This window comes from Eucyclogobius newberryi, unplaced genomic scaffold, assembly GCF_026437365.1.
Source record: "Eucyclogobius newberryi isolate DKJ021-1_F unplaced genomic scaffold, fEucNew1.0.hap1 SCAF_19, whole genome shotgun sequence".
In the NCBI taxonomy this organism is placed as follows: domain Eukaryota; kingdom Metazoa; phylum Chordata; class Actinopteri; order Gobiiformes; family Gobiidae; genus Eucyclogobius; species Eucyclogobius newberryi.
Genome location: NW_027315823.1, coordinates 31,092,024 through 31,232,746, shown reverse-complemented (window position 1 = coordinate 31,232,746; position 140,723 = coordinate 31,092,024). Strand labels below are relative to the sequence as shown.

The following is a 140,723-nucleotide window of genomic DNA, read 5'->3' as shown; positions in this document are numbered from 1 at the left end:
ATCTCCCTTTGTTTGAATACTTTTCTCAGCACACGGCATGTATTGGAGTCAACGTATGGTCCAGATAACAACATATCTGAGGCAGGGCGTTTTTGTACAGTGTAAAAGTCAGCCATAAAAGGTAATAGTTATCTTAGAAACATCTGGACACCACTCACACGCAGCCGTCGGATAACTCACAATGTAACACACAATTCCTTTTCCTGTGTCATAGCAAGCTCCGCGGACACTGGAGTCTTCAGCGTAAAGGAATACTGTGGGTTCCTGGCATCATTTGACTACAGTGGCCAGTGTTGCAATCCATTTTGCACGAGCGAGGGGCGGCAGAGGGCTGGTGCGAGAGTCCGTGTGTGTGTGGCATGTGATAGGGGCAGAATGCTAGGCTAGCACGCTCTGATGTGCATGCCAAATCCACTTGTCCTCTCACACAGGCGAGCGGTGATGGCCTGTGCCGAGCCAGAGGTCTGACGAGCACCAATACACGGATCCTTACAGAATTCAGACCAGGCATTGAATATTGCTTTTAATCAAACTTCTATAGCGTTGGTGGTCAGTCACTTTTTCACTTTTTGCTGTTGAATAAAGTAGCTTAAGGGATACAAGGGAATAGCACAAGTGCATTTGGAGGTTCTTGTGTGGTTCGCTTACTATACATTTGAAATTAAAGTAAGGGTTTTGACAAGCCAGAGCCCCCACTTGATATCTAAGGCAAAGGGTATTATTTTTAATCAAACTACCGTAGCTTTGGATGCATGAACTTCTACTTTCTCAGAATGAAGAAGAGTGTATTGATGTATTTTATTGACTGAGAATTCACTCTGCGACACCTTTGAAGGACCACTTTTTACATTTTTGGTTCAGAAACTTTAAAGGCTGAGACAGGTTGAGTACAACAGAAATCATTTTGAAAAAGTCAGAAAACTTGTTAAGGCACAAGCTTGATTTTAACTAACAGTAACAACATTTATAACGATATCTTACATCTGTTTAGAACATATAAAGATGATTTTGTAGATATATTTTTTCTATATTTCATACTTTTCTATATTTTAGTCCCACTGAAATTTGAAATCTCATCTGATCAGATTTGTTGACCTGGTTTATGGCCCATAGCTCTGTTCTACAGGGCCTATCCACATGAAATAGAAACTGGTTCAAAGTTCAACACCTTTTCTGTCAGTATAAATAAACAAAAGTGAAATATGTTTTTCAAAGACATGATTGATTTTCAGTTGAATAGTCTCAGGACATGAGATGAATATGAGACGCTTGTGGAACCAATCCCAAACAAATAATGAAAAGGTTCAACATTTGTGGATTTCTATTTTGGATATTTAAAAACAGTAATCTCCTTTAGAGTTGCACAGGCCCCTGCTCTCCATCTGAGATTAGGACTTGCTCTTTATAATACAAAATTAAGATTTGAGGTAATAAATCAATAACTCCCGATACAAATGTTAAGAGTATAATTTGAATATCACTGACCCATGTGGCTCTGTGAATAAACACTGCACCGTGAACTACAGAGAAAGTATCTTTGAAATGATCTTCAAAATGCTGTCTTATAGCTATTCATAATCAATATTATACAAATACTCCATAAGCAATAAACATGGAATCAGTGAAACAAACCGGATTTCACAAGACCATCGTAGCAAACGCATATTAGTTTGTGAAGTAATGTTTAGAAACGATAATAAACATTTAGCAAAGGGATGTCAGCTCTATAAGAATGACAAAAAAAGTATCCAAAAGTAAATATTCTGGAGAAAAAAAACATCCCTAAACAATTTGTTAATTATCTCACAAATACCAGATTTGTATTTAATAATTTGATTTATTTTACTTATATCTTGTGAAATTAAAACTGAACATTCATTAAGACATAATTCTTCATTACAATATTATTCATACCATTTATGAGATTACTGCTGGTTATCAATGTTACACCATCACTATAGTATATATATATATATATATATATATATATATATATATATATATATATATATATATACTAATCACTGATTTAAATTAGTGTAAGTTACAGAAAAATGGATAATAATGTTTCTCTTATTTGTCTTTAGAATGAAGGCAGAGCTACATTTGCTGTTGTTCAGTAACTGTGACACATTCACTATATACAACTAAAGCAGACATATTTTCAGGGTGCTTCGCTGCAGCTGTACTTAGACTAGGAACCACATGTCTCTTAATTTCAAAGAACACAAGGCATTTTTGCTCTAATCAAGCGACGACAAATCTGCGGGTGGAGGCATGAGGGGAAGAAAAGTCCTCTTTGTTAATGAACATAAAAGTAATGCCTTCATTTTGCATGCTATCACAATTAGTCTCAGCGCGAGGCATCTCAAAGCTCCTTCCAGAGAAGCCGGATCACTTGACCCCCATCTGTGACTGAATCCTGTCTCCCCATTAGGTGCCGGCTCAAACCATAACGTCTATCTCTGCGCGGGCTGGACACAGATGCTTAAAAAAGCCAGGGGCATCACAAAGCGCACACAGACTCACAGTCACACGGCACCTCCAATTCAAAAGGGCCTTTATTCTTTGGACGACTCAGCTCATGATGTGAAGCACAAGCAGTTGGTCTGGCTTTCAACCTCATAAAAGTAATATGTTTAAGTGTTAATTGAAATATTGGACGAATTTGCAGTAACATTTGTGGATACAAGGCTTATGTCTGAACAAAGTGATGTTCTATTTTGGAAGTTTAGTGGCGATGTAATGGAGTGTCTAAACTTTCTGTGATTGGAAACTATCCCACAGTAAGATATAGATTAGATATTGAAGTGCTGTGTTCTATTTTGTTCTTCACCCACCTGTATGAAAGTAAGTTGTGAGTAAATGATAAGAGGCGTGTTGTGTGTGTGCAGATAGTCACTAACTATCTAAGGAAAAGGACAAACTAAAACCTTATGCATCGGTCAAAACAGCAACACCTTCAGGTATCCATGGATGGCACAAGATCAGCAGGTTAAAATGTACATGTGACTGCCACCTTTGCATTTTATACATTAAGCATATGATTGGAACTTTATCAACAACCTACCAATAAACACAAAATAATATCCAGCTAATACGTCTCCAGGTATGGGCAGAATATCCATTGCAGTTCTGTTAAAATCACTAATTTGCCATGCATTCAATTGCTGTTTGAGCAATTCTCTATTCAAAAAGGCCAGCAAACCACTGTGGTGTTATGTGAGACATGAATTATCCTAGCCCTGGAACATGGCTGTTAGCTTAGAAAATTAGTGTTTGGTATATGATGAGAAATGGTGCTATGGTTTCGCAAATGGAGCTACTAAATTGATAGTGGATCCTTTTCAGCTTAAGCAAACACATCGGTCAGCTCTTCCCTTGATAATCTACCTTAGAAAATGTATTACATGATGGAGCAATGGTGGTCAAAAGTAAGTGGCAGAAAACGTTTTAAGCCGTTAAAGAGGCTGCTGTAATTGAGCGGTTAACACAGAGACCGGATTCAATTTCTAATGTTTTTTTTGTAGCGTTTGCATTTTTCATACCAAAGAAATTGCACTTGGATCTTTAATTTGGCGGCTAATCCAACTAGTCAAATAGAATTTTTCACCCAAATCTGATTTGCAGAGTGGGAAGTAATCTAAATGTTATACTCAGGTAAAACTACTTTGGCCTAAAACGATATATTGGTTACTTAGAAGTATGACAATCAAAAGTAACTGTACTACATACAGTACATCTAGTGTGGCTTAAAATGACTAGAAAACTCCAGAATATTTATCTGGAGTTTAGTATTTTTGAATAATTATGGTAAACGTAATGGCACAGAGGTTAGCGCACTCATCACTGAAACTGTGTTAGGTTAAAGGTGCACTATGAAACCTTTCTGTTGGAGGGTCCACCACCTGCTTGTCTCCATGGAGATGTTGTTAATGTGACTGCATGTTTCACAGCGTAGTTTTCAACAAATCTATATTGCATTTATTCAATTATAGGTGTTTTACAGCTAGAAAACACTTGATCTGGTGGTGGTTTAAAGCCCTTATATGGAACATTTCAGGGCAAAGCAATGACTTCGCTCCATAACAGTGAGTAAACCTACATAGTGCACCTTTAACATGAACAGAAAGTCAGCTAACTAGCCTTTAGATGTTTTTTGCATCTTAGAAATGGTTTCTTTGTATAAAATGTGCTGTATAAATAAAATGGATTACGCTTTGGATTAAATTGACAAACTACAATAAATTGGCCTTAAAAGGCCTTAAAACACTTGAAATGCACGCATTGCTGTTCTGCGCTTTCTTAATGTATTAACACCCATTTACAAACTCATTGTCTGTACAACCAAAACAAATGTTCTGTTATTCCTGTCGCAGTAAGACCTTTCGCCATGACTGCAAAATCGTCTTAACTAAGGTAGTAAGAGCTAAACCTATAATGCAAGTGAAAGCAATGTATGTTTAAGACATTAGCGGCATCTTCCACATAATTCAATTAAATTCCTTGTAGGTCTTACTCTATGTGGAGCAGGCTTGTTGATGCTAAAGTAGGGATTTTTTTCGCAGTAAAAATATATATCTCTGGTCATCTGAGCGTCTCTAACTCAACTGTCACAGAAGATTAGGAAAGGAACAACTTGTCTTGCTATCCCGAGAAGCATGGGGTCCTCACGAGAGCCTGGGCCACAAGCAGAATCAATGTTACCGTTCACATAATCACGCATTGCTGATTTACCATGTAAGATGCATTCGGTTTGCTGCCTAAGTGTGTAAGGTCTCTATTCCTTTTCAGATGTTTTTCACAGAAAGCTTGGTCATAACATCGCATTGATGCCTCTCTCCTTCTCCCCAAGTTGCATCTTGAGAAGAAAGTCCTTGGTAAACTCTATTGTGTCATGTACTTTGTCTGGTTACCCAAATACGAGAGGCAAAAAGACAAGAACAGTTCAAATCCCTTAACCTAACATGCAAGTAATCCAGTTATTCTGTTGAATTAAAGTTGCAAGTATGTGTTTGGATAGTGGGATTCAATAAGTCACTTACTCGTAGATTTGATTTATCTTAAATGTATTTATCTGCATACTTCTTACATATATTCTAATTTCTAAATAGCATCATATTTGTATTTACTTAAGGATATAATGAAATCAGATCTTACCTTAAATTTGTTGTTAAATTGATCAATTGTCATTTTATTATTATTATGACTATTACATTTGAAAAAATAAGTCTATCTAAGTGTTGGAGTAGTATGCAATCGACCCAGGACCTTACAGCTAAATTAAATATATGAAGGTAATAATTTCAACTTGAAAAACTTGTCAAATCTGGTTTAATGTTTATTTTAATAGTGTATTGGATTGTGTCACCAATTTCACACAAAACAATTCAAAAATGGACTGGACTAGACCCAGTTTGAGCAACCCTTCATTTATGCAGAAAGAGAATCATTCTGAACACTAGTATCTTACTCTACAAATAGGAAAGCTCAGCTCGAACATGAATGATGAAAAGTGAGCGCTGCCATTTTAGGGTAAGACGGTGGAACCTTTACGGAGAAAGGCCTTTCTCTGTGTCCCAACACAACCCTTGTGCCATATCTGAAATGTAAGTACCATATGAAACATATGAAAACATGGGGAATCCGAGTCTTGTGCAGATTGAGTCTGGAACAGTCTTTCTGAAGAAGTGAGACAGGTCTCTACTAAAAACAGTTCTGTTTGGCTGAAATAATTTCATCACTTAAAGTACATTTTATAATTATTATCTATGTATGTCTTTATTTTTGTTTGTACTGTTGTTGGAATTTAATCTGGTTCTGTAACGCACTTTGAAATGTTTTGTGTTCAAACTGTGCTCTATGTATAAACTTGCCTTGCATTTTGACCAGTTATCATGATGGATACCAAAGCTTTTGAACCAAACCTTTCACTGAGCTTCATGTTCTTCTTCATACCATCACTATACCACTATATAATTAGCATGTACATTATAAACACAGTGTTATAATACTTCTGCTGGTATTCATATTGGCCAAGTGCTGATATTGTTCTCAGAATGCTCTATGATGCTGTCTTTTCACAGTTTTAAAAACACTTGGTGGCTGCTGTATACGTACAAGGAGCGACAGCTTTTATGACTGAAACAATTTTTTCTTTGCACTCTTCTCTTTTGTTTATGATTTTATTAGTTAAGACAATCAGTTGGATTGATAATTTGTATTTCTGTTTCTGTAATTTCTTTGTGATTTGAATGCATTTTTCCTGCTGTGAAGCACTTTGAATTGCCTTGTGTATGAAATGTGCTCTACAAATAAACTTGCCTTGCCTTGCCTTTTCCAATTACAAGAGGTAAGATAGTTAAATCTCATTTTCACATTGTGGACGTGTCCTTGAGCAAGACACTCTAACTGACTCCAGTGTTTGTGATGCCGTTGTATGAATACACATTTGTCAGAGCGCCTTACACTTGTAGAAAAACTGAATATAATTGAAGAAATGTATATTTAGAACCATTACTTGGAGGGTAAACAAGAACATTATATTGTGCATGTCATGTCCCTTTTATCAGCGTGATGCTATTTTGGGCTTTGTTTACAAGAATTTTCTGCACAGAGTTGTGAAATCTTATGTTAAATCGGGAGTCTTATTTCAAATCTAACTTGGAAATCCCCCAAAGTGCTCCAGCCCGTTCATGAGTCATTTATGTTGTCAATGTCTGTGGTTCTCAAACTGTGGTCCCATTGTGGTCTGGGATTTGTTGTTTTTTGTGATGCCAAGAGACAAAATACTATCTTGGATTAAATAGCTGTTTTATTTTATTTTACAATCATTATTATTTGTTTTTTATTGAGATAAGAAACACTTACCTATTGTGTTTTGGTATAATATATATGAGTGTCTAATGCTCAGTAATGCTCGATATTTTGTTGAACATACAGTACTTCAGACCAAGCTTTTATGTATCAACTCAGAACCTGTGTTTTAGTGAATTCAATTAAGTGTAATACAATTATTTCAACAGAAGGAGGCAGGACAACCATCTCTTATGCTCATAGATTTGGATGTGGAAGTTTCAGGTTTTCCAGTAACAGTTCATCAGCCAGAGCTCATCTAAGGCCCTCGAGAACAGATCTAAGCCAACAATAATGAATTAAAAAAGATCAATAACAAAAAGTTTTTAAAAAAAGGAATATATATAACCTACTTATTGTAATATGCCTAATTTTATTTATACATTGTTATACTGGAGCATTTCTTTCTAAATTTTTTCTAAGGAAAGCACAAATGCTAAAAAGCCACCCGTATAACAGCAGTAACCCCTAATAGCCTTCCTGGAGGAATGCTTGACAGCGTAATCTGCCCATAATCAGTTAAATATTGTTTTGTATGAAGAGTCACACAGAAACAGTAAAATATTTTCAGAATCTCAAACAAGGCTCTGTCTTTTTTGTGCGTCTTCAGTGACCTCTCATTGCAGAAAACCATGTGTTTGTCACACACACGGAGACACACACACTCAGGAAAAACAAGCTTTACACAACAGGAGTGTGAAATCACCATGTTCCAACAGCGGAGGGGGAGTCGAGGCCTCGGCTGGGGCCCTGCTCCCTGCAATGACCCGGGATTCAAGAACTGTGGCTGCTGCTCGAATGCTGCCGCTCTGCAAACAGACACAGGGGCTGCAATGGAAGTGTGTCGCAAATAAAATCAACAAATGTGCATAAACGTTCCCTTTATCTTAATAAAGGATGCATGCGCCATAGCAACGACAAAAAAATCAACAACAAGTTACAATATTATTTACAGTATGTTTTTTTAAAATAGAAAAGTGAACTTTACAGAGATTATCTCAGGACAAACAAAAGTCTGTATAATAACATTTTACAACTTCATAATTTGACGCATGAATTTATAGTAACAATGGTGCAGGGCAGCAAACAGCTGACTGGCACTACTGTGTCTTGGCCCCAGCAGCAGTCTCATATGCGAGTCTGGGGACTTTATACGCAACGATAAGTCTCTGCGGACTGGACTCTTTGCAGTTACAGGCAGAGCGTGTACCTGATGCGATGTATACAGATGGTATAGCTAATGCTAGTTCTCAATTTCTATCCCTGGTTGGGCTTTTCACTAGACACAACAGTTCAAACCATAAAAGCACACTCTTTAAACTCAGAATTACAACATTGCAATTTCAAATTTGAGGAATTCCCTCATTCAACACTTTACAATACTTGCAAGTGCTGTAACTCCACCATATTAGTTTACACATCAGCCTGTGCATACCCCGGTCATCTGTGAGGTCACTGCAAATATAATGCCCAATGTACTTATTGCACTTATTTCATATTACTTTTAATTATAGGCATTTTAGATTTGGGTGTTTTGACAAGCATCTTCAATTCAATGCGCAGTGTGACTGACAATTTGTGCCAAGAGTCTCCAATCAACAATAACTCATGCACACATATACATGTATATTAGTAAGGGGGAAAGTGTCTTGCCTAAAGACACAACATCTGTATGCACTGAGCTCAGAGCTTGGATAAAACTGCACCACATCACATGAGCCACTGTCGCACTGTTGTCATATGTTTTTTATGGAACACATTCATCCAATTATCAACAGAGTGGCAGCTCTAGTTCCTCATTTTTACCAAACGTCTTGGATGGATGTGTGAAAGGTTCACAATGTAAATCTGACCCATAACCATTTTATTGTTCATTATTTTAGCCTGCATTGGAATAATAACATAGCAAGGATCATCCAAATATCTTATACAATAATACAGATGTGTGTGACATTTTCTTTAGTTCTCTGAAGTACGCAATTTTGTAGTACCTAAATGTATAATTATAAATAATGGAAAGTATAGCATGTGGGCCAAATGTGGTGAGTAAGGTCACCACTACAGCCCGGGGGGAATCCAGGCCACGGCTGCGGCTCTGCTCAGCGCTGCTCACCTCAGGTCCAAGACTGTTTAAGAATGTTTCTTCTGTTGTGTCCTGGTTTCAGAAAGGCTGGGTTCAAGTGAAAAATAATAACAACTTAAGAACATTATATTACCGGTAACCTGAAAGTGGTTCGTTTTTTATGTAACTTAAAAAATATCTGGTCCCCGAATTTAAAAATGCATTAGATCACTTTTAGCCAAAGTGATCTCAGAATGATCTCAAACCGACATATTTGATAGACTTTGGACTAAATGGGACTTGTATACATGTGCCATCATTTTACTTATGTTTGTGCTTATTTCTTATTATTAATACAAGGTCACATGACAAATTTGGGTTTATTAGTCATAGAGTATTATTTTAAATAGGTTTAACTTCCTTATATTTTCTTTTTCAATCTATTGGGTCGTTTCTGTTCCTATCAGGATGTATAAGTGCTAAAAGTCCCGGTAAAAGTCATAGCATAGTAAGTGTCAAACAGGCCTGTTTCCTTAAATATTCTAGTCCATCTTTAAATATCAATTCTATTTTAGGCTGTAAAGATTTACTTTACATAATGATATTTATATACAGTTTTGCTTTTACCAGATCGTTTTTGAGTTATTTGACTTCAAACATTTGATGAAGTTTGCCGCAGATCCACATGTGCAAGGCGCTGCAGAAGCGGAGCAACAGCGTCATCTAGTGGCACTGCTCTACACGTCACATCCGCTTATTAGATTGTTATCACTATTCAATGCTTAGGGAGCGAGCGAGAGTGTAAAAATGTACTTTGACTTGAAAATGATGGTTGATCGTTGTCATTTCAAGAAGTGTGATTGGACTAGCGTTAATTAAACAATGACGTTTTAACCTGAAGGTGGCAGTAATGAAACATGAAAGATCCATGGCAAAAACTCAAAGACGAAGAAGACACTTGTACGTCACATCCGGCATCAACATGGCGACGCACTGGTGAGAAGTCACATTAGGGCAATTTGGCAAATATATTCAATAAATCAGCGTCGATTCAGTGAGTCAGTCCAGCGAAATTAAAGAGGTAAAATGTCCCTTTTTTGTTTCATTTTAAAATCTTTGGACAGCTTCATATACTATTTTTTTGTGTTAATTCGCTAGCTGCATAACTCAACTGTGCCTTAAACATCAACATAACAGAGATGTCGGTGAAATAGCAAATAGCACATTGAAGTAGAACTGCATTATATTTCGCAATCGAATCAAAATCGCAACTTCAGTTTGTGAAAGTATTAAATCGCAAATTTTACAATTATTTAGGTAATACACAGAATGTCCAAAATATCCGGTATCTGTAATGAAAAAAGAAAATGCCAACACTTTTTAGACTTGCAAACATGTCCTGAAAGGTATAGAATTATATTTTATTTTAGTTTATCAGTTAAAATTCCAGTATTTTTTTTAATGCTCCTGGAAGTGAAGTCAAACAACTCCGCTTTTGTATACATGAATTGCATATCTAATAGCAATTTCAATACTTAAGGTTAGAGGGTTTTAGTTCACTGATTGTATGTTAATACAGAACCACAAAAGTATTAATTTTAGTCACATAATAAAGCCCTGTTCTAGCAAGTCGTTTTGACAAGGAAATTTTCCCATGAAAAAAATTGCTAGAGCGATTGTAGCAACACTCAAGATTGAGCTTTACTCTTGTAAAAATGCGATGCACTATGATTTATTAAAACATACTGGTGCAAATAAAACCTAGTACACAATTTTTGTATTGATATCCTTCAGATTTTTGCTCATTTTCCTTTTTTAAATTTAGAGCTAAACTAGCAGTAAAAGTTGACAGGTCATAGTTTGGTTGAGTCATTCATTATATATATTTGTTTTCCTCCACAGAACCGTTATCCAAGCATCATGGTCCATCTCTGTAAGTATCAACACAACATGCACAATATGTTAATAAGTTAATCCCTCTGAATGTTTCCTCATGCTCCACTGCACTTTGAAATGACAGGTCAAATGCAGGATATATTAAATGATAAATTCAAAATAAATTCAGTATAAATATGTTTTCACTCATTGGACCTGCTGCTTTTATAGTTTGATTCTTTACTTCACATTGTGCCATGTTCATTTGACTCTTTCCACATGTGACATGCCACTGCCCCATTTAGTCAAATGTTGTATACATTTTTGAGTGTTGGTGTCATAAAGTTGTCCCTCTTATTGTGTATTTTCATGACACTAAATTTATGGTTGAAATGTTGATTACTTTGAAAGTGTTTAGTGGCTCGCGGCTCTCTGTCCTGCAGGAAATGAATCTAAATCACAATTATCATATTGTAAAGAGTACAATTCGTTATTAGTGTATAATCAGCAATAATAAAATATGTATTTTTAATGAAAAATGTAACAAATGTAACAAATGTTACATGTACAATGTAAATGTACATGTAAATGTAATTTTGACCTCTACAAATATGTTCTGAAATGCATGGGACTCTTGTATCAGTTTAGATTTCAGTCTTCTCTCAAATGTTAATACTTGTAATAGCTGTTTACAAAGTTCACTTTCAACAGAATCTTTTAAACATATATCGCAAATCAAATTAAAAAAAAACTCCCCCCCCCCCCCCCAAATCGTGGTGGTGGTGGCCAAAGTTTATGAGCCACAGTTAAAACAAGCACATGTGGGTGTGGACTCTCGGGTTACTGTGAATCTGATAAAAGGCGAACAGTTTTGAGATCTGTCCTGTGACGTTTTTCTCCATGCGTTTACATATGTGTTGGACAAATACAGGTGATTGGTGGTGGGTTACATCTAATTAGAAGCTGCTTCACAAAAGAAGTGTTACAATGACAGAAACAATCAACATTTAGCGGTCAAAACTGTGAACTGGATGACACGGTTTATTTATCATAAATCATGGCAAAATCTCGTCTTGTTGTGCTCCCAATCTTGTGTCTCATCCCATCTCTAACATCCCTGTCATGGCAACCAATTACATTACAGTACTAAAATGTTAAAATATATATAAATCAGCTGCCAGTGCCTTTGTAGTATGATTACATCTCCCTGGCAGTTATTAGTCTTACCATCAATGGATAAAGATGTGTTCTGAACTCTCATATTCATCACAATTTTCCACTGTATTATTTCATTTTTCTTTGCAGCGTCCCTCCTCCTAAAGCAGTACCACGGAGGTTATGTGGTCCTGCGGCTGGCTCACGCTGGTCACAAGCAGGCAAACAGACCCTTCTACAGAATCGTGGCTGCATTCAACAAAAGGGCAAGGGACGGTAAATACATTGAACAGTTGGGGACTTACGACCCTCTGCCCAACATCTACAATGAGAAACTCGTCAGCTTCAACTACGACCGCATCAAGTACTGGCTCGGCTGTGGCGCTCATGCGACAAAACCTGTGGCCAAGTTGCTAGGTGTGTGCTCTTAATGACGTGCTTATTTCAGTTACACAACTTTATTACCATGCTTAAGATCATTTGAGTGTGTTTATCAAAAGGTGACAGTTCATAAATGTGCCTTTTTAGTTACACCTTACAATGATAAATCCTTGTTATTGTTCTGGCGCATTGACCCACACCCATTCTTTAAACATTGCCAAATAACAATTAAGTTAGTGATTTATAAAAGTCATTGATCTGAAGGAGATATGAGCTGCAGTGACGTGCCTGACCTTCAAATTGATTTATGTGTTTTTGTGTGCGTTGGATCCAGGTTTAGCCGGGTTCTTCCCTCTACACCCAATGACCGTGACGGAAGCAGAGCGCCGCAGAGCTCAAGCAGCACAGGCCGAGACCTCCGCGCCAAAAGAAGAGGAACAGTGATGAGAGACGCACTGGATTTTTAGATGACGTGCCGTGGAACTGTGTTACGGAAGGATGTGGAATACTTTGAAGACCCATGAGCTCATTAAAAACCTGAAGTAAACCGTTTATATCCTAAAAAGGACACTATGTTACCTTTCTAGTGCCGTGTCCGCGGTTGGACGATATTGACAAAAATAATATCTCAATAAATGATATTCAGACAATGTTATGGTCAAACAAATGTGTTTAAACATGTCTCTAAACATATTTGTTGTGGTTTAATTGAGGGTTTAAATGTGAAATGTCCGTTTATATTCAAATAAACACAAGTGCAAAAATGTTACCGTATACCATTTTTTTCAAAGTTTACAACACTTTTTTTCATTTTTATTTTTAATCAGGTTTTTGTAGCATTTTTAACTATAAACAATAAACTCAATATTCAAATTTGGCATATCTTCAAAACAACATTTACCATATTATCCACAATTGTGTCCATGGAGATGTCATTGCTTTGCCTGGAGTGTTAAAAACTTCTCTTTCGCCCTGGAGGTCCACCAGGTCAAGTTACTGATCAGATCTGTGGAGAGGGGATTGCGGTCACTGTAAGACTGCGTGTTTTTTCAAGTGATAAAGCATTTGTATGAATGAATGCTATTCTGTGTAACAATAGCAATAACATCCATGGAGACAAGCAGTTAGCAGAAATGTTCTGTTGTAGTGAACCTTTAACATAATCTTTTGCAGATCTTATGAAGTGGTTTTTATTCAACCCATAAATATCAGATCATCAGAGTCCTGGCTTCAATCCTGTATCATTATTGTCCAATCCTAATAACTATATACTCTACTGAACATTTGGCTCTCAAAATTTAAAATAAAGTAAAATGATTTGTCAGAAAAGGTTTTAATGTTTGATTTTCTTAATTTACATATTGTACTTACTTTGTTTTTCAGAAATGCTCTTTGTACCGTAGTGATTAACTTTAATCCAGTCATAATAAAAAAAAATATATTGTTATACTTTATCCAACCCCTCAGTTTCCCTCTCTTTTCTCAACAATCCCGTGCCAGTGTGTGCCACATTTGTTATCAGAACATTCTGAGAAGGAAGCGTTCACAAGGAAAAACTTGTTTTGCTTTTCAAAGGTCCCAGTAAATATTACATTTCCAACTACAGTTTAATGTCAAACTGATTAGTAAGTGCGTCAGGGCATGTGATAAAAGCCACTTTTCTCTACCAAGTCACACTTGACTACTCCCTTCGATTTGAAAGAAAAGTTAATCTTAAAATAGTTCCAAGATCAATATTGCTTCATATTTTGTCGTTGCTACAGAAAGGTCCGGCAAACCTAGAAATGGAAACACACGGCATGTTTCTATTCACGAACATTTCCTATATATATTAGTTATAAAAGTAGTAGCTCTATTACAAATATATATATATATATATATATATATATATATATATTGTAATAGAGCTACTACTTTATATAATTATTATTAAAACTTTAAAATATAATTATTTTCAATACTGCTGGTTGTAAATACTTGTTAAACTCCTGTTTCTCTAAATATTTCCATTAGTGTATCAACACTAATAATATACTTTTGGCAGAAATATACCAACTTTGAAGTGAACTTAAATAACAGTTGACATTTATAAAAAGAGAAATAATCAAACACTGCTATAAGTGGAATAAATATTTAAAACAAAAAAAACAAAATGTCAAGCATTGTTGCACATTTTCCTTCATGTTCACTTTTCTCCCTTTGTGTGCTTTAAACTAAAGTAAACTTAAACTGGTCAAACTAAAACTGTAGTAACTAGTGATGAGCGAGAAAAAGAAAAAAAAATGTGTCCGATACCAAGTAATGCTATAGCAAGTATCACAATATTGACCCAATACCAGTATGTTTTATTTTAACTCTATAACTATAAAACATTTGAGCATGGCTAGATTTTCTCTCCACAACCAAGTTCGACTAATGTATATCTATTGTATATATACATATAAAAATGTAAATGTATAATGTCACTAATTCAACAACTAATGCTTGCAAGATCACTGTGTTTACTGCATTTAACTTTATTTTTGAGTCTGCCAGTTTGTCAGTTACCTTTTGTTAGTGGTAACTAATCTCTCTGGTTCTTTGCTGTAAACCAATCTGTGAAAATGTTTCCTCTATTCCAATTTCTCTTAAAAACTTGAATAAACTTTGGCTCCAAGGCTTTATTAGACAGGACAGTTTAGTGTGAAATGGGGATAAGAGAAGGGAGGACGTGCAGCAAATTGTCGGAGCCTGGATTTGGCATATGTAAAACGTTTAACTGCTGGATTCTCTGTTTGGGTCTTTTTACGTCTGTGCTCACAACAATAACAGTCATTTATTTACTATGTCCTTCATATATTTTTGATAGGTTATTGTTTTTTATTTGTTGACTGTGATTTCACCATGCTTGTAGATGGGAGCCCGCAGGAGATTGTCTTTCTTATATCCTAAATATTCACAAATGCTGATTTTGGGCCCTTTTTGAGTCATATTTATAATACACCTAACGTCCATCTGAATCAAAGACCAATGACAAAACATGAGTCATCAGAAACACAAATAACGTTACAATGGTTTTAAAAGCATTATTATTTATGTCTTTATTACAAGCACATGTGCAAACTTGCTTTTGTGGGCTCTTACGTACAACTGATATAATCAAAGGTAAACACAGGTGTGAAGTTACTGAGAGTGTATTATCTATGATCTTTAACTTTTTGAAAGTGATACTTTCAATGTAACTCTTCATTATACACTATCTCTAAATAGCAGTCTAGTGAATTTAATTATGGCAGTTTGTTTTTATTTACTCTATTTACCCAACAATTCTAAATTAATTCAAATCAATTCACCACATGCATTCAAACACCTGCAAATCCCAGATGGATAGGTCAAATGCAAAACTGTGGAACATTCCATGGAGAAGTGCAGGTAGCGGAGCAGACCCATCAGAAAAAATCTTTAAATATCTCATCAATAATGCACTTGACACTTGGAAATACATTTGAACAAGACAAGCTAAATATAAAATACATTTGTATGTGAAATATGGCGATTTAACTATGAGCAATGCAGTCGTTTTTTATTGCTCTACGAATAATACCCGTATACACTTTATTGTCATTTCATCCTTAATAAATATGGCATAAGCTCCCCTCAGAAGGTGTGAAAAGAATTATACAACATCTGGTGAGTTGTGTGTAGTTGTGTATGTATTTGTTTTCCCCGGAATATGTATTCTTAACCGTGACAAGAGAGAACGATACTGTTGGATGACATGCCCTTGAAAAACAGGGCTATTTAGGCTATATATTCATTTTTTAATTACACATTTACATTCCAGAAAGTGCAATAAGAATAAGAAATTCTGCCTTCACTAATTTGAGTTCTCATTTTCAACATCACTGTGATATGGGCCTTTTCTTAGCTCTCGTGTGCTGGGCGTGAGGGAAGCATCAAAGGTTTGCCAAAGGAGGAGCGTGCTGTGCTGCAGTACCTGCCTCACTTCACTGGTTGATCATTAACGATGCTTAAAAAGGCTTGTGATACAAGGAAACATATGTTTACATGGTGAACAAGTGCTAGCTAAACAAAAAAGTACAACCCATCGAGTGATACAGGTCATTGCACAAAACCCTGCTTTAAAGTAGTTACGCTTTATGCACGTATGCATGTTGATGGATGAGAAGAGCAGCGCTCAAAATTTGAAGAATATATTTCAAAATGAAATACTGGATTTATGAATCGACAAAATGGAGCAAGATATTAGTTACATTTGTAACTACATGTATTTTCTTTTCAACACTGGCTTTTGCACAAGAACCAAGTAAGTCTCATAATTTGTATGTTTTTTTATTTTAATTGAATGCCATTCTGTAGCCTACTCAAATCTGAACCTGGTGTTGTTCTGTTCTTGATGGGTTTTATGTGAAAGCAGGTCTATTTGATCTTAAGTTTAGTTGTAGGCCCAATACTTCTAATTTGAGACATTTTTGAAGATGTGTGTACAGTACATGTTTTGGCACTGAACTCCTTTCTTTAGACATATTTTTTGAGACTGAGATCCACCATTAGATTACAGCCATGCCTCCTTGAAACGACGCAGTACAGGGATTTGAAATAGCTGGGAATACCTTTTTTGTCTGTTAAGTCTGGCGCCAGGACTTTCCTGATTCAAAATTTAGAACCTGAGTGGTTGATTAATGTAGTAAAAGTCAAGTTAAACACATAAAGCCAATCTAAATTTAGACCAGTGATTGTTAACCATAAGACCAGGGCCCATAGCTGTAAGCACGATAGCTGCATGATGGACCACCATAAGGACACCTCCTTGGTTTTAAGATTGTAACAAGTCTATTGTGCACACCAGTTTTTCCAATTAGAGTTTGAACAGCAATTATATTTGAAAATATACTCTGATATGTTAGTGACAAAGTCAGATGGAACATAAAAAGTTGACATAAATCTGTTTTCTCCAAATCTTGTTTCAAATATTTCAACTATCTCCCCATATGTGAGCCTCAACCTTCACAACAAACTCCCCTGTGTGACCTGCTTTGTTGAGAGGATCGAGGCAAACGATCAAATGAAAAAGATCATGGGAAATGGAAGTTTGGAATCTGTTCAATTTAGGTTTTTTGTTTTGTTTTGTTTAGGCCTGCTACCTTAATAGGGCAGTAATCAGTGGGAAATCATGGAAGAGACAAAAAACTGTCTGAACTGAGACTCAATCTTGCAATGTTGTTACTGAGGCCAGCACAAAGCCTGAAATATATGCTGCAGTCAACACAACAAGGTCATAGTCTCTCTTTTTTTTTAATTTTTTTTTTATTCATTTATTTAATTATGCTGTGTTAATTACTGTGGGTTCTCTCCGGGTTCTCCGGCTCCTCCCACAGTCCAAAGACATGCATTTGTTAGGCAAAATTGGTAACTCTAAATTGTCCCTAGGAGTGAATGACTGTCTGTAATGTCTATGTCTCTGTGTTGGCCCTGCGACGAGTTGGCCACTGTCCAGGGTGTACCCCGCCTAAGGCCCGAAGTCACTGGGATAGGCTCCAGTCACCCGCGACCCCGAAAGGGGACAAGCGGTAGAAAATGGATGGATGGATGGATGGATATTTCATTATATACTGGGAAAAAAGACTTCTAGATTTGCTACTCTGTCAATCTTCCGCTTCTAGATTGTGAATGCATGTACTAAAGACTGGTTGGCTAGCAATGCTTATGGTATAACACAAAGAGGACAGGATCATTTTTAGATTATTTATTTTTAATTTTGACTAGTAAATTTGCAGTTAGTGGTTGGGACACTACTCCAATATGAAAATGTATTCAAAGGGAACTAAACTGTCAATCCGCTGTTATGTTTTTCTTAAGATTATAGAAAGAAATACAATTATTAACTAGAAAATCTGCAATGGCTGAAGCCATTGCAGATTTCTTCTTCTGGAGTGTCTGCATCTCTCCCTCCCTCCCTCTCCCTCTCTCCCCCCCCCCCCCCCCCCCTCTCTCTCTCTCTCTCTCTCTCTCTCTCTCTCTCTCTCTCTCTCTCTCGCTCGACTGGCTCCGTCCCAAAATTCTAAAGAATAAAGGCTAAAGAATTCCGCTGACACTCCATCCATCCATCCATCTTCTGCCGCTTTATCCGGGGCCGGGTCGCGGGGGCAGCAGTCTGAGCAGGGACTCCCAGACTTCCTTCTCCCCAGACACTTCCTCTAACTCCTCCGGGGGGATCCCGAGGCGTTCCCAGGCCAGCCGAGAGACATAGTCTCTCCAGCGTGTCCTGGGTCTTCCCCGGGGCCTCTTCCCGGTGGGACATGCCTGAAACACCTCCCGAGGGAGGCGCCCAGGAGGCATCCGGAACAGATGCCCGAGCCACCTCAGCTGGCTCCTCTCGACGTGGAGGAGCAGCGGCTCTACTCCGAGCTCCCCCCGTGTGACCGAGCTCCTCACCTTATCTCTAAGGGAGCGCCCAGCCACACGGCGGAGGAAACTCATTTCGACCGCTTGTATCCGCGATCTTGTTCTTTCGGTCACTACCCAAAGCTCATGACCATAGGTGAGGGCAGGAACGTAGACCGACCGGTAAATAGAGAGCTTTGCCTTTCGATGCAGCGACTGCATCACTGCAGCCGCTGCACCGATCCGCCTGTCGATCTCACGCTCCATCCTTCCCTCACTCGTGAACAAGACCCCGAGATACTCGAACTCCTCCACTTGGGGCAAGGACACCCCACCCACCTGGAGAGGGCAAGCCACCTTTTTCCGGTCGAGAACCATGGCCTCGGATTTGGAGCTGATTCTCATCCCAGCCGCTTCACACTCGGCTGCAAACCGTCCCAGTGCATGTTGCAGGTCCGGGTTTGATGGAGCCATCAGGACAACATCGTCTGCAAACAGCAGAGATGAGATCCTGTGGTCCCCAAACCGGACACCCTCCGACCCCCGACTGCGCCTAGAAATTCTGTCCATAAAAATTATGAACAGAACCGGTGACAAAGGGCAGCCCTGGCGGAGTCCAACATGCACTGGGAACAGGTCTGACTTACTGCCGGCAATGCGAACACAGCTCCTGCTCCGGTCATACAGGGACCGGACAGGCCTGAGCAAAGGGCCCCGGACCCCGTACTCCCGAAGCACCCCCCAAAGGACACCCCGAGGGACACGGTCGAAAGCCTTCTCCAGATCCACAAAGCACATGTGGACTGGTTGGGCAAACTCCCATGAACCCTCGAGCACCCGATGGAGGGTATAGAGCTGGTCCAGTGTTCCACGACCGGGACGAAAACCACTCTGCTCCTCCTGAATCCGAGGTTCGACTATCGGTCGGATTCTCCTCTCCAGTACCTTGGAATAGACCTTACCTGGGAGGCTGAGGAGTGTGATCCCTCTGTAGTTGGAACACACCCTCCGGTCCCCCTTCTTGAACAGAGGGACCACCACCCCGGTCTGCCAGTCCAGAGGCACGGTCCCCGAACGCCACGCGAGGTTGCAGAGACGTGTCAACCAAGACAGTCTTACAACATCCAGATACTTTAGGTACTCAGGGCGGATCTCATCCACCCCCGGAGCCCTGCCACCGAGGAGTTTGCGAACAACCTCAGTGACTTCAGCTTGGGTGATGGATGAGCCAGCCTCCGAGTCCTCAGTCTCTGCTTCCTCTTCGGAAGACGTGACTGAGGGATTAAGGAGATCCTCAAAGTATTCCTTCCACCGTCCGACGACATCCCCAGTCGAGGTCAGCAGGCCTCCACCCGCACCGTAAACGGTGTTGGTGAGACACTGCTTCCCCCTCCTGAGGCGCCGGACGGTTTGCCAGAATTTCTTTGGTGCCGACCGATAGTCCTCCTCCATGGCCTCCCCGAACTCCTCCCAGGCCCGGGTTTTTGCCTCTGCGACAGCACGAGCCGCGGCTCGCTTGGCCTGCCGATACCCCTCGATGACCTCCGGAGACCTACAAGCCAGAGTGGCCTGATAGGCCTCCTTCTTCAGTCTGACGGCATCCCTTACTTCCGGTGTCCACCACCGGGTTCGGGGGTTGCCGCCACGACAGGCACCAGAGACCTTGCGACCACAGCTCCGAGCAGCCGCATCAACAATGGAGGCGGAGAACATGGTCCACTCGGACTCAATGTCCCCAGCCTCCCCCGGGACATGGGAGAAGCTCTCCCGGAGGTGCGAGTTGAATACCCTACTGACAGAGGGCTCCACTAGACGTTCCCAACAGACCCTCACAATGCGCTTGGGTCTGCCAAGTCTGTCCGGCTTCCTCCTCCGCCAGCGGATCCAACTCACCACCAGGTGGTGATCGGTTGACAACTCTGCCCCTCTCTTCACCCGAGTGTCCAAGACACGCGGCCGGAGGTCTGATGACACGACAACAAAGTCGATCATTGACCTCCGGCCTAGGGTGTCCTGGTGCCATGTGCACTGATGAACACCCTTGTGCTTGAACATGGTGTTCGTTATGGACAATCCGTGGCTAGCACAGAAGTCCAATAACTGAACACCGCTCGGGTTCAGATCGGGGAAGCCGTTCTTCCCGATCACCCCTCTCCAGGTGTCACTGTCACCCCAGTAGAACAACGGAGTCCCCGGTCGGTGCACTGTCCAGTACCCCTCCCAAGGACTCCAAGAAGGCCGGGTACTCTGCACTGCTGTTCGGCCCATAGGCCGCCACAACAGTGAGAGACCTGTCCCCCACCCGAAGGCGGAGGGACGCGACCCTCTCGTTCACCGGGGTAAACTCCAACACGTGGCGGCTGAGCTGAGGGGCTATCAGCAAGCCCACACCAGCCCGCCGCCTCTCCCCGCGGGCAACACCAGAGAAGTGGAGCGTCCAGCCCCTCTCGAGGAGATGGGTTCCAGAGCCCAAACTGTGCGTGGAGGTGAGGCCGACTATATCTAGTCGGTATCGCTCAACCTCCCGCACAAGCTCAGGCTCTTTCCCCCCCAGCGAGGTGACATTCCATGTCCTCAGAGTTAGTCTCTGTGTCTGGAGATCTGGTCGCCGAGGCCCCTGCCGTCGACTGCCGCCCAGATCTCTCTGCACCGGCCCCTTATGGATCCTCCTGCAGGTGGTGGGCCCACGGGAGGGCGGCCCCACGTCGCTCTTTCGGGCTGTGCCCGGCCGGGCCCCGTGGGGTAAGACCCGGCCACCAGGCGCTCGCCATGGAGCACCCATCCCAGGCCTGGCTCCAGGATGGGGCCCCGGTGACGCCGATCCGGGCGACGTAAACTGCCTTGTTCGTGTTGTCATCATAGGGGGCTTCTGAACCGATCTTTGTCTGACCCGTCACCTTGGACCTGTTTGCCTTGGGAGACCCTACCAGGGGCATGAAGCCCCCGACAACATAGCTCCCGGGATCATTCGGGCACTCAAACCCCTCCACCACGTTAAGGTGTCGGTTCAAGGAGAGGCCGCCCAAATTCATTTTAAATGGGGAAAAAGTACTAATACTTTTGAAGATTCTGCAAAAAGTACAAGTTTTTCAAATGTCAAAAGTAATAGCACACGTACTACTGTGAAACCGATCATAATGAGGCATAACATGTTGAAATCGGTTGAAGCGTTAAGGAGTTGAAACTGGCTAAATGGAGAATCATGGAAAATATAATAATAAAAATATATGATGGCTCTCGCCTTTCCGCATGACCGCCTTCTCTCGCGACCGCCTTCCCGCGCGCCCGCCTTCCCGCCTTCCCATGTTTTCTGCTGCGTTTTGCGGCATACCAAACGAAGCTCACTAATTCACCGTTGATTGCGTAGTTTGCAATGCAAATAGTAGTTTGTCCTGACAAATTGCAAGATTGTGCTGAACGCAGACCTGAGCAGGGAGAAAGAGAGAGAGCCTCGGTGACCCGTGACTTTTCTTTGATGTTCAGGGGTCAAAAATACCCGAGTTGTGGCAGAAAGAATAAAGTCTAAAGAATTGAGTCTAAAGAATAAAGCCTAAAGAATAAAGTCTAAAGAATAATAATTCTAATGCGGCACGAGAGGAAATGTCCCATCAAAATAAAAGAGGAAGAGGAAGTGAAGGCATTCATTGCGCCTCTGCTGGCCAATTGTGAAAATACACAATATCTGCAATGCACTTTTTTCATGCCGCCTTGAGGAGAATATAATCCATGAGTTTCAAACAAATCAGACAATGTTGAGTTTTCACGCAATGGGTAGGGGGCGCTATAGAGTAAATTTGTTACATGGGTATTTATTTCCAATCAGACCATAAAAACGCATTAGTGAGTGAAATATGAGCTCCGTAGATCAATTCCGATAGGCGTGACTTGTCACGCCTATTGAATATCAACATTCGTTTGAATATTTATTAAATTTCAATGTCTTTAGATGCAAAAAGTGTTGTTTTGAGCTCGATCGGACAAAAAACCTAGGACAAGTACAATTTCGGAAAAAAAAAGTCAAGCGTGGCGGTGCCACTTTGATTCGACATGGCTGACTTCCTGTTTATCGTAGAGCGATGCTGCCAGGTGTGTTTTACTCGTCAAAGGTCAGAGGTCAAAGGTAGCTCTATCACTGTCCCAAGTCTCATGTGTCTAGGCCAAAGATTAACCGTTTCATGTTTTTTCTTTTTTGAACTAGTCGCCACTGTTGCAACGGGCCTTCTCGCAACCTCCATTTTATTCGAGTTCGAGCCGATCGCGTCTACGTCCCCATGTGGGACCTATGACTCCAGGTGTGACATTCATCAATGTTAGGGGGTCAAAAATGCCTGAGTTGTGGCAAAATTTTACCATGCAAAACTATAATAAGAAACCTGGCAAGAACAATGTCTCGAGCCATTCCATTCTGGAAGGCTCGAGCATATTAAGAATTATTTGTTACATCTTACATTTAGCACAATAAGTTTTAGGCTAGTTTCAGTGGGACTGGACGTTATATATTCATAAGGAATATTAATCAAATTTCACAGATTGGGCTGCCTAACTCGCAGCCTCCCCTATTTCTAAAATAAATAGAAAGAAGGGAGGCTCTTGTCGCACAGGGCCCCGGATTGGTTTGATTTTTATATTTACTATAGGTCCGATGAGACCCAGTAAATCCTAGCTATGGTAGATACCAGGTGAAATGTATGAATATGATTTGTTATATTGTTAATTCAACACAATGGCCTTCTTATAACAGACAAAAAAACCTCAGAGGGAACATTATTTAGTCCAAAACAATTGCCCACACATCTCCAAAAAAAAAAAAATAGTCTTATTTAACAAACAATATCATATGTATAGATATTACCATATTATATTTCATTCTTAACAAACATCTCTTCCAGCAACCACAATTATAAGCACAACGACACCTCCAGCAAACAATCAAAGGCCGTCTTCGTCTTATGTTTCCAAATTTACAACACATGAAGTGACTTTATCATCAACCATACAACAATCCTCAAACACATTAATTACAAGTGCAAATGCACAACCATCTTCAAGCCTATATTCTACAAGCATGACCAGTGTTTCAACACAAACTTCTCCTTCAACAACAATTGTCAGCACAACCCCTCCTGCCACAACTAATGGACCATCATCGGCTTCTGTTAACTCAACAACTGGTCAAAATTCTTCAATAATCAAGTTGGTGACGTCAGGCCCAACAAGTTCTTCTACTGTGCCAACATCCAAATCGACAACACATGAAGTGACTTCATCAACAACCGTTCAGCCATCCACAAAAACAGTATTTTCAAGTGCAAATGTACATACATCTTCAACACCATATGCTACAAGCATGACCAGTCTTTCTGCAAAAACATCTCCGTCAACAACAACTATTGTTAGCACAAGCCCTCACGCCACATCTAATATACCATCTTCATCTTCAGTTACCTCAACAACAGGGCAAAAATCTTCAACAATCACATTGGTAACATCTGGCCCAACAACTCCATCTACAGTGTCAACATCCACGTTGACCACACATGAAGCGACTTTGTCATCAACCGTTCAGCCATCCTCAAACACATTATTTACAAGTGCAAATGTACAAACATCTTCAAGCATGACCAGTCTTTCTCCACAAACATCTCCGTCAACAACAACTATTGTGAGCACAAGCCCTCATGCCACATCTAATGTACCATCTTCATCTTCAGTTACCTCAACAACAGGGCAAAAATCTTCAACAATCACATCGGTGACATCTGGCCCAACAACTCCATCTACAGTGTCAACATCCACTTTTACAACAAATGAAGTGACTTCATCATCAACCGTTCAGCCATCCACAAACACTTTATTTACAAGCCCAAATGTACATACATATTCAAGCATGACTAGTGTTTCAGCACAAACTTCTCCTTCAACAACAACACTTTTGAGCACAAACCCTCATGCAACTTCTAATATGCCATCTTCATCTACAGTTACCTCAACAACTGGACAAAGATCTTCAACAATCACATCGGTAACATCTGGCCTGACAACTCCATCTACAGTGTCAACATCCACGTTGACCACACATGAAGCGACTTTGTCATCAACCGTTCAGCCATCCTCAAACACATTATTTACAAGTGCAAATGTACAAACATCTTCAAGCATGACCAGTCTTTCTCCACAAACATCTCCGGCAACAAAAACTATTGTGAGCACAAGCCCTCATGCCACATCTAATGTACCATCTTCATCTTCAGTTACCGCAACAACAGGGCAAAAATCTTCAACAATCACATCAGAGACATCTGGCCCAACAACTCCATCTACAGTGTCAACATCCACTTTTACAACAAATGAAGTGACTTCATCATCAACCGTTCAGCCATCCACAAACACTTTATTTACAAGTGCAAATGTACAAACATCTTCAAGCATGACCAGTGTTTCAGCACAAACTTCTCCTTCAACAACAATTGTTAGCACAAGCCCTAATGCAACTTCTAATGGACCATCATCGGCTTCTGTTACCTCAACAACCAGGCAAAAATCTTCAACAATCACATTGGTGACATCAGGCCCAACAAGTTCTTCTACTGTGCCAACATCCAAATTGACAACACATGAAGTGACTTCATCATCAACCGTTCAGCCATCCACAAACACATTATTTTCAAGTGCAAATGTACATTCATCTTCAACACCATATGCTACAAGCATGACCAGTCTTTCTCCACAGACATCTCCGTCAACAACAACTATTGTGAGCACAAGCCCTCATGCCACATCTAATATACCATCTTCATCTACAGTTACCTCAACAACTGGACAAAGATCTTCAACAATAACATCGGTAACATATGGCCCAACAACTCCATCTACAGTGTCAACATCCACGTTGACCACACATGAAGCGACTTTGTCATCAACCGTTCAGCCATCCTCAAACACATTATTTACAAGTGCAAATGTACAAACATCTTCAAGCATGACCAGTCTTTCTCCACAAACATCTCCGTCAACAACAACTATTGTGAGCACAAGCCCTCATGCCACATCTAATGTACCATCTTCATCTTCAGTTACCTCAACAACAGGGCAAAAATCTTCAACAATCACATCGGTGACATCTGGCCCAACAACTCCATCTACAGTGTCAACATCCACTTTTACAACAAATGAAGTGACTTCATCATCAACCGTTCAGCCATCCACAAACACTTTATTTACAAGTGCAAATGTACAAACATCTTCAAGCATGACCAGTGTTTCAGCACAAACTTCTCCTTCAACAACAATTGTTAGCACAAGCCCTAATGCAACTTCTAATAGACCATCATCGACTTCTGTTACCTCAACAACCGGTCAAAAATCTTCAACAATCACATTGGTGACATCAGGCCCAACAAGTTCTTCTCCTGTGCCAACATCCAAATTGACAACACATGAAGTGACTTCATCATCAACCGTTCAGCCATCCACAAACACAGTATTTTCAAGTGCAAATGTACATTCATCTTCAACACCATATGCTACAAGCATGACCAGTCTTTCTCCACAAACATTTCCGTCAACAACAACTATTGTGAGCACAAGCCCTCATGCCACATCTAATATACCATCTTCATCTTCAGTTACCGACACAACAGGGCAAAAATCTTCAACAATCACATCAGAGACATCTGGCCTAACAACTCCATCTACAGTGTCAACACCCACTTTTACAACAAATGAAGTGACTTCATCATCAACCGTTCAGCCATCCACAAACACTTTATTTACAAGCCCAAATGTACATACATCTTCAAGCCCATATTCTACAAGCATGACCAGTGTTTCATCACAAACTTCTCCTTCAACAGCAAAACTTTTGAGCACAAACCCTCATGCAACATCTAATATACCATCTTCATCTACAGTTACCTCAACAACTGGACAAAGATCTTCAACAATCACATCGGTAACATCTGGCCCAACAACTCCATCTACAGTGTCAACATCCACGTTGACCACACATGAAGCGACTTTGTCATCAACCGTTCAGCCATCCTCAAACACATTATTTACAAGTGCAAATGTACAAACATCTTCAAGCATGACCAGTCTTTCTCCACAAACATCTCCGTCAACAACAACTATTGTGAGCACAAGCCCTCATGCCACATCTAATGTACCATCTTCATCTTCAGTTACCTCAACAACAGGGCAAAAATCTTCAACAATCACATCGGTGACATCTGGCCCAACAACTCCATCTACAGTGTCAACATCCACTTTTACAACAAATGAAGTGACTTCATCATCAACCGTTCAGCCATCCACAAACACTTTATTTACAAGTGCAAATGTACAAACATCTTCAAGCATGACCAGTGTTTCAGCACAAACTTCTCCTTCAACAACAATTGTTAGCACAAGCCCTAATGCAACTTCTAATAGACCATCATCGACTTCTGTTACCTCAACAACCGGTCAAAAATCTTCAACAATCACATTGGTGACATCAGGCCCAACAAGTTCTTCTCCTGTGCCAACATCCAAATTGACAACACATGAAGTGACTTCATCATCAACCGTTCAGCCATCCACAAACACAGTATTTTCAAGTGCAAATGTACATTCATCTTCAACACCATATGCTACAAGCATGACCAGTCTTTCTCCACAAACATTTCCGTCAACAACAACTATTGTGAGCACAAGCCCTCATGCCACATCTAATATACCATCTTCATCTTCAGTTACCGCAACAACAGGGCAAAAATCTTCAACAATCACATCAGAGACATCTGGCCCAACAACTCCATCTACAGTGTCAACACCCACTTTTACAACAAATGAAGTGACTTCATCATCAACCGTTCAGCCATCCACAAACACTTTATTTACAAGCCCAAATGTACATACATCTTCAAGCCCATATTCTACAAGCATGACCAGTGTTTCATCACAAACTTCTCCTTCAACAGCAAAACTTTTGAGCACAAACCCTCATGCAACATCTAATATACCATCTTCATCTACAGTTACCTCAACAACTGGACAAAGATCTTCAACAATCACATCGGTAACATCTGGCCCAACAACTCCATCTACAGTGTCAACATCCACGTTGACCACACATGAAGCGACTTTGTCATCAACCGTTCAGCCATCCTCAAACACATTATTTACAAGTGCAAATGTACAAACATCTTCAAGCATGACCAGTCTTTCTCCACAAACATCTCCGTCAACAACAACTATTGTGAGCACAAGCCCTCATGCCACATCTAATGTACCATCTTCATCTTCAGTTACCTCAACAACAGGGCAAAAATCTTCAACAATCACATCGGTGACATCTGGCCCAACAACTCCATCTACAGTGTCAACATCCACTTTTACAACAAATGAAGTGACTTCATCATCAACCGTTCAGCCATCCACAAACACTTTATTTACAAGTGCAAATGTACAAACATCTTCAAGCATGACCAGTGTTTCAGCACAAACTTCTCCTTCAACAACAATTGTTAGCACAAGCCCTAATGCAACTTCTAATGGACACTCATCGGCTTCTGTTACCTCAACAACCGGGCAAAAATCTTCAACAATCACATTGGTGACATCAGGCCCAACAAGTTCTTCTACTGTGCCAACATCCAAATTGACAACACATGAAGTGACTTCATCATCAACCGTTCAGCCATCCACAAACACATTATTTTCAAGTGAAAATGTACATTCATCTTCAACACCATATGCTACAAGCATGACCAGTCTTTCTCCACAGACATCTCCGTCAACAACAACTATTGTGAGCACAAGCCCTCATGCCACATCTAATATACCATCTTCATCTTCAGTTACCGCAACAACAGGGCAAAAATCTTCAACAATCACATCAGAGACATCTGGCCCAACAACTCCATCTACAGTGTCAACACCCACTTTTACAACAAATGAAGTGACTTCATCATCAATCGTTCAGCCATCCACAAACACTTTATTTACAAGCCCAAATGTACATACATCTTCAAGCCCATATTCTACAAGCATGACCAGTGTTTCATCACAAACTTCTCCTTCAACAACAAAACTTTTGAGCACAAACCCTCATGCAACATCTAATATACCATCTTCATCTACAGTTACCTCAACAACTGGACAAAGATCTTCAACAATCACATCGGTAACATCTGGCCCAACAACTCCATCTACAGTGTCAACATCCACGTTGACCACACATGAAGCGACTTTGTCATCAACCGTTCAGCCATCCTCAAACACATTATTTACAAGTGCAAATGTACAAACATCTTCAACACCATATGCTACAAGCATGACCAGTCTTTCTCCACAAACATCTCCGTCAACAACAACTATTGTGAGCACAAGCCCTCATGCCACATCTAATATACCATCTTCATCTACAGTTACCTCAACAACTGGGCAAAAATCTTCAACAATCACACGGGAGACATCCGGCGCAACAACTCCATCTACAGTGTCAACATCCACTTTTACAACAAATGAAGTGACTTCATCATCAACCGTTCAGCCATCCACAAACACAGTATTTTCAAGTGCAAATGTACATTCATCTTCAACACCATATGCTACAAGCATGACCAGTCTTTCTCCTCAAACATTTCCGTCAACAACAACACTTTTGAGCACAAACCCTCATGCAACATCTAATATACCATCTTCATCTACAGTTACCTCAACAACTGGACAAAGATCTTCCACAATCACATCGGTAACATCTGGCCTGACAACTCCATCTACAGTGTCAACATCCACGTTGACCACACATGAAGCGACTTTGTCATCAACCGTTCAGCCATCCTCAAACACATTATTTACAAGTGCAAATGTACAAACATCTTCAAGCATGACCAGTCTTTCTCCACAAACATCTCCGTCAACAACAACTATTGTGAGCACAAGCCCTCATGCCACATCTAATGTACCATCTTCATCTTCAGTTACCTCAACAACAGGGCAAAAATCTTCAACAATCACATTGGTGACATCTGGCCCAACAACTCCATCTACAGTGTCAACATCCACTTTTACAACAAATGAAGTGACTTCCTCATCAACCGTTCAGCCATCCACAAACACTTTATTTACAAGTGCAAATGTACAAACATCTTCAAGCATGACCAGTGTTTCAGCACAAACTTCTCCTTCAACAACAATTGTTAGCACAAGCCCTAATGCAACTTCTAATGGACCATCATCGACTTCTGTTACCTCAACAACCGGGCAAAAATCTTCAACAATCACATTGGTGACATCAGGCCCAACAAGTTCTTCTCCTGTGCCAACATCCAAATTGACAACACATGAAGTGACTTCATCATCAACCGTTCAGCCATCCACAAACACATTATTTTCAAGTGCAAATGTACATTCATCTTCAACACCATATGCTACAAGCATGACCAGTCTTTCTCCACAAACATTTCCGTCAACAACAACTATTGTGAGCACAAGCCCTCATGCCACATCTAATATACCATCTTCATCTTCAGTTACCTTAACAACAGGGCAAAAATCTTCAACAATCACATCAGAGACATCTGGCCCAACAACTCCATCTACAGTGTCAACACCCACTTTTACAACAAATGAAGTGACTTCATCATCAACCGTTCAGCCATCCACAAACACTGTATTTACAAGCCCAAATGTACATACATCTTCAAGCCCATATTCTACAAGCATGACCAGTGTTTCATCACAAACTTCTCCTTCAACAACAACACTTTTGAGCACAAACCCTCATGCAACATCTAATATACCATCTTCATCTACAGTTACCTCAACAACTGGACAAAGATCTTCAACAATCACATCGGTAACATCTGGCCCAACAACTCCATCTACAGTGTCAACATCCACGTTGACCACACATGAAGCGACTTTGTCATCAACCGTTCAGCCATCCTCAAACACATTATTTACAAGTGCAAATGTACAAACATCTTCAAGCATGACCAGTCTTTCTCCACAAACATCTCCGTCAACAACAACTATTGTGAGCACAAGCCCTCATGCCACATCTAATGTGCCATCTTCATCTTCATTTACCTCAACAACAGGGCAAAAATCTTCAACAATCACATCGGTGACATCTGGCCCAACAACTCCATCTACAGTGTCAACATCCACTTTTACAACAAATGAAGTGACTTCATCATCAACCGTTCAGCCATCCACAAACACTTTATTTACAAGTGCAAATGTACAAACATCTTCAAGCATGACCAGTGTTTCAGCACAAACTTCTCCTTCAACAACAATTGTTAGCACAAGCCCTAATGCAACTTCTAATGGACCATCATCGGCTTCTGTTACCTCAACAACCGGGCAAAAATCTTCAACAATCACATTGGTGACATCAGGCCCAACAAGTTCTTCTCCTGTGCCAACATCCAAATTGACAACACATGAAGTGACTTCATCATCAACCGTTCAGCCATCCACAAACACAGTAGTTTCAAGTGCAAATGTACATTCATCTTCAACACCATATGCTACAAGCATGACCAGTCTTTCTCCACAAACATCTCCGTCAACAACAACAATTGTGAGCACAAGCCATCAGGCCACATCTAATATACCATCTTCATCTTCAGTTACCGCAACAACAGGGCAAAAATCTTCAACAATCAAATCAGAGACATCTGGCCCAACAACTCCATCTACAGTGTCAACACACACTTTTACAACAAATGAAGTGACTTCATCATCAACCGTTCAGCCATCCACAAACACTGTATTTACAAGCCCAAATGTACATACATCTTCAAGCCCATATTTTACAAGCATGACCAGTGTTTCATCACAAACTTCTCCTTCAACAACAACTATTGTGAGCACAAGCCCTCATGCCACATCTAATATACCATCTTCATCTACAGTTACCTCAACAACTGGACAAAGATCTTCCACAATCACATCGGTAACATATGGCCCAACAACTCCATCTACAGTGTCAACATCCACGTTGACCACACATGAAGCGACTTTGTCATCAACCGTTCAGCCATCCTCAAACACATTATTTACAAGTGCAAATGTACAAACATCTTCAAGCATGACCAGTCTTTCTCCACAAACATCTCCGTCAACAACAACTATTGTGAGCACAAGCCCTCATGCCACATCTAATGTACCATCTTCATCTTCAGTTACCTCAACAACAGGGCAAAAATCTTCAACAATCACATCGGTGACATCTGGCCCAACAACTCCATCTACAGTGTCAACATCCACTTTTACAACAAATGAAGTGACTTCCTCATCAACCGTTCAGCCATCCACAAACACTTTATTTACAAGTGCAAATGTACAAACATCTTCAAGCATGACCAGTGTTTCAGCACAAACTTCTCCTTCAACAACAATTGTTAGCACAAGCCCTAATGCAACTTCTAATGGACCATCATCGACTTCTGTTACCTCAACAACCGGGCAAAAATCTTCAACAATCACATTGGTGACATCAGGCCCAACAAGTTCTTCTCCTGTGCCAACATCCAAATTGACAACACATGAAGTGACTTCATCATCAACCGTTCAGCCATCCACAAACACAGTATTTTCAAGTGCAAATGTACATTCATCTTCAACACCATATGCTACAAGCATGACCAGTCTTTCTCCTCAAACATTTCCGTCAACAACAACTATTGTGAGCACAAGCCCTCATGCCACATCTAATATACCATCTTCATCTTCAGTTACCGCAACAACAGGGCAAAAATCTTCAACAATCACATCAGAGACATCTGGCCCAACAACTCCATCTACAGTGTCAACACCCACTTTTACAACAAATGAAGTGACTTCATCATCAACCGTTCAGCCATCCACAAACACTTTATTTACAAGCCCAAATGTACATACATCTTCAAGCCCATATTCTACAAGCATGACCAGTGTTTCATCACAAACTTCTCCTTCAACAACAAAACTTTTGAGCACAAACCCTCATGCAACATCTAATATACCATCTTCATCTACAATTACCTCAACAACTGGACAAAGATCTTCAACAATCACATCGGTAACATCTGGCCCAACAACTCCATCTACAGTGTCAACATCCACGTTGACCACACATGAAGCGACTTTTTCATCAACCGTTCAGCCATCCTCAAACACATTATTCACAAGTGCAAATGTACAAACATCTTCAAGCATGACCAGTCTTTCTCCACAAACATCTCCGTCAACAACAACTATTGTGAGCACAAGCCCTCATGCCACATCTAATGTACCATCTTCATCTTCATTTACCTCAACAAAAGGGCAAAAATCTTCAACAATCACATCGGTGACATCTGGCCCAACAACTCCATCTACAGTGTCAACATCCACTTTTACAACTAATGAAGTGACTTCCTCATCAACCGTTCAGCCATCCACAAACACTTTATTTACAAGCCCAAATGTACATACATCTTCAAGCCCATATTCTACAAGCATGACCAGTTTTTCATCAAAAACTTCTCCTTCAACAACAACACTTTTGAGCACAAACCCTCATGCAACATCTAATATACCATCTTCATCTACAGTTACCTCAACCACTGGACAAAGATCTTCAACAATCACATCGGTAACATCTGGCCCAACAACTCCATCTACAGTGTCAACATCCACGTTGACCACACATGAAGCGACTTTGTCATCAACCGTTCAGCCATCCTCAAACACATTATTTACAAGTGCAAATGTACAAACATCTTCAAGCATGACCAGTCTTTCTCCACAAACATCTCCGTCAACAACAACTATTGTGAGCACAAGCCCTCATGCCACATCTAATGTACCATCTTCATCTTCAGTTACCTCAACAACAGGGCAAAAATCTTCAACAATCACATCGGTGACATCTGGCCCAACAACTCCATCTACAGTGTCAACATCCAAATTGACAACACATGAAGTGACTTCATCATCAACCGTTCAGCCATCCACAAACACAGTAGTTTCAAGTGCAAATGTACATTCATCTTCAACACCATATGCTACAAGCATGACCAGTCTTTCTCCACAAACATCTCCGTCAACAACAACAATTGTGAGCACAAGCCCTCAGGCCACATCTAATATACCATCTTCATCTTCAGTTACCGCAACAACAGGGCAAAAATCTTCAACAATCAAATCAGAGACATCTGGCCCAACAACTCCATCTACAGTGTCAACACCCACTTTTACAACAAATGAAGTGACTTCATCATCAACCGTTCAGCCATCCACAAACACTGTATTTACAAGCCCAAATGTACATACATCTTCAAGCCCATATTTTACAAGCATGACCAGTGTTTCATCACAAACTTCTCCTTCAACAACAACTATTGTGAGCACAAGCCCTCATGCCACATCTAATATACCATCTTCATCTACAGTTACCTCAACAACTGGACAAAGATCTTCCACAATCACATCGGTAACATATGGCCCAACAACTCCATCTACAGTGTCAACATCCACGTTGACCACACATGAAGCGACTTTGTCATCAACCGTTCAGCCATCCTCAAACACATTATTTACAAGTGCAAATGTACAAACATCTTCAAGCATGACCAGTCTTTCTCCACAAACATCTCCGTCAACAACAACTATTGTGAGCACAAGCCCTCATGCCACATCTAATGTACCATCTTCATCTTCAGTTACCTCAACAACAGGGCAAAAATCTTCAACAATCACATCGGTGACATCTGGCCCAACAACTCCATCTACAGTGTCAACATCCACTTTTACAACAAATGAAGTGACTTCCTCATCAACCGTTCAGCCATCCACAAACACTTTATTTACAAGTGCAAATGTACAAACATCTTCAAGCATGACCAGTGTTTCAGCACAAACTTCTCCTTCAACAACAATTGTTAGCACAAGCCCTAATGCAACTTCTAATGGACCATCATCGACTTCTGTTACCTCAACAACCGGGCAAAAATCTTCAACAATCACATTGGTGACATCAGGCCCAACAAGTTCTTCTCCTGTGCCAACATCCAAATTGACAACACATGAAGTGACTTCATCATCAACCGTTCAGCCATCCACAAACACAGTATTTTCAAGTGCAAATGTACATTCATCTTCAACACCATATGCTACAAGCATGACCAGTCTTTCTCCTCAAACATTTCCGTCAACAACAACTATTGTGAGCACAAGCCCTCATGCCACATCTAATATACCATCTTCATCTTCAGTTACCGCAACAACAGGGCAAAAATCTTCAACAATCACATCAGAGACATCTGGCCCAACAACTCCATCTACAGTGTCAACACCCACTTTTACAACAAATGAAGTGACTTCATCATCAACCGTTCAGCCATCCACAAACACTTTATTTACAAGCCCAAATGTACATACATCTTCAAGCCCATATTCTACAAGCATGACCAGTGTTTCATCACAAACTTCTCCTTCAACAACAAAACTTTTGAGCACAAACCCTCATGCAACATCTAATATACCATCTTCATCTACAGTTACCTCAACAACTGGACAAAGATCTTCCACAATCACATCGGTAACATCTGGCCCAACAACTCCATCTACAGTGTCAACATCCACGTTGACCACACATGAAGCGACTTTTTCATCAACCGTTCAGCCATCCTCAAACACATTATTCACAAGTGCAAATGTACAAACATCTTCAAGCATGACCAGTCTTTCTCCACAAACATCTCCGTCAACAACAACTATTGTGAGCACAAGCCCTCATGCCACATCTAATGTACCATCTTCATCTTCATTTACCTCAACAAAAGGGCAAAAATCTTCAACAATCACATCGGTGACATCTGGCCCAACAACTCCATCTACAGTGTCAACATCCACTTTTACAACGAATGAAGTGACTTCCTCATCAACCGTTCAGCCATCCACAAACACTTTATTTACAAGCCCAAATGTACATACATCTTCAAGCCAATATTCTACAAGCATGACCAGTGTTTCATCAAAAACTTCTCCTTCAACAACAACACTTTTGAGCACAAACCCTCATGCAACATCTAATATACCATCTTCATCTACAGTTACCTCAACCACTGGACAAAGATCTTCAACAATCACATCGGTAACATCTGGCCCAACAACTCCATCTACAGTGTCAACATCCACGTTGACCACACATGAAGCGACTTTGTCATCAACCGTTCAGCCATCCTCAAACACATTATTTACAAGTGCAAATGTACAAACATCTTCAAGCATGACCAGTCTTTCTCCACATACATCTCCGTCAACAACAACTATTGTGAGCACAAGCCCTCATGCCACATCTAATGTACCATCTTCATCTTCAGTTACCTCAACAACAGGGCAAAAATCTTCAACAATCACATCGGTGACATCTGGCCCAACAACTCCATCTACAGTGTCAACATCCACTTTTACAACAAATGAAGTGACTTCCTCATCAACCGTTCAGCCATCCACAAACACTTTATTTACAAGTGCAAATGTACAAACATCTTCAAGCATGACCAGTGTTTCAGCACAAACTTCTCCTTCAACAACAATTGTTAGCACAAGCCCTAATGCAACTTCTAATGGACCATCATCGACTTCTGTTACCTCAACAACCGGGCAAAAATCTTCAACAATCACATTGGTGACATCAGGCCCAACAAGTTCTTCTCCTGTGCCAACATCCAAATTGACAACACATGAAGTGACTTCATCATCAACCGTTCAGCCATCCACAAACACAGTATTTTCAAGTGCAAATGTACATTCATCTTCAACACCATATGCTACAAGCATGACCAGTCTTTCTCCACAAACATTTCCGTCAACAACAACTATTGTGAGCACAAGCCCTCATGCCACATCTAATATACCATCTTCATCTTCAGTTACCGCAACAACAGGGCAAAAATCTTCAACAATCACATCAGAGACATCTGGCCCAACAACTCCATCTACAGTGTCAACACCCACTTTTACAACAAATGAAGTGACTTCATCATCAACCGTTCAGCCATCCACAAACACTTTATTTACAAGCCCAAATGTACATACATCTTCAAGCCCATATTCTACAAGCATGACCAGTGTTTCATCACAAACTTCTCCTTCAACAACAAAACTTTTGAGCACAAACCCTCATGCAACATCTAATATACCATCTTCATCTACAGTTACCTCAACAACTGGACAAAGATCTTCAACAATCACATCGGTAACATCTGGCCCAACAACTCCATCTACAGTGTCAACATCCACGTTGACCACACATGAAGCGACTTTTTCATCAACCGTTCAGCCATCCTCAAACACATTATTCACAAGTGCAAATGTACAAACATCTTCAAGCATGACCAGTCTTTCTCCACAAACATCTCCGTCAACAACAACTATTGTGAGCACAAGCCCTCATGCCACATCTAATGTACCATCTTCATCTTCATTTACCTCAACAAAAGGGCAAAAATCTTCAACAATCACATCGGTGACATCTGGCCCAACAACTCCATCTACAGTGTCAACATCCACTTTTACAACGAATGAAGTGACTTCCTCATCAACCGTTCAGCCATCCACAAACACTTTATTTACAAGCCCAAATGTACATACATCTTCAAGCCAATATTCTACAAGCATGACCAGTGTTTCATCAAAAACTTCTCCTTCAACAACAACACTTTTGAGCACAAACCCTCATGCAACATCTAATATACCATCTTCATCTACAGTTACCTCAACCACTGGACAAAGATCTTCAACAATCACATCGGTAACATCTGGCCCAACAACTCCATCTACAGTGTCAACATCCACGTTGACCACACATGAAGCGACTTTGTCATCAACCGTTCAGCCATCCTCAAACACATTATTTACAAGTGCAAATGTACAAACATCTTCAAGCATGACCAGTCTTTCTCCACAAACATCTCCGTCAACAACAACTATTGTGAGCACAAGCCCTCATGCCACATCTAATGTACCATCTTCATCTTCAGTTACCTCAACAACAGGGCAAAAATCTTCAACAATCACATCGGTGACATCTGGCCCAACAACTCCATCTACAGTGTCAACATCCACTTTTACAACAAATGAAGTGACTTCATCATCAACCGTTCAGCCATCCACAAACACTTTATTTACAAGTGCAAATGTACAAACATCTTCAAGCATGACCAGTGTTTCAGCACAAACTTCTCCTTCAACAACAATTGTTAGCACAAGCCCTAATGCAACTTTTAATGGACCATCATCGACTTCTGTTACCTCAACAACCGGGCAAAAATCTTCAACAATTACATTGGTGACATCAAGCCCAACAACTTCTTCTACTGTGCCAACATCCAAATTGACAACACATGAAGTGACTTCATCATCAACCGTTCAGCCATCCACAAACACAGTATTTTCAAGTGCAAATGTACATTCATCTTCAACACCATATGCTACAAGCATGACCAGTCTTTCTTCACAAACATCTCCGTCAACAATAACTATTGTGAGCACAAGCCCTCAGGCCACATCTAATATACCATCTTCATCTTCAGTTACCGCAACAACAGGGCAAAAATCTTCAACAATCAAATCAGAGACATCTGGCCCAACAACTCCATCTACAGTGTCAACACCCACTTTTACAACAAATGAAGTGACTTCATCATCAACCGTTCAGCCATCCACAAACACTTTATTTACAAGCCCAAATGTACATACATCTTCAAGCCAATATTCTACAAGCATGACCAGTGTTTCATCAAAAACTTCTCCTTCAACAACAACACTTTTGAGCACAAACCCTCATGCAACATCTAATATACCATCTTCATCTACAGTTACCTCAACCACTGGACAAAGATCTTCAACAATCACATCGGTAACATCTGGCCCAACAACTCCATCTACAGTGTCAACATCCACGTTGACCACACATGAAGCGACTTTGTCATCAACCGTTCAGCCATCCTCAAACACATTATTTACAAGTGCAAATGTACAAACATCTTCAAGCATGACCAGTCTTTCTCCACAAACATCTCCGTCAACAACAACTATTGTGAGCACAAGCCCTCATGCCACATCTAATATACCATCTTCATCTTCAGTTACCTCAACAACAGGGCAAAAATCTTCAACAATCACATCGGTGACATCTGGCCCAACAACTCCATCTACAGTGTCAACATCCACTTTTACAACAAATGAAGTGACTTCATCATCAACCGTTCAGCCATCCACAAACACGTTATTTACAAGTGCAAATGTACAAACATCTTCAAGCATGACCAGTCTTTCTCCACAAACATCTCCGTCAACAACAACTATTGTGAGCACAAGCCCTCATGCCACATCTAATGTACCATCTTCATCTTCATTTACCTCAACAAAAGGGCAAAAATCTTCAACAATCACATCGGTGACATCTGGCCCAACAACTCCATCTACAGTGTCAACATCCACTTTTACAACGAATGAAGTGACTTCCTCATCAACCGTTCAGCCATCCACAAACACTTTATTTACAAGCCCAAATGTACATACATCTTCAAGCCCATATTCTACAAGCATGACCAGTGTTTCATCAAAAACTTCTCCTTCAACAACAACACTTTTGAGCACAAACCCTCATGCAACATCTAATATACCATCTTCATCTACAGTTACCTCAACCACTGGACAAAGATCTTCAACAATCACATCGGTAACATCTGGCCCAACAACTCCATCTACAGTGTCAACATCCACGTTGACCACACATGAAGCGACTTTGTCATCAACCGTTCAGCCATCCTCAAACACATTATTTACAAGTGCAAATGTACAAACATCTTCAAGCATGACCAGTCTTTCTCCACAAACATCTCCGTCAACAACAACTATTGTGAGCACAAGCCCTCATGCCACATCTAATGTACCATCTTCATCTTCAGTTACCTCAACAACAGGGCAAAAATCTTCAACAATCACATCGGTGACATCTGGCCCAACAACTCCATCTACAGTGTCAACATCCAAATTGACAACACATGAAGTGACTTCATCATCAATCGTTCAGCCATCCACAAACACAGTAGTTTCAAGTGCAAATGTACATTCATCTTCAACACCATATGCTACAAGCATGACCAGTCTTTCTCCACAAACATCTCCGTCAACAACAACAATTGTGAGCACAAGCCCTCAGGCCACATCTAATATACCATCTTCATCTTCAGTTACCGCAACAACAGGGCAAAAATCTTCAACAATCAAATCAGAGACATCTGGCCCAACAACTCCATCTACAGTGTCAACACCCACTTTTACAACAAATGAAGTGACTTCATCATCAACCGTTCAGCCATCCACAAACACTGTATTTACAAGCCCAAATGTACATACATCTTCAAGCCCATATTTTACAAGCATGACCAGTGTTTCATCACAAACATCTCCGTCAACAACAACTATTGTGAGCACAAGCCCTCATGCCACATCTAATAAACCATCTTCATCTACAGTTACCTCAACAACTGGACAAAGATCTTCCACAATCACATCGGTAACATATGGCCCAACAACTCCATCTACAGTGTCAACATCCACGTTGACCACACATGAAGCGACTTTGTCATCAACCGTTCAGCCATCCTCAAACACATTATTTACAAGTGCAAATGTACAAACATCTTCAAGCATGACCAGTCTTTCTCCACAAACATCTCCGTCAACAACAACTATTGTGAGCACAAGCCCTCATGCCACATCTAATGTACCATCTTCATCTTCAGTTACCTCAACAACAGGGCAAAAATCTTCAACAATCACATCGGTGACATCTGGCCCAACAACTCCATCTACAGTGTCAACATCCACTTTTACAACAAATGAAGTGACTTCCTCATCAACCGTTCAGCCATCCACAAACACTTTATTTACAAGTGCAAATGTACAAACATCTTCAAGCATGACCAGTGTTTCAGCACAAACTTCTCCTTCAACAACAATTGTTAGCACAAGCCCTAATGCAACTTCTAATGGACCATCATCGACTTCTGTTACCTCAACAACCGGGCAAAAATCTTCAACAATCACATTGGTGACATCAGGCCCAACAAGTTCTTCTCCTGTGCCAACATCCAAATTGACAACACATGAAGTGACTTCATCATCAACCGTTCAGCCATCCACAAACACAGTATTTTCAAGTGCAAATGTACATTCATCTTCAACACCATATGCTACAAGCATGACCAGTCTTTCTCCTCAAACATTTCCGTCAACAACAACTATTGTGAGCACAAGCCCTCATGCCACATCTAATATACCATCTTCATCTTCAGTTACCGCAACAACAGGGCAAAAATCTTCAACAATCACATCAGAGACATCTGGCCCAACAACTCCATCTACAGTGTCAACACCCACTTTTACAACAAATGAAGTGACTTCATCATCAACCGTTCAGCCATCCACAAACACTTTATTTACAAGCCCAAATGTACATACATCTTCAAGCCCATATTCTACAAGCATGACCAGTGTTTCATCACAAACTTCTCCTTCAACAACAAAACTTTTGAGCACAAACCCTCATGCAACATCTAATATACCATCTTCATCTACAGTTACCTCAACAACTGGACAAAGATCTTCAACAATCACATCGGTAACATCTGGCCCAACAACTCCATCTACAGTGTCAACATCCACGTTGACCACACATGAAGCGACTTTTTCATCAACCGTTCAGCCATCCTCAAACACATTATTCACAAGTGCAAATGTACAAACATCTTCAAGCATGACCAGTCTTTCTCCACAAACATCTCCGTCAACAACAACTATTGTGAGCACAAGCCCTCATGCCACATCTAATGTACCATCTTCATCTTCATTTACCTCAACAAAAGGGCAAAAATCTTCAACAATCACATCGGTGACATCTGGCCCAACAACTCCATCTACAGTGTCAACATCCACTTTTACAACGAATGAAGTGACTTCCTCATCAACCGTTCAGCCATCCACAAACACTTTATTTACAAGCCCAAATGTACATACATCTTCAAGCCAATATTCTACAAGCATGACCAGTGTTTCATCAAAAACTTCTCCTTCAACAACAACACTTTTGAACACAAACCCTCATGCAACATCTAATATACCATCTTCATCTACAGTTACCTCAACCACTGGACAAAGATCTTCAACAATCACATCGGTAACATCTGGCCCAACAACTCCATCTACAGTGTCAACATCCACGTTGACCACACATGAAGCGACTTTGTCATCAACCGTTCAGCCATCCTCAAACACATTATTTACAAGTGCAAATGTACAAACATCTTCAAGCATGACCAGTCTTTCTCCACATACATCTCCGTCAACAACAACTATTGTGAGCACAAGCCCTCATGCCACATCTAATGTACCATCTTCATCTTCAGTTACCTCAACAACAGGGCAAAAATCTTCAACAATCACATCGGTGACATCTGGCCCAACAACTCCATCTACAGTGTCAACATCCACTTTTACAACAAATGAAGTGACTTCCTCATCAACCGTTCAGCCATCCACAAACACTTTATTTACAAGTGCAAATGTACAAACATCTTCAAGCATGACCAGTGTTTCAGCACAAACTTCTCCTTCAACAACAATTGTTAGCACAAGCCCTAATGCAACTTCTAATGGACCATCATCGACTTCTGTTACCTCAACAACCGGGCAAAAATCTTCAACAATCACATTGGTGACATCAGGCCCAACAAGTTCTTCTCCTGTGCCAACATCCAAATTGACAACACATGAAGTGACTTCATCATCAACCGTTCAGCCATCCACAAACACAGTATTTTCAAGTGCAAATGTACATTCATCTTCAACACCATATGCTACAAGCATGACCAGTCTTTCTCCACAAACATTTCCGTCAACAACAACTATTGTGAGCACAAGCCCTCATGCCACATCTAATATACCATCTTCATCTTCAGTTACCGCAACAACAGGGCAAAAATCTTCAACAATCACATCAGAGACATCTGGCCCAACAACTCCATCTACAGTGTCAACACCCACTTTTACAACAAATGAAGTGACTTCATCATCAACCGTTCAGCCATCCACAAACACTTTATTTACAAGCCCAAATGTACATACATCTTCAAGCCCATATTCTACAAGCATGACCAGTGTTTCATCACAAACTTCTCCTTCAACAACAACACTTTTGAGCACAAACCCTCATGCAACATCTAATATACCATCTTCATCTACAGTTACCTCAACCACTGGACAAAGATCTTCAACAATCACATCGGTAACATCTGGCCCAACAACTCCATCTACAGTGTCAACATCCACGTTGACCACACATGAAGCGACTTTGTCATCAACCGTTCAGCCATCCTCAAACACATTATTTACAAGTGCAAATGTACAAACATCTTCAAGCATGACCAGTCTTTCTCCACAAACATCTCCGTCAACAACAACTATTGTGAGCACAAGCCCTCATGCCACATCTAATGTACCATCTTCATCTTCAGTTACCTCAACAACAGGGCAAAAATCTTCAACAATCACATCGGTGACATCTGGCCCAACAACTCCATCTACAGTGTCAACATCCACTTTTACAACAAATGAAGTGACTTCATCATCAACCGTTCAGCCATCCACAAACACTTTATTTACAAGTGCAAATGTTCAAACATCTTCAAGCATGACCAGTGTTTCAGCACAAACTTCTCCTTCAACAACAATTGTTAGCACAAGCCCTAATGCAACTTTTAATGGACCATCATCGACTTCTGTTACCTCAACAACCGGGCAAAAATCTTCAACAATTACATTGGTGACATCAAGCCCAACAACTTCTTCTACTGTGCCAACATCCAAATTGACAACACATGAAGTGACTTCATCATCAACCGTTCAGCCATCCACAAACACAGTATTTTCAAGTGCAAATGTACATTCATCTTCAACACCATATGCTACAAGCATGACCAGTCTTTCTTCACAAACATCTCCGTCAACAACAACTATTGTGAGCACAAGCCCTCAGGCCACATCTAATATACCATCTTCATCTTCAGTTACCGCAACAACAGGGCAAAAATCTTCAACAATCAAATCAGAGACATCTGGCCCAACAACTCCATCTACAGTGTCAACACCCACTTTTACAACAAATGAAGTGACTTCATCATCAACCGTTCAGCCATCCACAAACACTTTATTTACAAGCCCAAATGTACATACATCTTCAAGCCAATATTCTACAAGCATGACCAGTGTTTCATCAAAAACTTCTCCTTCAACAACAACACTTTTGAGCACAAACCCTCATGCAACATCTAATATACCATCTTCATCTACAGTTACCTCAACCACTGGACAAAGATCTTCAACAATCACATCGGTAACATCTGGCCCAACAACTCCATCTACAGTGTCAACATCCACGTTGACCACACATGAAGCGACTTTGTCATCAACCGTTCAGCCATCCTCAAACACATTATTTACAAGTGCAAATGTACAAACATCTTCAAGCATGACCAGTCTTTCTCCACAAACATCTCCGTCAACAACAACTATTGTGAGCACAAGCCCTCATGCCACATCTAATGTACCATCTTCATCTTCAGTTACCTCAACAACAGGGCAAAAATCTTCAACAATCACATCGGTGACATCTGGCCCAACAACTCCATCTACAGTGTCAACATCCACTTTTACAACAAATGAAGTGACTTCATCATCAACCGTTCAGCCATCCACAAACACTTTATTTACAAGTGCAAATGTACAAACATCTTCAAGCATGACCAGTCTTTCTCCACAAACATCTCCGTCAACAACAACTATTGTGAGCACAAGCCCTCATGCCACATCTAATGTACCATCTTCATCTTCATTTACCTCAACAACAGGGCAAAAATCTTCAACAATCACATCGGTAACATATGGCCCAACAACTCCATCTACAGTGTCAACATCCACGTTGACCACACATGAAGCGACTTTGTCATCAACCGTTCAGCCATCCTCAAACACATTATTTACAAGTGCAAATGTACAAACATCTTCAAGCATGACCAGTCTTTCTCCACAAATATCTCCGTCAACAACAACTATTGTGAGCACAAGCCCTCATGCCACATCTAATGTACCATCTTCATCTTCAGTTACCTCAACAACAGGGCAAAAATCTTCAACAATCACATCGGTGACATCTGGCCCAACAACTCCATCTACAGTGTCAACATCCACTTTTACAACAAATGAAGTGACTTCCTCATCAACCGTTCAGCCATCCACAAACACTTTATTTACAAGTGCAAATGTACAAACATCTTCAAGCATGACCAGTGTTTCAGCACAAACTTCTCCTTCAACAACAATTGTTAGCACAAGCCCTAATGCAACTTCTAATGGACCATCATCGACTTCTGTTACCTCAACAACCGGGCAAAAATCTTCAACAATCACATTGGTGACATCAGGCCCAACAAGTTCTTCTCCTGTGCCAACATCCAAATTGACAACACATGAAGTGACTTCATCATCAACCGTTCAGCCATACAAAAACACAGTATTTTCAAGTGCAAATGTACATTCATCTTCAACACCATATGCTACAAGCATGACCAGTCTTTCTCCACAAACATCTCCGTCAACAACAACTATTGTGAGCACAAGCCCTCAGGCCACATCTATAATACCATCTTCATCTTCAGTTACCGCAACAACAGGGCAAAAATCTTCAACAATCAAATCAGAGACATCTGGCCCAACAACTCCATCTACAGTGTCAACACCCACTTTTACAACAAATGAAGTGACTTCATCATCAACCGTTCAGCCATCCACAAACACTTTATTTACAAGCCCAAATGTACATACATCTTCAAGCCAATATTCTACAAGCATGACCAGTGTTTCATCAAAAACTTCTCCTTCAACAACAACACTTTTGAGCACAAACCCTCATGCAACATCTAATATACCATCTTCATCTACAGTTACCTCAACCACTGGACAAAGATCTTCAACAATCACATCGGTAACATCTGGCCCAACAACTCCATCTACAGTGTCAACATCCACGTTGACCACACATGAAGCGACTTTGTCATCAACCGTTCAGCCATCCTCAAACACATTATTTACAAGTGCAAATGTACAAACATCTTCAAGCATGACCAGTCTTTCTCCACAAACATCTCCGTCAACAACAACTATTGTGAGCACAAGCCCTCATGCCACATCTAATGTACCATCTTCATCTTCAGTTACCTCAACAACAGGGCAAAAATCTTCAACAATCACATCGGTGACATCTGGCCCAACAACTCCATCTACAGTGTCAACATCCACTTTTACAACAAATGAAGTGACTTCATCATCAACCGTTCAGCCATCCACAAACACTTTATTTACAAGTGCAAATGTACAAACATCTTCAAGCATGACCAGTCTTTCTCCACAAACATCTCCGTCAACAACAACTATTGTGAGCACAAGCCCTCATGCCACACCTAATGTACAATCTTCATCTTCAGTTACTGCAACAACAGGGCAAAAATCTTCAACAATCACATCAGAGACATCTGGCCCAACAACTCCATCTACAGTGTCAACATCCACTTTTACAACAAATGAAGTGACTTCCTCATCAACCGTTCAGCCATCCACAAACACTTTATTTACAAGTGCAAATGTACAAACATCTTCAAGCATGACCAGTGTTTCAGCACAAACTTCTCCTTCAACAACAATTGTTAGCACAAGCCCTAATGCAACTTCTAATGGACCATCATCGACTTCTGTTACCTCAACAACCGGGCAAAAATCTTCAACAATCACATTGGTGACATCAGGCCCAACAAGTTCTTCTCCTGTGCCAACATCCAAATTGACAACACATGAAGTGACTTCATCATCAACCGTTCAGCCATACAAAAACACAGTATTTTCAAGTGCAAATGTACATTCATCTTCAACACCATATGCTACAAGCATGACCAGTCTTTCTCCACAAACATCTCCGTCAACAACAACTATTGTGAGCACAAGCCCTCAGGCCACATCTATAATACCATCTTCATCTTCAGTTACCGCAACAACAGGGCAAAAATCTTCAACAATCAAATCAGAGACATCTGGCCCAACAACTCCATCTACAGTGTCAACACCCACTTTTACAACAAATGAAGTGACTTCATCATCAACCGTTCAGCCATCCACAAACACTTTATTTACAAGCCCAAATGTACATACATCTTCAAGCCAATATTCTACAAGCATGACCAGTGTTTCATCAAAAACTTCTCCTTCAACAACAACACTTTTGAGCACAAACCCTCATGCAACATCTAATATACCATCTTCATCTACAGTTACCTCAACCACTGGACAAAGATCTTCAACAATCACATCGGTAACATCTGGCCCAACAACTCCATCTACAGTGTCAACATCCACGTTGACCACACATGAAGCGACTTTGTCATCAACCGTTCAGCCATCCTCAAACACATTATTTACAAGTGCAAATGTACAAACATCTTCAAGCATGACCAGTCTTTCTCCACAAACATCTCCGTCAACAACAACTATTGTGAGCACAAGCCCTCATGCCACATCTAATGTACCATCTTCATCTTCAGTTACCTCAACAACAGGGCAAAAATCTTCAACAATCACATCGGTGACATCTGGCCCAACAACTCCATCTACAGTGTCAACATCCACTTTTACAACAAATGAAGTGACTTCATCATCAACCGTTCAGCCATCCACAAACACTTTATTTACAAGTGCAAATGTACAAACATCTTCAAGCATGACCAGTCTTTCTCCACAAACATCTCCGTCAACAACAACTATTGTGAGCACAAGCCCTCATGCCACATCTAATGTACAATCTTCATCTTCAGTTACTGCAACAACAGGGCAAAAATCTTCAACAATCACATCAGAGACATCTGGCCCAACAACTCCATCTACAGTGTCAACACCCACTTTTACAACAAATGAAGTGACTTCATCATTAACCGTTCAGCCATCCACAAACACTTTATTTACAAGCCCAAATGTACATACATCTTCAAGCCCATGTTCTACATGCATGACCAGTGTTTCATCAGAAACTTCTCCTTCAACAACAAAACTTTTGAGCACAAACCCTCATGCAACATCTAATATACCATCTTCATCTACAGTTACCTCAACAACTGGACAAAGATCTTCAACAATCACATCGGTAACATCTGGCCCAACAACTCCATCTACAGTGTCAACATCCACGTTGACCACACATGAAGCGACTTTGTCATCAACCGTTCAGCCATCCTCAAACACATTATTTACAAGTGCAAATGTACAAACATCTTCAAGCATGACCAGTCTTTCTCCACAAACATCTCCGTCAACAACAACTATTGTGAGCACAAGCCCTCATGCCACATCTAATGTACCATCTTCATCTTCAGTTACCTCAACAACAGGGCAAAAATCTTCAACAATCACATCGGTGACATCTGGCCCAACAACTCCATCTACAGTGTCAACATCCACTTTTACAACAAATGAAGTGACTTCATCATCAACCGTTCAGCCATCCACAAACACTTTATTTACAAGTGCAAATGTACAAACATCTTCAAGCATGACCAGTGTTTCAGCACAAACTTCTCCTTCAACAACAATTGTTAGCACAAGCCCTAATGCAACTTCTAATGGACCATCATCGGCTTCTGTTACCTCAACAACCGGGCAAAAATCTTCAACAATCACATTGGTGACATCAGGCCCAACAAGTTCTTCTCCTGTGCCAACATCCAAATTGACAACACATGAAGTGACTTCATCATCAACCGTTCAGCCATCCACAAACACAGTATTTTCAAGTGCAAATGTACATTCATCTTCAACACCATATGCTACAAGCATGACCAGTCTTTCTCCACAAACATCTCCGTCAACAACAACTATTGTGAGCACAAGCCCTCAGGCCACATCTAATATACCATCTTCATCTTCAGTTACCTCAACAACAGGGCAAAAATCTTCAACAATCAAATCAGAGACATCTGGCCCAACAACTCCATCTACAGTGTTAACACCCACTTTTACAACAAATGAAGTGACTTCATCATCAACCGTTCAGCCATCCACAAACACTTTATTTACAAGCCCAAATGTACATACATCTTCAAGCCCATATTCTACAAGCATGACCAGTGTTTCATCACAAACTTCTCCTTCAACAACAACACTTTTGAGCACAAACCCTCATGCAACATCTAATATACCATCTTCATCTACAGTTACCTCAACAACTGGACAAAGATCTTCAACAATCACATCGGTAACATCTGGCCCAACAACTCCATCTACAGTGTCAACATCCACGTTGACCACACATGAAGCGACTTTGTCATCAACCGTTCAGCCATCCTCAAACACATTATTTACAAGTGCAAATGTACAAACATCTTCAAGCATGACCAGTCTTTCTCCACAAACATCTCCATCAACAACAACTATTGTGAGCACAAGCCCTCATGCCACATCTAATGTACCATCTTCATCTTCAGTTACCTCAACAACAGGGCAAAAATCTTCAACAATCACATCGGTGACATCTGGCCCAACAACTCCATCTACAGTGTCAACATCCACTTTTACAACAAATGAAGTGACTTCATCATCAACCGTTCAGCCATCCACAAACACTTTATTTACAAGTGCAAATGTACAAACATCTTCAAGCATGACCAGTGTTTCAGCACAAACTTCTCCTTCAACAACAATTGTTAGCACAAGCCCTAATGCAACTTCTAATGGACCATCATCGGCTTCTGTTACCTCAACAACCCGGCAAAAATCTTCAACAATCACATTGGTGACATCAGGCCCAACAAGTTCTTCTACTGTGCCAACATCCAAATTGACAACACATGAAGTGACTTCATCATCAACCGTTCAGCCATCCACAAACACAGTATTTTCAAGTGCAAATGTACATTCATCTTCAACACCATATGCTACAAGCATGACCAGTCTTTCTCCACAAACATCTCCGTCAACAACAACTATTGTGAGCACAAGCCCTCAGGCCACATCTAATATACCATCTTCATCTTCAGTTACCTCAACAACAGGGCAAAAATCTTCAACAATCACATCAGAGACATCTGGCCCAACAACTCCATCTACAGTGTCAACACCCACCTTTACAACAAATGAAGTGAATTCATCATCAACCGTTCAGCCATCCACAAACACTTTATTTACAAGCCCAAATGTACATACATCTTCAAGCCAATATTCTACAAGCATGACCAGTGTTTCATCAAAAACTTCTCCTTCAACAACAACACTTTTGAGCACAAACCCTCATGCAACATCTAATATACCATCTTCATCTACAGTTACCTCAACCACTGGACAAAGATCTTCAACAATCACATCGGTAACATCTGGCCCAACAACTCCATCTACAGTGTTAACATCCACGTTGACCACACATGAAGCGACTTTGTCATCAACCGTTCAGCCATCCTCAAACACATTATTTACAAGTGCAAATGTACAAACATCTTCAAGCATGACCAGTCTTTCTCCACAAACATCTCCGTCAACAACAACTATTGTGAGCACAAGCCCTCATGCCACATCTAATGTACCATCTTCATCTTCAGTTACCTCAACAACAGGGCAAAAATCTTCAACAATCACATCGGTGACATCTGGCCCAACAACTCCATCTACAGTGTCAACATCCACTTTTACAACAAATGAAGTGACTTCATCATCAACCGTTCAGCCATCCACAAACACTTTATTTACAAGTGCAAATGTACAAACATCTTCAAGCATGACCAGTGTTTCAGCACAAACTTCTCCTTCAACAACAATTGTTAGCACAAGCCCTAATGCAACTTCTAATGGACCATCATCGGCTTCTGTTACCTCAACAACCGGGCAAAAATCTTCAACAATCACATTGGTGACATCAGGCCCAACAAGTTCTTCTACTGTGCCAACATCCAAATTGACAACACATGAAGTGACTTCATCATCAACCGTTCAGCCATCCACAAACACATTATTTTCAAGTGCAAATGTACATTCATCTTCAACACCATATGCTACAAGCATGACCAGTCTTTCTCCACAAACATCTCCGTCAACAACAACTATTGTGAGCACAAGCCCTCAGGCCACATCTGATATACCATCTTCATCTTCAGTTACCTCAACAACAGGGCAAAAATCTTCAACAATCAAATCAGAGACATCTGGCCCAACAACTCCATCTACAGTGTTAACACCCACTTTTACAACAAATGAAGTGACTTCATCATCAACCGTTCAGCCATCCACAAACACTTTATTTACAAGCCCAAATGTACATACATCTTCAAGCCCATATTCTACAAGCATGACCAGTGTTTCATCAAAAACTTCTCCTTCAACAACAACTATTGTGAGCACAAGCCCTCATGCCACATCTAATGTACCATCTTCATCTTCAGTTACCTCAACAACAGGGCAAAAATCTTCAACAATCACATCGGTGACATCTGGCCCAACAACTCCATCTACAGTGTCAACATCCACTTTTACAACAAATGAAGTGACTTCATCATCAACCGTTCAGCCATCAACAAACACTTTATTTACAAGTGCAAATGTACAAACATCTTCAAGCATGACCAGTGTTTCAGCACAAACTTCTCCTTCAACAACAATTGTTAGCACAAGCCCTAATGCAACTTCTAATGGACCATCATCGGCTTCTGTTACCTCAACAACCCGGCAAAAATCTTCAACAATCATATTGGTGACATCAGGCCCAACAAGTTCTTCTCCTGTGCCAACATCCAAATTGACAACACATGAAGTGACTTCATCATCAACCGTTCAGCCATCCACAAACACAGTATTTTCAAGTGCAAATGTACATTCATCTTCAACACCATATGCTACAAGCATGACCAGTCTTTCTCCACAAACATCTCCGTCAACAACAACTATTGTGAGCACAAGCCCTCAGGCCACATCTAATATACCATCTTCATCTACAGTTACCTCAACAACAGGGCAAAAATCTTCAACAATCACATCAGAGACATCTGGCCCAACAACTCCATCTACAGTGTCAACACCCACTTTTACAACAAATGAAGTGAATTCATCATCAACCGTTCAGCCATCCACAAACACTTTATTTACAAGCCCAAATGTACATACATCTTCAAGCCAATATTCTACAAGCATGACCAGTGTTTCATCAAAAACTTCTCCTTCAACAACAACACTTTTGAGCACAAACCCTCATGCAACATCTAATATACCATCTTCATCTACAGTTACCTCAACCACTGGACAAAGATCTTCAACAATCACATCGGTAACATCTGGCCCAACAACTCCATCTACAGTGTCAACATCCACGTTGACCACACATGAAGCGACTTTGTCATCAACCGTTCAGCCATCCTCAAACACATTATTTACAAGTGCAAATGTACAAACATCTTCAAGCATGACCAGTCTTTCTCCACAAACATCTCCGTCAACAACAACTATTGTGAGCACAAGCCCTCATGCCACATCTAATGTACCATCTTCATCTTCAGTTACCTCAACAACAGGGCAAAAATCTTCAACAATCACATCGGTGACATCTGGCCCAACAACTCCATCTACAGTGTCAACATCCACTTTTACAACAAATGAAGTGACTTCATCATCAACCGTTCAGCCATCCACAAACACTTTATTTACAAGTGCAAATGTACAAACATCTTCAAGCATGACCAGTGTTTCAGCACAAACTTCTCCTTCAACAACAATTGTTAGCACAAGCCCTAATGCAACTTCTAATGAACCATCATCGGCTTCTGTTACCTCAACAACCGGGCAAAAATCTTCAACAATCACATTGGTGACATCAGGCCCAACAAGTTCTTCTCCTGTGCCAACATCCAAATTGACAACACATGAAGTGACTTCATCATCAACCGTTCAGCCATCCACAAACACAGTATTTTCAAGTGCAAATGTACATTCATCTTCAACACCATATGCTACAAGCATGACCAGTCTTTCTCCACAAACATCTCCGTCAACAACAACTATTGTGAGCACAAGCCCTCATGCCACATCTAATATACCATCTTCATCTTCAGTTACCGCAACAACAGGGCAAAAATCTTCAACAATCAAATCAGAGACATCTGGCCCAACAACTCCATCTACAGTGTCAACACCCACTTTTACAACAAATGAAGTGACTTCATCATCAACCGTTCAGCCATCCACAAACACTTTATTTACAAGCCCAAATGTACATACATCTTCAAGCCCATATTCTACAAGCATGACCAGTGTTTCATCAAAAACTTCTCCTTCAACAACAACTATTGTGAGCACAAGCCCTCATGCCACATCTAATGTACCATCTTCATCTTCAGTTACCTCAACAACAGGGCAAAAATCTTCAACAATCACATCGGTGACATCTGGCCCAACAACTCCATCTACAGTGTCAACATCCACTTTTACAACAAATGAAGTGACTTCATCATCAACCGTTCAGCCATCAACAAACACTTTATTTACAAGTGCAAATGTACAAACATCTTCAAGCATGACCAGTGTTTCAGCACAAACTTCTCCTTCAACAACAATTGTTAGCACAAGCCCTAATGCAACTTCTAATGGACCATCATCGGCTTCTGTTACCTCAACAACCCGGCAAAAATCTTCAACAATCATATTGGTGACATCAGGCCCAACAAGTTCTTCTCCTGTGCCAACATCCAAATTGACAACACATGAAGTGACTTCATCATCAACCGTTCAGCCATCCACAAACACAGTATTTTCAAGTGCAAATGTACATTCATCTTCAACACCATATGCTACAAGCATGACCAGTCTTTCTCCACAAACATCTCCGTCAACAACAACTATTGTGAGCACAAGCCCTCATGCCACATCTGATATACCATCTTCATCTTCAGTTACCTCAACAACAGGGCAAAAATCTTCAACAATCACATCAGAGACATCTGGCCCAACAACTCCATCTACAGTGTCAACACCCACTTTTACAACAAATGAAGTGAATTCATCATCAACCGTTCAGCCATCCACAAACACTTTATTTACAAGCCCAAATGTACATACATCTTCAAGCCAATATTCTACAAGCATGACCAGTGTTTCATCAAAAACTTCTCCTTCAACAACAACACTTTTGAGCACAAACCCTCATGCAACATCTAATATACCATCTTCATCTACAGTTACCTCAACCACTGGACAAAGATCTTCAACAATCACATCGGTAACATCTGGCCCAACAACTCCATCTACAGTGTTAACATCCACGTTGACCACACATGAAGCGACTTTGTCATCAACCGTTCAGCCATCCTCAAACACATTATTTACAAGTGCAAATGTACAAACATCTTCAAGCATGACCAGTCTTTCTCCACAAACATCTCCGTCAACAACAACTATTGTGAGCACAAGCCCTCATGCCACATCTAATGTACCATCTTCATCTTCAGTTACCTCAACAACAGGGCAAAAATCTTCAACAATCACATCGGTGACATCTGGCCCAACAACTCCATCTACAGTGTCAACATCCACTTTTACAACAAATGAAGTGACTTCATCATCAACCGTTCAGCCATCCACAAACACTTTATTTACAAGTGCAAATGTACAAACATCTTCAAGCATGACCAGTGTTTCAGCACAAACTTCTCCTTCAACAACAATTGTTAGCACAAGCCCTAATGCAACTTCTAATGGACCATCATCGGCTTCTGTTACCTCAACAACCGGGCAAAAATCTTCAACAATCACATTGGTGACATCAGGCCCAACAAGTTCTTCTACTGTGCCAACATCCAAATTGACAACACATGAAGTGACTTCATCATCAACCGTTCAGCCATCCACAAACACATTATTTTCAAGTGCAAATGTACATTCATCTTCAACACCATATGCTACAAGCATGACCAGTCTTTCTCCACAAACATCTCCGTCAACAACAACTATTGTGAGCACAAGCCCTCATGCCACATCTAATATACCATCTTCATCTTCAGTTACCTCAACAACAGGGCAAAAATCTTCAACAATCAAATCAGAGACATCTGGCCCAACAACTCCATCTACAGTGTTAACACCCACTTTTACAACAAATGAAGTGACTTCATCATCAACCGTTCAGCCATCCACAAACACTTTATTTACAAGCCCAAATGTACATACATCTTCAAGCCCATATTCTACAAGCATGACCAGTGTTTCATCAAAAACTTCTCCTTCAACAACAACACTTTTGAGCACAAACCCTCATGCAACATCTAATATACCATCTTCATCTACAGTTACCTCAACCACTGGACAAAGATCTTCAACAATCACATCGGTAACATCTGGCCCAACAACTCCATCTACAGTGTCAACATCCACGTTGACCACACATGAAGCGACTTTGTCATCAACCGTTCAGCCATCCTCAAACACATTATTTACAAGTGCAAATGTACAAACATCTTCAAGCATGACCAGTCTTTCTCCACAAACATCTCCGTCAACAACAACTATTGTGAGCACAAGCCCTCATGCCACATCTAATGTACCATCTTCATCTTCAGTTACCTCAACAACAGGGCAAAAATCTTCAACAATCACATCGGTGACATCTGGCCCAACAACTCCATCTACAGTGTCAACATCCACTTTTACAACAAATGAAGTGACTTCATCATCAACCGTTCAGCCATCCACAAACACTTTATTTACAAGTGCAAATGTACAAACATCTTCAAGCATGACCAGTGTTTCAGCACAAACTTCTCCTTCAACAACAATTGTTAGCACAAGCCCTAATGCAACTTCTAATGAACCATCATCGGCTTCTGTTACCTCAACAACCGGGCAAAAATCTTCAACAATCACATTGGTGACATCAGGCCCAACAAGTTCTTCTCCTGTGCCAACATCCAAATTGACAACACATGAAGTGACTTCATCATCAACCGTTCAGCCATCCACAAACACAGTATTTTCAAGTGCAAATGTACATTCATCTTCAACACCATATGCTACAAGCATGACCAGTCTTTCTCCACAAACATCTCCGTCAACAACAACTATTGTGAGCACAAGCCCTCATGCCACATCTAATATACCATCTTCATCTTCAGTTACCGCAACAACAGGGCAAAAATCTTCAACAATCAAATCAGAGACATCTGGCCCAACAACTCCATCTACAGTGTCAACACCCACTTTTACAACAAATGAAGTGACTTCATCATCAACCGTTCAGCCATCCACAAACACTTTATTTACAAGCCCAAATGTACATACATCTTCAAGCCCATATTCTACAAGCATGACCAGTGTTTCATCACAAACTTCTCCTTCAACAACAACACTTTTGAGCACAAACCCTCATGCAACATCTAATATACCATCTTCATCTACAGTTACCTCAACCACTGGACAAAGATCTTCAACAATCACATCGGTAACATCTGGCCCAACAACTCCATCTACAGTGTCAACATCCACGTTGACCACACATGAAGCGACTTTGTCATCAACCGTTCAGCCATCCTCAAACACATTATTTACAAGTGCAAATGTACAAACATCTTCAAGCATGACCAGTCTTTCTCCACAAACATCTCCGTCAACAACAACTATTGTGACCACAAGCCCTCATGCCACATCTAATGTACCATCTTCATCTTCAGTTACCGCAACAACAGGGCAAAAATCTTCAACAATCACATCGGTGACATCTGGCCCAACAACTCCATCTACAGTGTCAACATCCACTTTTACAACAAATGAAGTGACTTCATCATCAACCGTTCAGCCATCCACAAACACTTTATTTACAAGTGCAAATGTACAAACATCTTCAAGCATGACCAGTGTTTCAGCACAAACTTCTCCTTCAACAACAATTGTTAGCACAAGCCCTAATGCAACTTCTAATGGACCATCATCGGCTTCTGTTACCTCAACAACCGGGCAAAAATCTTCAACAATCACATTGGTGACATCAGGCCCAACAAGTTCTTCTACTGTGCCAACATCCAAATTGACAACACATGAAGTGACTTCATCATCAACCGTTCAGGCATCCACAAACACAGTATTTTCAAGTGCAAATGTACATTCATCTTCAACACCATATGCTACAAGCATGACCAGTCTTTCTCCACAAACATCTCAGTCAACAACAACTATTGTGAGCACAAGCCCTCAGGCCACATCTAATATACCATCTTCATCTTCAGTTACCTCAACAACAGGGCAAACATCTTCAACAATCACATCAGAGACATCTGGCCCAACAACTCCATCTACAGTGTCAACACCCACTTTTACAACAAATGAAGTGACTTCATCATCAACCGTTCAGCCATCCACAAACACTTTATTTACAAGCCCAAATGTACATACATCTTCAAGCCAATATTCTACAGGCATGACCAGTGTTTCATCAAAAAATTCTCCTTCAACAACAACACTTTTGAGCACAAACCCTCATGCAACATCTAATATACCATCTTCATCTACAGTTACCTCAACCACTGGACAAAGATCTTCAACAATCACATCGGTAACATCTGGCCCAACAACTCCATCTACAGTGTTAACATCCACGTTGACCACACATGAAGCGACTTTGTCATCAACCGTTCAGCCATCCTCAAACACATTATTTACAAGTGCAAATGTACAAACATCTTCAAGCATGACCAGTCTTTCTCCACAAACATCTCCGTCAACAACAACTATTGTGAGCACAAGCCCTCATGCCACATCTAATGTACCATCTTCATCTTCAGTTACCTCAACAATAGGGCAAAAATCTTCAACAATCACATTGGTGACATCTGGCCCAACAACTCCATCTACAGTGTCAACATCCACTTTTACAACAAATGAAGTGACTTCATCATCAACCGTTCAGCCATCCACAAACACTTTATTTACAAGTGCAAATGTACAAACATCTTCAAGCATGACCAGTGTTTCAGCACAAACTTCTCCTTCAACAACAATTGTTAGCACAAGCCCTAATGCAACTTCTAATGGACCATCATCGGCTTCTGTTACCTCAACAACCGGGCAAAAATCTTCAACAATCACATTGGTGACATCAGGCCCAACAAGTTCTTCTACTGTGCCAACATCCAAATTGACAACACATGAAGTGACTTCATCATCAACCGTTCAGCCATCCACAAACACAGTATTTTCAAGTGCAAATGTACATTCATCTTCAACACCATATGCTACAAGCATGACCGGTCTTTCTCCACAAACATCTCCGTCAACAACAACTATTGTGAGCACAAGCCCTCAGGCCACATCTAATATACCATCTTCATCTACAGTTACCTCAACCACTGGACAAAGATCTTCAACAATCACATCGGTGACATCTGGCCCAACAACTCCATCTACAGTGTCAACATCCACTTTTACAACAAATGAAGTGACTTCATCATCAACCGTTCAGCCATCCACAAACACTTTATTTACAAGTGCAAATGTACAAACATCTTCAAGCATGACCAGTGTTTCAGCACAAACTTCTCCTTCAACAACAATTGTTAGCACAAGCCCTAATGCAACTTCTAATGGACCATCATCGGCTTCTGTTACCTCAACAACCGGGCAAAAATCTTCAACAATCACATTGGTGACATCAGGCCCAACAAGTTCTTCTACTGTGCCAACATCCAAATTGACAACACATGAAGTGACTTCATCATCAACCGTTCAGCCATCCACAAACACATTATTTTCAAGTGCAAATGTACATTCATCTTCAACACCATATGCTACAAGCATGACCAGTCTTTCTCCACAAACATCTCCGTCAACAACAACTATTGTGAGCACAAGCCCTCAGGCCACATCTGATATACCATCTTCATCTTCAGTTACCTCAACAACAGGGCAAAAATCTTCAACAATCAAATCAGAGACATCTGGCCCAACAACTCCATCTACAGTGTTAACACCCACTTTTACAACAAATGAAGTGACTTCATCATCAACCGTTCAGCCATCCACAAACACTTTATTTACAAGCCCAAATGTACATACATCTTCAAGCCCATATTCTACAAGCATGACCAGTGTTTCATCAAAAACTTCTCCTTCAACAACAACACTTTTGAGCACAAACCCTCATGCAACATCTAATATACCATCTTCATCTACAGTTACCTCAACCACTGGACAAAGATCTTCAACAATCACATCGGTAACATCTGGCCCAACAACTCCATCTACAGTGTCAACATCCACGTTGACCACACATGAAGCGACTTTGTCATCAACCGTTCAGCCATCCTCAAACACATTATTTACAAGTGCAAATGTACAAACATCTTCAAGCATGACCAGTCTTTCTCCACAAACATCTCCGTCAACAACAACTATTGTGAGCACAAGCCCTCATGCCACATCTAATGTACCATCTTCATCTTCAGTTACCTCAACAACAGGGCAAAAATCTTCAACAATCACATCGGTGACATCTGGCCCAACAACTCCATCTACAGTGTCAACATCCACTTTTACAACAAATGAAGTGACTTCATCATCAACCGTTCAGCCATCCACAAACACTTTATTTACAAGTGCAAATGTACAAACATCTTCAAGCATGACCAGTGTTTCAGCACAAACTTCTCCTTCAACAACAATTGTTAGCACAAGCCCTAATGCAACTTCTAATGAACCATCATCGGCTTCTGTTACCTCAACAACCGGGCAAAAATCTTCAACAATCACATTGGTGACATCAGGCCCAACAAGTTCTTCTCCTGTGCCAACATCCAAATTGACAACACATGAAGTGACTTCATCATCAACCGTTCAGCCATCCACAAACACAGTATTTTCAAGTGCAAATGTACATTCATCTTCAACACCATATGCTACAAGCATGACCAGTCTTTCTCCACAAACATCTCCGTCAACAACAACTATTGTGAGCACAAGCCCTCATGCCACATCTAATATACCATCTTCATCTTCAGTTACCGCAACAACAGGGCAAAAATCTTCAACAATCAAATCAGAGACATCTGGCCCAACAACTCCATCTACAGTGTCAACACCCACTTTTACAACAAATGAAGTGACTTCATCATCAACCGTTCAGCCATCCACAAACACTTTATTTACAAGCCCAAATGTACATACATCTTCAAGCCCATATTCTACAAGCATGACCAGTGTTTCATCACAAACTTCTCCTTCAACAACAACACTTTTGAGCACAAACCCTCATGCAACATCTAATATACCATCTTCATCTACAGTTACCTCAACCACTGGACAAAGATCTTCAACAATCACATCGGTAACATCTGGCCCAACAACTCCATCTACAGTGTCAACATCCACGTTGACCACACATGAAGCGACTTTGTCATCAACCGTTCAGCCATCCTCAAACACATTATTTACAAGTGCAAATGTACAAACATCTTCAAGCATGACCAGTCTTTCTCCACAATCATCTCCGTCAACAACAACTATTGTGAGCACAAGCCCTCATGCCACATCTAATGTACCATCTTCATCTTCAGTTACCGCAACAACAGGGCAAAAATCTTCAACAATCACATCGGTGACATCTGGCCCAACAACTCCATCTACAGTGTCAACATCCACTTTTACAACAAATGAAGTGACTTCATCATCAACCGTTCAGCCATCCACAAACACTTTATTTACAAGTGCAAATGTACAAACATCTTCAAGCATGACCAGTGTTTCAGCACAAACTTCTCCTTCAACAACAATTGTTAGCACAAGCCCTAATGCAACTTCTAATGGACCATCATCGGCTTCTGTTACCTCAACAACCGGGCAAAAATCTTCAACAATCACATTGGTGACATCAGGCCCAACAAGTTCTTCTACTGTGCCAACATCCAAATTGACAACACATGAAGTGACTTCATCATCAACCGTTCAGGCATCCACAAACACAGTATTTTCAAGTGCAAATGTACATTCATCTTCAACACCATATGCTACAAGCATGACCAGTCTTTCTCCACAAACATCTCAGTCAACAACAACTATTGTGAGCACAAGCCCTCAGGCCACATCTAATATACCATCTTCATCTTCAGTTACCTCAACAACAGGGCAAACATCTTCAACAATCACATCAGAGACATCTGGCCCAACAACTCCATCTACAGTGTCAACACCCACTTTTACAACAAATGAAGTGACTTCATCATCAACCGTTCAGCCATCCACAAACACTTTATTTACAAGCCCAAATGTACATACATCTTCAAGCCAATATTCTACAGGCATGACCAGTGTTTCATCAAAAAATTCTCCTTCAACAACAACACTTTTGAGCACAAACCCTCATGCAACATCTAATATACCATCTTCATCTACAGTTACCTCAACCACTGGACAAAGATCTTCAACAATCACATCGGTAACATCTGGCCCAACAACTCCATCTACAGTGTCAACATCAACGTTGACCACACATGAAGCGACTTTATCATCAACCGTTCAGCCATCCTCAAACACATTATTTACAAGTGCAAATGTACAAACATCTTCAAGCATGACCAGTCTTTCTCCACAAACATCTCCGTCAACAACAACTATTGTGAGCACAAGCCCTCATGCCACATCTAATGTACCATCTTCATCTTCAGTTACCTCAACAATAGGGCAAAAATCTTCAACAATCACATTGGTGACATCTGGCCCAACAACTCCATCTACAGTGTCAACATCCACTTTTACAACAAATGAAGTGACTTCATCATCAACCGTTCAGCCATCCACAAACACTTTATTTACAAGTGCAAATGTACAAACATCTTCAAGCATGACCAGTGTTTCAGCACAAACTTCTCCTTCAACAACAATTGTTAGCACAAGCCCTAATGCAACTTCTAATGGACCATCATCGGCTTCTGTTACCTCAACAACCGGGCAAAAATCTTCAACAATCACATTGGTGACATCAGGCCCAACAAGTTCTTCTACTGTGCCAACATCCAAATTGACAACACATGAAGTGACTTCATCATCAACCGTTCAGCCATCCACAAACACATTATTTTCAAGTGCAAATGTACATTCATCTTCAACACCATATGCTACAAGCATGACCAGTCTTTCTCCACAAACATCTCCGTCAACAACAACTATTGTGAGCACAAGCCCTCAGGCCACATCTGATATACCATCTTCATCTTCAGTTACCTCAACAACAGGGCAAAAATCTTCAACAATCAAATCAGAGACATCTGGCCCAACAACTCCATCTACAGTGTTAACACCCACTTTTACAACAAATGAAGTGACTTCATCATCAACCGTTCAGCCATCCACAAACACTTTATTTACAAGCCCAAATGTACATACATCTTCAAGCCCATATTCTACAAGCATGACCAGTGTTTCATCAAAAACTTCTCCTTCAACAACAACACTTTTGAGCACAAACCCTCATGCAACATCTAATATACCATCTTCATCTACAGTTACCTCAACCACTGGACAAAGATCTTCAACAATCACATCGGTAACATCTGGCCCAACAACTCCATCTACAGTGTCAACATCCACGTTGACCACACATGAAGCGACTTTGTCATCAACCGTTCAGCCATCCTCAAACACATTATTTACAAGTGCAAATGTACAAACATCTTCAAGCATGACCAGTCTTTCTCCACAAACATCTCCGTCAACAACAACTATTGTGAGCACAAGCCCTCATGCCACATCTAATGTACCATCTTCATCTTCAGTTACCTCAACAACAGGGCAAAAATCTTCAACAATCACATCGGTGACATCTGGCCCAACAACTCCATCTACAGTGTCAACATCCACTTTTACAACAAATGAAGTGACTTCATCATCAACCGTTCAGCCATCCACAAACACTTTATTTACAAGTGCAAATGTACAAACATCTTCAAGCATGACCAGTGTTTCAGCACAAACTTCTCCTTCAACAACAATTGTTAGCACAAGCCCTAATGCAACTTCTAATGAACCATCATCGGCTTCTGTTACCTCAACAACCGGGCAAAAATCTTCAACAATCACATTGGTGACATCAGGCCCAACAAGTTCTTCTCCTGTGCCAACATCCAAATTGACAACACATGAAGTGACTTCATCATCAACCGTTCAGCCATCCACAAACACAGTATTTTCAAGTGCAAATGTACATTCATCTTCAACACCATATGCTACAAGCATGACCAGTCTTTCTCCACAAACATCTCCGTCAACAACAACTATTGTGAGCACAAGCCCTCATGCCACATCTAATATACCATCTTCATCTTCAGTTACCGCAACAACAGGGCAAAAATCTTCAACAATCAAATCAGAGACATCTGGCCCAACAACTCCATCTACAGTGTCAACACCCACTTTTACAACAAATGAAGTGACTTCATCATCAACCGTTCAGCCATCCACAAACACTTTATTTACAAGCCCAAATGTACATACATCTTCAAGCCCATATTCTACAAGCATGACCAGTGTTTCATCACAAACTTCTCCTTCAACAACAACACTTTTGAGCACAAACCCTCATGCAACATCTAATATACCATCTTCATCTACAGTTACCTCAACCACTGGACAAAGATCTTCAACAATCACATCGGTAACATCTGGCCCAACAACTCCATCTACAGTGTCAACATCCACGTTGACCACACATGAAGCGACTTTGTCATCAACCGTTCAGCCATCCACAAACACTTTATTTACAAGTGCAAATGTACAAACATCTTCAAGCATGACCAGTGTTTCAGCACAAACTTCTCCTTCAACAACAATTGTTAGCACAAGCCCTAATGCAACTTCTAATGGACCATCATCGGCTTCTGTTACCTCAACAACCGGGCAAAAATCTTCAACAATCACATTGGTGACATCAGGCCCAACAAGTTCTTCTACTGTGCCAACATCCAAATTGACAACACATGAAGTGACTTCATCATCAACCGTTCAGGCATCCACAAACACAGTATTTTCAAGTGCAAATGTACATTCATCTTCAACACCATATGCTACAAGCATGACCAGTCTTTCTCCACAAACATCTCAGTCAACAACAACTATTGTGAGCACAAGCCCTCAGGCCACATCTAATATACCATCTTCATCTTCAGTTACCTCAACAACAGGGCAAACATCTTCAACAATCACATCAGAGACATCTGGCCCAACAACTCCATCTACAGTGTCAACACCCACTTTTACAACAAATGAAGTGACTTCATCATCAACCGTTCAGCCATCCACAAACACTTTATTTACAAGCCCAAATGTACATACATCTTCAAGCCAATATTCTACAGGCATGACCAGTGTTTCATCAAAAAATTCTCCTTCAACAACAACACTTTTGAGCACAAACCCTCATGCAACATCTAATATACCATCTTCATCTACAGTTACCTCAACCACTGGACAAAGATCTTCAACAATCACATCGGTAACATCTGGCCCAACAACTCCATCTACAGTGTCAACATCAACGTTGACCACACATGAAGCGACTTTATCATCAACCGTTCAGCCATCCTCAAACACATTATTTACAAGTGCAAATGTACAAACATCTTCAAGCATGACCAGTCTTTCTCCACAAACATCTCCGTCAACAACAACTATTGTGAGCACAAGCCCTCATGCCACATCTAATGTACCATCTTCATCTTCAGTTACCTCAACAATAGGGCAAAAATCTTCAACAATCACATTGGTGACATCTGGCCCAACAACTCCATCTACAGTGTCAACATCCACTTTTACAACAAATGAAGTGACTTCATCATCAACCGTTCAGCCATCCACAAACACTTTATTTACAAGTGCAAATGTACAAACATCTTCAAGCATGACCAGTGTTTCAGCACAAACTTCTCCTTCAACAACAATTGTTAGCACAAGCCCTAATGCAACTTCTAATGGACCATCATCGGCTTCTGTTACCTCAACAACCGGGCAAAAATCTTCAACAATCACATTGGTGACATCAGGCCCAACAAGTTCTTCTACTGTGCCAACATCCAAATTGACAACACATGAAGTGACTTCATCATCAACCGTTCAGCCATCCACAAACACAGTATTTTCAAGTGCAAATGTACATTCATCTTCAACACCATATGCTACAAGCATGACCGGTCTTTCTCCACAAACATCTCCGTCAACAACAACTATTGTGAGCACAAGCCCTCAGGCCACATCTAATATACCATCTTCATCTACAGTTACCTCAACCACTGGACAAAGATCTTCAACAATCACATCGGTGACATCTGGCCCAACAACTCCATCTACAGTGTCAACATCCACTTTTACAACAAATGAAGTGACTTCATCATCAACCGTTCAGCCATCCACAAACACTTTATTTACAAGTGCAAATGTACAAACATCTTCAAGCATGACCAGTGTTTCAGCACAAACTTCTCCTTCAACAACAATTGTTAGCACAAGCCCTAATGCAACTTCTAATGGACCATCATCGGCTTCTGTTACCTCAACAACCGGGCAAAAATCTTCAACAATCACATTGGTGACATCAGGCCCAACAAGTTCTTCTACTGTGCCAACATCCAAATTGACAACAGATGAAGTGACTTCATCATCAACCGTTCAGCCATCCACAAACACATTATTTTCAAGTGAAAATGTACATTCATCTTCAACACCATATGCTACAAGCATGACCAGTCTTTCTCCACAGACATCTCCGTCAACAACAACTATTGTGAGCACAAGCCCTCATGCCACATCTAATATACCATCTTCATCTTCAGTTACCGCAACAACAGGGCAAAAATCTTCAACAATCACATCAGAGACATCTGGCCCAACAACTCCATCTACAGTGTCAACACCCACTTTTACAACAAATGAAGTGACTTCATCATCAATCGTTCAGCCATCCACAAACACTTTATTTACAAGCCCAAATGTACATACATCTTCAAGCCCATATTCTACAAGCATGACCAGTGTTTCATCACAAACTTCTCCTTCAACAACAAAACTTTTGAGCACAAACCCTCATGCAACATCTAATATACCATCTTCATCTACAGTTACCTCAACAACTGGACAAAGATCTTCAACAATCACATCGGTAACATCTGGCCCAACAACTCCATCTACAGTGTCAACATCCACGTTGACCACACATGAAGAGACTTTGTCATCAACCGTTCAGCCATCCTCAAACACATTATTTACAAGTGCAAATGTACAAACATCTTCAACACCATATGCTACAAGCATGACCAGTCTTTCTCCACAAACATCTCCGTCAACAACAACTATTGTGAGCACAAGCCCTCATGCCACATCTAATATACCATCTTCATCTACAGTTACCTCAACAACTGGGCAAAAATCTTCAACAATCACACGGGAGACATCCGGCGCAACAACTCCATCTACAGTGTCAACATCCACTTTTACAACAGATGAAGTGACTTCATCATCAACCGTTCAGCCATCCACAAACACTTTATTTACAAGCCCAAATGTACATACATCTTCAAGCCCATATTTTACAAGCATGACCAGTGTTTCATCACAAACTTCTCCTTCAACAACAACTATTGTGAGCACAAGCCCTCATGCCACATCTAATATACCATCTTCATCTACAATTACCTCAACAACTGGACAAAGATCTTCAACAATCACATCGGTAACATATGGCCCAACAACTCCATCTACAGTGTCAACATCCACGTTGACCACACATGAAGCGACTTTGTCATCAACCGTTCAGCCATCCTCAAACACATTATTTACAAGTGCAAATGTACAAACATCTTCAAGCATGACCAGTCTTTCTCCACAAACATCTCCGTCAACAACAACTATTGTGAGCACAAGCCCTCATGCCACATCTAATGTACCATCTTCATCTTCAGTTACCTCAACAACAGGGCAAAAATCTTCAACAATCACATCGGTGACATCTGGCCCAACAACTCCATCTACAGTGTCAACATCCACTTTTACAACAAATGAAGTGACTTCATCATCAACCGTTCAGCCATCCACAAACACTTTATTTACAAGTGCAAATGTACAAACATCTTCAAGCATGACCAGTGTTTCAGCACAAACTTCTCCTTCAACAACAATTGTTAGCACAAGCCCTAATGCAACTTCTAATGGACCATCATCGACTTCTGTTACCTCAACAACCGGTCAAAAATCTTCAACATTCACATTGGTGACAGCAGGCCCAACAAGTTCTTCTACTGTGCCAACATCCAAATTGACAACACATGAAGTGACTTACTCATCGACCGTTCAGCCATCCACAAACACAGTATTTTCAAGTGCAAATGTACATTCATCTTCAACACCATATGCTACAAGCATGACCAGTCTTTCTCCACAAACATCTCCGTCAACAACAACTATTGTGAGCACAAGCCCTCATGCCACATCTAATATACCATCTTCATCTTCAGTTACCGCAACAACAGGGCAAAAATCTTCAACAATCACATCAGAGACATCTGGCCCAACAACTCCATCTACAGTGTCAACACCCACTTTTACAACAAATGAAGTGACTTCATCATCAACCGTTCAGCCATCCACAAACACTTTATTTACAAGCCCAAATGTACATACATCTTCAAGCCCATATTCTACAAGCATGACCAGTGTTTCATCACAAACTTCTCCTTCAACAGCAAAACTTTTGAGCACAAACCCTCATGCAACATCTAATATACCATCTTCATCTACAGTTACCTCAACAACTGGACAAAGATCTTCAACAATCACATCGGTAACATCTGGCCCAACAACTCCATCTACAGTGTCAACATCCACGTTGACCACACATGAAGCGACTTTGTCATCAACCGTTCAGCCATCCTCAAACACATTATTTACAAGTGCAAATGTACAAACATCTTCAAGCATGACCAGTCTTTCTCCACAAACATCTCCGTCAACAACAACTATTGTGAGCACAAGCCCTCATGCCACATCTAATGTACCATCTTCATCTTCAGTTACCTCAACAACAGGGCAAAAATCTTCAACAATCACATCGGTGACATCTGGCCCAACAACTCCATCTACAGTGTCAACATCCACTTTTACAACAAATGAAGTGACTTCATCATCAACCGTTCAGCCATCCACAAACACTTTATTTACAAGTGCAAATGTACAAACATCTTCAAGCATGACCAGTGTTTCAGCACAAACTTCTCCTTCAACAACAATTGTTAGCACAAGCCCTAATGCAACTTCTAATGGACCATCATCGGCTTCTGTTACCTCAACAACCGGGCAAAAATCTTCAACAATCACATTGGTGACATCAGGCCCAACAAGTTCTTCTACTGTGCAAACATCCAAATTGACAACACATGAAGTGACTTACTCATCGACCGTTCAGCCATCCACAAACACAGTATTTTCAAGTGCAAATGTACATTCATCTTCAACACCATATGCTACAAGCATGACCAGTCTTTCTCCACAAACATCTCCGTCAACAACAACTATTGTGAGCACAAGCCCTAAGGCCACATCTAATATACCATCTTCATCATCAGTTACCGCAACAACAGGGCAAAAATCTTCAACAATCACATCAGAGACATCTGGCCCAACAACTCCATCTACAGTGTCAACACCCACTTTTACAACAAATGAAGTGACTTCATCATCAACCGTTCAGCCATCCACAAACCCTTTATTTACAAGCCCAAATGTACATACATCTTCAAGCCAATATTCTACAAGCATGACCAGTGTTTCATCAAAAACTTCTCCTTCAACAACAACACTTTTGAGCACAAACCCTCATGCAACATCTAATATACCATCTTCATCTACAGTTACCTCAATCACTGGACAAAGATCTTCAACAATCACATCAGTAACATCTGGCCCAACAACTCCATCTACAGTGTCAACATCCACGTTGACCACACATGAAGCGACTTTGTCATCAACCGTTCAGCCATCCTCAAACACATTATTTACAAGTGCAAATGTACAAACATCTTCAAGCATGACCAGTCTTTCTCCACAAACATCTCCGTCAACAACAACTATTGTGAGCACAAGCCCTCATGCCACATCTAATGTACCATCTTCATCTTCAGTTACCTCAACAACAGGGCAAAAATCTTCAACAATCACATCGGTGACATCTGGCCCAACAACTCCATCTACAGTGTCAACATCCACTTTTACAACACATGAAGTGACTTCATCATCAACCGTTCAGCCATCCACAAACACATTATTTTCAAGTGAAAATGTACATTCATCTTCAACACCATATGCTACAAGCATGACCAGTCTTTCTCCACAGACATCTCCGTCAACAACAACTATTGTGAGCACAAGCCCTCATGCCACATCTAATATACCATCTTCATCTTCAGTTACCGCAACAACAGGGCAAAAATCTTCAACAATCACATCAGAGACATCTGGCCCAACAACTCCATCTACAGTGTCAACACCCACTTTTACAACAAATGAAGTGACTTCATCATCAATCGTTCAGCCATCCACAAACACTTTATTTACAAGCCCAAATGTACATACATCTTCAAGCCCATATTCTACAAGCATGACCAGTGTTTCATCACAAACTTCTCCTTCAACAACAAAACTTTTGAGCACAAACCCTCATGCAACATCTAATATACCATCTTCATCTACAGTTACCTCAACAACTGGACAAAGATCTTCAACAATCACATCGGTAACATCTGGCCCAACAACTCCATCTACAGTGTCAACATCCACGTTGACCACACATGAAGCGACTTTGTCATCAACCGTTCAGCCATCCTCAAACACATTATTTACAAGTGCAAATGTACAAACATCTTCAACACCATATGCTACAAGCATGACCAGTCTTTCTCCACAAACATCTCCGTCAACAACAACTATTGTGAGCACAAGCCCTCATGCCACATCTAATATACCATCTTCATCTACAGTTACCTCAACAACTGGGCAAAAATCTTCAACAATCACACGGGAGACATCCGGCGCAACAACTCCATCTACAGTGTCAACATCCACTTTTACAACAGATGAAGTGACTTCATCATCAACCGTTCAGCCATCCACAAACACTTTATTTACAAGCCCAAATGTACATACATCTTCAAGCCCATATTTTACAAGCATGACCAGTGTTTCATCACAAACTTCTCCTTCAACAACAACTATTGTGAGCACAAGCCCTCATGCCACATCTAATATACCATCTTCATCTACAATTACCTCAACAACTGGACAAAGATCTTCAACAATCACATCGGTAACATATGGCCCAACAACTCCATCTACAGTGTCAACATCCACGTTGACCACACATGAAGCGACTTTGTCATCAACCGTTCAGCCATCCTCAAACACATTATTTACAAGTGCAAATGTACAAACATCTTCAAGCATGACCAGTCTTTCTCCACAAACATCTCCGTCAACAACAACTATTGTGAGCACAAGCCCTCATGCCACATCTAATGTACCATCTTCATCTTCAGTTACCTCAACAACAGGGCAAAAATCTTCAACAATCACATCGGTGACATCTGGCCCAACAACTCCATCTACAGTGTCAACATCCACTTTTACAACAAATGAAGTGACTTCATCATCAACCGTTCAGCCATCCACAAACACTTTATTTACAAGTGCAAATGTACAAACATCTTCAAGCATGACCAGTGTTTCAGCACAAACTTCTCCTTCAACAACAATTGTTAGCACAAGCCCTAATGCAACTTCTAATGGACCATCATCGACTTCTGTTACCTCAACAACCGGTCAAAAATCTTCAACATTCACATTGGTGACAGCAGGCCCAACAAGTTCTTCTACTGTGCCAACATCCAAATTGACAACACATGAAGTGACTTACTCATCGACCGTTCAGCCATCCACAAACACAGTATTTTCAAGTGCAAATGTACATTCATCTTCAACACCATATGCTACAAGCATGACCAGTCTTTCTCCACAAACATCTCCGTCAACAACAACTATTGTGAGCACAAGCCCTCATGCCACATCTAATATACCATCTTCATCTTCAGTTACCGCAACAACAGGGCAAAAATCTTCAACAATCACATCAGAGACATCTGGCCCAACAACTCCATCTACAGTGTCAACACCCACTTTTACAACAAATGAAGTGACTTCATCATCAACCGTTCAGCCATCCACAAACACTTTATTTACAAGCCCAAATGTACATACATCTTCAAGCCCATATTCTACAAGCATGACCAGTGTTTCATCACAAACTTCTCCTTCAACAGCAAAACTTTTGAGCACAAACCCTCATGCAACATCTAATATACCATCTTCATCTACAGTTACCTCAACAACTGGACAAAGATCTTCAACAATCACATCGGTAACATCTGGCCCAACAACTCCATCTACAGTGTCAACATCCACGTTGACCACACATGAAGCGACTTTGTCATCAACCGTTCAGCCATCCTCAAACACATTATTTACAAGTGCAAATGTACAAACATCTTCAAGCATGACCAGTCTTTCTCCACAAACATCTCCGTCAACAACAACTATTGTGAGCACAAGCCCTCATGCCACATCTAATGTACCATCTTCATCTTCAGTTACCTCAACAACAGGGCAAAAATCTTCAACAATCACATCGGTGACATCTGGCCCAACAACTCCATCTACAGTGTCAACATCCACTTTTACAACAAATGAAGTGACTTCATCATCAACCGTTCAGCCATCCACAAACACTTTATTTACAAGTGCAAATGTACAAACATCTTCAAGCATGACCAGTGTTTCAGCACAAACTTCTCCTTCAACAACAATTGTTAGCACAAGCCCTAATGCAACTTCTAATGGACCATCATCGGCTTCTGTTACCTCAACAACCGGGCAAAAATCTTCAACAATCACATTGGTGACATCAGGCCCAACAAGTTCTTCTACTGTGCCAACATCCAAATTGACAACACATGAAGTGACTTACTCATCGACCGTTCAGCCATCCACAAACACAGTATTTTCAAGTGCAAATGTACATTCATCTTCAACACCATATGCTACAAGCATGACCAGTCTTTCTCCACAAACATCTCCGTCAACAACAACTATTGTGAGCACAAGCCCTAAGGCCACATCTAATATACCATCTTCATCATCAGTTACCGCAACAACAGGGCAAAAATCTTCAACAATCACATCAGAGACATCTGGCCCAACAACTCCATCTACAGTGTCAACACCCACTTTTACAACAAATGAAGTGACTTCATCATCAACCGTTCAGCCATCCACAAACCCTTTATTTACAAGCCCAAATGTACATACATCTTCAAGCCAATATTCTACAAGCATGACCAGTGTTTCATCAAAAACTTCTCCTTCAACAACAACACTTTTGAGCACAAACCCTCATGCAACATCTAATATACCATCTTCATCTACAGTTACCTCAATCACTGGACAAAGATCTTCAACAATCACATCAGTAACATCTGGCCCAACAACTCCATCTACAGTGTCAACATCCACGTTGACCACACATGAAGCGACTTTGTCATCAACCGTTCAGCCATCCTCAAACACATTATTTACAAGTGCAAATGTACAAACATCTTCAAGCATGACCAGTCTTTCTCCACAAACATCTCCGTCAACAACAACTATTGTGAGCACAAGCCCTCATGCCACATCTAATGTACCATCTTCATCTTCAGTTACCTCAACAACAGGGCAAAAATCTTCAACAATCACATCGGTGACATCTGGCTCAACAACTCCATCTACAGTGTCAACATCCACTTTTACAACAAATGAAGTGACTTCATCATCAACCGTTCAGCCATCCACAAACACTTTATTTACAAGTGCAAATGTACAAACATCTTCAAGCATGACCAGTGTTTCAGCACAAACTTCTCCTTCAACAACAATTGTTAGCACAAGCCCTAATGCAACTTCTAATGGACCATCATCGGCTTCTGTTACCTCAACAACCGGGCAAAAATCTTCAACAATCACATTGGTGACATCAGGCCCAACAAGTTCTTCTCCTGTGCCAACATCCAAATTGACAACACATGAAGTGACTTCATCATCAACCGTTCAGCCATCCACAAACACAGTATTTTCAAGTGCAAATGTACATTCATCTTCAACACCATATGCTACAAGCATGACCAGTCTTTCTCCACAAACATCTCCGTCAACAACAACTATTGTGAGCACAAGCCCTCATGCCACATCTAATATACCATCTTCATCTTCAGTTACCGCAACAACAGGGCAAAAATCTTCAACAATCACATCAGAGACATCTGGCCCAACAACTCCATCTACAGTGTCAACACCCACTTTTACAACAAATGAAGTGACTTCATCATCAACCGTTCAGCCATCCACAAACACTTTATTTACAAGCCCAAATGTACATACATCTTCAAGCCCATATTCTACAAGCATGACCAGTGTTTCATCACAAACTTCTCCTTCAACAACAAAACTTTTGAGCGCAAACCCTCATGCAACATCTAATATACCATCTTCATCTACAGTTACCTCAACAACTGGACAAAGATCTTCAACAATCACATCGGTAACATCTGGCCCAACAACTCCATCTACAGTGTCAACATCCACGGTGACCACACATGAAGCGACTTTTTCATCAACCGTTCAGCCATCCTCAAACACATTATTTACAAGTGCAAATGTACAAACATCTTCAAGCATGACCAGTCTTTCTCCACAAACATCTCCGTCAACAACAACTATTGTGAGCACAAGCCCTCATGCCACATCTAATGTACCATCTTCATCTTCAGTTACCTCAAATATAGGGCAAAAATCTTCAACAATCACATTGGTGACATCTGGCCCAACAACTCCATCTACAGTGTCAACATCCACTTTTACAACAAATGAAGTGACTTCATCATCAACCGTTCAGCCATCCACAAACACTTTATTTACAAGTGCAAATGTACAAACATCTTCAAGCATGACCAGTGTTTCAGCACAAACTTCTCCTTCAACAACAATTGTTAGCACAAGCCCTAATGCAACTTCTAATGTACCATCATCGGCTTCTGTTACCTCAACAACCGGGCAAAAATCTTCAACAATCACATTGGTGACATCAGGCCCAACAAGTTCTTCTACTGTGCCAACATCCAAATTGACAACACATGAAGTGACTTCATCATCAACCGTTCAGCCATCCACAAACACAGTATTTTCAAGTGCAAATGTACATTCATCTTCAACACCATATGCTACAAGCATGACCGGTCTTTCTCCACAAACATCTCCGTCAACAACAACTATTGTGAGCACAAGCCCTCAGGCCACATCTAATATACCATCTTCATCTACAGTTACCTCAACCACTGGACAAAGATCTTCAACAATCACATCGGTGACATCTGGCCCAACAACTCCATCTACAGTGTCAACATCCACTTTTACAACAAATGAAGTGACTTCATCATCAACCGTTCAGCCATCCACAAACACTTTATTTACAAGTGCAAATGTACAAACATCTTCAAGCATGACCAGTGTTTCAGCACAAACTTCTCCTTCAACAACAATTGTTAGCACAAGCCCTAATGCAACTTCTAATGGACCATCATCGGCTTCTGTTACCTCAACAACCGGGCAAAAATCTTCAACAATCACATTGGTGACATCAGGCCCAACAAGTTCTTCTACTGTGCCAACATCCAAATTGACAACACATGAAGTGACTTCATCATCAACCGTTCAGCCATCCACAAACACATTATTTTCAAGTGAAAATGTACATTCATCTTCAACACCATATGCTACAAGCATGACCAGTCTTTCTCCACAGACATCTCCGTCAACAACAACTATTGTGAGCACAAGCCCTCATGCCACATCTAATATACCATCTTCATCTTCAGTTACCGCAACAACAGGGCAAAAATCTTCAACAATCACATCAGAGACATCTGGCCCAACAACTCCATCTACAGTGTCAACACCCACTTTTACAACAAATGAAGTGACTTCATCATCAATCGTTCAGCCATCCACAAACACTTTATTTACAAGCCCAAATGTACATACATCTTCAAGCCCATATTCTACAAGCATGACCAGTGTTTCATCACAAACTTCTCCTTCAACAACAAAACTTTTGAGCACAAACCCTCATGCAACATCTAATATACCATCTTCATCTACAGTTACCTCAACAACTGGACAAAGATCTTCAACAATCACATCGGTAACATCTGGCCCAACAACTCCATCTACAGTGTCAACATCCACGTTGACCACACATGAAGCGACTTTGTCATCAACCGTTCAGCCATCCTCAAACACATTATTTACAAGTGCAAATGTACAAACATCTTCAACACCATATGCTACATGCATGACCAGTCTTTCTCCACAAACATCTCCGTCAACAACAACTATTGTGAGCACAAGCCCTCATGCCACATCTAATATACCATCTTCATCTACAGTTACCTCAACAACTGGGCAAAAATCTTCAACAATCACACGGGAGACATCCGGCGCAACAACTCCATCTACAGTGTCAACATCCACTTTTACAACAGATGAAGTGACTTCATCATCAACCGTTCAGCCATCCACAAACACTTTATTTACAAGCCCAAATGTACATACATCTTCAAGCCCATATTTTACAAGCATGACCAGTGTTTCATCACAAACTTCTCCTTCAACAACAACTATTGTGAGCACAAGCCCTCATGCCACATCTAATATACCATCTTTATCTACAGTTACCTCAACAACTGGACAAAGATCTTCAACAATCACATCGGTAACATATGGCCCAACAACTCCATCTACAGTGTCAACATCCACGTTGACCACACATGAAGCGACTTTGTCATCAACCGTTCAGCCATCCTCAAACACATTATTTACAAGTGCAAATGTACAAACATCTTCAAGCATGACCAGTCTTTCTCCACAAACATCTCCGTCAACAACAACTATTGTGAGCACAAGCCCTCATGCCACATCTAATGTACCATCTTCATCTTCAGTTACCTCAACAACAGGGCAAAAATCTTCAACAATCACATCGGTGACATCTGGCCCAACAACTCCATCTACAGTGTCAACATCCACTTTTACAACAAATGAAGTGACTTCATCATCAACCGTTCAGCCATCCACAAACACTTTATTTACAAGTGCAAATGTACAAACATCTTCAAGCATGACCAGTGTTTCAGCACAAACTTCTCCTTCAACAACAATTGTTAGCACAAGCCCTAATGCAACTTCTAATGGACCATCATCGGCTTCTGTTACCTCAACAACCGGGCAAAAATCTTCAACAATCACATTGGTGACATCAGGCCCAACAAGTTCTTCTACTGTGCCAACATCCAAATTGACAACACATGAAGTGACTTACTCATCGACCGTTCAGCCATCCACAAACACAGTATTTTCAAGTGCAAATGTACATTCATCTTCAACACCATATGCTACAAGCATGACCAGTCTTTCTCCACAAACATCTCCGTCAACAACAACTATTGTGAGCACAAGCCCTAAGGCCACATCTAATATACCATCTTCATCATCAGTTACCGCAACAACAGGGCAAAAATCTTCAACAATCACATCAGAGACATCTGGCCCAACAACTCCATCTACAGTGTCAACACCCACTTTTACAACAAATGAAGTGACTTCATCATCAACCGTTCAGCCATCCACAAACCCTTTATTTACAAGCCCAAATGTACATACATCTTCAAGCCAATATTCTACAAGCATGACCAGTGTTTCATCAAAAACTTCTCCTTCAACAACAACACTTTTGAGCACAAACCCTCATGCAACATCTAATATACCATCTTCATCTACAGTTACCTCAATCACTGGACAAAGATCTTCAACAATCACATCAGTAACATCTGGCCCAACAACTCCATCTACAGTGTCAACATCCACGTTGACCACACATGAAGCGACTTTGTCATCAACCGTTCAGCCATCCTCAAACACATTATTTACAAGTGCAAATGTACAAACATCTTCAAGCATGACCAGTCTTTCTCCACAAACATCTCCGTCAACAACAACTATTGTGAGCACAAGCCCTCATGCCACATCTAATGTACCATCTTCATCTTCAGTTACCTCAACAACAGGGCAAAAATCTTCAACAATCACATCGGTGACATCTGGCTCAACAACTCCATCTACAGTGTCAACATCCACTTTTACAACAAATGAAGTGACTTCATCATCAACCGTTCAGCCATCCACAAACACTTTATTTACAAGTGCAAATGTACAAACATCTTCAAGCATGACCAGTGTTTCAGCACAAACTTCTCCTTCAACAACAATTGTTAGCACAAGCCCTAATGCAACTTCTAATGGACCATCATCGGCTTCTGTTACCTCAACAACCGGGCAAAAATCTTCAACAATCACATTGGTGACATCAGGCCCAACAAGTTCTTCTCCTGTGCCAACATCCAAATTGACAACACATGAAGTGACTTCATCATCAACCGTTCAGCCATCCACAAACACAGTATTTTCAAGTGCAAATGTACATTCATCTTCAACACCATATGCTACAAGCATGACCAGTCTTTCTCCACAAACATCTCCGTCAACAACAACTATTGTGAGCACAAGCCCTCATGCCACATCTAATATACCATCTTCATCTTCAGTTACCGCAACAACAGGGCAAAAATCTTCAACAATCACATCAGAGACATCTGGCCCAACAACTCCATCTACAGTGTCAACACCCACTTTTACAACAAATGAAGTGACTTCATCATCAACCGTTCAGCCATCCACAAACACTTTATTTACAAGCCCAAATGTACATACATCTTCAAGCCCATATTCTACAAGCATGACCAGTGTTTCATCACAAACTTCTCCTTCAACAACAAAACTTTTGAGCGCAAACCCTCATGCAACATCTAATATACCATCTTCATCTACAGTTACCTCAACAACTGGACAAAGATCTTCAACAATCACATCGGTAACATCTGGCCCAACAACTCCATCTACAGTGTCAACATCCACGGTGACCACACATGAAGCGACTTTTTCATCAACCGTTCAGCCATCCTCAAACACATTATTTACAAGTGCAAATGTACAAACATCTTCAAGCATGACCAGTCTTTCTCCACAAACATCTCCGTCAACAACAACTATTGTGAGCACAAGCCCTCATGCCACATCTAATGTACCATCTTCATCTTCAGTTACCTCAAATATAGGGCAAAAATCTTCAACAATCACATTGGTGACATCTGGCCCAACAACTCCATCTACAGTGTCAACATCCACTTTTACAACAAATGAAGTGACTTCATCATCAACCGTTCAGCCATCCACAAACACTTTATTTACAAGTGCAAATGTACAAACATCTTCAAGCATGACCAGTGTTTCAGCACAAACTTCTCCTTCAACAACAATTGTTAGCACAAGCCCTAATGCAACTTCTAATGTACCATCATCGGCTTCTGTTACCTCAACAACCGGGCAAAAATCTTCAACAATCACATTGGTGACATCAGGCCCAACAAGTTCTTCTACTGTGCCAACATCCAAATTGACAACACATGAAGTGACTTCATCATCAACCGTTCAGCCATCCACAAACACAGTATTTTCAAGTGCAAATGTACATTCATCTTCAACACCATATGCTACAAGCATGACCGGTCTTTCTCCACAAACATCTCCGTCAACAACAACTATTGTGAGCACAAGCCCTCAGGCCACATCTAATATACCATCTTCATCTACAGTTACCTCAACCACTGGACAAAGATCTTCAACAATCACATCGGTGACATCTGGCCCAACAACTCCATCTACAGTGTCAACATCCACTTTTACAACAAATGAAGTGACTTCATCATCAACCGTTCAGCCATCCACAAACACTTTATTTACAAGTGCAAATGTACAAACATCTTCAAGCATGACCAGTGTTTCAGCACAAACTTCTCCTTCAACAACAATTGTTAGCACAAGCCCTAATGCAACTTCTAATGGACCATCATCGGCTTCTGTTACCTCAACAACCGGGCAAAAATCTTCAACAATCACATTGGTGACATCAGGCCCAACAAGTTCTTCTACTGTGCCAACATCCAAATTGACAACACATGAAGTGACTTCATCATCAACCGTTCAGCCATCCACAAACACATTATTTTCAAGTGAAAATGTACATTCATCTTCAACACCATATGCTACAAGCATGACCAGTCTTTCTCCACAGACATCTCCGTCAACAACAACTATTGTGAGCACAAGCCCTCATGCCACATCTAATATACCATCTTCATCTTCAGTTACCGCAACAACAGGGCAAAAATCTTCAACAATCACATCAGAGACATCTGGCCCAACAACTCCATCTACAGTGTCAACACCCACTTTTACAACAAATGAAGTGACTTCATCATCAATCGTTCAGCCATCCACAAACACTTTATTTACAAGCCCAAATGTACATACATCTTCAAGCCCATATTCTACAAGCATGACCAGTGTTTCATCACAAACTTCTCCTTCAACAACAAAACTTTTGAGCACAAACCCTCATGCAACATCTAATATACCATCTTCATCTACAGTTACCTCAACAACTGGACAAAGATCTTCAACAATCACATCGGTAACATCTGGCCCAACAACTCCATCTACAGTGTCAACATCCACGTTGACCACACATGAAGCGACTTTGTCATCAACCGTTCAGCCATCCTCAAACACATTATTTACAAGTGCAAATGTACAAACATCTTCAAGCATGACCAGTCTTTCTCCACAAACATCTCCGTTAACAACAACTATTGTGAGCACAAGCCCTCATGCCACATCTAATGTACCATCTTCATCTTCAGTTACCTCAACAACAGGGCAAAAATCTTCAACAATCACATCGGTGACATCTGGCCCAACAACTCCATCTACAGTGTCAACATCCACTTTTACAACAAATGAAGTGACTTCATCATCAACCGTTCAGCCATCCACAAACACTTTATTTACAAGTGCAAATGTACAAACATCTTCAAGCATGACCAGTGTTTCAGCACAAACTTCTCCTTCAACAACAATTGTTAGCACAAGCCCTAATGCAACTTCTAATGGACCATCATCGGCTTCTGTTACCTCAACAACCGGGCAAAAATCTTCAACAATCACATTGGTGACATCAGGCCCAACAAGTTCTTCTCCTGTGCCAACATCCAAATTGACAACACATGAAGTGACTTCATCATCAACCGTTCAGCCATCCACAAACACAGTATTTTCAAGTGCAAATGTACATTCATCTTCAACACCATATGCTACAAGCATGACCAGTCTTTCTCCACAAACATTTCCGTCAACAACAACTATTGTGAGCACAAGCCCTCATGCCACATCTAATATACCATCTTCATCTTCAGTTACCGCAACAACAGGGCAAAAATCTTCAACAATCACATCAGAGACATCTGGCCCAACAACTCCATCTACAGTGTCAACACCCACTTATACAACAAATGAAGTGACTTCATCATCAACCGTTCAGCCATCCACAAACACTTTATTTACAAGCCCAAATGTACATACATCTTCAAGCCCATATTCTACAAGCATGACCAGTGTTTCATCACAAACTTCTCCTTCAACAACAAAACTTTTGAGCACAAACCCTCATACAACATCTAATATACCATCTTCATCTACAGTTACCTCAACCACTGGACAAAGATCTTCAACAATCACATCGGTAACATCTGGCCCAACAACTCCATCTACAGTGTCAACATCCACGTTGACCACACATGAAGCGACTTTTTCATCAACCGTTCAGCCATCCTCAAACACATTATTTACAAGTGCAAATGTACAAACATCTTCAAGCATGACCAGTCTTTCTCCACAAACATCTCCGTCAACAACAACTATTGTGAGCACAAGCCCTCATGCCACATCTAATGTACCATCTTCATCTTCAGTTACCTCAACAACAGGGCAAAAATCTTCAACAATCACATCGGTGACATCTGGCCCAACAACTCCATCTACAGTGTCAACATCTACTTTTACAACAAATGAAGTGACTTCATCATCAACCGTTCAGCCATCCACAAACACTTTATTTACAAGTGCAAATGTACAAACATCTTCAAGCATGACTAGTGTTTCAGCACAAACTTCTCCTTCAACAACAATTGTTAGCACAAGCCCTAATGCAACTTCTAATGGACCATCATCGGCTTCTGTTACCTCAACAACCGGTCAAAAATCTTCAACAATCACATTGGTGACATCAGGCCCAACAAGTTCTTCTACTGTGCCAACATCCAAATTGACAACACATGAAGTGACTTCATCATCAACCGTTCAGCCATCCACAAACACAGTATTTTCAAGTGCAAATGTACATTCATCTTCAACACCATATGCTACAAGCATGACCAGTCTTTCTCCACAAACATCTCCGTCAACAACAACTATTGTGAGCACAAGCCCTCAGGCCACATCTAATATACCATCTTCATCTTCAGTTACCTCAACAACAGGGCAAAAATCTTCAACAATCACATCAGAGACATCTGGCCCAACAACTCCATCTACAGTGTCAACACCCACTTTTACAACAAATGAAGTGACTTCATCATCAACCGTTCAGCCATCCACAAACACTTTATTTACAAGCCCAAATGTACATACATCTTCAAGCCCATATTCTACAAGCATGACCAGTGTTTCATCACAAACTTCTACTTCAACAACAAAACTTTTGAGCACAAACCCTCATGCAACATCTAATATACCATCTACAGTTACCTCAACAACTGGACAAAGATCTTCAACAATCACATCGGTAACATCTGGCCCAACAACTCCATCTACAGTGTCAACATCCACGTTGACCACACATGAAGCGACTTTGTCATCAACCGTTCAGCCATCCTCAAACACATTATTTACAAGTGCAAATGTACAAACATCTTCAAGCATGACCAGTCTTTCTCCACAAACATCTCCGTCAACAACAACTATTGTGAGCACAAGCCCTCATGCCACATCTAATGTACCATCTTCATCTTCAGTTACCTCAACAACAGGGCAAAAATCTTCAACAATCACATCGGTGACATCTGGCCCAACAACTCCATCTACAGTGTCAACATCCACTTTTACAACAAATGAAGTGACTTCATCATCAACCGTTAAGCCATCCACAAACACTTTATTTACAAGTGCAAATGTACAAACATCTTCAAGCATGACCAGTGTTTCAGCACAAACTTCTCCTTCAACAACAATTGTTAGCACAAGCCCTAATGCAACTTCTAATGGACCATCATCGGCTTCTGTTACCTCAACAACCGGGCAAAAATCTTCAACAATCACATTGGTGACATCAGGCCCAACAAGTTCTTCTCCTGTGCCAACATCCAAATTGACAACACATGAAGTGACTTCATCATCAACCGTTCAGCCATCCACAAACACAGTATTTTCAAGTGCAAATGTACATTCATCTTCAACACCATATGCTACAAGCATGACCAGTCTTTCTCCACAAACATTTCCGTCAACAACAACTATTGTGAGCACAAGCCCTCATGCCACATCTAATATACCATCTTCATCTTCAGTTACCGCAACAACAGGGCAAAAATCTTCAACAATCACATCAGAGACATCTGGCCCAACAACTCCATCTACAGTGTCAACACCCACTTATACAACAAATGAAGTGACTTCATCATCAACCGTTCAGCCATCCACAAACACTTTATTTACAAGCCCAAATGTACATACATCTTCAAGCCCATATTCTACAAGCATGACCAGTGTTTCATCACAAACTTCTCCTTCAACAACAAAACTTTTGAGCACAAACCCTCATGCAACATCTAATATACCATCTTCATCTACAGTTACCTCAACCACTGGACAAAGATCTTCAACAATCACATCGGTAACATCTGGCCCAACAACTCCATCTACAGTGTCAACATCCACGTTGACCACACATGAAGCGACTTTTTCATCAACCGTTCAGCCATCCTCAAACACATTATTTACAAGTGCAAATGTACAAACATCTTCAAGCATGACCAGTCTTTCTCCACAAACATCTCCGTCAACAACAACTATTGTGAGCACAAGCCCTCATGCCACATCTAATGTACCATCTTCATCTTCAGTTACCTCAACAACAGGGCAAAAATCTTCAACAATCACATCGGTGACATCTGGCCCAACAACTCCATCTACAGTGTCAACATCCACTTTTACAACAAATGAAGTGACTTCATCATCAACCGTTCAGCCATCCACAAACACTTTATTTACAAGTGCAAATGTACAAACATCTTCAAGCATGACCAGTGTTTCAGCACAAACTTCTCCTTCAACAACAATTGTTAGCACAAGCCCTAATGCAACTTCTAATGTACCATCATCGGCTTCTGTTACCTCAACAACCGGGCAAAAATCTTCAACAATGACATTGGTGACATCAGGCCCAACAAGTTCTTCTCCTGTGCCAACATCCAAATTGACAACACATGAAGTGACTTCATCATCAACCGTTCAGCCATCCACAAACACAGTATTTTCAAGTGCAAATGTACATTCATCTTCAACACCATATGCTACAAGCATGACCAGTCTTTCTCCACAAACATCTCCGTCAACAACAACTATTGTGAGCACAAGCCCTCATGCCACATCTAATATACCATCTTCATCTACAGTTACCTCAACAACTGGACAAAGATCTTCCACAATCACATCGGTAACATATGGCCCAACAACTCCATCTACAGTGTCAACATCCACGTTGACCACACATGAAGCGACTTTGTCATCAACCGTTCAGCCATCCTCAAACACATTATTTACAAGTGCAAATGTACAAACATCTTCAAGCATGACCAGTCTTTCTCCACAAACATCTCCGTCAACAACAACTATTGTGAGCACAAGCCCTCATGCCACATCTAATGTACCATCTTCATCTTCAGTTACCTCAACAACAGGGCAAAAATCTTCAACAATCACATCTGTGACATCTGGCCCAACAACTCCATCTACAGTGTCAACATCCACTTTTACAACAAATGAAGTGACTTCCTCATCAACCGTTCAGCCATCCACAAACACTTTATTTACAAGTGCAAATGTACAAACATCTTCAAGCATGACCAGTGTTTCAGCACAAACTTCTCCTTCAACAACAATTGTTAGCACAAGCCCTAATGCAACTTCTAATGGACCATCATCGGCTTCTGTTACCTCAACAACCGGGCAAAAATCTTCAACAATCACATTGGTGACATCAGGCCCAACAAGTTCTTCTCCTGTGCCAACATCCAAATTGACAACACATGAAGTGACTTCATCATCAACCGTTCAGCCATCCACAAACACAGTATTTTCAAGTGCAAATGTACATTCATCTTCAACACCATATGCTACAAGCATGACCAGTCTTTCTCCACAAACATTTCCGTCAACAACAACTATTGTGAGCACAAGCCCTCATGCCACATCTAATATACCATCTTCATCTTCAGTTACCGCAACAACAGGGCAAAAATCTTCAACAATCACATCAGAGACATCTGGCCCAACAACTCCATCTACAGTGTCAACACCCACTTATACAACAAATGAAGTGACTTCATCATCAACCGTTCAGCCATCCAAAAACACTTTATTTACAAGCCCAAATGTACATACATCTTCAAGCCCATATTCTACAAGCATGACCAGTGTTTCATCACAAACTTCTCCTTCAACAACAAAACTTTTGAGCACAAACCCTCATGCAACATCTAATATACCATCTTCATCTACAGTTACCTCAACCACTGGACAAAGATCTTCAACAATCACATCGGTAACATCTGGCCCAACAACTCCATCTACAGTGTCAACATCCACGTTGACCACACATGAAGCGACTTTTTCATCAACCGTTCAGCCATCCTCAAACACATTATTTACAAGTGCAAATGTACAAACATCTTCAAGCATGACCAGTCTTTCTCCACAAACATCTCCGTCAACAACAACTATTGTGAGCACAAGCCCTCATGCCACATCTAATGTACCATCTTCATCTTCAGTTACCTCAACAACAGGGCAAAAATCTTCAACAATCACATCGGTGACATCTGGCCCAACAACTCCATCTACAGTGTCAACATCCACTTTTACAACAAATGAAGTGACTTCATCATCAACCGTTCAGCCATCCACAAACACTTTATTTACAAGTGCAAATGTACAAACATCTTCAAGCATGACCAGTGTTTCAGCACAAACTTCTCCTTCAACAACAATTGTTAGCACAAGCCCTAATGCAACTTCTAATGGACCATCATCGGCTTCTGTTACCTCAACAACCGGGCAAAAATCTTCAACAATCACATTGGTGACATCAGGCCCAACAAGTTCTTCTCCTGTGCCAACATCCAAATTGACAACACATGAAGTGACTTCATCATCAACCGTTCAGCCATCCACAAACACAGTATTTTCAAGTGCAAATGTACATTCATCTTCAACACCATATGCTACAAGCATGACCAGTCTTTCTCCACAAACATCTCCGTCAACAACAAATATTGTGAGCACAAGCCCTCATGCCACATCTAATATACCATCTTCATCTTCAGTTACCGCAACAACAGGGCAAAAATCTTCAACAATCACATCAGAGACATCTGGCCCAACAACTCCATCTACAGTGTCAACACCCACTTTTACAACAAATGAAGTGAATTCATCATCAACCGTTCAGCCATCCACAAACACTTTATTTACAAGCCCAAATGTACATACATCTTCAAGCCCATATTCTACAAGCATGACCAGTGTTTCATCACAAACTTCTCCTTCAACAACAAAACTTTTGAGTACAAACCCTCATGCAACATCTAATATACCATCTTCATCTACAGTTACCTCAACCACTGGACAAAGATCTTCAACAATCACATCGGTAACATCTGGCCCAACAACTCCATCTACAGTGTCAACATCCACGTTGACCACACATGAAGCGACTTTTTCATCAACCGTTCAGCCATCCTCAAACACATTATTTACAAGTGCAAATGTACAAACATCTTCAAGCATGACCAGTCTTTCTCCACAAACATCTCCGTCAACAACAACTATTGTGAGCACAAGCCCTCATGCCACATCTAATGTACCATCTTCATCTTCAGTTACCTCAACAACAGGGCAAAAATCTTCAACAATCACATCGGTGACATCTGGCCCAACAACTCCATCTACAGTGTCAACATCCACTTTTACAACAAATGAAGTGACTTCATCATCAACCGTTCAGCCATCCACAAACACTTTATTTACAAGTGCAAATGTACAAACATCTTCAAGCATGACCAGTGTTTCAGCACAAACTTCTCCTTCAACAACAACTGTTAGCACAAGCCCTAATGCAACTTCTAATGGACCATCATCGGCTTCTGTTACCTCAACAACCGGGCAAAAATCTTCAACAATGACATTGGTGACATCAGGCCCAACAAGTTATTCTCCTGTGCCAACATCCAAATTGACAACACATGAAGTGACTTCATCATCAACCGTTCAGCCATCCACAAACACAGTATTTTCAAGTGCAAATGTACATTCATCTTCAACACCATATGCTACAAGCATGACCAGTCTTTCTCCACAAACATCTCCGTCAACAACAACTATTGTGAGCACAAGCCCTCAGGCCACATCTAATATACCATCTTCATCTTCAGTTACCGCAACAACTGGACAAAGATCTTCAACAATCACACCGGTAACATCTGGCCCAACAACTCCATCTACAGTGTCAACATCCACGTTGACCACACATGAAGCGACTTTTTCATCAACCGTTCAGCCATCCTCAAACACATTATTTACAAGTGCAAATGTACAAACATCTTCAAGCATGACCAGTCTTTCTCCACAAACATCTCCGTCAACAACAACTATTGTGACCACAAGCCCTCATGCCACATCTAATGTACCATCTTCATCTTCATTTACCTCAACAACAGGGCAAAAATCTTCAACAATCACATCGGTAACATCTGGCCCAACAACTCCATCTACAGTGTCAACATCCACTTTTACAACAAATGAAGTGACTTCATCATCAACCGTTCAGCCATCCACAAACACTTTATTTACAAGTGCAAATGTACAAACATCTTCAAGCATGACCAGTGTTTCAGCACAAACTTCTCCTTCAACAACAACTATTAGCACAAGCCCTAATGCAACTTCTAATGGACCATCATCGACTTCTGTTACCTCAACAACCGGGCAAAAATCTTCAACAATCACATTGGTGACATCAGGCCCAACAAGTTCTTCTCCTGTGCCAACATCCAAATTGACAACACATGAAGTGACTTCATCATCAACCGTTCAGCCATCCACAAACACAGTATTTTCAAGTGCAAATGTACATTCATCTTCAACACCATATGCTACAAGCATTACCAGTCTTTCTCCACAAACATCTCCGTCAACAACAACTATTGTGAGCACAAGCCCTCATGCCACATCTAATGTACCATCTTCATCTTCAGTTACCGCAACAACAGGGCAAAAATCTTCAACAATCACATCGGTAACATCTGGCCCAACAACTCCATCTACAGTGTCAACATCCACTTTTACAACAAATGAAGTGACTTCATCATCAACCGTTCAGCCATCCACAAACACTTTATTTACAAGTGCAAATGTACAAACATCTTCAAGCATGACCAGTGTTTCAGCACAAACTTCTCCTTCAACAACAACTATTAGCACAAGCCCTAATGCAACTTCCAATGGACCATCATCGACTTCTGTTACCTCAACAACCGGGCAAAAATCTTCAACAATCACATTGGTGACATCAGGCCCAACAAGTTCTTCTCCTGTGCCAACATCCAAATTGACAACACATGAAGTGACTTCATCATCAACCGTTCAGCCATCCACAAACACAGTATTTTCAAGTGCAAATGTACATTCATCTTCAACACCATATGCTACAAGCATGACCAGTCTTTCTCCACAAACATCTCCGTCAACAACAACTATTGTGAGCACAAGCCCTCAGGCCACATCTAATATACCATCTTCATCTTCAGTTACCGCAACAACAGGGCAAAAATCTTCAACAATCAAATCAGAGACATCTGGCCCAACAACTCCATCTACAGTGTCAACACCCACTTTTACAACAAATGAAGTGACTTCATCATCAACCGTTCAGCCATCCACAAACACTTTATTTACAAGCCCAAATGTACGTACATCTTCAAGCCAATATTCTACAAGCATGACCAGTGTTTCATCAAAAACTTCTCCTTCAATAACAACACTTTTGAGCACAAACCCTCATGCAACATCTAATATACCATCTTCATCTACAGTTACCTCAACCACTGGACAAAGATCTTCAACAATCACATCGGTAACATCTGGCCCAACAACTCCATCTACAGTGTCAACATCCACGTTGACCACACATGAAGCGACTTTGTCATCAACCGTTCAGCCATCCTCAAACACATTATTTACAAGTGCAAATGTACAAACATCTTCAAGCATGACCAGTCTTTCTCCACAAACATCTCCGTCAACAACAACTATTGTGAGCACAAGCCCTCATGCCACATCTAATGTACCATCTTCATCTTCAGTTACCTCAACAACAGGGCAAAAATCTTCAACAATCACATCGGTGACATCTGGCCCAACAACTCCATCTACAGTGTCAACATCCACTTTTACAACAAATGAAGTGACTTCATCATCAACCGTTCAGCCATCCACAAACACTTTATTTACAAGTGCAAATGTACAAACATCTTCAAGCATGACCAGTCTTTCTCCACAAACATCTCCGTCAACAACAACTATTGTGAGCACAAGCCCTCATGCCACATCTAATGTACCATCTTCATCTTCAGTTACTGCAACAACAGGGCAAAAATCTTCAACAATCACATCAGAGACATCTGGCCCAACAACTCCATCTACAGTGTCAACACCCACTTTTACAACAAATGAAGTGACTTCATCATTAACCGTTCAGCCATCCACAAACACTTTATTTACAAGCCCAAATGTACATACATCTTCAAGCCCATATTCTACAAGCATGACCAGTGTTTCATCACAAACTTCTCCTTCAACAACAAAACTTTTGAGCACAAACCCTCATGCAACATCTAATATACCATCTTCATCTACAGTTACCTCAACAACTGGACAAAGATCTTCAACAATCACATCGTTAACATCTGGCCCAACAACTCCATCTACAGTGTCAACACCCACTTTTACAACAGATGAAGTGACTTCATCATCAACCGTTCAGCCATCCACAAACACTTTATTTACAAGCCCAAATGTACATACATCTTCAAGCCCATATTTTACAAGCATGACCAGTGTTTCATCACAAACTTCTCCTTCAACAACAACTATTGTGAGCACAAGCCCTCATGCCACATCTAATATACCATCTTCATCTACAGTTACCTCAACAACTGGACAAAGATCTTCCACAATCACATCGGTAACATATGGCCCAACAACTCCATCTACAGTGTCAACATCCACGTGGACCACACATGAAGCGACTTTGTCATCAACCGTTCAGCCATCCTCAAACACATTATTTACAAGTGCAAATGTACAAACATCTTCAAGCATGACCAGTCTTTCTCCACAAACATCTCCGTCAACAACAACTATTGTGAGCACAAGCCCTCATGCCACATCTAATGTACCATCTTCATCTTCAGTTACCTCAACAACAGGGCAAAAATCTTCAACAATCACATCGGTGACATCTGGTCCAACAACTCCATCTACAGTGTCAACATCCACTTTTACAACAAATGAAGTGACTTCCTCATCAACCGTTCAGCAATCCACAAACACTTTATTTACAAGTGCAAATGTACAAACATCTTCAAGCATGACCAGTGTTTCAGCACAAACTTCTCCTTCAACAACAATTGTTAGCACAAGCCCTAATGCAACTTTTAATGGACCATCATCGACTTCTGTTACCTCAACAACCGGGCAAAAATCTTCAACAATCACATTGGTGACATCAGGCCCAACAAGTTCTTCTCCTGTGCCAACATCCAAATTGACAACACATGAAGTGACTTCATCATCAACCGTTCAGCCATCCACAAACACAGTATTTTCAAGTGCAAATGTACATTCATCTTCAACACCATATGCTACAAGCATGACCAGTCTTTCTCCACAAACATTTCCGTCAACAACAACTATTGTGAGCACAAGCCCTCATGCCACATCTAATATACCATCTTCATCTTCAGTTACCTCAACAACAGGGCAAAAATCTTCAACAATCACATCAGAGACATCTGGCCCAACAACTCCATCTACAGTGTCAACACCCACTTTTACAACAAATGAAGTGACTTCATCATCAACCGTTCAGCCATCCACAAACACTTTATTTACAAGCCCAAATGTACATACATCTTCAAGCCCATATTCTACAAGCATGACCAGTGTTTCATCACAAACTTCTCCTTCAACAACAAAACTTTTGAGCACAAACCCTCATGCAACATCTAATATACCATCTTCATCTACAGTTACCTCAACAACTGGACAAAGATCTTCAACAATCACATCGGTAACATCTGGCCCAACAACTCCATCTACAGTGTCAACATCCACGTTGACCACACATGAAGCGACTTTGTCATCAACCGTTCAGCCATCCTCAAACACATTATTTACAAGTGCAAATGTACAAACATCTTCAAGCATGACCAGTCTTTCTCCACAAACATCTCCGTCAACAAAAACTATTGTGAGCACAAGCCCTCATGCCACATCTAATGTACCATCTTCATCTTCAGTTACCTCAACAACAGGGCAAAAATCTTCAACAATCACATCAGAGACATCTGGCCCAACAACTCCATCTACAGTGTCAACACCCACTTTTACAACAAATGAAGTGACTTCATCATCAACCGTTCAGCCATCCACAAACACTTTATTTACAAGTGCAAATGTACAAACATCTTCAAGCATGACCAGTGTTTCAGCACAAACTTCTCCTTCAACAACAATTGTTAGCACAAGCCCTAATGCAACTTCTAATGGACCATCATCGGCTTCTGTTACCTCAACAACCGGGCAAAAATCTTCAACAATCACATTGGTGACATTAGGCCCAACAAGTTCTTCTACTGTGCCAACATCCAAATTGACAACACATGAAGTGACTTCATCATCAACCGTTCAGCCATCCACAAACACAGTATTTTCAAGTGCAAATGTACATTCATCTTCAACACCATATGCTACAAGCATGACCAGTCTTTCTCCACAAACATCTCCGTCAACAACAACTATTGTGAGCACAAGCCCTCAGGCCACATCTAATACACCATCTTCATCTTCAGTTACCTCAACAACAGGGCAAAAATCTTCAACAATCACATCAGAGACATCTGGCCCAACAACTCCATCTACAGTGTCAACACCCACTTTTACAACAAATGAAGTGACTTCATCATCAACCGTTCAGCCATCCACAAACACTTTATTTACAAGCCCAAATGTACATACATCTTCAAGCCCATATTCTACAAGCATGACCAGTGTTTCATCAAAAACTTCTCCTTCAACAACAACACTTTTGAGCACAAACCCTCATGCAACATCTAATATACCATCTTCATCTACAGTTACCTCAACCACTGGACAAAGATCTTCAACAATCACATCGGTAACATCTGGCCCAACAACTCCATCTACAGTGTCAACATCCACGTTGACCACACATGAAGCGACTTTGTCATCAACCGTTCAGCCATCCTCAAACACATTATTTACAAGTGCAAATGTACAAACATCTTCAAGCATGACCAGTCTTTCTCCACAAACATCTCCGTCAACAACAACTATTGTGAGCACAAGCCCTCATGCCACATCTAATGTACCATCTTCATCTTCAGTTACCTCAACAACAGGGCAAAAATCTTCAACAATCACATCGGTGACATCTGGCCCAACAACTCCATCTACAGTGTCAACATCCACTTTTACAACAAATGAAGTGACTTCATCATCAACCGTTCAGCCATCCACAAACACATTATTTACAAGTGCAAATGTACAAACATCTTCAAGCATGACCAGTCTTTCTCCACAAACATCTCCGTCAACAACAACTATTGTGAGCACAAGCCCTCATGCCACATCTAATGTACCATCTTCATCTTCAGTTACCGCAACAACAGGGCAAAAATCTTCAACAATCACATCAGAGACATCTGGCCCAACAACTCCATCTACAGTGTCAACACCCACTTTTACAACAAATGAAGTGACTTCATCATCAACCGTTCAGCCATCCACAAACACTTTATTTACAAGCCCAAATGTACATACATCTTCAAGCCCATATTCTACAAGCATGACCAGTGTTTCATCACAAACTTCTACTTCAACAACAAAACTTTTGAGCACAAACCCTCATGCAACATCTAATATACCATCTTCATCTACAGTTACCTCAACCACTGGACAAAGATCTTCAACAATCACATCGGTAACATCTGGCCCAACAACTCCATCTACAGTGTCAACATCCACGTTGACCACACATGAAGCGACTTTGTCATCAACCGTTCAGCCATCCTCAAACACATTATTTACAAGTGCAAATGTACAAACATCTTCAAGCATGACCAGTCTTTCTCCACAAACATCTCCGTTAACAACAACACTTTTGAGCACAAACCCTCATGCAACATCTAATATATCATCTTCATCTACAGTTACCTCAACCACTGGACAAAGATCTTCAACAATCACATCGGTAACATCTGGCCCAACAACTCCATCTACAGTGTCAACATCCACGTTGACCACACATGAAGCGACTTTGTCATCAACCGTTCAGCCATCCTCAAACACATTATTGACAAGTGCAAATGTACAAACATCTTCAAGCATGACCAGTCTTTCTCCACAAACATCTCCGTCAACAACAACTATTGTGAGCACAAGCCCTCATGCCACATCTAATGTACCATCTTCATCTTCAGTTACCTCAACAACAGGGCAAAAATCTTCAACAATCACATCGGTGACATCTGGCCCAACAACTCCATCTACAGTGTCAACATCCACTTTTACAACAAATGAAGTGACTTCATCATCAACCGTTCAGCCATCCACAAACACTTTATTTACAAGTGCAAATGTACAAACATCTTCAAGCATGACCAGTGTTTCAGCACAAACTTCTCCTTCAACAACAATTGTTAGCACAAGCCCTAATGCAACTTCTAATGGACCATCATCGGCTTCTGTTACCTCAACAACCGGGCAAAAATCTTCAACAATCACATTGGTGACATCAGGCCCAACAAGTTCTTCTACTGTGCCAACATCCAAATTGACAACACATGAAGTGACTTCATCATCAACCGTTCAGCCATCCACAAACACAGTATTTTCAAGTGCAAATGTACATTCATCTTCAACACCATATGCTACAAGCATGACCAGTCTTTCTCCACAAACATCTCCGTCAACAACAACTATTGTGAGCACAAGCCCTCAGGCCACATCTAATATACCATCTTCATCTTCAGTTACCGCAACAACAGGGCAAAAATCTTCAACAATCACATCAGAGACATCTGGCCCAACAACTCCATCTACAGTGTCAACACCCACTTTTACAACAAATGAAGTGACTTCATCATCAACCGTTCAGCCATCCACAAACACTTTATTTACAAGCCCAAATGTACATACATCTTCAAGCCCATATTCTACAAGCATGACCAGTGTTTCATCAAAAACTTCTCCTTCAACAACAACACTTTTGAGCACAAACCCTCATGCAACATCTAATATACCATCTTCATCTACAGTTACCTCAACTACTGGACAAAGATCTTCAACAATCACATCGGTAACATCTGGCCCAACAACTCCATCTACAGTGTCAACATCCACGTTGACCACACATGAAGCGACTTTGTCATCAACCGTTCAGCCATCCTCAAACACATTATTTACAAGTGCAAATGTACAAACATCTTCAAGCATGACCAGTCTTTCTCCACAAACATCTCCGTCAACAACAACTATTGTGAGCACAAGCCCTCATGCCACATCTAATGTACCATCTTCATCTTCAGTTACCTCAACAACAGGGCAAAAATCTTCAACAATCACATCGGTGACATCTGGCCCAACAACTCCATCTACAGTGTCAACATCCACTTTTACAACAAATGAAGTGACTTCATCATCAACCGTTCAGCCATCCACAAACACTTTATTTACAAGTGCAAATGTACAAACATCTTCAAGCATGACCAGTCTTTCTCCACAAACATCTCCGTCAACAACAACTATTGTGAGCACAAGCCCTCATGCCACATCTAATGTACCATCTTCATCTTCAGTTACTGCAACAACAGGGCAAAAATCTTCAACAATCACATCAGAGACATCTGGCCCAACAACTCCATCTACAGTGTCAACACCCACTTTTACAACAAATGAAGTGACTTCATCATTAACCGTTCAGCCATCCACAAACACTTTATTTACAAGCCCAAATGTACATACATCTTCAAGCCCATATTCTACAAGCATGACCAGTGTTTCATCACAAACTTCTCCTTCAACAACAAAACTTTTGAGCACAAACCCTCATGCAACATCTAATATACCATCTTCATCTACAGTTACCTCAACCACTGGACAAAGATCTTCAACAATCACATCGGTAACATCTGGCCCAACAACTCCATCTACAGTGTCAACACCCACTTTTACAACAGATGAAGTGACTTCATCATCAACCGTTCAGCCATCCACAAACACTTTATTTACAAGCCCAAATGTACATACATCTTCAAGCCCATATTTTACAAGCATGACCAGTGTTTCATCACAAACTTCTCCTTCAACAACAACTATTGTGAGCACAAGCCCTCATGCCACATCTAATATACCATCTTCATCTACAGTTACCTCAACAACTGGACAAAGATCTTCCACAATCACATCGGTAACATATGGCCCAACAACTCCATCTACAGTGTCAACATCCACTTTTACAACAAATGAAGTGACTTCCTCATCAACCGTTCAGCCATCCACAAACACTTTATTTACAAGTGCAAATGTACAAACATCTTCAAGCATGACCAGTGTTTCAGCACAAACTTCTCCTTCAACAACAATTGTTAGCACAAGCCCTAATGCAACTTCTAATGGACCATCATCGACTTCTGTTACCTCAACAACCGGGCAAAAATCTTCAACAATCACATTGGTGACATCAGGCCCAACAAGTTCTTCTCCTGTGCCAACATCCAAATTGACAACACATGAAGTGACTTCATCATCAACCGTTCAGCCATCCACAAACACAGTATTTTCAAGTGCAAATGTACATTCATCTTCAACACCATATGCTACAAGCATGACCAGTCTTTCTCCACAAACATTTCCGTCAACAACAACTATTGTGAGCACAAGCCCTCATGCTACATCTAATATACCATCTTCATCTTCAGTTACCTCAACAACAGGGCAAAAATCTTCAACAATCACATCAGAGACATCTGGCCCAACAACTCCATCTACAGTGTCAACACCCACTTTTACAACAAATGAAGTGACTTCATCATCAACCGTTCAGCCATCCACAAACACTTTATTTACAAGCCCAAATGTACATACATCTTCAAGCCCATATTCTACAAGCATGACCAGTGTTTCATCACAAACTTCTCCTTCAACAACAAAACTTTTGAGCACAAACCCTCATGCAACATCTAATATACCATCTTCATCTACAGTTACCTCAACAACTGGACAAAGATCTTCAACAATCACATCGGTAACATCTGGCCCAACAACTCCATCTACAGTGTCAACATCCACGTTGACCACACATGAAGCGACTTTGTCATCAACCGTTCAGCCATCCTCAAACACATTATTTACAAGTGCAAATGTACAAACATCTTCAAGCATGACCAGTCTTTCTCCACAAACATCTCCGTCAACAACAACTATTGTGAGCACAAGCCCTCATGCCACATCTAATGTACCATCTTCATCTTCAGTTACCTCAACAACAGGGCAAAAATCTTCAACAATCACATCGGTGACATCTGGCCCAACAACTCCATCTACAGTGTCAACATCCACTTTTACAACAAATGAAGTGACTTCATCATCAACCGTTCAGCCATCCACAAACACTTTATTTACAAGTGCAAATGTACAAACATCTTCAAGCATGACCAGTCTTTCTCCACAAACATCTCCGTCAACAACAACTATTGTGAGCACAAGCCCTCATGCCACATCTAATGTACCATCTTCATCTTCAGTTACCTCAACAACAGGGCAAAAATCTTCAACAATCACATCGGTGACATCTGGCCCAACAACTCCATCTACAGTGTCAACATCCACTTTTACAACAAATGAAGTGACTTCATCATCAACCGTTCAGCCATCCACAAACACTTTATTTACAAGTGCAAATGTACAAACATCTTCAAGCATGACCAGTGTTTCAGCACAAACTTCTCCTTCAACAACAATTGTTAGCACAAGCCCTAATGCAACTTCTAATGGACCATCATCGGCTTCTGTTACCTCAACAACCGGGCAAAAATCTTCAACAATCACATTGGTGACATCAGGCCCAACAAGTTCTTCTACTGTGCCAACATCCAAATTGACAACACATGAAGTGACTTCATCATCAACCGTTCAGCCATCCACAAACACAGTATTTTCAAGTGCAAATGTACATTCATCTTCAACACCATATGCTACAAGCATGACCAGTCTTTCTCCACAAACATCTCCGTCAACAACAACTATTGTGAGCACAAGCCCTCAGGCCACATCTAATATACCATCTTCATCTTCAGTTACCGCAACAACAGGGCAAAAATCTTCAACAATCACATCAGAGACATCTGGCCCAACAACTCCATCTACAGTGTCAACACCCACTTTTACAACAAATGAAGTGACTTCATCATCAACCGTTCAGCCATCCACAAACACTTTATTTACAAGCCCAAATGTACATACATCTTCAAGCCCATATTCTACAAGCATGACCAGTGTTTCATCAAAAACTTCTCCTTCAACAACAACACTTTTGAGCACAAACCCTCATGCAACATCTAATATACCATCTTCATCTACAGTTACCTCAACCACTGGACAAAGATCTTCAACAATCACATCGGTAACATCTGGCCCAACAACTCCATCTACAGTGTCAACATCCACGTTGACCACACATGAAGCGACTTTGTCATCAACCGTTCAGCCATCCTCAAACACATTATTTACAAGTGCAAATGTACAAACATCTTCAAGCATGACCAGTCTTTCTCCACAAACATCTCCGTCAACAACAACTATTGTGAGCACAAGCCCTCATGCCACATCTAATGTACCATCTTCATCTTCAGTTACCTCAACAACAGGGCAAAAATCTTCAACAATCACATCGGTGACATCTGGCCCAACAACTCCATCTACAGTGTCAACATCCACTTTTACAACAAATGAAGTGACTTCATCATCAACCGTTCAGCCATCCACAAACACTTTATTTACAAGCCCAAATGTACATACATCTTCAAGCCCATATTCTACAAGCATGACCAGTGTTTCATCACAAACTTCTACTTCAACAACAAAACTTTTGAGCACAAACCCTCATGAAACATCTAATATACCATCTTCATCTAAAATTACCTCAACCACTGGACAAAGATCTTCAACAATCACATCGGTAACATCTGGCCCAACAACTCCATCTACAGTGTCAACATCCACGTTGACCACACATGAAGCGACTTTGTCATCAACCGTTCAGCCATCCTCAAACACATTATTTACAAGTGCAAATGTACAAACATCTTCAAGCATGACCAGTCTTTCTCCACAAACATCTCCGTTAACAACAACACTTTTGAGCACAAACCCTCATGCAACATCTAATATATCATCTTCATCTACAGTTACCTCAACCACTGGACAAAGATCTTCAACAATCACATCGGTAACATCTGGCCCAACAACTCCATCTACAGTGTCAACATCCATGTTGACCACACATGAAGCGACTTTGTCATCAACCGTTCAGCCATCCTCAAACACATTATTTACAAGTGCAAATGTACAAACATCTTCAAGCATGACCAGTCTTTCTCCACAAACATCTCCGTCAACAACAACTATTGTGAGCACAAGCCCTCATGCCACATCTAATGTACCATCTTCATCTTCAGTTACCTCAACAACAGGGCAAAAATCTTCAACAATCACATCGGTGACATCTGGCCCAACAACTCCATCTACAGTGTCAACATCCACTTTTACAACAAATGAAGTGACTTCATCATCAACCGTTCAGCCATCCACAAACACTTTATTTACAAGCCCAAATGTACATACATCTTCAAGCCCATATTCTACAAGCATGACCAGTGTTTCATCACAAACTTCTACTTCAACAACAAAACTTTTGAGCACAAACCCTCATGCAACATCTAATATACCATCTTCATCTACAGTTACCTCAACCACTGGACAAAGATCTTCAACAATCACATCGGTAACATCTGGCCCAACAACTCCATCTACAGTGTCAACATCCACGTTGACCACACATGAAGCGACTTTGTCATCAACCGTTCAGCCATCCTCAAACACATTATTTACAAGTGCAAATGTACAAACATCTTCAAGCATGACCAGTCTTTCTCCACAAACATCTCCGTTAACAACAACACTTTTGAGCACAAACCCTCATGCAACATCTAATATATCATCTTCATCTACAGTTACCTCAACCACTGGACAAAGATCTTCAACAATCACATCGGTAACATCTGGCCCAACAACTCCATCTACAGTGTCAACATCCACGTTGACCACACATGAAGCGACTTTGTCATCAACCGTTCAGCCATCCTCAAACACATTATTGACAAGTGCAAATGTACAAACATCTTCAAGCATGACCAGTCTTTCTCCACAAACATCTCCGTCAACAACAACTATTGTGAGCACAAGCCCTCATGCCACATCTAATGTACCATCTTCATCTTCAGTTACCTCAACAACAGGGCAAAAATCTTCAACAATCACATCGGTGACATCTGGCCCAACAACTCCATCTACAGTGTCAACATCCACTTTTACAACAAATGAAGTGACTTCATCATCAACCGTTCAGCCATCCACAAACACTTTATTTACAAGTGCAAATGTACAAACATCTTCAAGCATGACCAGTGTTTCAGCACAAACTTCTCCTTCAACAACAATTGTTAGCACAAGCCCTAATGCAACTTCTAATGGACCATCATCGGCTTCTGTTACCTCAACAACCGGGCAAAAATCTTCAACAATCACATTGGTGACATCAGGCCCAACAAGTTCTTCTACTGTGCCAACATCCAAATTGACAACACATGAAGTGACTTCATCATCAACCGTTCAGCCATCCACAAACACAGTATTTTCAAGTGCAAATGTACATTCATCTTCAACACCATATGCTACAAGCATGACCAGTCTTTCTCCACAAACATCTCCGTCAACAACAACTATTGTGAGCACAAGCCCTCAGGCCACATCTAATATACCATCTTCATCTTCAGTTACCTCAACAACAGGGCAAAAATTATCAACAATCACATCAGAGACATCTGGCCCAACAACTCCATCTACAGTGTCAACACCCACTTTTACAACAAATGAAGTGACTTCATCATCAACCGTTCAGCCATCCACAAACACTTTATTTACAAGCCCAAATGTACATACATCTTCAAGCCCATATTCTACAAGCATGACCAGTGTTTCATCACAAACTTCTACTTCAACAACAAAACTTTTGAGCACAAACCCTCATGCAACATCTAATATACCATCTTCATCTACAGTTTTCTCAACCACTGGACAAAGATCTTCAACAATCACATCGGTAACATCTGGCCCAACAACTCCATCTACAGTGTCAACATCCACGTTGACCACACATGAAGCGACTTTGTCATCAACCGTTCAGCCATCCTCAAACACATTATTTACAAGTGCAAATGTACAAACATCTTCAAGCATGACCAGTCTTTCTCCACAAACATCTCCGTTAACAACAACACTTTTGAGCACAAACCCTCATGCAACATCTAATATATCATCTTCATCTACAGTTACCTCAACAACAGGGCAAAAATCTTCAACAATCACATCAGAGACATCTGGCCCAACAACTCCATCTACAGTGTCAACATCCACTTTTACAACAAATGAAGTGACTTCATCATCAACCGTTCAGCCATCCACAAACACTTTATTTACAAGTGCAAATGTACAAACATCTTCAAGCATGACCAGTGTTTCAGCACAAACTTCTCCTTCAACAACAATTGTTAGCACAAGCCCTAATGCAACTTCTAATGGACCATCATCGGCTTCTGTTACCTCAACAACCGGGCAAAAATCTTCAACAATCACATTGGTGACATCAGGCCCAACAAGTTCTTCTACTGTGCCAACATCCAAATTGACAACACATGAAGTGACTTCATCATCGACCGTTCAGCCATCCACAAACACAGTATTTTCAAGTGCAAATGTACATTCATCTTCAACACCATATGCTACAAGCATGACCAGTCTTTCTCCACAAACATCTCCGTCAACAACAACTATTGTGAGCACAAGCCCTCAGGCCACATCTAATATACCATCTTCATCTACAGTTACCTCAACAACAGGGCAAAAATCTTCAACAATCACATCAGAGACATCTGGCCCAACAACTCCATCTACAGTGTCAACATCCACTTTTACAACAAATGAAGTGACTTCATCATCAACCGTTCAGCCATCCACAAACACTTTATTTACAAGCCCAAATGTACATACATCTTCAAGCCCATATACTACAAGCATGACCAGTGTTTCATCACAAACTTCTACTTCAACAACAACACTTTTGAGCACAAACCCTCATGCAACATCTAATATACCATCTTCATCTACAGTTACCTCAACCACTGGACAAAGATCTTCAACAATCACATCGGTAACATCTGGCCCAACAACTCCATCTACAGTGTCAACATCCACGTTGACCACACATGAAGCGACTTTGTCATCAACCGTTCAGCCATCCTCAAACACATTATTTACAAGTGCAAATGTACAAACATCTTCAAGCATGACCAGTCTTTCTCCACAAACATCTCCGTCAACAACAACTATTGTGAGCACAAGCCCTCATGCCACATCTAATGTACCATCTTCATCTTCAGTTACCTCAACAACAGGGCAAAAATCTTCAACAATCACATCGGTGACATCTGGCCCAACAACTCCATCTACAGTGTCAACATCCACTTTTACAACAAATGAAGTGACTTCATCATCAACCGTTCAGCCATCCACAAACACTTTATTTACAAGCCCAAATGTACATACATCTTCAAGCCCATATTCTACAAGCATGACCAGTGTTTCATCACAAACTTCTACTTCAACAACAAAACTTTTGAGCACAAACCCTCATGAAACATCTAATATACCATCTTCATCTAAAATTACCTCAACCACTGGACAAAGATCTTCAACAATCACATCGGTAACATCTGGCCCAACAACTCCATCTACAGTGTCAACATCCACGTTGACCACACATGAAGCGACTTTGTCATCAACCGTTCAGCCATCCTCAAACACATTATTTACAAGTGCAAATGTACAAACATCTTCAAGCATGACCAGTCTTTCTCCACAAACATCTCCGTTAACAACAACACTTTTGAGCACAAACCCTCATGCAACATCTAATATATCATCTTCATCTACAGTTACCTCAACCACTGGACAAAGATCTTCAACAATCACATCGGTAACATCTGGCCCAACAACTCCATCTACAGTGTCAACATCCATGTTGACCACACATGAAGCGACTTTGTCATCAACCGTTCAGCCATCCTCAAACACATTATTTACAAGTGCAAATGTACAAACATCTTCAAGCATGACCAGTCTTTCTCCACAAACATCTCCGTCAACAACAACTATTGTGAGCACAAGCCCTCATGCCACATCTAATGTACCATCTTCATCTTCAGTTACCTCAACAACAGGGCAAAAATCTTCAACAATCACATCGGTGACATCTGGCCCAACAACTCCATCTACAGTGTCAACATCCACTTTTACAACAAATGAAGTGACTTCATCATCAACCGTTCAGCCATCCACAAACACTTTATTTACAAGCCCAAATGTACATACATCTTCAAGCCCATATTCTACAAGCATGACCAGTGTTTCATCACAAACTTCTACTTCAACAACAAAACTTTTGAGCACAAACCCTCATGCAACATCTAATATACCATCTTCATCTACAGTTACCTCAACCACTGGACAAAGATCTTCAACAATCACATCGGTAACATCTGGCCCAACAACTCCATCTACAGTGTCAACATCCACGTTGACCACACATGAAGCGACTTTGTCATCAACCGTTCAGCCATCCTCAAACACATTATTTACAAGTGCAAATGTACAAACATCTTCAAGCATGACCAGTCTTTCTCCACAAACATCTCCGTTAACAACAACACTTTTGAGCACAAACCCTCATGCAACATCTAATATATCATCTTCATCTACAGTTACCTCAACCACTGGACAAAGATCTTCAACAATCACATCGGTAACATCTGGCCCAACAACTCCATCTACAGTGTCAACATCCACGTTGACCACACATGAAGCGACTTTGTCATCAACCGTTCAGCCATCCTCAAACACATTATTGACAAGTGCAAATGTACAAACATCTTCAAGCATGACCAGTCTTTCTCCACAAACATCTCCGTCAACAACAACTATTGTGAGCACAAGCCCTCATGCCACATCTAATGTACCATCTTCATCTTCAGTTACCTCAACAACAGGGCAAAAATCTTCAACAATCACATCGGTGACATCTGGCCCAACAACTCCATCTACAGTGTCAACATCCACTTTTACAACAAATGAAGTGACTTCATCATCAACCGTTCAGCCATCCACAAACACTTTATTTACAAGTGCAAATGTACAAACATCTTCAAGCATGACCAGTGTTTCAGCACAAACTTCTCCTTCAACAACAATTGTTAGCACAAGCCCTAATGCAACTTCTAATGGACCATCATCGGCTTCTGTTACCTCAACAACCGGGCAAAAATCTTCAACAATCACATTGGTGACATCAGGCCCAACAAGTTCTTCTACTGTGCCAACATCCAAATTGACAACACATGAAGTGACTTCATCATCAACCGTTCAGCCATCCACAAACACAGTATTTTCAAGTGCAAATGTACATTCATCTTCAACACCATATGCTACAAGCATGACCAGTCTTTCTCCACAAACATCTCCGTCAACAACAACTATTGTGAGCACAAGCCCTCAGGCCACATCTAATATACCATCTTCATCTTCAGTTACCTCAACAACAGGGCAAAAATTATCAACAATCACATCAGAGACATCTGGCCCAACAACTCCATCTACAGTGTCAACACCCACTTTTACAACAAATGAAGTGACTTCATCATCAACCGTTCAGCCATCCACAAACACTTTATTTACAAGCCCAAATGTACATACATCTTCAAGCCCATATTCTACAAGCATGACCAGTGTTTCATCACAAACTTCTACTTCAACAACAAAACTTTTGAGCACAAACCCTCATGCAACATCTAATATACCATCTTCATCTACAGTTTTCTCAACCACTGGACAAAGATCTTCAACAATCACATCGGTAACATCTGGCCCAACAACTCCATCTACAGTGTCAACATCCACGTTGACCACACATGAAGCGACTTTGTCATCAACCGTTCAGCCATCCTCAAACACATTATTTACAAGTGCAAATGTACAAACATCTTCAAGCATGACCAGTCTTTCTCCACAAACATCTCCGTTAACAACAACACTTTTGAGCACAAACCCTCATGCAACATCTAATATATCATCTTCATCTACAGTTACCTCAACAACAGGGCAAAAATCTTCAACAATCACATCAGAGACATCTGGCCCAACAACTCCATCTACAGTGTCAACATCCACTTTTACAACAAATGAAGTGACTTCATCATCAACCGTTCAGCCATCCACAAACACTTTATTTACAAGTGCAAATGTACAAACATCTTCAAGCATGACCAGTGTTTCAGCACAAACTTCTCCTTCAACAACAATTGTTAGCACAAGCCCTAATGCAACTTCTAATGGACCATCATCGGCTTCTGTTACCTCAACAACCGGGCAAAAATCTTCAACAATCACATTGGTGACATCAGGCCCAACAAGTTCTTCTACTGTGCCAACATCCAAATTGACAACACATGAAGTGACTTCATCATCGACCGTTCAGCCATCCACAAACACAGTATTTTCAAGTGCAAATGTACATTCATCTTCAACACCATATGCTACAAGCATGACCAGTCTTTCTCCACAAACATCTCCGTCAACAACAACTATTGTGAGCACAAGCCCTCAGGCCACATCTAATATACCATCTTCATCTACAGTTACCTCAACAACAGGGCAAAAATCTTCAACAATCACATCAGAGACATCTGGCCCAACAACTCCATCTACAGTGTCAACATCCACTTTTACAACAAATGAAGTGACTTCATCATCAACCGTTCAGCCATCCACAAACACTTTATTTACAAGCCCAAATGTACATACATCTTCAAGCCCATATACTACAAGCATGACCAGTGTTTCATCACAAACTTCTACTTCAACAACAACACTTTTGAGCACAAACCCTCATGCAACATCTAATATACCATCTTCATCTACAGTTACCTCAACCACTGGACAAAGATCTTCAACAATCACATCGGTAACATCTGGCCCAACAACTCCATCTACAGTGTCAACATCCACGTTGACCACACATGAAGCGACTTTGTCATCAACCGTTCAGCCATCCTCAAACACATTATTTACAAGTGCAAATGTACAAACATCTTCAAGCATGACCAGTCTTTCTCCACAAACATCTCCGTCAACAACAACTATTGTGAGCACAAGCCCTCATGCCACATCTAATGTACCATCTTCATCTTCAGTTACCTCAACAACAGGGCAAAAATCTTCAACAATCACATCGGTGACATCTGGCCCAACAACTCCATCTACAGTGTCAACACCCACTTTTACAACAAATGAAGTGACTTCATCATCAACCGTTCAGCCATCCACAAACACTTTATTTACAAGTGCAAATGTACAAACATCTTCAAGCATGACCAGTGTTTCAGCACAAACTTCTCCTTCAACAACAATTGTTAGCACAAGCCCTAATGCAACTTCTAATGGACCATCATCGGCTTCTGTTACCTCAACAACCGGGCAAAAATCTTCAACAATCACATTGGTGACATCAGGCCCAACAAGTTCTTCTACTGTGCCAACATCCAAATTGACAACACATGAAGTGACTTCATCATCAACCGTTCAGCCATCCACAAACACAGTATTTTCAAGTGCAAATGTACATTCATCTTCAACACCATATGCTACAAGCATGACCAGTCTTTCTCCACAAACATCTCCGTCAACAACAACTATTGTGAGCACAAGCCCTCAGGCCACATCTAATATACCATCTTCATCTTCAGTTACCGCAACAACAGGGCAAAAATCTTCAACAATCACATCAGAGACATCTGGCCCAACAACTCCATCTACAGTGTCAACACCCACTTTTACAACAAATGAAGTGACTTCATCATCAACCGTTCAGCCATCCACAAACACTTTATTTACAAGCCCAAATGTACATACATCTTCAAGCCCATATTCTACAAGCATGACCAGTGTTTCATCAAAAACTTCTCCTTCAACAACAACACTTTTGAGCACAAACCCTCATGCAACATCTAATATACCATCTTCATCTACAGTTACCTCAACTACTGGACAAAGATCTTCAACAATCACATCGGTAACATCTGGCCCAACAACTCCATCTACAGTGTCAACATCCACGTTGACCACACATGAAGCGACTTTGTCATCAACCGTTCAGCCATCCTCAAACACATTATTTACAAGTGCAAATGTACAAACATCTTCAAGCATGACCAGTCTTTCTCCACAAACATCTCCGTCAACAACAACTATTGTGAGCACAAGCCCTCATGCCACATCTAATGTACCATCTTCATCTTCAGTTACCTCAACAACAGGGCAAAAATCTTCAACAATCACATCGGTGACATCTGGCCCAACAACTCCATCTACAGTGTCAACACCCACTTTTACAACAAATGAAGTGACTTCATCATCAACCGTTCAGCCATCCACAAACACTTTATTTACAAGTGCAAATGTACAAACATCTTCAAGCATGACCAGTCTTTCTCCACAAACATCTCCGTCAACAACAACTATTGTGAGCACAAGCCCTCATGCCACATCTAATGTACCATCTTCATCTTCAGTTACTGCAACAACAGGGCAAAAATCTTCAACAATCACATCAGAGACATCTGGCCCAACAACTCCATCTACAGTGTCAACACCCACTTTTACAACAAATGAAGTGACTTCATCATTAACCGTTCAGCCATCCACAAACACTTTATTTACAAGCCCAAATGTACATACATCTTCAAGCCCATATTCTACAAGCATGACCAGTGTTTCATCACAAACTTCTCCTTCAACAACAAAACTTTTGAGCACAAACCCTCATGCAACATCTAATATACCATCTTCATCTACAGTTACCTCAACAACTGGACAAAGATCTTCAACAATCACATCGGTAACATCTGGCCCAACAACTCCATCTACAGTGTCAACACCCACTTTTACAACAGATGAAGTGACTTCATCATCAACCGTTCAGCCATCCACAAACACTTTATTTACAAGCCCAAATGTACATACATCTTCAAGCCCATATTTTACAAGCATGACCAGTGTTTCATCACAAACTTCTCCTTCAACAACAACTATTGTGAGCACAAGCCCTCATGCCACATCTAATATACCATCTTCATCTACAGTTACCTCAACAACTGGACAAAGATCTTCAACAATCACATCGGTAACATCTGGCCCAACAACTCCATCTACAGTGTCAACATCCACGTTGACCACACATGAAGCGACTTTGTCATCAACCGTTCAGCCATCCTCAAACACATTATTTACAAGTGCAAATGTACAAACATCTTCAAGCATGACCAGTCTTTCTCCACAAACATCTCCGTCAACAAAAACTATTGTGAGCACAAGCCCTCATGCCACATCTAATGTACCATCTTCATCTTCAGTTACCTCAACAACAGGGCAAAAATCTTCAACAATCACATCAGAGACATCTGGCCCAACAACTCCATCTACAGTGTCAACACCCACTTTTACAACAAATGAAGTGACTTCATCATCAACCGTTCAGCCATCCACAAACACTTTATTTACAAGCCCAAATGTACATACATCTTCAAGCCCATATTCTACAAGCATGACCAGTGTTTCATCACAAACTTCTCCTTCAACAACAACTATTGTGAGCACAAGCCCTCATGCCACATCTAATATACCATCTTCATCTACAGTTACCTCAACAACTGGACAAAGATCTTCCACAATCACATCGGTAACATATGGCCCAACAACTCCATCTACAGTGTCAACATCCACTTTTACAACAAATGAAGTGACTTCCTCATCAACCGTTCAGCCATCCACAAACACTTTATTTACAAGTGCAAATGTACAAACATCTTCAAGCATGACCAGTGTTTCAGCACAAACTTCTCCTTCAACAACAATTGTTAGCACAAGCCCTAATGCAACTTCTAATGGACCATCATCGACTTCTGTTACCTCAACAACCGGGCAAAAATCTTCAACAATCACATTGGTGACATCAGGCCCAACAAGTTCTTCTCCTGTGCCAACATCCAAATTGACAACACATGAAGTGACTTCATCATCAACCGTTCAGCCATCCACAAACACAGTATTTTCAAGTGCAAATGTACATTCATCTTCAACACCATATGCTACAAGCATGACCAGTCTTTCTCCACAAACATTTCCGTCAACAACAACTATTGTGAGCACAAGCCCTCATGCTACATCTAATATACCATCTTCATCTTCAGTTACCTCAACAACAGGGCAAAAATCTTCAACAATCACATCAGAGACATCTGGCCCAACAACTCCATCTACAGTGTCAACACCCACTTTTACAACAAATGAAGTGACTTCATCATCAACAGTTCAGCCATCCACAAACACTTTATTTACAAGCCCAAATGTACATACATCTTCAAGCCCATATTCTACAAGCATGACCAGTGTTTCATCACAAACTTCTCCTTCAACAACAAAACTTTTGAGCACAAACCCTCATGCAACATCTAATATACCATCTTCATCTACAGTTACCTCAACAACTGGACAAAGATCTTCAACAATCACATCGGTAACATCTGGCCCAACAACTCCATCTACAGTGTCAACATCCACGTTGACCACACATGAAGCGACTTTGTCATCAACCGTTCAGCCATCCTCAAACACATTATTTACAAGTGCAAATGTACAAACATCTTCAAGCATGACCAGTCTTTCTCCACAAACATCTCCGTCAACAACAACTATTGTGAGCACAAGCCCTCATGCCACATCTAATGTACCATCTTCATCTTCAGTTACCTCAACAACAGGGCAAAAATCTTCAACAATCACATCGGTGACATCTGGCCCAACAACTCCATCTACAGTGTCAACATCCACTTTTACAACAAATGAAGTGACTTCATCATCAACCGTTCAGCCATCCACAAACACTTTATTTACAAGCCCAAATGTACATACATCTTCAAGCCCATATTCTACAAGCATGACCAGTGTTTCATCACAAACTTCTACTTCAACAACAAAACTTTTGAGCACAAACCCTCATGCAACATCTAATATACCATCTTCATCTACAGTTACCTCAACCACTGGACAAAGATCTTCAACAATCACATCGGTAACATCTGGCCCAACAACTCCATCTACAGTGTCAACATCCACGTTGACCACACATGAAGCGACTTTGTCATCAACCGTTCAGCCATCCTCAAACACATTATTTACAAGTGCAAATGTACAAACATCTTCAAGCATGACCAGTCTTTCTCCACAAACATCTCCGTTAACAACAACACTTTTGAGCACAAACCCTCATGCAACATCTAATATATCATCTTCATCTACAGTTACCTCAACCACTGGACAAAGATCTTCAACAATCACATCGGTAACATCTGGCCCAACAACTCCATCTACAGTGTCAACATCCACGTTGACCACACATGAAGCGACTTTGTCATCAACCGTTCAGCCATCCTCAAACACATTATTGACAAGTGCAAATGTACAAACATCTTCAAGCATGACCAGTCTTTCTCCACAAACATCTCCGTCAACAACAACTATTGTGAGCACAAGCCCTCATGCCACATCTAATGTACCATCTTCATCTTCAGTTACCTCAACAACAGGGCAAAAATCTTCAACAATCACATCGGTGACATCTGGCCCAACAACTCCATCTACAGTGTCAACATCCACTTTTACAACAAATGAAGTGACTTCATCATCAACCGTTCAGCCATCCACAAACACTTTATTTACAAGTGCAAATGTACAAACATCTTCAAGCATGACCAGTGTTTCAGCACAAACTTCTCCTTCAACAACAATTGTTAGCACAAGCCCTAATGCAACTTCTAATGGACCATCATCGGCTTCTGTTACCTCAACAACCGGGCAAAAATCTTCAACAATCACATTGGTGACATCAGGCCCAACAAGTTCTTCTACTGTGCCAACATCCAAATTGACAACACATGAAGTGACTTCATCATCAACCGTTCAGCCATCCACAAACACAGTATTTTCAAGTGCAAATGTACATTCATCTTCAACACCATATGCTACAAGCATGACCAGTCTTTCTCCACAAACATCTCCGTCAACAACAACTATTGTGAGCACAAGCCCTCAGGCCACATCTAATATACCATCTTCATCTTCAGTTACCGCAACAACAGGGCAAAAATCTTCAACAATCACATCAGAGACATCTGGCCCAACAACTCCATCTACAGTGTCAACACCCACTTTTACAACAAATGAAGTGACTTCATCATCAACCGTTCAGCCATCCACAAACACTTTATTTACAAGCCCAAATGTACATACATCTTCAAGCCCATATTCTACAAGCATGACCAGTGTTTCATCAAAAACTTCTCCTTCAAAAACAACACTTTTGAGCACAAACCCTCATGCAACATCTAATATACCATCTTCATCTACAGTTACCTCAACCACTGGACAAAGATCTTCAACAATCACATCGGTAACATCTGGCCAAACAACTCCATCTACAGTGTCAACATCCACGTTGACCACACATGAAGCGACTTTGTCATCAACCGTTCAGCCATCCTCAAACACATTATTTACAAGTGCAAATGTACAAACATCTTCAAGCATGACCAGTCTTTCTCCACAAACATCTCCGTCAACAACAACTATTGTGAGCACAAGCCCTCATGCCACATCTAATGTACCATCTTCATCTTCAGTTACCTCAACAACAGGGCAAAAATCTTCAACAATCACATCGGTGACATCTGGCCCAACAACTCCATCTACAGTGTCAACATCCACTTTTACAACAAATGAAGTGACTTCATCATCAACCGTTCAGCCATCCACAAACACTTTATTTACAAGTGCAAATGTACAAACATCTTCAAGCATGACCAGTCTTTCTCCACAAACATCTCCGTCAACAACAACTATTGTGAGCACAAGCCCTCATGCCACATCTAATGTACCATCTTCATCTTCAGTTACCGCAACAACAGGGCAAAAATCTTCAACAATCACATCAGAGACATCTGGCCCAACAACTCCATCTACAGTGTCAACACCCACTTTTACAACAAATGAAGTGACTTCATCATCAACCGTTCAGCCATCCACAAACACTTTATTTACAAGCCCAAATGTACATACATCTTCAAGCCCATATTCTACAAGCATGACCAGTGTTTCATCACAAACTTCTACTTCAACAACAAAACTTTTGAGCACAAACCCTCATGAAACATCTAATATACCATCTTCATCTACAGTTACCTCAACCACTGGACAAAGATCTTCAACAATCACATCGGTAACATCTGGCCCAACAACTCCATCTACAGTGTCAACATCCACGTTGACCACACATGAAGCGACTTTGTCATCAACCGTTCAGCCATCCTCAAACACATTATTTACAAGTGCAAATGTACAAACATCTTCAAGCATGACCAGTCTTTCTCCACAAACATCTCCGTTAACAACAACACTTTTGAGCACAAACCCTCATGCAACATCTAATATATCATCTTCATCTACAGTTACCTCAACCACTGGACAAAGATCTTCAACAATCACATCGGTAACATCTGGCCCAACAACTCCATCTACAGTGTCAACATCCATGTTGACCACACATGAAGCGACTTTGTCATCAACCGTTCAGCCATCCTCAAACACATTATTTACAAGTGCAAATGTACAAACATCTTCAAGCATGACCAGTCTTTCTCCACAAACATCTCCGTCAACAACAACTATTGTGAGCACAAGCCCTCATGCCACATCTAATGTACCATCTTCATCTTCAGTTACCTCAACAACAGGGCAAAAATCTTCAACAATCACATCGGTGACATCTGGCCCAACAACTCCATCTACAGTGTCAACATCCACTTTTACAACAAATGAAGTGACTTCATCATCAACCGTTCAGCCATCCACAAACACTTTATTTACAAGCCCAAATGTACATACATCTTCAAGCCCATATTCTACAAGCATGACCAGTGTTTCATCACAAACTTCTACTTCAACAACAAAACTTTTGAGCACAAACCCTCATGCAACATCTAATATACCATCTTCATCTACAGTTACCTCAACCACTGGACAAAGATCTTCAACAATCACATCGGTAACATCTGGCCCAACAACTCCATCTACAGTGTCAACATCCACGTTGACCACACATGAAGCGACTTTGTCATCAACCGTTCAGCCATCCTCAAACACATTATTTACAAGTGCAAATGTACAAACATCTTCAAGCATGACCAGTCTTTCTCCACAAACATCTCCGTTAACAACAACACTTTTGAGCACAAACCCTCATGCAACATCTAATATATCATCTTCATCTACAGTTACCTCAACCACTGGACAAAGATCTTCAACAATCACATCGGTAACATCTGGCCCAACAACTCCATCTACAGTGTCAACATCCACGTTGACCACACATGAAGCGACTTTGTCATCAACCGTTCAGCCATCCTCAAACACATTATTGACAAGTGCAAATGTACAAACATCTTCAAGCATGACCAGTCTTTCTCCACAAACATCTCCGTCAACAACAACTATTGTGAGCACAAGCCCTCATGCCACATCTAATGTACCATCTTCATCTTCAGTTACCTCAACAACAGGGCAAAAATCTTCAACAATCACATCGGTGACATCTGGCCCAACAACTCCATCTACAGTGTCAACATCCACTTTTACAACAAATGAAGTGACTTCATCATCAACCGTTCAGCCATCCACAAACACTTTATTTACAAGTGCAAATGTACAAACATCTTCAAGCATGACCAGTGTTTCAGCACAAACTTCTCCTTCAACAACAATTGTTAGCACAAGCCCTAATGCAACTTCTAATGGACCATCATCGGCTTCTGTTACCTCAACAACCGGGCAAAAATCTTCAACAATCACATTGGTGACATCAGGCCCAACAAGTTCTTCTACTGTGCCAACATCCAAATTGACAACACATGAAGTGACTTCATCATCAACCGTTCAGCCATCCACAAACACAGTATTTTCAAGTGCAAATGTACATTCATCCTCAACACCATATGCTACAAGCATGACCAGTCTTTCTCCACAAACATCTCCGTCAACAACAACTATTGTGAGCACAAGCCCTCAGGCCACATCTAATATACCATCTTCATCTTCAGTTACCTCAACAACAGGGCAAAAATCTTCAACAATCACATCAGAGACATCTGGCCCAACAACTCCATCTACAGTGTCAACACCCACTTTTACAACAAATGAAGTGACTTCATCATCAACCGTTCAGCCATCCACAAACACTTTATTTACAAGCCCAAATGTACATACATCTTCAAGCCCATATTCTACAAGCATGACCAGTGTTTCATCACAAACTTCTACTTCAACAACAAAACTTTTGAGCACAAACCCTCATGCAACATCTAATATACCATCTTCATCTACAGTTACCTCAACAACTGGACAAAGATCTTCAACAATCACATCGGTAACATCTGGCCCAACAACTCCATCTACAGTGTCAACATCCACGTTGACCACACATGAAGCGACTTTGTCATCAACCGTTCAGCCATCCTCAAACACATTATTTACAAGTGCAAATGTACAAACATCTTCAAGCATGACCAGTCTTTCATCACAAACTTCTCCTTCAACAACAACAGTTTTGAGCACAAACCCTCATGCAACATCTAATATACCATCTTCATCTTCAGTTACCTCAACAACAGGGCAAAAATCTTCAACAATCACATCAGAGACATCTGGCCCAACAACTCCATCTACAGTTTCAACATCCACTTTTACAACAAATGAAGTGACTTCATCATCAACCGTTCAGCCATCCACAAACACTTTGTTTACAAGTGCAAATGTACAAACATCTTCAAGCATGACCAGTGTTTCAGCACAAACTTCTCCTTCAACAACAATTGTTAGCACAAGCCCTAATGTAACTTCTAATGGACCATCATCGGCTTCTGTTACCTCAACAACCAGGCAAAAATCTTCAACAATCACATTGGTGACATCAGGCCCAACAAGTTCTTCTACTGTGCCAACATCCAAATTGACAACACATGAAGTGACTTCATCATCAACCGTTCAGCCATCCACAAACACAGTATTTTCAAGTGCAAATGTACATTCATCTTCAACACCATATGCTACAAGCATGACCAGTCTTTCTCCACAAACATCTCCGTCAACAACAACTATTGTGAGCACAAGCCCTCAGGCCACATCTAATATACCATCTTCATCTTCAGTTACCGCAACAACAGGGCAAAAATCTTCAACAATCACATCAGAGACATCTGGCCCAACAACTCCATCTACAGTGTCAACACCCACTTTTACAACAAATGAAGTGACTTCATCATCAACCGTTCAGCCATCCACAAACACTTTATTTACAAGCCCAAATGTACATACATCTTCAAGCCCATATTCTACAAGCATGACCAGTGTTTCATCACAAACTTCTCCTTCAACAACAACACTTTTGAGCACAAACCCTCATGCAACATCTAATATACCATCTTCATCTACAGTTACCTCAACAACTGGACAAAGATCTTCAACAATCACATCGGTAACATCTGGCCCAACAACTCCATCTACAGTGTCAACATCCACGTTGACCACACATGAAGCGACTTTGTCATCAACCGTTCAGCCATCCTCAAACACATTATTTACAAGTGCAAATGTACAAACATCTTCAAGCATGACCAGTCTTTCTCCACAAACATCTCCGTTAACAACAACTATTGTGACCACAAGCCCTCATGCCACATCTAATGTACCATCTTCATCTTCAGTTACCTCAACAACAGGGCAAAAATCTTCAACAATCACATCAGAGACATCTGGCCCAACAACTCCATCTACAGTGTCAACATCCACTTTTACAACAAATGAAGTGACTTCATCATCAACCGTTCAGCCATCCACAAACACTTTATTTACAAGTGCAAATGTACAAACATCTTCAAGCATGACCAGTGTTTCAGCACAAACTTCTCCTTCAACAACAATTGTTAGCACAAGCCCTAATGCAACTTCTAATGGACCATCATCGACTTCTGTTACCTCAACAACCGGGCAAAAATCTTCAACAATCACATTGGTGACATCAGGCCCAACAAGTTCTTCTACTGTGCCAACATCCAAATTGACAACACATGAAGTGACTTCATCATCGACCGTTCAGCCATCCACAAACACAGTATTTTCAAGTGCAAATGTACATTCATCTTCAACACCATATGCTACAAGCATGACCAGTCTTTCTCCACAAACATCTCCGTCAACAACAACTATTGTGAGCACAAGCCCTCAGGCCACATCTAATATACCATCTTCATCTACAGTTACCTCAACAACAGGGCAAAAATCTTCAACAATCACATCAGAGACATCTGGCCCAACAACTCCATCTACAGTGTCAACATCCACTTTTACAACAAATGAAGTGACTTCATCATCAACCGTTCAGCCATCCACAAACACTTTATTTACAAGCCCAAATGTACATACATCTTCAAGCCCATATTCTACAAGCATGACCAGTGTTTCATCACAAACTTCTACTTCAACAACAAAACTTTTGAGCACAAACCCTCATGCAACATCTAATATACCATCTTCATCTACAGTTACCTCAACCACTGGACAAAGATCTTCAACAATCACATCGGTAACATCTGGCCCAACAACTCCATCTACAGTGTCAACATCCACGTTGACCACACATGAAGCGACTTTGTCATCAACCGTTCAGCCATCCTCAAACACATTATTTACAAGTGCAAATGTACAAACATCTTCAAGCATGACCAGTCTTTCTCCACAAACATCTCCGTCAACAACAACTATTGTGAGCACAAGCCCTCAGGCCACATCTAATGTACCATCTTCATCTTCAGTTACCTCAACAACAGGGCAAAAATCTTCAACAATCACATCGGTGACATCTGGCCCAACAACTCCATCTACAGTGTCAACACCCACTTTTACAACAAATGAAGTGACTTCATCATCAACCGTTCAGCCATCCACAAACACTTTATTTACAAGTGCAAATGTACAAACATCTTCAAGCATGACCAGTGTTTCAGCACAAACTTCTCCTTCAACAACAATTGTTAGCACAAGCCCTAATGCAACTTCTAATGGACCATCATCGGCTTCTGTTACCTCAACAACCGGGCAAAAATCTTCAACAATCACATTGGTGACATCAGGCCCAACAAGTTCTTCTACTGTGCCAACATCCAAATTGACAACACATGAAGTGACTTCATCCCCAACAGTCCAGCGGTCTACAGAATCTACCCATACAACTGTAAATAAAGAGACATCAAGTCCACATTCCACAAGCAGGACCAGTCTTTCTTCACAAACACCTCCTTCAACAATGACAATTGTGAGCACAAGCCCTCATGCCACATCTAATGGACCATTTTCAGTTACCTCAACAACTGAGCAAACATTTTCAACAAGCACTTTATTTACACCTACATCAACAACTAATCAAGGTACTTTTTCTCTCAAGTAACCATGTTCATTTGCTTAATGCATCTGGATAGTTTGTTTCACCTCAAACACATTTTTCTCCTCAGTGACACCAACTACCTGCCAAGAATTTGTTTATGGTGACAACTGCATCTATGGTTTTAATAACACCCAACCTATTATTGGTGAGTTAACTATTCATAAACCATCATTTTATTTGTATTTATCTTGGTACACAAGCCTTTTTTCATTTTTTAATCACATTTTCTATTTTGCCATCACTGAGCACTGTTTTCACTTTATACTTTTAAATGCAAATGTATGTGAATTAATTAATGGGCTGGCTCACTGTCATACAAAATGAACCTGTTGGTACAAATAATGTTACATTCACCTTGTCTTTGACCTTAAACACTCACGTAAGTTAAAGATTTGTTATAGTCAAACCTGTATTATAGTTTCGTACCTTGACACGCTTCAGCCGCATTCCGCTGCTTTCCTCAGAAGTGTCACGTCGTGTTATTGTGATATGTATGGTCGGCTTACCTTGTCAGAATTGTATTCCAGAACATTGGTATGCCCTCTAGATTTTCCAAATCCATGAGGTACTTTTTCTGCTAGCAGTGGTCTTAAACTGCATAATTGAGCTGTTGTTCCGCTTGTCTCTTAAGCTACAACACTAAAATACCTATTTAACTATAAGAAATCCTAAACTTGAAGACCTAATTGCACAACATGTCTATAGCCCTTTAACATACTGTATATGTTTTTCCTTTTCATTTTGTAGACAACGGAGGACAACTAACTCGCAAAGTAAATATTACTTTGGTTATCAACATAATATTCGACAACAGCTACTTGAATTTGAATTCTCCTGAATCCAAACATTTCAGCATCAAATTAGTAGAACAGGTAAAGAACACAAATCTGCTTTTGTTAACTTTATGAATTTAGTCCTTTCTATTATTACATGTTTAACATACAGTGAGTAACATTTCCCTTACATTTCAGCTTGAACCACTGTGCAGAAAAGCAGATCCCAACACTTTTAAATCTATAGAAGTCATCAGACTATCGTAGGTTTTCACATAGGAAATCACCCACTGAAGCTTCCATCATTTGTCATTTTACCATATTTGATTATTTATTCTTTCTTTTTAGTGCTGGGAGTGTTTTAGCAGAGACTGAAGTGAGTTACAAGTATGTAAACAGTGAATCCCAAATCCAGTATGTCAACAACCAATTGGAGACTGTACTGACAAATATCTTAAATGACACAACCAACTTGAACAATATTGGAGCGGCATTCAATACTTCAACTCCCCATTTAAAAACAGTCACATTTGAGTCACCTTCACTGACAAGTAAGTCTCAATTGTCCATTACTATAAAATATATATATATATATAATATAAATAACTGATCAGTTCTTCCACCTTACAGATATTACTCAGTTGGAACCTTACATCAACTGCACAAACTTTGCTGACTATACTAAAAAGTTGATCAATGGGAGCTGGACGTGTGTTGGGCCGTGCGATACAATCCCTAACTACTGTAATCGCCATGGGGACTGCTACAATCATATTATTCTTGGACCAATCTGCTTGTAAGATATACTTTTTACACATTTTTTTCATTCAATTTTGCTTTTATTATTATCATTACTATTATTATATTATTAAGTAGAGTATTAAGTACTCGTTTTGTCCTTTTACTCACACACACGTTCACATTTATGATAATCAACTATGAAAACATATAATGAATATGATTCCATAAATCCTTGTTTTCCTGCAGCTGCTATAACTCGAGTATGGAGCAGTACCACGGCGCGCGGTGTGAGCTTTTTAGCTGGGGACAAGGTTTCTATGGAGCTCTGTTTGGGTCACTGGCTGCTGCCTTTCTGCTCCTCTGCATCATCATCATCGCTGCTGTTGCTTACAGAAGACGAAGGCACGCTGGCATTTGGTTAGTATTCATACGATACTTAAAATGAACCACATCTACCACACAACTAGATAAAATAATCATAATATTCTTTGCAGGACAAGGAGGGATTCTTCAGACGGACGACTCTCTGCATTTGAAGAAGACTTTTTCAATTACAGAGGTTTGTTTTACTGTTTACTTGATAAAGAAACATACTATAAATTCAACACAGGCAATTTTCATAGTTTTAACGCATTTACATGTTACCACGGTGGAGTGATAGAACAGTAGGAAAAAAAATAACGCTCTACAGTTAGCAGTAGAATCCTCACTGACCATGCTGGTAGTCCAGTGGTCTAACAGCAGCACATGTGCAAGGCTCTGTGCAGCTGGACCTCAGCGTTGAAGAAGTTATTCCCGGTTCTGACAAGCAGAATCAAAGAATCCATTAAACGGAATAAAGGCTGGTTAAACTTGGACAGAGTATCTCCAAAACTATAGCTCTCTATGCTCCTGTCGACCATATCTATAAATGCGGCCCAAGAAAGGAAAAGTGCTAAAATGAAGAAGCAAAAATCAACTGGAGAGCAAAACAATGTATCATAATTTCCCACGTAATTGTCAAAATGTTTTTCTGGTGTTCTGTTTATCTTGCGTGAACATTGTCTTTTCTTCTTTTATAGGAGATCACAACTTGGGATTCTCTAACACATGATTGAACCTTCGTAACTGATCACAATAAATCCACTAAATTATTCAACTTATTTATCTATTAATTTATTTGAAATTTGCGCTGTAATAATTGTTGATCCTTTGTTCAAAAATAAATCCTTGAAAGCAGACTCAGTCGTGTTGCCAATCTTTAAGAAGTCTTTTCAATTAATCACCCAAAAGAAATAAAAATGATTCCCCCAACCTGGAACTCTATTTGGGCCCTAGATGGCGCCATTTTGCTTTTATAAAACGCACACAAGAATTGCAGCTTTTTCCTCAAGGTTTGAGGAGGTCTGCTTCAACCATGTGTGAAGTGTTTGAGATCAGATCAAATAACTTGTATATTTATACTTCATTAATCACTGTTCACTTGCAATTATATTAATTCCAAAGTGTCTTTGACTATTTAAATGAGATTTACCATATACTGTATAGAAACTAAAATGCATAATGTATAGTTCCTTTTATATGATAATGTAACAAGAACCTTTTTATTAACAATTTATTCCTACACAGGAGTTAGGTTTGATGCCTCAGTAGTGAAAAGAGTTATATCTCCATCTAGTGGCACATCCACAAACAATGATTCATTATTCATATTTAAAATGCACAGTCTCTATTCTCTGGCCTGTGTAATGTTTAACCAGCTACTCTGGAGTTAGAGTTAAACATTGACTTCTCAGACCGACTGGCTCTTGATGCAAATGATAATGACAATTCAAATCCACAAAGAGCTCAATGCACTGATTGTTCTAGTAGGATTTGTGGTAGTTTTATGCAAAGGTTAGAATGTCTTCGATCTTCAAAAAAAATATATATATATAAGTCAAGCAAGTTTTTAAAAGCTGAATTGTAATGAAACAAGCTACTTCTGTAATGAAATACACTTAAATGCACTTAAAGCTGTGCCTTCCAGTTGAGCAGTTTGATGTGTTACAATGAAAGAGTAGCAAGCAAAGCATTCACCTTTTCATCCCCATATTCATTCAAATTCATTACAGTCGATGCAGTAATATCTATTTCATTGAAGAAAGACTGCTTCACTGCTTCATCCAAATAATTGTAGTTAAATAATTTGTTTCTGTTTAAATTAGCACATTTGAAATTACAATTTTAGATTAGGAACAAATTCTACAACACAAATATTCAGCTCAAAATGTGAACTGCGGCAAGTCTAATGACATGATGCAATTTCTCGACCTATTACTTACTATACAACATTGATAGCACATGCCTTGTCAAAAGTATATAGGCTTTGCAATTATTGAAAATACACTCAAGTGTATTCAGTCTCTTTGACCCACTTTAAGTTCAGGCAGTTTAAAATGGCCTGATTATTTATAATGGTGTTTGTGGTTTAGCACTATCACCACATACAGGGAAGTGATCAGAGACTAAATTGAATACGGGCAGCAATGGGTGCTACAAGGAGAATCAGCATCGTCCAAACCAGGAAGAAATCTCTAGCTGTCAGTCAACCATTGTGAGTTGCGCTTCTGGATAGAGGCCAGTCATAATAGGGAACAGCATGAGGGCGTGTGGGTGATAAAACAGGCCAAACAGCTGAGCTAAGAGTTCACAGTCTTTAAGAAATAAGCAGGAAGCAAAATCATAAATAAGTACTTTTTTATTTTACATCCTTTTGTTCAAAGATTATATACTTCAACTGTTCATAGCAAATGGAATTGTTAAATACTGTACACTGCATACTCTCCCAGTGCATCTTTTCACCTACATCCGAGCGATAATTTCAATTTCTTCATCTTCAACATAAGACATGAATACCTTAAGATTAAATAGTATCAGTGTATGATGTAAACATTCTTTAAAAAGCAAAGGAAGGGGTTACAACATTTTGTGAGCAGAAGGGAAAGAAACAATAAACTTCAATGTCCGTGTTTTGACCTCAGCAGTATCAAAAACGTAAATTTTCAATCAAGGTTACTACAGATATATGCTACATTTACCCAAGTTTGAGAACAGTAAAATTCAAACATTTTCTGAGCTGCCAGCAGCCAAAGTGTCTGAAGAGGCCACACCCACTGCAATCATGTAAGACAGGAATGCATGAGTAGAACTGGAAAAGTCTGTGTCAGGTAAACCATGTCTATTTAGTCTGTGCGACAGGTTGGCCAAACATCTGTGCTAGATATCAATTTTCCTTTAAGGAGATTTGGTTACACTATACCAGAGAAAGGTTGGGTTAGTTATGCAACATTTAGATCTCTATGGTGATACAAAGATGCAAATATGGCCTTACATGTAGATTACATGTAGCACTTTTTAGGACTGGGTTAGTAGTAATTCATATTAAAATTGTGCAAATAAGTATGTCAGGACCTTGAGATCCATACTGTAAGTACAGGTCAGTTTAGGGTAGTTAACAGGAGGTAGTACAAATTATATTATATCAACTAAAGGCTCACAGCTTGACCACAGACTCATATAAGACAGTTAGGTTTTGGATACATTCACAACATTTATCTTGCACAGAAAAGTAACAAGTATTCTCTTTGTCACCAAATCTCTCACACATTTAAACATACAGTACATGTAATCATTATCCAGGAGCTACCGCTAAAACTCTCCCATGACACAACCAGAACACAGAGGTGCGTTTTGTGCTTAAATCCTTCATTTTCCAGCATTTTATTCTTCATATAAAGTCTGGTTACTGACCTATTGTCCCTTTTCACTCACAAAGTATGAAACCCCACAATGCATTTCATATAAAAAAAAACAAACACTGAGCATGAGGTCCGAGGCCAGCTTGTACCTTGACACCACAATAGTCAATACAACAAATTAAACATTATATAAAAATAGGTTTTCTTATTGAATCTTTACCTAAACCTTGAGCCAGCGATATCTCACCATCTCAGCTGCTATAAACCACAGTTACCAGTAACTAATGCAGTGCGCACATACCTTGTGTGTGTTCACAAGAGAATCTATCATAAAAAAACAGCGGTTTAGAGTGTTCTATGGTCCAATGTTGCTTATTTAATACAAATATAGTATGCAAAGGTTTTCAAACAAAATCCACAGGTGTTTTCTTTTGACTGTGATAGTCCCACTCTGAGTTTGATACATCCATATCTCGGGCTGATGGCTCGTCCAATAGAAAGTAATGTGTGTTGCTATCTTTCTGTCCATTTACCATAACAGGAAAGATACGAGGCGACCCCTCGCTGTTCTGCCTCACTAAACCCCGATAAACATATTTAGGATCTGGAGCAAAGCTCTGTGTAGGAGGCATCTCTCCGTTGATGTACAGGGGCAGACTATTGGGACTGGGGGTGCGGGAGCAGCCTCTGGACATTGGGTCGCGAGGTGGGAGTTTGGGAGGTTTGTCCTCGTCACTGTAGGCTCCAGAGACCTCGGCTGACCAGCGACGGGGGTCCTCAGTCTTTTGGAGCCGTGGGGGGATGGGAGGGGGCACTTCAGATTTGTATGTACTGTACATGTTTCGTTTAGACTGAAGGTTCAAAAAAGAGGATTTATTAAATGACCCCGCTGGGCCCGACTGTGTGCGGCGAACCCGTCTCTGAGTCTTGTCTTGTAACTGCCTGGGACATACAGGGATTTCTTCTGTCCCCTGCCATGGCGCTCGCTGCTCAGTGGGAGCATTTTGCAACTCGTGCCTCTCAGGAGTTGGAGTTTGGTGATGGTTTGTGTGGAGATGGTTTCCCTGGTGATGGTTTCCCTGGTGATGGTTTCCCTGGTGATAGTTTCCCTGGTGTTGGTTTTCCAGGTGATGTTGTGGTGTTTGGGTGGATCTGGGGCTCTGAGGACCATGGTCACTGAAAGCATGGTTCACTTGGCCATGGAATCTGAGGCTTCTTCGGCCGTGTCCAAATCGCACAGGTTTGTTTATCTGATTATCGGCCACAAGTCGACAGCTATCATCCCAATTTGTAAAATTTTCCTCATTTTCCAAGCTCTGTAAAGAGCAGGAGTCTGTCTGCAGGGGGATGGGGGGCAGAGGCTTAGAGCACCTGCTTGAAGTCTGTGGGGGACTGCAGCCTCTGTGTGCAGACTGTGGCTGGGACAGGATGTGGGTGTCCTCCGACGAGCTGGGCGTGGAGGGTTCAGGGGTGCAGGACAGGGAGAGGTAGGCCGGCCGGGGCTTCTTAAGAAGCTTCTGTGTTCCTGGACTGGGCTTGTGTCCTACACACATACAGGAGGTTAGTCTCATATTACAAAGTATGTTTGGAAACTGAGCAGATTATATTGCGTTACTTACTTTCATAACTCGGAGATAGAGGAGGGGACTCTCTGTGGTACAAATTCACTTTTGGATCTGTGTAGGCTGATTTTATACTAAAGCTGAAAAGAACAGAAGACATTAGGAGGTGGAAGAGGAAAGTATTTTCACTTCAACGGTGACTCCAGGAAGGTCTTAAGTGGCATTCACTCCTGAACACTCACTTGGGATTTGCTGGATGAAGGTACCCCCAGGATGACTTCGAGTCCATGCTGTGGTAGCAGCTGCCCCAGAGGAAGGGGTTCTCAAGAGGGAAAGAGGTCTCCTGGGCAGTCAGGCCCACTGTGGACATGCTCCAGGCAGCCTCGAGTCGCATCAAAACCAGCAAACTCTGAGATCGCCCGGCTGGCCAACACTTCTACTCCTGCGAGATACAGAGGAGACAAACCAAGTTCAAATTTACAACTGCAAACAAGGTCTACACACAAAACATAAAAGGCAAAGCATTACAACCAAGTAATCACTATTGTTGTTATGTTTTAAGTTTTTAAAGTGAATTAACAGAAGTGGCCTAAAAGAGCAGCATTTATTTAACTGAGCAAAATTAGACAAAAACAAAAGTCCAGCAATAATTGATGTTCTATTTTGTATAGAACATTTACAGTTGAATTACAAAGGGCTCACTAAAATCCCACTTGGCCTGAACAGCAGACAAAAGAAGTGGCTCTCCTGTTACAAAAGATCTATGTTGCAAGAGCTGCTGATGTCAAATGACCCGCATGTTTACGTCAACTATGTGTCAGTCAGGCCGACACGTGTTTGTGCAATTTTTATAGACTAATTCAAAACCACCTACTGAGCCACCTTTTCTAATGAAACGAGCAGCTTATTGGACAGTGTAGGCACATAAAATAAATGATCTAATTTTCGGTTTTACATTTAGATATTGTTGATGGAAAATGGAAATGTAAAACATGCCAATTTTGTACAACAATGAACAAAAAGAGAGCAAAGTGGATGAGTTAGTGGGTTATTGGATGGGTGAAATTGATTTGGTTTTAGATTCTAGATTGTGATGGGGGGCAACAACCAGATTTCTCTATTGAGTACCTGCTATTCTGATGATAAATCTCTAAAAGTAAAAGTAAATTAATTGATGTTGATGTAGCTATTAGTGACTAAACCATAGAACTTGCTATAACACAGCAAAGATCTATATTTAAACAATCAGGCTACTATAGCAACTACTGAGCTGCCGAGGAGGGTACAAGCAAACCTTTAGCCAAGAAGAAATAAAGCACATATTTTCAAGATTATGTACTGTAAATGCATGTATTTTTTTTCTATTAAAAACAAAATCAACGCATGTATTCCTGCTGATAAGGCACATGACACAATGCAGCAAAGTCATTTTTATGTCAGTGTTAAAAACAGGTGCATAGTGTCAACCCTGGAGGCTCTGGATGATGTATGTGCAGTGACACGTTGTTCTGCTTATAATGTGGCCGTGCTGATTGAAAACCACACAGGCCCCTCGCTCCTTGCTCTCCAACGAGCTAAAGTTATGTTCTGCCCTGACAGCTGTCGAGAAACAAAGCTCTAAAACAACAGGAAGCCCAGGGCATCAGCAACAGCCAAAACTGCCCCGAACAGGAATGCAATCCCCTCTGTGACCAGGGCCATCGATTCGGGTTCGAACGGGACGGGAAGCAACTTGATATTCGATAATGAACCTCCTGGGGCTCCGGCTTCCTCCAGCAACAGGTGCAGACACAGTTCATCCTGGCAGACGACCACGAGTGCGCTCACAGAAACAAGATTTTTACAATGTGGCGTGATCATACGGCGGGTTTTGCATGCAATCAATTCAGGGCTTTTGAGAGAAAATGAATGGTCAAGGTTTTCTACACATTACTGAGAGAATTGATGTGAAAACGGGAGATCAAATATTGCAGTAGGGCTGTTTGATTATATATATATATATATATATATGTTAAAAAAAGGACAGTTTGATCTTTAATCTTATTTAAATCTTAGTTGAAATCAGGATTATTCAAACCATTCAGAGAGAAGGTGGGGCATCATTGTGCCTAAAATGAAGCGACCCAGGTGATGAAATGAAAGTAGGTGACTGGTGAATAGACACTCTACAAGGAAAATAAAATCATGAAGCCACTTCTCCACTCAAGGAAACACACTGGACCTTCCATTGCAGACTGGTTCATTGCACAGCTTTATGACAGCAGCAACATGATGAGGAGGTTTGTAGGACAAGCAGTTTAGGATGTTGGGTTGAAATATGCACAATCCAAGCGCTGCTCTTGCTAAGTGCTATACTAAAAGAATGGCAGATCTGTTTTCATCCAGGAGTTGAAAAGATCATCCTTCACAATGTTAATCTGACAGACTTTACCCCAAAGACCTTCCTGATGACGCGACATGTAAACTGTAATGTTTGTGCTCTGCTTGTTTCATTTGACAGACATAACCATCCTCATTGAAGATGAGAGAACATACTTTTACACTCCAGCGCTCGCACTTAAGCAAAAGAAGATTATCATTCATTCTCATGTCAATTCCGCGCGGAAATGAGACGGAGGGAGAAGACGTTGGCAGTATTTATAGTCCGCGCGGGTTTCATGCGGTGTCAACGGTAGAAATCGGAGTTGCTGCTGTGAAATCCCGTTCAATCGTCCTCATAGTTACAGTTTCCCCCTGACGCCGACGCGGAAAATCATGTCCAATAAATCCACGGTCCACGCGGACGGTGCGCGAGGGGGCGTGTCAGTCAAATGACGACACTTGGCCCCTCGCGCGCCGTCAAACATGAACCTATAATGTTTTATGCAATTATGGTGAAAAAGCTTAACTATGCTGTGGTTGCAAAGTCTTTCAGTGATAGAAGTGTAGATAATATTAAAATATATTAATTAACGCTTGATTAATTCATTCGTTTTTTGTCCCATACAACACTTTATGGTACAAGATACAGATCATTTTGAGAGGCTTACACTGAAAACAAACGGTATTCATTCACTTAGTGTTTGCAAATAGTTGTTTTAACCAACTTTTTGTCCACAAAGTTGTGCTATAGTACATTAATTACCCTTATCTCTGAAATCATCCATATGTGACCTGCCTTAAACCTACATAGTAAAATATCTGGTAGGACAGTTACATATGTCACTATGAAGAGTTATTCCCTCTGTTTCATGAACGAAACAACATTTGGTTTACATAGAGATTATTGCTACATTAGGTATTATTATTCATATTCTAACGATTGGCCACTCACAAGTTACAATAACTAAAACAAACAGCAGAGTGTACAATTAAACAAGAGCATGTTATTTACCTCAGTTTGAAAGATCTTTACCTTACCCTTGCTCAACACTCCTTTACAGCAACTTTGTTTGACAATATTTCAACACCCATTTAAGCAATCTCCTCAACTACGCACCCAGTTATTCTCTTATCTCACCGTGTTTAGTATAGTGACAACATATAGCTTTATATGTTAACTTAAACTAGGCCTATCTATTATTTTGTACAACGTCTAATATGGATATGTATTAATATTACTACCACACACTACAACAGCTACAGCTACTATTTCTACTAGTGCAGGCTTTATTATCACCCAGTTTTAGTTCAAAATTGCACACCAGAGGTAAAATGTACATTCCACTTTCTACTACAACGGTGTATTTACTCAACTGTCATCAATATTCTACTTTATAATCATGATACAAGCAGCCTATACAAATCAAAACCTCCATCCCAGTAGGCTATTGTATATTGTATTACATATTACTATTAGTCCGTATACAGCCATCATTATATAAGGACTGTCCCTTTTTTTAGTTGTCCTTTGACCAATCAAAATGTGAAATAAATCATAAACCATCACGTCTACAACATCTACCTACCTCATCTTTGTCCAGTGTAATTACAACGTCTCCTGAGCAATGAATAAACACGGAAGAGGCTTTTTTAGTCTTGACTTTCTCCTCTATGTTACAAGGCTTAAGTGACTTTCTGACGGGACATCCAGGCACAGCAGGGCACGCGGGACGATCACACCCCGCTGGTGACAGAGGCTCGTGGGACCAGCTCTACCTGTGCGCGCAGCTCACTTGACCGGATTGAGATAATAATGGTTAAAAGCCCTCAGAGCAGCAAAGTGACTCATAGCACCACATGCAAGGCTGATATTCTTACACACTGTCCTTATGGCAATGACAAAAATAAAATAAAATAGAATAAATAAAGTCCTTTTAAGGATTTACGCGTAAAAATGACTTAAACGCACGAGAGATACTAAATGTCAAGGCATTTGCAGCGCGCACAACACCAGGCTCAAATGCGTGTGAAATGCCAGGGTGCTGTAAACGTGTAAATAAGGTGTTATAAAACAATGAATGGAGTAACGTCGCTGCACCAACCTGAAGCATGTGGACAACAACATCCCAAAGTTACTACAGCTTTAAAATACTGTCTCAACTTACCTAAATAACTGTGCAGTGTATTGTTCTGCTGCTGACTTGACCCGGACTTTGGAGAAAATATAGATCCTCCTTTGTTATTAGTCTCCTCGTATTCAGATCACAGAAACATTAGACAGGGGGGCCCGAGCGTGCACACGTCGCTCCAGTAATAATGTGTTACTTTTCTAGGCTTCACTCGTAGGACAGAATTATTTTAAGGTCCAAAGCAGCTCTGGAGAGGGGCTGGCTCCGCCCACACGCGCTCTTAAAGGCGCAGAGTCCCATTTGTGCGTGTTCCCGCTGCAGAGCGCAGAGCGTGCAGCCGCGCAGGACACGCACCAGACATTGTTTTACACGCGTTTCATGCGTGAGGAGAGAAACGTAGCTCTCTTTTAGCACATGTCAGTCCAAAAAGTCATCATGTGAGATTAACGGGTATTGGGTTGTTCAAATGACCCTTTTCTCTAATTTAGTGCCTCAAGTGCACACATGGATGTTATCTGTTATAGTGTCCACAAGCTGCAAAAATATGATCTAATAGGAACTCGCCAACAGTCATATCATATCATGTCATAGCAATGCCTAAATATTGCATTACCTTTAACCTATTTAGAGTTTGTAAACAAGAATGTTGGTTCCTTATGTTAGGGGAACTTAAACACAGGGAATAAAGTTGCATACATTCGACCAGATGTGTGTCAGTGCATGCAAAAAAAGAATACAATGTACCTGGTTCTCAATCTGTGGTTTGTTTGTGTACCACTGGTGGTATACTTCCAAAAGCACGCATCATTTTGTTCTCCTGCATGTTCTCAGTTAGTACTGTGGTAATGGTGTAACTATCTGTGTTAGACCTATTGGCTCTATCTCAGATCTGGTTTAGATCTGATGGTACTCGGAAAGCCATTTTTTTTGTATGTAGTACTTGGTGTATAAAGTAAAAATGTTTGACAACTATTGAGCGTGTATCTTAAAATGTGTTGAATCAATGTTCATTTAACTATCGAGAAATAGTTTGCATACTATTTTTGCAAGCAACTTATTGAATACATCATATAGTTTGGCAAGCTAACAATAGATCTATTTAAAAGTCAAAAATATCACCACAAACAAAAAAAACAAATTAAATTAAATAAAGGCCACATCTTTATCACATCTTTTGTTTTTGTTTAGCATGCTAGTTTTTTTTTTTAATTGAATGAAAAACATACCGATGTAGCCGTGGACAGTTCCATAGTGCTCATGTGTTTTGGCATCTAGCGTTGGACAATCACCGGCCGTCTCTATGGTCATTTTCTGCTGCCGAGCCTGTTCTTTTGTTCATCTGATTTCATGCATAATTAGGTTACCAAGGCTACTTTGCAAAGTGGCCATCTTGCACCCTTTGTGTCCATTAGGCTAACCGAGTTAAGCAAACTCAACAGTGACATGCATGTTCCTCAAACAGAGCCACACAATGGTCCTGCTAAATCAATAGTGACTGAAAAGCAGCAAAGGCGTGTGAAGAGGGTGTTCTTGCACGAGTTTGTAAATCTTTTACAGGTCGGGCATTGGGGGCATAGCGCTGCAGCCATCTTATTATCACATATTTGGCCCCACGCTGAGAGCAGACTGTGCTAATCCCTCTTTATGATTTCAGACACATTTTTGGGATTCCTCCAGACCAGTTGTGACCAGCAAAGCGGCGAGAGGACCAAAAGTACAGTATGTGATATTTATGTATGAGTACTGCTGTGTGAGTATTGATTTACAGCAGTGTTTTCCAACCAGGGGTACGCAAGCACTTAACAGGGATTCTTATTAAAAAATGTCCTTGAAGAAGAACTTTTTTAGGAATATTTTTGAGAATTATGGACACCAATTTCATACAAATTAGACAATATAGTAATAACTGCCAATATCCCACTATAGTAAACTACTGACTTAAAGCACTCTATGGAACATGCATGTGACACGTTTTCTGTTTAAAATCTGTTATAATAGTTGTTTCTGCTAAAAAAGCATAGGGCCTACAAAATACATTTCAAATATTCTAAACAAAACAAACAATCCAAACAGAAAGGTTCTCTTAAAAGTACGTACAGTAACAGTTCTTGTTTAACAACAAAACAAGTCAAATAATCAAATTTAAAAACATGCACTAATTTTGTGAATATTAAATAATGTAGAAGGCACTTTATTTGCTTTGCAGGAAGGAATAATTAATAGATGTATATGTTATTTTATTTAAAAAGTAAAACTAATAGTATTGATTAGCCTGTATGTCATTTAGATGACAGGCAACAAGCGCAAAATTTGTTCCCATATTTGGGAGAATGCATTCTCATTTATCTGCTTTTTTGTGATATAAAATCCAGGTAATTTATTTGTATTTATTACATATTTATTAATCAATTTTATATCTAAATCCAACTTGGTGAGACTTATTCATCCGTTTGTCATCTCGGAAGTACATCTCGGACATGTTAGTGCCATATGAACCATCTCAGGGACCGGCCTCCTGCTGGTGCCAGAGTCAGGACTAAACATGGCCCGGCCTCCTGCTGGTGCCAGAGTCAGGACTAAACATGGCCCGGCCTCCTGCTGGTGCCCAGAGTCAGGACTAAACATGGCCCAGCCTCCTGCTGGTGCCCAGAGTCAGGACTAAACATGGACCGGCCTCCTGCTGGTTCCCAGAGTCAGGACTAAACATAGATCGGCCTCCTGCTGGTGCCCAGAGTCAGGACTAAACATGGACCGGCCTCCTGCTGGTTCCCAGAGTCAGGACTAAACATAGATCGGCCTCCTGCTGGTGCCCAGAGTCAGGAGTAAACATGGACCGGCCTCCTGCTGGTGCCTAGAGTCAGGACTAAACATGGACCCTAAATATGGACCGGCCTCCTGCTGGTGCCAGAGTCAGGACTAAATATGGACCGGCCTCCTGCTGGTGCCAGAGTCAGGACTAAACATGTACAGGCCTCCTGCTGGTGCCAGAGTCAGGACTAAACATGGACCAGCCTCCTGCTGGTGCCAGAGTCAGGACTAAACATGGACCGGCCTCCTGCTGGTGCCAGAGTCAGGACTAAACATGGACCGGCCTCCTGCTGGTGCCAGAGTCAGGACTAAACATGGACCGGCCTCCTGCTGGTGCCAGAGTCAGGACTAAACATGGACCGGCCTCCTGCTGGTGCCAGAGTCAGGACTAAACATGGACCGGCCTCCTGCTGGTGCCAGAGTCAGGACTAAACATGGACCGGCCTCCTGCTGGTGCCAGAGTCAGGACTAAACATGGACCGGCCTCCTGCTGGTGCCCAGAGTCAGGACTAAACATGGACCGGCCTCCTGCTGGTGCCAGAGTCAGGACTAAACATGGACCGGCCTCCTGCTGGTGCCAGAGTCAAGACTAAACATGGACCGGCCTCCTGCTGGTGCCAGAGTCAGGACTAAACATGGACCGGCCTCCTGCTGGTGCCAGAGTCAGGACTAAACATGGACCGGCCTCCTGCTGGTGCCCAGAGTCAGGACAAAACATGGACCGGCCTCCTGCTGGTGCCAGAGTCAGGACAAAACATGGACCGGCCTCCTGCTGGTGCCAGAGTCAAGACTAAACATGGACCGGCCTCCTGCTGGTGCCAGAGTCAGGACTAAACATGGACCGGCCTCCTGCTGGTGCCCAGAGTCAGGACTAAACATGGACCGGCCTCCTGCTGGTGCCAGAGTCAGGACTAAACATGGACCGGCCTCCTGCTGGTGCCAGAGTCAGGACTAAACATGGACCGGCCTCCTGCTGGTGCCAGAGTCAGGACTAAACATGGACCGGCCTCCTGCTGGTGCCAGAGTCAGGACTAAACATGGACCGGCCTCCTGCTGGTGCCAGAGTCAGGACTAAACATGGACCGGCCTCCTGCTGGTGCCCAGAGTCAGGACTAAACATGGACCGGCCTCCTGCTGGTGCCAGAGTCAGGACTAAACATGGACCGGCCTCCTGCTGGTGCCAGAGTCAGGACTAAACATGGACCGGCCTCCTGCTGGTGCCCAGAGTCAGGACAAAACATGGACCGGCCTCCTGCTGGTGCCAGAGTCAGGACTAAACATGTACAGGCCTCCTGCTGGTGCCAGAGTCAGGACTAAACATGGACCAGCCTCCTGCTGGTGCCAGAGTCAGGACTAAACATGGACCGGCCTCCTGCTGGTGCCAGAGTCAGGACTAAACATGGACCGGCCTCCTGCTGGTGCCAGAGTCAGGACTAAACATGGACCGGCCTCCTGCTGGTGCCAGAGTCAGGACTAAACATGGACCGGCCTCCTGCTGGTGCCAGAGTCAGGACTAAACATGGACCGGCCTCCTGCTGGTGCCAGAGTCAGGACTAAACATGGACCGGCCTCCTGCTGGTGCCAGAGTCAGGACTAAACATGGACCGGCCTCCTGCTGGTGCCCAGAGTCAGGACTAAACATGGACCGGCCTCCTGCTGGTGCCAGAGTCAGGACTAAACATGGACCGGCCTCCTGCTGGTGCCAGAGTCAAGACTAAACATGGACCGGCCTCCTGCTGGTGCCAGAGTCAGGACTAAACATGGACCGGCCTCCTGCTGGTGCCAGAGTCAGGACTAAACATGGACCGGCCTCCTGCTGGTGCCCAGAGTCAGGACAAAACATGGACCGGCCTCCTGCTGGTGCCAGAGTCAGGACAAAACATGGACCGGCCTCCTGCTGGTGCCAGAGTCAAGACTAAACATGGACCGGCCTCCTGCTGGTGCCAGAGTCAGGACTAAACATGGACCGGCCTCCTGCTGGTGCCCAGAGTCAGGACTAAACATGGACCGGCCTCCTGCTGGTGCCAGAGTCAGGACTAAACATGGACCGGCCTCCTGCTGGTGCCAGAGTCAGGACTAAACATGGACCGGCCTCCTGCTGGTGCCCAGAGTCAGGACTAAACATGGACCGGCCTCCTGCTGGTGCCAGAGTCAGGACTAAACATGGACCGGCCTCCTGCTGGTGCCAGAGTCAAGACTAAACATGGACCGGCCTCCTGCTGGTGCCAGAGTCAGGACTAAACATGGACCGGCCTCCTGCTGGTGCCAGAGTCAGGACTAAACATGGACCGGCCTCCTGCTGGTGCCAGAGTCAGGACTAAACATGGACCGGCCTCCTGCTGGTGCCCAGAGTCAGGACTAAACATGGACCGGCCTCCTGCTGGTGCCAGAGTCAGGACTAAACATGGACCGGCCTCCTGCTGGTGCCAGAGTCAAGACTAAACATGGACCGGCCTCCTGCTGGTGCCAGAGTCAGGACTAAACATGGACCGGCCTCCTGCTGGTGCCAGAGTCAGGACTAAACATGGACCGGCCTCCTGCTGGTGCCAGAGTCAGGACTAAACATGGACCGGCCTCCTGCTGGTGCCAGAGTCAGGACAAAACATGGACCGGCCTCCTGCTGGTGCCAGAGTCAAGACTAAACATGGACCGGCCTCCTGCTGGTGCCAGAGTCAGGACTAAACATGGACCGGCCTCCTGCTGGTGCCAGAGTCAGGACTAAACATGGACCGGCCTCCTGCTGGTGCCCAGAGTCAGGACTAAACATGGACCGGCCTCCTGCTGGTGCCAGAGTCAGGACTAAACATGGACCGGCCTCCTGCTGGTGCCAGAGTCAGGACTAAACATGGACCGGCCTCCTGCTGGTGCCAGAGTCAGGACTAAACATGGACCGGCCTCCTGCTGGTGCCAGAGTCAGGACTAAACATGGACCGGCCTCCTGCTGGTGCCCAGAGTCAGGACTAAACATGGACCGGCCTCCTGCTGGTGCCAGAGTCAGGACTAAACATGGGTAATCTGTGTTTCAGTTTTATGCAGCTAAAATCTGGAACAGTCTTCCTGAAGATGTGAGACAGGTTCTACTCTGACAATGTTCAAATCTAAGCTAAAAACAGTTTTGTTTAGCTGTGCATATGACTGAAAGGATTTGATTTGCACTTTTCTCTTTTATTGCTTAAACTGTTTGGATTTTTGTTCGCCTTGCCTTTATTAATTACGTTTATTATCCGTAGTGTGTCATGTAATGTTCCAGAAACTGTTTTGCCCTGTTCCAAAAAAGTATGACACCTGTCCAAATGTGCTCAATATGATTTACAAAATAACATTGCAAGAAACTAATTGAAACGCAAAGGTGAAAAGACAATACGAGCCATGTAGCCTTGCCCTTCTGCAGGACTGATGTAATTTTTAAAAGCTAATAAACTATAACAAAAACAAACAATACCTTGCATAAAGCCTTGTACCACAGCATACTAGAACAAACCAGCAGCTCCACATCCCTGAGCCTCCCTCCTGCAGTGACATCACACTGACAGGAAGTGCCTTATAAAGTCGTCAGGGCGGGAGATGAGACCGGAGCCCCAGGCAGCTCGGATGAGTGTCTGGCACCAGAAGGAGTCAAGCAAAAAACCCTTTTCACTCAACAATGACTCACGCTCTGCTCCTTTCACCGCACTTCATTTAAAATAGACACCTTCGGCAACCTACCTTTTCTGCAAAGTCCCGGAAGAGGGATTTCTCTGTGGGTTTCCAGTAAAACCCATGAAGCAATACTATTTGGAAATGATAATATAGAACAAGTACCCCAATAATGCCATTCAATATTATATAAATCCAACAAAAATGTGATAAAACATCTCTTGAAGTTTATTAGTTTAATATCAGACAAATCTTAAGGACTGTAAAATTACACAGAAAAGTTCCGAAATATAATGTTATACCCTTTTAATGTATGTAACTTTATCCATTTATCTTTTTAATCTGTTATTATTTGGAAAGGTTTTGTATAATAAAGTCACTTTGGGACACATTTCTGCACTATAGGGTGCACTAAGGCGCAAGGTCAGTGAATGGTCTATTTTCGATCATTTTTCATATATAAAGCACCGCGGACTATAAAGCGCAGATAAGTCAGTCAGTTGAACTTTATTAATGCAGTATGCACGGAAAGTGGCCAGAGTTTCTTAGTAATCTTTTTGCAGTTGCTGCGAGATATTAATTAATCCATATTTAAGACGCACTGGATTATAATGGGCACTGTCGTTAATCTATTTTGAGTTTGTTGAATGCCTCTCCCCATTTTGACTAATATTTGAAAGCACTTCTGTCGTGTATGCAAAAGATATCCCCTAAAAATCTAAAATGCACACTTATAAGCTGATCACTTGAATTGTGACTAAGCTGAAGTTTAGTAAGTAAGCGTCAATCGTGTATCCACCTGACACCAGACTGCACCCTCGTACACGCAACTGCTCTGTGACATGTGCTGATTTAAAAGGTGCAAACAAAAACAACAGAACGTTTTATATTGTAACTCATAAAATGCTCTGCAGTGATGAGCTTCACCGCTGAAGTCATAATATTATGTGCTCATTCAGCGCAGTCCAAAGTTCACATTGAGACATGCACTCGAGCACAGGGTGGGTAAACTGGTGACATGACGTAAGCTGTTTGTGGACATGGCTTTTGGAATACGCCTGTAAACTACGTGTTGCTATTGTAATTATAAAAGTAAAGATTTAAATTAAAGACATGTTTTCTCACATCTGACATATGAAACAAAGAAACTAGGTGATGATTTAATTAATTTAGCTATCTACTTGCAGATTATAGGTCACTTTGACCGTCACTGACTTCTGTTGAATAACATCTAAATAGCCAATCTTAAGCCCTACTTGACAATTGAAGTTATCTGAAAACTCCCTTCACCACGCCTCAAACCTCAACAATAACATAGCAACCCTTCCTGTTTCATTTTGTCAGTAAAGTCAACTGGACCGGGTTATTCACACAAATAATCAAATGACACAATTACATTAAAATGAATTAAATGAAGGGAAACATATATCCAAAGTTTTAAAATTTGTTGGTATTTTGTCATCATCAGAGTATTAAAATGTAATTCATGCTTGATTGAGTCATCTTTTATTTTCTTGCATTTGAGGCTCAAGGTGTCAGAAAATTCTGGTTTGCGCCTATTCCAATCTCTGCCCACATCCCTGTTCTTCGTTGTGATTAGTCGAACAATTAAGACTTCAAACGATATATGTCTAGTTCAAAAATGTCACATAGCCACTTTTCTAAAATAAAAACATGTACCGGTAAACGACAATCTGCTGCTTGTTACAGTGAAATGTCACTATCGTTTCAGCAGTTTTGAACAAGAAGTCAATGAACCTGTTACTTTTTAAGCCGTTTTAGATCAATATTGAGGTTTAGCTTGTCCAAAATGTAAAATGATGATCTACTTATGTTATAGTTCGACAAGTACCTAAAAACACAATATGTCTCATTTAAGCAGGTGTCTTGAGCAGGCCTTAAAAAAGATTATAAATGTACATAACCTTGAGAATAACCTATATGCTCTTGAACTGTAAGTTGGGTTAGGCCTATAGTGGAGCAACGGTGACTGTAGTGCATATAAATGATATTGCCACACTTGTAACATGCTTTACAGACTTGACAAAGACCCTCAAAGCACCACACTGTAGTCATTATTAATTTACGTCTGTAGCCACAGCTGCCTTGGGGCGTAAACAAGGCTGCCAATCCACAGCATCAACCCCTCTCTCCACCACCAAACCACTCACACACTAACCACATTCATAAAAGGCAAGGGTGGAAGTGTCTTGCCTAATCTTCTGAGCAAAAATTTAACCTCTGAGCTGGTGGACGAGAGCTCTAACCACTGAGCCACTCTCCCCATACTGCTGTTGTGTCCCTGGGCAAGACACTTCACCCACCTTGCCCACAGAGTCCTTGTGCGCTGTATGAATGAGAGTGTATTTGTGAGAATGAATGCAGTGTAATTGATGTAAATTAGTTCCTAAAACAAAACTATATAGATAATACAGATGCTTGCTCACCGCCAGACAAAACTGACCTGTTGGTACGGATAAAGTGACCTAAAAAATGTAATAAATGTTAAGTGGCTCAAGTCAATTTGAATATTGCATACGGTCTGATTCAGGTTTACATACCAAACGTTTTTTATCCAGTTACTTTATGGCTAATGCATAACTTCTGTTTAAAATGGCATATAGCGCAGGCGCTTTACCCACGCTAATTGAGTGTGTGTCAGGCATTGCAGCTGTAGGCTCACGCTGAAGCCAGAACTTGACACATCGTTGCATGACATTGTTGGACTGCGGTTTGCAGACTCCCCCACAACACAAAACCTCAGTCAACGCTGTCATCTGTCACGCTCATGCAAATATTACCACATAAAACCATGTAATGTAATCTACTCCAAACAGATCAGATTCTTCCCTGATTAGTCACTTCCTCCTTTGGCGCTTCTGGTAAATATGGCCTTTTCAGAGACGCAATGGTAATTTTCAGATGTGACATAATCAATATTAGCAATTGCGACTCATGATTGCACCATCGTTCACGTCTGTTGTGTTGAGAGGTTTAAGTGTGACCCTTTAGAGCCGGGTGGAGCGTCGCGGGCCGCCTCCACCGTGATGACAAGGTGTGTTTAGTCTCAAGGCTCCAAAGAAGGTTCAGTCCAGACTCCAGACCGGGGGAGGCATTGGCAAGCGCGTCCGATGAGTGAATCAAAGTCATGTATGTTAGTAATACGCAGGACCGGTTATAAGTGGATTTATAGGTCATAGCGTTGAGAACAAAAGTATGGGAACTGGGAGCAGAAGGACTGTCTGATTTCTTGACTCCTCATTAACTCCTGCGTGTCATTAATGTCTTTTAACTAGTCCTGCATTAGTAGAACCAATTATTTATTTTGTCACCCAGAAGATAAAAATAAAAGACGGACAGGAACAGAAAAGAACACAGAAGAACTAGCCCTAACACTCTCGTAGAATTAACGTGGTGGTGTCTGAGTGATAGGTGGAGGTCAAAGGGGAGGTCAAATGGAGCAGATTTGCGGCCTTGCTTCTCTCTATCTACCCCAGAGCACCAACGCACTGTCAAAGGAGAATAAATCACAATTTAGAATATCAACATTGGGCCTTCAACATTTTATCCACTGTGCTGTTAAAAAGTTACACATATTTTACGTATCATTGTGGATACACAAGGAAAGAATTGAATGTATTGCCAGTTAAAAGCAGACATAATTAAAAAGTAGAAAATAGCAGCGGGCATTATGTTTGAGGTTTCTTTTATTTATTTTGTTTGTGATGAATAAGAGTCAAGTTAAGTTTTGTGGCACCTTTAAACTAATGTCAAACAAAGAAGTGAGTGAAAGCAATGTGCGATCGGGACATGGTGGGTTGAATGATAACAGATTTATGGTCCATGTTTTTGAGGAGGAGTGAAAAGTATGGGAACAGATATTATATGAGATTCACACCATTGATAAAAACACATTAATGTCTGATGTTTAGAGGAGCTGTGAAAACAACAGCTGTGGAGACTGGGAGCGTCACGCCGCTTCATTCCACAGGCGCATGGACATTCTCTCTGTATATTAAGTTCTGCCCCCATTGTGTATAGACCCTGCATAGATGGGACTGTAGCATGGACATTCACTGACCACTTCTTTGGTCCATAACAATGTTAATTCCACCAATGGATATTTGCATAAACATTAAAATGCTCCCAAACTATTAGACCTTCATTTGCTTATAATGCTTTTGCACGGTTCACTTTCTGCACTACATATGTAAATTCAACTGTAAATTTTGTGTACATAGTAAGCCTATTTTTACTTTTATCCCGTAGCAGATTTGAATTGTTTTTCTTTTTGACTTATATAGGTTGTTTTATCATTGTTGATTGTTTATGTTGCACCGAATCACCAAAGCAAGTTCATATGTTCATTGACAATGGCAATAAAACTTTTCTGATTCTGATTTTATTGTTGGTCTTGACTAAATAATCACAATGCCAAAGTCTCATTCACTCCATACTCGATGGTGGCGAGCTGAAATCTGAAGTCACAGCTTTCTTGGGAGTAGACCGACAGAAAAGGGGCAGCCAAACTGCGCCTACAACCACCACAAATCCCTCACTGACAACACATTTATTTACATGCATGGTGGGTGTCATGCCCAAGGACACAGCAACAGCAACAGTAGGAACTGTTCAGAGCTGGGCTCAAACAGCCAAGTTTTGAGTTTGCAGGCGCTCTGAGCCCATGTCGCCTTGTTAAAATGTACTACACCAGTTTAACTTGCCTTTTAACACATATACACAGACTATTGTAATAGGCCATAACTGTCTTTGTCATTAACTAAAAGCTGCACATTGTAAGGAGCAGCAATAAAGTTGACAAAAATGTAATGGCTATATTCAATTTCAGTTTCAGTTAGTGATTATCCCAGGCTTCCGGTTTCCAGAGAGCGGAGACAGTTGAAGCTTCACTTAATGTAGCAATCTATTAATCTTAAATAACATGTGATTGCTTTTGGAGTTTGCACTTCCTCCAGTTTCCGGCTCCAGTCAGACTCGTGGGGAACATTAGGCCCACTGCACTAACCTGAGCTGGGATGATAAAGATTTCAGATGTGGTCCACCGACGAGATCAGGGGATCTGTCTTCAAAGGAGGGCACTCAGAGAAGGGGATAAATCAACAGACAAGGTTAAGAAAGCACCGGGACACTAAAGAGATAAACCACATGTGTAATGAGGGACACAGCAGCCATCAGCAGATGAACTGTCGTGAGTGGGCTGAGCATGTCTTGTTTCTCAATCTGTGAGTAAAGCTCTTACACAGAACAAGCTGGGTCACTGTAAATGGGTGAAAAGTTTAAATCAAAAGTGTGACTAAATGTGCTCCGCATTGAAACACTTTACCTTTAAAGTGTTTCAATATGGAAACACTGAAGTATTTGGTTACGTTCTTAAAAGTTGAACTCATCAGAGTTGTCTGGACTGGTTCAAGGAGGTTGTGGGCTTGATTCCTCTTGATATAGCTACATGGTATCTTGCTTTGGGGTGTACATCCCGTAATGGATGTACAAACTCCAAAGTTGTAGGCCAAGGTGAATCCTTTCAGGCCAGTGTTGTCCAAACTTTTTTGACAGGACCAACATTCTTAGGGCCACATTTTGCCCCTGGGCCACAGATTAGTTTACACCGCTGCCCTATATGGAAACAGGTGTTGGTAGAACAATATTGTCATTTCTAAAAGGCCAGATGTGATAGCTTTAAATATTATTATCTTATGAAGTCACAAATTCATTGATATATTATATCTATTACATTTTCTCTTTCTCTACCTGAATTTATTCAGCACTTTTTCCCTGTGTAACGACACTGGTAACAGACTGCTGTATTAAAGAGCACCATTAATGATAAATGCGTAATGGCATTGTGGTCTAATTTTTTCCACAGATGATTAAAATCTAAAGCTTGGTGATTAAACATCCATCCATCCATTTTCTACCGCTTGTCCCCTTTCGGGGTCGCGGGTGACTGGAGCCTATCCCAGTGACTTTGGGCCTTAGGCGGGGTACACCCTGGACAGTGGCCAACTTGTCGCAGGGCCAACACAGAGACATAGACATGACAGACCATTCACTCTCACATTCACTAGGGCCAATTTAGAGTCACCAATTTTGCCTAACACCGTCTTTGGATGGTGGGAGGAAGCCGGAGAACCCGGAGAGAACCCACGGTAACACGGGGAGAACATGCAGACTCCACCCAGAGAGATCATGTGATCTGGTCCGGGAATCGAACCCATGATCTCCTTCTTGGGAGGCAAGAGCGCTATCCGCCTTTGCCACCGTGCACCCCCGGTGATTAAACAAATACAAGAAAGGAATTCACATAGTTTCCACTGAA

The 140,723-nt window shown here is 41.0% G+C and overlaps 4 protein-coding genes across 6 annotated transcripts; 3 read left to right on the top strand and 1 right to left on the bottom strand.

The window, feature by feature from the left end:
• The first annotated feature begins 9,880 nt into the window (after positions 1-9,880).
• On the top strand, positions 9,881-13,082 carry mrps16 (mitochondrial ribosomal protein S16). Its single transcript, XM_072452979.1, has 4 exons — positions 9,881-9,998; positions 10,820-10,850; positions 12,098-12,364; positions 12,663-13,082. The coding sequence occupies exons 2-4, from the start codon at positions 10,838-10,840 to the stop codon at positions 12,770-12,772; spliced, it is 390 nt and encodes a 129-aa protein (XP_072309080.1). The 5' UTR covers positions 9,881-9,998; positions 10,820-10,837; the 3' UTR covers positions 12,773-13,082.
• Positions 13,083-29,312: 16,230 nt separating this feature from the next.
• On the top strand, positions 29,313-114,181 carry LOC140365778 (uncharacterized). Its single transcript, XM_072452333.1, has 11 exons — positions 29,313-29,319; positions 30,229-30,341; positions 35,259-35,306; positions 40,539-40,592; positions 40,794-40,856; positions 58,314-58,406; positions 59,004-59,072; positions 59,493-59,578; positions 101,345-101,435; positions 111,231-111,341; positions 114,098-114,181. Exons 1-11 carry the CDS (start codon positions 29,313-29,315, stop codon positions 114,179-114,181), a joined length of 819 nt encoding a protein of 272 aa, XP_072308434.1.
• Positions 114,182-116,519: 2,338 nt separating this feature from the next.
• Positions 116,520-119,391, top strand: LOC140365777 (uncharacterized). Its single transcript, XM_072452332.1, has 9 exons — positions 116,520-116,640; positions 116,725-116,802; positions 117,405-117,529; positions 117,629-117,693; positions 117,779-117,981; positions 118,061-118,226; positions 118,418-118,588; positions 118,666-118,730; positions 119,233-119,391. The coding sequence occupies exons 1-9, from the start codon at positions 116,520-116,522 to the stop codon at positions 119,262-119,264; spliced, it is 1,026 nt and encodes a 341-aa protein (XP_072308433.1). The 3' UTR covers positions 119,265-119,391.
• Positions 119,392-120,872: 1,481 nt separating this feature from the next.
• Positions 120,873-128,180, bottom strand: errfi1a (ERBB receptor feedback inhibitor 1a). 3 transcript variants are annotated; one of them, XM_072452641.1, is made up of 4 exons: positions 127,975-128,180; positions 123,695-123,888; positions 123,510-123,592; positions 120,873-123,433 (listed from the first exon to the last, which is right to left on the bottom strand). In XM_072452641.1, exons 2-4 carry the CDS (start codon positions 123,844-123,846, stop codon positions 122,295-122,297), a joined length of 1,374 nt encoding a protein of 457 aa, XP_072308742.1. In that variant the 5' UTR covers positions 123,847-123,888; positions 127,975-128,180; the 3' UTR covers positions 120,873-122,294. The 3 variants fall into 3 exon arrangements, with proteins under 3 accessions (XP_072308742.1, XP_072308740.1, XP_072308741.1); XM_072452639.1 differs by having other exon boundaries at positions 123,695-123,894; positions 127,979-128,180; XM_072452640.1 differs by lacking the exon at positions 127,975-128,180 and adding an exon at positions 127,400-127,475 and having other exon boundaries at positions 123,695-123,894.
• Between the last annotated feature and the right edge of the window lie 12,543 nt (positions 128,181-140,723).

Bases quoted from the DNA above. Each gene is read 5' to 3' on its own strand.
- LOC140365777 (XM_072452332.1), top strand. From the start codon at position 116,520: ATGACAATTGTGAGCACAAGCCCTCATGCCACATCTAATGGACCATTT. The intron at 116,803-117,404 runs GTGAGTTAACTA...TTCATTTTGTAG, and splicing joins TAACACCCAACCTATTATTG to ACAACGGAGGACAACTAACT. The intron at 117,530-117,628 runs GTAAAGAACACA...CTTACATTTCAG, and splicing joins GCATCAAATTAGTAGAACAG to CTTGAACCACTGTGCAGAAA.
- LOC140365778 (XM_072452333.1), top strand. The intron at 59,579-101,344 runs GCAAAAATCTTC...TGTGAGCACAAG, and splicing joins TCTGTTACCTCAACAACCGG to CCCTCATGCCACATCTAATG. The intron at 101,436-111,230 runs CCAACAACTCCA...CATACATCTTCA, and splicing joins TCACATCGGTGACATCTGGC to AGCCCATATTCTACAAGCAT.
- errfi1a (XM_072452641.1), bottom strand. From the start codon at position 123,846: ATGCGACTCGAGGCTGCCTGGAGCATGTCCACAGTGGGCCTGACTGCC. The intron at 123,593-123,694 runs GTGAGTGTTCAG...TGTTCTTTTCAG, and splicing joins CTTCATCCAGCAAATCCCAA to CTTTAGTATAAAATCAGCCT. The intron at 123,434-123,509 runs GTAAGTAACGCA...GTATGTGTGTAG, and splicing joins TCTATCTCCGAGTTATGAAA to GACACAAGCCCAGTCCAGGA.
- mrps16 (XM_072452979.1), top strand. The intron at 12,365-12,662 runs GTGTGTGCTCTT...CGTTGGATCCAG, and splicing joins ACCTGTGGCCAAGTTGCTAG to GTTTAGCCGGGTTCTTCCCT.